Source organism: Eubalaena glacialis, chromosome 15 (genome assembly GCF_028564815.1).
Source record: "Eubalaena glacialis isolate mEubGla1 chromosome 15, mEubGla1.1.hap2.+ XY, whole genome shotgun sequence".
NCBI classification, from domain to species: Eukaryota; Metazoa; Chordata; class Mammalia; order Artiodactyla; family Balaenidae; genus Eubalaena; species Eubalaena glacialis.
Window position 1 is genome coordinate 17,014,314 of NC_083730.1, and position 124,884 is coordinate 17,139,197.

The window sequence follows — 124,884 nt, forward strand, 5'->3', positions numbered from 1 at the left end:
GCATGTTCTCAGCTGAGGTCAAACAAGGCAATGCTTTGCCTTCTTGTTTCAGCTCTCCTGCAGAGATGACCAGAGGATGGAGAAGGCATGGGGAAAGGCAGTATAGTGCAAGAAGCTCTGGCTCTGGGGCCAGTTGGATGGGTCTGAATCCCAAGTCTGGCCCATTAGTTGGGTGGCCTCAGGCAAGTCACTTAATACTTCTGAACCTCATTTTGTCTCTTATAAAATAAATAGACTCTACCAGGATAAATTGTTTTTAGGATTTAAGGTTACAGTCTATTTGAGATATGTATATGTGTAAAACACACACATTTCCCCTAGGAGCAATGGCTCTGTATTCGCTAATTCAGTATTCATAGTGACATTATAGAATATAACTATTGTGAATAATGAGATAATTTACACATTATGTTTAATTTTGGATGTTAAACCAACCTTGCATTCCTGGGATAAATTTCACTTGGTCATGGTGTATGACCCTTTTTATATTTTGCTAGTATTTTGTTGATGATTTTTTGTGTCTATAGTCATAATCGATGTTGCTCTGTAGTTTTCTTGCAATGTCTTTGGTTTTGTATTAGGGTAATACTGGCCTCAAAAGATTGAGTTGGGAAGTGTTCTCCTATTTTTGGAAAAAGTTTGCAAAGGATTGGTGCTACTTCTTTAAAAAATGTCTGGTAGAATACAGCAGTGAAGACATCTGGGCCTGGGATTTTCTTTGTGGGATGTTTTAAAATTACTAATTCAACCTTTTTATTGCCAGCTGCTTTTTAACCTTGCTTTTAGGTAGAACCAAAGGTGACTGTCTCCTAAGGCCAGTAAAATGAGAAAATACACCTTATTAAGGAAGACATGTCCAATATTTGTAAGATTCAGGTAAACAGCTACCAAGGTCATCCAGTAGCAAAATTATCCTGCTGTCTAGGGCTTTAACATAGACAAACATCTTGTCACTTCTCACGTACTTTCATGACCTTAAGAAATTTCAGCCTGTTGTACATAAGAGTTATATACAAACCTCTTAACTGGCATTTGCAGCAAAGTCCTATAATCACAAACTAAAGTTCATACATTTCTAGATTATATACAGATATCCATATTTATATATCCTTAAATCTATCTACAAAAATACTACTTGTCTCAGAACCTGTCAGGAAGGCGGCAGTGTGTAGTGGAATAAACACTGGAATAGAAGCCTGGAGGTCTCAGCTCTAACTTAAACAAGATGCCTCAATCTGTTTCTCCCACTGATAAAATTAAGTTAAGCCTGATGATCACCAAGGTACATTTTCTGGCTCTAAAAATACAATGACTTATTCTACAGTAATGCCATTCCCACTGTTCTTACTTCAGAGTGGTCAAAATGAAAACATTTTTGTTATATACACATAAACATATACACATCCGTACTTCATACTTACAGAACAAATCAACCAATTCACAGAATCTTAAAAGAGGAAGTCCGTAGTTAAATAATATAATTCCAACATCTCAAAGTCCTGAGTTTGCCGTGAAACAGCTGTTACTAATTTTTTCTTTCCACATGTATATATATTTCCTTTTCCCCAATACCTCACTTTATGTTAAGTACTGTTGGATGAGACATCTATTAATTATGATAACTTTCAAAAACAAAAAGGTCACTTTTCAGAAATTCTGAGCCCATCAGAAAAACTGAATGGTATTTCATCAGTTGTCTCTACTGGCACATTGCTTCTGCCAAACTGACATGAATAATGGTGGGTATGATGACTTGAAATAAATGCATCTGCAGTCCGGCTGCAACGACAACTATCCGACGGCATCACATTACTTGAGTTACTAAGATGTGAATGGTAAACACCACAGAATGAGTCTTGAGATGAACGATAATGGCCAGCTCCCACGGACACGGCTGTTGAGCTTTGGTAAGGGCTGTTACACATAACACAAGTTTGGAAGCAAGTCTTCCGTCCGGAGCCTCGGTGAATGTCTAGTTTAGCAATGAGAGGTTTTCCGACATTCACTTCCTGCTTTTCCTCTACGGTATCTTCCAATCCTGAGTACTGATATGATAAACACACTGTGAAGACTAGATGTTCCTGAAAAGGAAAAGAAAAGGTCTGTCATCTTCATCAACCCTGAAAGTATATCAATCTTAGACTATCATTCACACACACACATACAGACAAAACCAAACAACAACAACAAAAACCCAGTCTCACTCCTGTTTCCCAGGTTCCAGACCCTCAAGGTATCCTTCACACCTTCCCTATACTAAGAAAGGCCGGCTAGAATTAGCTTCCTTTTCCCTCATTCAATATTTTGAATTAGTATAGTCAAAATCATAGAGATCTGGTATTGTATTCCTGATGAACAGGGAAAAGGTATTTTCCAAGCAGTGGGGCTTGGGAAACTATCTTTCCCTATTACTGGAGATGGGGAATGATCTTTTAATGAAACAATAACTGGCTTTACATCTAGGTCAAAATTTTGTTTAGCTGTTTTAAAAATACTATGGAATAATCACAATCATAGGTGGAGAAGTATAATTGAATCAGATAACGGACAGAAGTTCAAAGATACAAGGAGGGTGTAAGTAGATTAGCCATGAACGGGGCGACAGCAGGTTTATGACTGTCCTCGCATGACTGTCAATAGGGCTCACTTCATTCCCCAAGTTTTGGCTATAAATAAAAACTCAGTTTGGCAAGAATTTGGTTCTATTAGAAAGCTCAATCCTATAGACCAGGTACCATGTAGTTTCTGATTTAAGGTCAACGAGAAATGAAAAAAGATCAAAATAAATTCCAATTCTAATTTGTTACATTTTGTAGAAAGTCAGAAATAGGAAATGCTTAGCATTTTCAGTTAAGATATTTACAAGTAGACTATGCTTTTTGTCTCTAACTTTTTAACACCATGGAGGGTAATTACTTGCATTCTCACACACAAATCCTCAGGCCATTATCAGGGACAGAATACAACATGCAAAAGGTCACTGAGACTTGCTGCACAGCCGGCCGTTCGCTCTACTTCAACTTAATACGCAAAGCAGCAGCACATCTATGGACCAATTCAAGGTTCACAGGCAAAAATGCATTTTCACTTTCATAAAGTTTTCCCTTAGTAGTTATAGACAGGAAAAGTAATAACCTTTAATTTTTGCAGTGAGCTGAGTCTAGTATAGAGGCAATGCTTGGGAAGATCCTTTGATACTAAATAGCTGCCAGTTTCTTCGGGCGTCCCTTTATTTGCATCTTTTGGATCAATATCTAGGTCCTGTGAAAATCAGCAAACGTTATTAATGAAATCAATGGAAGTCACAACATCATTTGACCATAAAACATCTTAACAGGTACTGCTCTCTGATGAACTGTGGTCAGAGTAGGTAATCCCTTACCCAGGGCTAGAGATACAATGAAAATAACATTCTAGAGTAAATTCTAAATTCCTCACCCATACACTTAAGGAGTTAGCTCTGAAAGGACAGTTACTTTCAAACTATTCCTACAAACACTTCTAAGTGTCCTCAAGTTTCCTTTTAAGTTTGAGCCCCATTAGTGTTTGATTCCTGGATTCTCTCCTTCCTTATTCATCACTTTTGGGAAGGTGCAGGGGGATTTATGTGATTTGTATGTTTAACAGGAATAAGTAGACATGCCAAAGGCAGCTTTTCCCTTTTTTCTTTTAGAGGCAACGGCTGTCGAGAGCAGGAGATCTACTCTGTGACTCTATAGAGAGCAGCCCTCAGGCTCCGCCTGCCCAGTGCCCGGGGGCCAATCCTGGTCCAGAGCTCCCGGGACTGGTGCACAGACCTGTCTAATTCTGGGGGTCACACTGAGCAAATGTCCTCCATGAAGGCTTTATCAGAAGCAAAGGAGATGTTTTGGATTGTTTGCCTTACTGCGTGCTTACGTCTCAATTTACTACAACTATGTAGGAAAGAGGGATATTGTTCAGTGGCTTCCTTAGGCCAATACGAAATAAATGTTTTGGAAAGAACTAGGTTTCTATTCTTCCAATATACTACTATAGCTTGACAAATACGACTTACACTGTTGTAGTAACTTTTTTGGAAACGTTTTTAAAAGGAAGTTATTCTGGACATACGTATAGCACATTTTATTCCTTCATATTTGATATCCTATTTAGGGTAAGGGAAATTAAAGCCTTCTTTCCTGGGTGAACTTCAGACATTTCCAAACTTAACATATTTAAGGTATTTTGGCAATCAGTTTTTAAATATTATGACAATCATTACTGAAATGCAGATATTTTTATAAGTGTAATAAATATGTATACATTTCCTTTACATTTATCAACTTTTAAGTTTTCAAAAACTTAGTTGTTAGTAAGTGAGGATATATCATTATATTTTAAATAGAAGAAAAAGACTTACAAGTGGAAAATCGGTAACATAGGCATCGCACATTAATATATCAGGTGGTTTGTGGACTATACTGGTATAGATTATCATGACGTTGGAAAACTCAGCTGCAAATCCTAATTGAATCTGAACACCACATTGAAATTTAAGACACATACTTTCTGGAAGTTCTGAAAAAACAATTTATAAATATTTAAAGAATGCTTCGTAAGTTTTCTGATGTTAAGTGGCAAACAAATATTCTTTGAGGCAAAATACAATTAGAGCTATTTCTGCTGCTTAAAAATGTTATATAACTAACATTGTTTAAAGACACGCGCACACACACACTTAAAAAAAAAAAGAGTGCAATATTCTACTGGTCAAGCAAGTATCTTTTGTTTTCTATTTTCTTACAGCTCTTGTCCCTCTGCATACATAATTTTTATAGTGGTAATCAAAAGTATACATACAACTGTAGATATATTTTCACTGTTTCCTTATTCTTCCTGAAAATAGTTTAAAATAAACTACTCAGTGACATTATGCTTCACCTTTAACAATTCTGCTTTTCTTTTTTATGAATTTACTTATTTATTTTTGGCTGCGATGGGTCTTCGTTGCTGCGCACGGGCTTTCTCTAGTTGCGGCGAGTGGGGCTACTCTTCATTGCGGTGCGCGGGCTTCTAATTGCGGTGGCTTCTCTTGTTGCGGAGGAGCACAGGCTCTAGGCGTGTGGGCCTCAGTAGTTGTGGCGCACGGGCTTAGCTGCTCCGTAGCATGTGGGATCTTCCCGGACCAGGGCTCGAATCTGTGTCCCCTGCATTGGCAGGCGGATTCTTAACCACTGCGCCACCAAGGAAGTCCCTATCTGACCTTTTAATTTCATTTTATGGAAGGTTTTGTTTACGGTTGCTCTTAACTGTGATTTTTGTTGTTGTTTTAGAGCTTTTTTAAAGAAAAAGAATTTTAACTACTTATCCAATTATCTGGAATGCCAAGACAATATATTTATGGCATTTTGCATTTTAATGTGCTTCAATGTGTTAATTTACCAAAAATATATCTTAGAGAACAAACTGTTACGAAAAGAAAGACATTATATAGGAGTTCAACAAATACAATTAATTTTCAGTTATCACTTAATAATGTATCCACAGCATAGATATTTGGGATTCATAGAAGATTCAACCAACCATTATTTCAGCCAATAATTTAAACTTATTTTTTCACTAAATCACATAGAATTACCAGAGGTGATTAAGTTGCAGATGATTTCTGCCTCACCTTCTTTCTCTTGCTCACCAACCCATGGATTCAAATGTCAAGGAGACAATGTTCAGTTATGCTCAGTAATATTTATAAGCATTCAGTATTTGCTGACCATCATGTTTGTGTCTTTACATGTGATTTCATTCAATATCAACCACCCTATCAAGTAAGCACTACTTCTTGTCCCCATTTTACAGATAACATGTTTATCAAGTAGGGGCCTGTCTGATTTTTGAAATGGCACACTTTAACATCTCACAATATAGGAGAATCTAAGGGATTGTATATTAGACAAATTGAAAATAGTTTTAAAGACAGAATTTAAGAATGATCATTTTAATTTTACCAAAGGTGAAAATAATGGGTTAATTTAATATTTCCAACATCAAATAAATCAATGTAATATCTATAACTGAAACCTTTGCTTAGTCTTGGGTTTACTCACTAGGCTAAAATATTTTCCCTGCAAAATTCGGAGGAAAGCTGTATATTCAGAAGGTAAAACACTTTATGATTTTATAGAAACATATTATAGAAATAGCTCATAGAAAATAGACTTTACTGTACCATGTGCCTTGGCCCATTGGAGATTCCGCACCAGAGATTCTGCAGAATGTGCTGTTCCCTGTATTGGGTCAGTAAGTGCTCTCTTTTCAGATAAGCTACTTCGAATCTCTAGAGCCTGTTTGCCTTTGGTAAGGTGACATTTACCCATATCTAAAAGATAAGAAGTGAATATTAGTTTTAAGACCACATTCTTTCATTTAGACCAAGAACTCTCCTACAAATCACGCTATATCCTCAATATGACTTATTCACTCAACAGATATTTACCAAGCACCTACTATGTGCCAGGCATGGTTCCAGGTGCTAGGGATATAGCAGTGAGCAAACAGGTAAAAATACTGGACCAGGGGGCTTCCCTGGTGGCACAGTGGTTAGGAATCCGCCTGCCAATGCAGGGGACACGGGTTCGAGCCCTGGTCCGGGAAGATCCCACATGCTGCGGAGCAACTAAGCCCGTGCGCCACAACTACTGAGTCTGCGTGCTGCAACTACTGAAGCCCGCATGCCTAGAGCTCGTGCTCCACAACAAGAGAAGCCACCGCGATGAGAAGCCCGCGCACCGCAACAAAGAGTAGCCCCTGCTCGCCGCAACTAGAGAAAGCCTGCGTGCAGCAACGAAGACCCAACACAGCCAAAAATAAAAATAAATAAAATAAATAAATTAAAAAAAAAATACTGGACCAGCTCACTTCTAAAGGCCTTTTTCTAGCTTTTATCTTCTATAATTCTATTAATGAGTCCCCAATATTTTAAGCCTTGACATTTACAAAGAGCTGAAAGTATATTTCTTTACTGTATGGGCAGTCATAATTTTATGTCTATACTCTGTTGAGAAATACATTCTCAACATGATAAACAAATACATTCTCATAATAAACAAATGATGACACAGCTATGAGCAAGTTAAAATATCATGCTGTCTTTTCCTAAGATTTATTTTTAAAAAAGGAAATAATGTGTTAAAACTACCAATATGTTAAAGCACCATCACGGTCCTCCCCCAACTCAAAGTAACCAAAGTACTCTGTATATATTCTTATGCATATTTTAATTTTCACTCATGTAGATATTGGTAAATAGTATGTGCCCACGTTTTAGATTTTGTACTTAACAAAAATGTTATACACATATTTTTATAATACTATTTTCATTCAACATGATTTAGAGACTTATGAATATTAACAAATCTCAATTTAAATTTATAAAACCAGATATTCTTTTGTAAGAATACATTACAATAAATTTATCCCATTTCTGTATATATTAATAAAAATAAATTAATATCTGTCTTGGGAAAGTAGTTACTTACCTGGGAAAAACAGACATAAAACTCTAAGACTTTATCCCTTTTGCTCACAAAGAGATTCCAAATGTTTGTCTTTCACCAATAGTAAGGTCAGAGGGAGAAAGACAGAGTGTGATTTTATATATATGATTATTATATAAACACACACACACACACAGAGAATGGGAGGGAGGAATATATCAAACAACTGAGAACTAAGTTATATCAACATATTGTGGGTTGGTGGGGAGCCTAAGGGTCGTGAGCATATATAAAATTATATTGTAGGAGAGAAGATATAGAAATCAATTTTTTAAAAGATGAAAAAGGAAGAATGAGCCAAATAAAAAATTAAATGGTTAAAACAGATACGAAAAGCCTACGGTAAATGTAGTTGAACTAAATTTTCTAGTTGAAGGAAAAAGATTATCACGTTGGATTTAAATTCATTGATTCTAAATGTGAAAATATTAGAAGCATTCCCTTTAAAATCAGAAATGAGGCAAGAATGTCTACCACTACTACTTTTATTCAAGAATGTCTCAGAGGTCCTAGCTAGTGAGACATCAAGAACATATCAGAATTCCTCTAAATCAGTAAGAAAAGCAAAAACACCACAATAGAAAAATGGACCAAGGACACGAGCAGATTTTCACATAAGAGGACATACATATTGCCATTAAAAACATGTTCAATATCACTAACAATCAGGGAAACCCAAATCAAAGCCACAATGAGATAGTATTTAACACATCTGATTGGCAAAAATAAAAGTCTGACATATGAAGTGATGAAGAGAGTGCGGATTTACGCTACCTCTTGTACATTATGGGGAAGAGGGTAAGTGTAGATTGGTGCAACCACTTTGCAAAACAGTTTGGCATTATTTCTTAAAATTGAATACTGACATACCCCACGATCCAGTAATTCCAAATACTAGATTTATACCCCAAAGAAACTCTTGCATACATACTCCAGGAGACATATAAGAGATTGTTACAACGGTACTGTTCACGATAGCAAAAACTGGGATGTAACTCAAATGCTCAACAGGAGAGCAGCTGAAAAAACTAGTATGTTTGCACAGTAGACTATTATAATAGTCAAAATGAATGAACCACAATCATGCAACAATATGGATTACTCTTAGCAATATAACATTAATTGAAAAACTTCAAGTCCCAAATACACAGCATAATATCTTTTGATAAAGTTAAAAACAACTAAAATTAAAATATACATACTTCTTGCAGACATAATATAAACTCAATTAAAACTATGTAAGAAGCAAATCAAGGGAATGATAAACAAGATTTAGAATGATGGTTACCATGTAAGGGGGGGCAAGGAAAGAGAGAGAGGGAACATATAGTTGGATGTAGATTACTGTCAAGGTCTGAGATCCATGTTGAACAACTAATTTCACAATAAAAACTGTCAGAAGTATGTTCTAAGGGACTTACATCATTAAAACTTAAATACTAATTAAATAATTTTTTCTAGCAGGTCTTGGAGTTTTATATAGTAAGATGGTTTTTGGGTCCCTTAAATGCCATACTGCCAAAACTAGATAGGAAAGAATTTATTTTGCAATTTCAAGCAACTTAACAATAATGCTGTCTGGAGTACAAAAATCAAAATCTGGGGTCACAGATTGACAACTAGAGCCTTGTAACAGCAATCAGCTTATTTCATATTTTATTTCACTGGTACACAATTGAAACTGGAAAGGTAGTTTTTCTGCCTTAGCTATTTGGTCTATGATCTTTGAATACTTACTTTTTTTCTGAATATTTTTAAGTTATCCAGAAGATCCAAAGTTCAAATATATAATAAAATAAAAATATAATCCAGAAGTTCAAATATAAACTCATAGCACATACTGGGATGCCATTCATTGCCATAACAACAAAGTATACATCATATGTGGGTGAACTGGTGCTTTTTACTAAGTTTTAAGATAGTTAATATATCTTAAAGACTAAAATTAGAATAAAACATTTTAGAGTCTCTGAAGCACCTTCACAGATCTCACTTTGAAAATAACTGACATACTCCAAAGGCTTTAATTTTTTTTTTTTTAAGCGCCAGAACTTTGTCTTCAAATGAGAACTTAAATAGAAGCCCACATAATATGTAAAACAGATAAAAGCAGAACTTCTTTGGTTGAAGAAGGAGGGCCAAAGCTCTGACTGTCTACATTAAAGGGGAAAGTAGTTAAGTGATCCAGCTAAGGGATCTACACCGACAAAAACATGAAAATAAACAAATGTGACTAACAGCAGGTCGTGAAACACTCAGATACCATACACTCAAGCTGCCATCTTTGGAACATCCATGAAACTCCATTTGGTAGTGAGCCAGTTTGCAAAAGAACTGCCTTCTTTTTGATATGACTTGTAAAATGGCATTTCAGAAAACACATGTCAATCTACGGCTGTCACATGTGCTTATTCAGCACCTGACACGAGCACAGCATTATGCCAGGCAGGGAAGGAAGCAACAGAAGGGAATGGAAGACATGGTGTTAGACCTCTAGGATCCTGTCCTTAAAGCAGAATTTTAAAACTACTAAGTTCATCAAGGAAAAAAAAAAAAAGAACCCAGCTTTTCCCCATAGGGTCTCAGCATTTCTGTAAAGTTTATCTGTCTGATCCTGAAAGAGGATGCTCATTAGACAATTTTTTTTTTTTTTTTTTTTTTTTTGCAAATAAGCAGACTGGGCAGCATCAGGCACTAAGCATAGAAACAAGGTAAAGAGCTCTGAGGATTAAACTTCATTTATTTCACAACCATGTCTGGGGTCAGACTTGTAGTTCAAATAATACTGCACAGATGCATGTAGCTGTGAACATTATATAAAAAACATTATATTGTGAACATTATATAAAAAAAATTGTCTTATAAGATAAATACTAATTCCAAATCTGCACAGTAACAATAGGAATAAAATAATGACCCAACAGAGAACCCTGAGTAGCTTTCTCTTTAGTTTTTATTTTACCTTCTGCAACTTCATCCAGTAACACAGTTATTTTCTTTTCTTCTAATAATCTATCTTTTAAAAATTTCATGAAGATTCCATTTGCCAACCCAGAATGCTGTATTTCAAAGGCTTCTGCTCCTTGACACCTGAAAAAAGACATTTTTAAAAAAGCAAACACTTGCCGCATGAGGCTTCTGCAAAAACTGATGAGCCTCATGCACTCCCCTGCCTCTCACATGGCATCCCAATTAAAGAGTTAATCTTTAAGCAAGAACTAAATGCTTTGGTGCTTAGTAAAAAGAAGATGCCAAGCTATGAAGTGCTGAAGTCAATTATTTAAAAATTTCTATCAAGAATATTGAGGCAAATTTATGCCTAGATGGCTATGGATATTTCTAGGCTTCTAGTCTACAATCAAAAAGAAGTCATCAAAGAATGAAGGAATCCTCAACATAAACATAAAAGTTTCTTACGTGGCATATCCAAACACAATATTGGCAGTGACTTTTAGTGCATCCAAGATTGGGATGGTATCATCGTAGTCATTTCTATTTAAAAGGTAGGAGAGGAAAAAAAAAAAAAAAAGGTAGGAGAGGAGGACAGATATAAATATGAAAAGTTAAAACAGCATTCTTAAAAGAACATAAATAATAAACATGATACTATCCTATTACACATAACTTAAAATTATAAGTTCAAATTCCTTTATCTTATTAGCTACATATTTACCGAAAGTAATCCAGGGCTCCTAAACTATTGAGACGGCAAAGCCTCACACCTTTTTTCTTGTTAGCTTTAAAATTGGAGTTACATTTGAATTCGGGCATTAGATTTTGATTGGTAGAAGCTGAGCAAGCAAAACCCGAAATCTGAGTAGAATCATCATTGGCTCCACTCCTTAGTAACACAATGGCAGACAAATGGGATCCAAATCTTCAAACATCTGCTTCAGTTAAACTTTCTCTGTCTGCAATACCACGACTAACTAGAGGTCCTCACTCCATGCATGGTGTCTCTGCTAATTCCTGGAGGAACAGCTGCAGGGATTGTTAGAAACGTTCTAAAGGCAGGCTGAAGAGCTGTATGTTTTCTTTCTTTTTTTTTTAATTTTAATTTTAATTTATATTATTTATTTTTGGCTGCGTTGGGTCTTCGTTGCTGCACTCGGGCTTTCTCTAGTTGGTGGCGAGCGGGAGCTACTCTTCATTGTGGTGCGCGGGCTTCTCATTGCGGTGGCTTCTCTTGTTGCGGAGCATGGGCTCTAGGCGCGCGAGCTTCAGTAGTTATGGCACACAGGCTCAGTAGTTGTGGCTCGCAGGCTCTAGAGCGCAGGCTCAGTAGTTATGGTGCACGGGCTTAGTTGCTCCGTGGCATGTGGGATCTTCCCGGACCAGGGGTCGAACCCGTGTCCCCTGCATTGGCAGGCGGATTCTTAACCTCTGTGCCACCAGGGAAGTCCCTGTATATTTTCTATTAGGAGAAAATACCCATGCCCTTTTGTTCTTCACTTTTGTTCTAGAGCAGACAGGAAAAAGTAAGACACACACAGAAAATATATTTTCCTCTAGTTTTCTTCTTCATCAGTTTCAGTCTATAACCTAAAATTCACAAACTTAAGTGATTCCTACCATGCACAGGTTTGCCTTTAGATTTAACTTGTCAAGGTTGATATTTAACTGACCAACAAGCTTCAGTATATAAAGAATGGACAGTTTACCTTTTCCTGCACATGTCCAACAGGAACACATTGAGTCCGGTTTCTTTTTCTTGCATCAATTTTAGTATATTTTGTACACACAGGCAATTTTCCGACCTATATGGATTTGGTGCATCAACAGGGACCATAAAGCTGTTCCCGAAGTTTTCATAACCGTGTCCTGCATAATATAATAGTCCTGAAAAGCAAGAAAAAAGAGAAATTGCACTCTGAACATGTAGCGCTCTTTAAGAAAAAAAAAGACGTTAATGCATGCTTATTTAAGAGATGTGCAACTATAAACACAACTCAGTGTTAACTGAATTTGTATTAAATTATTTTGACAACAGTCTTCATTTAAGTACTGAATTTTCAACCAACATCAAGATGCTATCCAGAAGTGTATTTTAATTCATAAAGGTAATACATTTGTAATCAATGGTATCATATGGAATGCAGTTTTATCTCATGATGTTAAAATACAAAAAAAGGCTAAGGACTTCTTTGCTGACTCATCTGTCTCCTCTGTGAAACCAGAAACTTCTTCAGGGCAGGGCAGTCTTACATTTATCTGTGCATTCCTGGCACACAGCAGGAGTATAGTATTTAATGGATGAAGGAATAAACACAACTCAGATGAACAGCCACTACAGTGTCAAGTATATGAAATTCCATAGCATTTCCTTACAATATTAGTAAGAGTTATAAAAATACAAATGTAGCTTTTTCTAAGCAGAGAAAGCTCATTTTATGGATTGTTATTTATTTTCATTATGAGATATAAATATCATTAATGTTCCACCTATGGTCTGTTGAATTAATGATCTAAAATTTGGGTTAGTTTTAGTGTTCAATAGATGAGTCATGGGACTTCCCTGGTGGTCCAGTGGTTAAGACTGCGCTTCCACTGCAGGGGGCGTGGCTTCAGATCGGGGAAATAAGATCCCGCAAGCTGCGCAGTGAGGCACCCCCCAACCACCCCCCCAAAAAAAAAAAGATGAGTCATTTTCTTTTTACTGAGAAATGATACGATAAAAACTGTACCAAACAACTCTAAACATCTTCTTGAAGAGAAGTTTGTTTTGGTTGTAAAAACAAAACCAAACCAAAACAGCAACAACAAAAATATCAGTATGTGCTTCCTTAGTGAACAGTAAAAGGCATTTAGATAGCTTTTTTTTTTTGTTCCCTAACTCTTTGTAGTTGCAGCCCTAACCCCTAGCAAGAATGTGGCTTTAAACGGCCACGAAAACTTGCCTCCTTTGGCCCTAGAGGGCAGGATCCAGGTTGCCTACTTTTGTTGAACTCCTATTTAAATGAGAAAAACGGGTCTTTCATATGTATCACTTTGGGTAAAAAAGGACAAAATGGGCACACCCATATATTCAGTGTGGGTTTATTCTACCTCAAGTGAGCCCTGATTATTATCATGTAGGCAGTGAGGACAATGAAAAAGAAATGAAGACAGTTCCTGGCCCTGAGGGTCTTGCAATTCATTCAGGCATGCTCATGTTATTAGTTAAAGAAAAGTCGGCATCTCATTAAATACCATATATCATGTGAGGAGGGCAACCCTGTATGAAATGAATAAAGTGCAGAGAGGAATATCAGTGTAAGGTGAAGCAATAACGGACGGTCTTGAGAGAAAGGGTACGATCTGGAAAGGCAGAGAGAAAGCCACGTGCGTTACAGGCAGAACGCACAGAAACAAAGCTTGGGCCTGGAATGACAGCTAATGGAAAGGAGACTAGCCTGGCAAGGAATTAAATGATCGCTGGTAATGAAAGTAAGAGTGCACAGATAGCATTTTGAAAATCACGACAAAGGGAGTGGGTTTAATTCACTAAGCCGTGAAGATAAAGTAAGTGAAAAGACAACCCACAGAATGGGAGAAAATACTTATCTGTCTATAAGGACATATATATTTGTAAGGACGAATCCTATATCTATAAGGACACTTTGTATCCAGAATATATAAAGACCTCTTCAATTCAACAATAAAAAGACAATCCAATTTTAAAACGGGCAAAGGATTTGAATAAACATTTCTCCAAAGACAATATACAAATGGCAAATAAGCACATGAAAAGATGCCCAACGTCATTAACCATGCAAAACAAAACAATGAGATACCATTTCACACTTATTAGCATGGCTATAATCAAAAAGGCAGTAACAAATGCTGACAAGGATGTAGAGAAATTGGAAACCTCGTTTATTTCCGGCAGGAATATACAATAGTGCAGGCACTTTGGAGTTAGGCAGTTCGTCAAAAAAACAAAACTCAGAATTATATGACCCAGCAATTAATTCCACACCAAGGGAAATATCCAGGAGAACTGAAATCAAGTGTCCACACAAGAATATGCACACGAATGTTCATAGCGGCGCTATTCATAATATCCAAAAACTGGAAAACACCTAAATGCCAATCTGCTGATGAATGGATAAATAAAATGTTCTATATCCACACAATGGATGACTCATTAGCCATAAAAGTAACGCTACCACAGAAGAACCTTAACTACTCTGTGCTAAGTGAAAGAAGCCAGACACAAAAGGACGCACATGGAGCGATTCCATTTATATGAAATGTCCTCAATAAACAAATCCAGAGACAGAAAGTTGATTTGTTGTTGCCAGGAGTTTGGGGTATGGAGGATTGAGGTGTGACCGCTAATGGATACGGGGTTTTTTTGGGGGGTGATGAAAATGTTCTGGAATTAGGTGACTGCACAACTTTGTGCATATACTAAAAATCACTGAATTGTATACTTTAAAAGAGTAAAATTTATACTCTGTCAGGTATTCAAAATCTGACTCTGCTCTCTCTTTCCTGCTTCCAGAGCAAGACATGCTTATTTGTAACCTCCATGACCCTGCTCAGGTCACGATCTCCTTTCCATCTACCCAAATCTTCACCAAGGCTCCAGGCTCATCTCAGGTTCAGAACCCTCGGCAACGTATCACCTGGTCTCTAGTTTTCTCACACACTTCAGCCTCACCCTGCTGGGAAATCCTACAGCAGCACTCTTGACACTTAAAGTCATATACAGTATTTGCTTTATTGACATTTTATGGTTCTACGTAGATATAGTTTCTCTGATAAAAGTGATCGTAATAAAAACAGGAATTTTATATTTGCGTAGCATTTTCATGGTTTTCAAAGCACCTTCATATACATGATCTGATTTAAACCCATATAACAATCTTTAAATGACCTATTTAATAGGTGAGGAAATCAAATTTTAAGATTAAACAATTTGTTTAAAATCATGTAGCTGATAGGTGTTTGGATTCCATTTACAGTCTTCTCCCCCTCCCATTATATTAAGGGACTTATAATTTTCTTTCCTTTTTTTGGTCGGGCCACGCGGCATGTGGGATCTCAGTTCTCCCACCAGGGATCAAACCCACGCCCCCCCCGCAGTGGAAGCTCGGAGTCTTAACCACTGGACCACCAGGGAAGTCCCGTAATTTTCTTGGAGTATAGATCATGTTCTTTATTTTCTGTATCTCCCTCAACACCCAGCATACTCCTTATCTGGGCTAGGGACATAACAGGAACTCAGTAATTACTTCTTGACTGCATTAAATTAACAATGCAAACTGCTCAGGGCAGAGGTAGATCTGGAGACCTTTCTAGAAAGAGCCTGACTTTCAGTAGAAATGGTACCATTTCTACAACTGATATCATTAAGAGACAGCCAACCAGAAAGCATGGGTATTGCTCCCATTGTATCACTTAACACATTCTGACTCAAGCAAGACTTGACTTGGAGAAGAAGCAACTTCAAGGGATGGTTTAGCCTCCATCATCCAGGAAAAGCTAAGTGTGTGGTCCAATGTTTCAGAGCTGTATGCCCAGCTCTGCAATCGTGGATATTAAGGCACTGACAACAAAATACCTTTTCTCCACTGCAGAATAATTCATGAAAAGTGTAATAAGAATTTTGTATCAAAGTCTACATAGAAGTTATACCGGAGATTAAGCATTTTTATGTTAAATAACTAGACCAAATCACTGTATTTTAAAAATTCCATCTCTAGTACTACTTGTACGTTTAATTAACCACCCTCGTTACTCAAGGATAGAAGGACAAAACAGATCTCTTTTAAAATGTCAAAGAATTCAATGTGGTTAAAAATACAATCTTATAAATTAGATCTTTTGGGAATTTTATTTCTTGGGAATATGATTTCTAAGAATATAGCCTGTCACAGATATTTATTTTTGTCTAGAGAGAAAATAATTGTTTAAATGGAAGATTTTCCCACTTGAGTTGAGCCTGCAGTGCACCTGGCACAGGGCTCTGATTAGAACGTGCACCACCATGACCACCACCGCTGCCGCCATCGACCTACATAGCTCTTACTACACGCCAGGCACCGTTGGAAGAAAGCCCTTTACTTTTATTATCTCATAATCCTCACAACACATATCCCATAATAAGGTAGCCAATGTTATAATCCCCCTCTTACAGATGTAAAAGCTGAGACACCGGGAGGTTTAATAGCTCACCCACATTCACATTGACTAATAAGTGATAGACTCGGAAGTGGGATGCCAGCCAGTGTAACTGCTGCGCTATGTTATACTGTCTCTTTATAATCTACTGCTGGCTTTCTAGTTAACTTTACTCTCAGAAAATATAAAATGTTGGTGTGCTGGTTTTCATCACTTCACCACACTATCACTTTAAAAACCCCTTCTTTTTTTTCAAATGAAACCTTAGACTGAACTGTAATACATAATAACAGATGAAAGCTGGGTTTCTCTATTGAGGCCTGAGGTGGAATGTTGTCCAAATCCCCCATCTATCGGTGAAGGAAAATCTGAATTCAGGAAATTATGACAACAATAGCTACAGTATTTTGAGCGCTTTTAGTGTGCCAGACACAGGGATGATTATTTTCTCTTACTTATTCTGTAACAACTTCATTAATTTAGTCTATCCATTTTATAAGTCCTTTTTGGCTTAGAAAAGTGAAATAACTTGGTCATAGTCACACAGCTAGGAAGCAGAAAAGCCAGAGCGCTGAGCCTGGGGTTGGTTACTCTCAGGTCCGTTGCTTAACCACTGAGCTACACTGACGTGAATGATTCCTCTAGAGTGAATGAGGCTTTGGCCTTATTCTGACCAGACTCCTTTAATCTTTTTTTTTTCAGGTTTGACATTAGCATTGTATTTTATTTATTTATTTTTTAAAACATCTTTATTGGAGTATAATTGCTTTACAATGGTGTGTTAGTTTCTGCTGTATAACAAAGTGAATCAGCTATACATATACATATATCCCCATATCCCCTCCCTCTTGCATCTCCCTCCCTCCCACCTTCCCTATCCCGCCCCTCTAGGTGGTCACAAAGCACTGAGCTGATTTCCCTGTGCTATGCGGCTGCTTCCCACTAGCTATCTATTTTACATTTGGTAGTGTATATATGTCCATGCCACTCTCTCACTTCGTCCCAGCTTACCCTTCCCCCTCCCCGTATCCTCAAGTCCATTCTCTACGTCTGCGTCTTTATTCCTGTCCTGCCCCTAGGTTTGTCAGAACCATTTTCTTTTTGTTTTTTTTTTTAGATTCCCGATATATGTGTTAGCATACGGTATTTGTTTTTCTCTTTCTGACTTACTTCACTCTGTATGACAGACTCTAGGGGACTCCTTTAATCTTGTTTTCTGTCAAAGCACACCTCAGCTTCAGCAAGTGATGAATGTAAAAAGGTGTTAGGTAGGGTGGATATCAAGCCAAATATGTAGTTACTCTCCATCCTAGTTTATCTATACAACTGAAATATTTATCCTTATTTATCTTCAAGGACATGAAGGACATGTAGTATTTAAGTCAGTTATTCCTGTTCTTAGATTGTGTTTTTAATGTTTATATATGTTTAAAAATCGAGTTACTTATTTTCTGTTAATTTTTATTTCTCTCACAAACCCAAGGGCACTATAATACAAAAGGGCATAAACTTGAATGCCTGTGTTTCCCACATCTAATGTGAAATTCCTATGACTCTGCCTCGGCCTCCCCTACCCCCGAAGTACTCCTGGGCCCCCGGGGCTGTCAGCTGGACACAGGGCACAGTCCAGGGGAATGCCTACGCCCTCAGGCCTCTACCACACTTACATTGAAAGTAGATGTGTCTGATGTTTGGGATATTCACAATACTTCAAAATATAATGCAGCCACCCTGTTAAGACATGAATCAGTAGTATTTAAACATCTTTTCTGGCTTTCTTAAGCTGCCATTTTGCTTTAATATACCTATTTATTCCATATTCCAAGTTGAGGTTTTCATACTGGGGCAAAGCTTCAGCATAAGCTGAACTCTTCTTGCCAAAACTTTAAATATTTCTGGTTCTCAAGCTTGCAGGGGCAATTACAAGTTTTGATTTAAAAAGCCAAACAAAGGACTTAAAGCCAAGGTGATAATGTCAATAAGAAATGAGAATAAATAATCAAGTACATAATTCTTCATATAATTCCCTCACTCTTAAAATACTTCACCAATCCCAAAACCTAAATCGGTAAATATTTTTTCCTTCTACCTCCTTACTTTTGGGGAAGTTTTAGAAGCCTTTTCCTGTTTAAGCCATCTATGCACTTAAATTATGTAATATAAAAATAATCAACCAACCACCTTATTAGAGACTAAAAATATAAACCAACTACCACAAAGGCACATTAGTATTGTATATTCTACCATATTTTCATAAGAAAAATGAAGGGATTCACCCAGATTCATCACTTTATATGCTCATAAACAAGATTACGTTATTAAAACGTCAGCATAATAGTTGAAATCCCAAATCTGAGAGATTTAATTTGTTGATTCACTTGCCTAACAACTGTAATCCTTATTACTTAAGAAGAAACTCATTTAAAACTTATTTAGTATGATTTTAAGACTTTCCCTCATCCCATATACAGTAATGTGTTAAATCTTGAAAAAATATTTTTCTTCCATTAAAAATTCTACTTTGAGAACCTTTAGCAATTGTACCAAGCTTGCCTCATCATATGAATCTAATTAGAAGTAAAAAGGCTAAATTTAGAAATTATTGAAGTAAAATAATTGGAAAGATATAGAAGCCAAATCGACGCTTTGTTTATTGGTGGCATCCTGACAACAGGCCTGGAAATGTCACTTTCCTGGCAGTTGAATGTTATTACACAACATCGTGGTGAGAACAACTCTGAGAAACATGGCTCACAGCACAACATTTGGCCGTTCCACGCTTGTGGTTATGCCCACTAAAAGAAAGAAATTACCAAAGAAATTGCTTACTACTGACAGCATATTCTCTCTTTAAAGAATCACTGACATATATGTAGTGTTCTTAACATATTTAAAAGAATGAGAAAAACCATTAAAAATTTACTGTTAGAATTTTTGTGGAGGTCCATCTTTTTTTTTTTTTTTTTTTTTTAATAAATATTTATTTATTTATTTATTTTATTTATGGCTGTGTTGGGTCTTCGTTTCTGTGCGAGGGCTTTCTCTAGTTGTGGCAAGCGGGGGCCACTCTTCATCGCGGTGCGCGGGCCTCTCACTATCGCGGCCTCTCTTGTTGCGGAGCACAGGCTCCAGACGCGCAGGCTCAGTAATTGTGGCTCACGGGCCCAGCTGCTCCGTGGCATGTGGGATCTTCCCAGACCAGGGCTCGAACCCGTGTCCCCTGCATTGGCAGGCAGATTCTCAACCACTGCGCCACCAGGGAAGCCCCAAGGTCCATCTTTAACTGTATCTGCATAAAACTTTAGTTTACTGATTGTTTTCATATGTCTCACTCACCAACATTTTCTTGTTAAATTCTATTTTAGTTCCCACTAAAAGACCTGAAAATACTATGCAATAGTTAGAAAAAGGAAACAAACGTGAAATGTTCATTCCGTTACAGCATTGTGTACTCTAAACACACACACACACACACACACAGAGTAATATTTTACATATATGAATATACAATTTGCTATTTGGTCATTGAACTTTACTATACTGTAGCTCTCGTAGTCAATAAAACAAAATCACGTAAGATAGGTAAGAATTCTAATAAGAACAACATTGTTTTGACACATGAAAGTAAAGATATCAAGCTAATTAGTCATATGGAACTATGGAATGAAGATCAAAATCCATCTTTTATTACAAGAATAAAACTTTTCAACAATCCGTTTACCATGCCTTTCTCTGTTTTTTAACTCTTAACCTAACTTATACAAGAAAAATAGTGGATAATTATAAAAGCAAAGATGATAAATATCTTACCATAGACTCCTTTGTCTAAAAGCAGTAAAAATTCGTCCACGGCATTACGCATCTCATATTCAGTAAGATCCAGCAGTGAAACGACTTTGAAATCTAGCTGTCTTAACAAGTTGGTCAATTCATACACATCCACCAAAGGAGCTTTAAGCTTGGGGTGCTCCCAGTAATTCATATTTCCTATCAAAAGAGCAACCTTGTCCTTTGCTATTTAAAAAAAAAAGGGGGGGGGGAGGGGGAGAAATTTAAAGGAGGATATAAAAATTAAAATAAAACCTAATAAAATCCTTTACAAATAAGATTTCATTATTTAATTTCATTTTAGAGTGATCACTTTACATAGCAGACCAATAAACTCTACTGAGGAATACAGAGGATGATGAATCAAACAACTGAAATTAATTGATGCTTTTGAGAACCAGGCAAAGGATATTAGCTGTATATGAAGCATAATAGTAACTAATATTAAAGTAATACTTTTACTGATTGACAACAGAAGGAAAGAATATTCAATATAGACTTTTAGAGCAAATTTAAACAAAGAATGTTTGGAATTGGGTTCCCATCAAATTAGGTTCTCTTTTGCTGACAATGGAACAGGCTAGAAACGAAAGAAATACCAAAAAGAGGGACAGGAAGATTTCCCATCAGAGCAGGTAAGGGGAAATACCAAAGAGGAGGGAAAAGCAGGAGTTTAACAAATACTGTATTTTAAAATGTTCAGTTGATGTACTGTCTCCCATTAGCTTCTTTAAAAAAAATTTCCTGTTTGGGTGAGATGCGGCTACCTCAGGGCTGCATGAAGACTTTTTGTATGAATATCTTAGCAGTTTAATCTGTGACCTTAGTGAACTGAGGCTTTGCTCAAAGACGTGGTCTCATACAAAAAGTTGTTCTGTTTGTAGGGGCAAAAAGATCCACACCTGTGCCTTTAAAAGTACCAGCTGGCTTTATCTGGTATATAGCTTGTCCAAAAGAGTTGTGGAAGGCTGAGCATAGCTTAGTGCATAAGAGGTCTTCAGAATTGTACTTTTGCTAGTCGCGGGTGGGGTTAAAGGTTAAAGACTTGAGACTGTGCCATGACAACAGGAACCTGTCATGATGTTTTTCTCGAGGGCTGGCAGTGGGGTGTGTGCAGCACGTTACGGTCTAAATCCATGATGGAGACACCAGAGAGCAGCAGAGAAGGTGTAACAGGAGCACGTGGCAGTCCCAGCCTGATGCTGGCCAGGACTTGGTGACCAGCCTTTGTCACAAAGTGCTCCTAAGTAGCTTATTTATAAATTAATATGGATACCACTCCTATGCAATTGAAACAGGCACAAATAATCACATTGCTGACTTGATGGCTACAATATGTAATCTAATTTCAGATGCTTCAAATCGTTAAGATGATTAAATGTCACCAAAAATCTCTTTGGTGGAATTTCTTCTCTTTCCACAGAGCACGTAAGTCTAGGGTTAAACAAGGTCTGGAGAAAAACTAGCACCAACTAAAAGAATGTGACTCTCTCAAAGTGGCAGAATACCCCACTTTGTGAAAATCCTCAATACTTCTGTCATGGTATCTTTTTTTTTTTTTCTTTGGCCTCGCTGCATGGCTTGTGCAACCAGGGATTGAACCCGGGACCTCGGCAGTGAAAGCATCGAGTCCTAACCGCTGGACGGCCAGGGAATTCCCCTTGTCATGGTATCTTTGCTCTACATTCACATTTTCAGAGATTTCTTGCTAATTGCCTATTCTTATGAGTATACACATTTTTGAAAAAAATGAAATGATACTTAAGCCACATTTCTAACTCAATAAAAGTCACTTCAAGTCCTGTACAAATGATAATCTCTTCTTCTATTCCAAAGAAAAGGCCAATTTTCAAGACTACTTAATAAATACGTAAATTGAGACATAAAGCCTCTACTAAACTGCCTTTAGTTTTAAAACTCAATAAAAAAAAGTTGAGAATACTCAGGATGGATTTCAATTAGGAGGCAGTATAAAACATGATCACTTGTATTTCCTTTTTTTTTTTTTTAAGTTTCGTCTTAAATAAACTAGAAATGTACTCTTACACCAATTTACCCACTATATAGGAACACTTTAGCTGGCTAATCCACAGAAAAATTTCAGAGCATTTTTTTCTGAGCCCATCAACCCTATCAGAGTTCAGAGCCAATCTCAATACACTGACGGACTCAGTTCAATCTGCTCCTAAGTGAGAGGAGGTGGAGAATGTGTGGTCGTTGGCTGACATCATTACAGTCCAAATCATGGGGTTCCCAATGTGATTCAAGTAGTAAAGTGTATGCAAAGCATCGTGGGTTTCGTGGGGAGATAATATGATAGTTTAGGATATATATTAGATTTAAATTTTCTGTTGGCAGAAAACAATTATAAGGTATGTAATAGAAAAACATCACCGGGGTTTTTGGTGGGGGGAACAGCTGTCAAACTAACCATACAGGCTGTTTCTGCTAAGATCGATTCTTTATTCACTAGTTTTATTATCTGTTTGGAAGGAACACTTGGTATCATTTATAGAATGCAAGGGTTCAGGGCTTCTCTGGTGGCGCAGTGGTTAAGAATCTGCCTGCCAATACAAGGGACACGGGTTCGAGCCCTGGCCCGGGAAGATCCCACATGCCGCGGAGCAACTAAGCCCGTGTGCCACAACTACTGAGCCTGAGCTCAAGAGCCCACAAGCCACACAACTGCTGAGCCCACGTGCCACAACTACTGAAGCCTGCACGCCTAGAGCCTGTGCTCTGCAACAAGAGAAGCCATGACAATAAGAAGCCCGCACACCGCAACGAAGAGTAGCCCCTGCTCGCCGCAACTAGAGAAAAGCCTGTGTATAGCAACGAAGACCCAACACAGCCAAAAATAAATAAATAAGCTAATTAATTAAAAGGAAAAAAAAAAGAATGCAAGGGTTCAGCAATTTGAGAAGTATGGGGCTTAAAATGTGTGTATCAATAATTGACCATAACTCTTCAAAAACTTTTCCCCAAGGATAATTTTTAACAGCTAGTTCCTAAACTGTCTGGGGGCATTTTGAGTTTGATGGTAATAAAGATGATGGGTAGGGAACTTACCTTGCCCACTCTACTTGCAAAACAGTTCCTGAACGATAGGTGAACTGGGGTGGATTTAGAATAGAGAAGCAGACTGCAGTGGTCGAAATGAGAGATGACAAGTCTCATTCCAGGAATTGGTTGTAGAAAGGGAAAGGAAAAGTCAGACTTTAGAGCTATGACAGAGAAAGAAACAGTAAAATTTGAAGTTGAGATAAGAGTGAGGAATCAAAGAAAACTTCAAAATAGCAACTATATAAGCGACTTATGATGGTTTTCAAGTGACAAAATAAATGGAAGAAATTTTCTGTAGAAAAACATTTACTGTAAGAGCCACCCACAACTTCTTGAACACAAACCATTCACTGGAAAAAGGAAACACAAACACCAGTTGATTAGCAACAGAATAAACAACTTCAGAAAGAGATTTTAACTACATGATCCGAGACGTCTTCCAAAGTTTAATGAAATGTATTCTTTAAAAACTGGTACAAGTTACATCATTAATTTCATGTCTAATTATTCTAATAGTATTACTCATCTCATCCAAAATGAGTTACTATTCATAAGCAACTGGAAAGGGACCTGGTACATATTAAGTGCTACATAAGTGTTTAAATAAAAAAACCTTTGGCCATCTATCAGCGATTGAGTATTAACATCAACTTTGACTGGGTGATATACAGTCCTTGTTGGTTTCATGCATCAGGTCTTTTAATTTCTATGTCCTACAAAATAAAGTCCAAGTTCCTTAGACAAAACCAGTCATATTCTAATCCAGGCTGCCTTTCCAGCTGTGGTAAGAGACAGCCCCTGTGGAACCATGGCTTCCTTGTCTTTAAGCAGTGTGGTCACCCTCACCCTGGCCCCTGCCCCCCGCTCCAAATCTGGGCTGCCCTGTGGTTCTCTCTGAGCATAATGTAGTGTGACCCTCTGCCAGTTCTGGGTCTCAACCTTAAGTCCGGAGAGTTTCCGGTTTGGGGATTCAGCCACCATGTAAAGAAATTTAACTACCTGGTGAGACCATGTGGGGAAGGAGGGGAGGAGAGAGAGGGAGAGAGTGAAGTAGACTGAGAATATTACATGACAGGAAAACAGGGGCACATGCCCTTTTACAGGGACAGCCACTATTTAACCGCAACTGACAGCTCTCACTCAAAATCTACCATTTTCAGGAGAATCTAGAAACCTGAATTTATATACGCTGTCTGATCAGTGACAACTGATTCTAATTGTTAAACACTGTGTGGGCCACCCCCCTTCCCCAGTCAGTGCCCTTTTCTCCACGGGCTGAGCAATCCCATGTTATGCTACCCTTCACGGTGTCAGCCTCCACCTCTATGCTGATGACGCTCATGACTGTATCTCCGAGCCTGGCCTCTCCTTAGAGTTCCAGATCCACGTGCACAATTGCCTGCTGTGTATCTCCGCCTAGACGTGACACAAATACCTCAAACCGGTTAGGTCCCAAAATGAGGGTCATCTATCCTTTGAATCTTGCTTTTGATTCTGTATTCTCTAACTCAGTGGGCTGTATTACCACCTGCCTAGTGGTCCAGCAAGAATTTGAGCAGACATGGTGACTCCTCTGTACTTTTTATACCTTACAGTGAGGTGATGAAAACAGCTTACTGATTCCATCACCTCAAGGTCTTCTGAATTTGTTCTGTCTTCTTCTGCATTGTCTTGGTACTACCCTGGTTTAGATTCTCATTATTTCTTATCTAGACCATTGCAACAGTCTCAATTGTTCTCCTAACCTAAACAATGTCTCCCTCCAGTTTATTTTCTACACCGATACTAGACTGGCCTTTCAGAGGGACAAATCTCACCCCTCTATCAAGTTTCCTTCCAATGGCTTGTCTGAGAAATGGGGCTCCTCCAGACCTGGTCTCATCCTGCTTCTCTAGGCTCCTTCTCTTCATGTTCTAGAGAATCATTTGTTACCTGCAACTCCCCAAATACAACAGGCACCCTGTATTCTTTCTCTACGAAGTTTACTTAGGATTTCACATTCCCTCTATCTGGAAGGCCCTTCTCCTATTCATCCTTCAACATGTAGAGCTGCTATTGCAGCCTCTCTGGTGCTTTCCTAACCTCTAACTCCACCAAGATATAGTATTACTCACTTTTATGTGACCTATACATGTTTCTTATTGTTTATATGTGTATTTGTTTGCACATTGCCAAACACAGAAATCACTCCACAGAAGCTGATCTGGTCCCTGAAACTGAATTCACAATCTTTTAAAGTCTCCTATTCTATAATTTCTTTTATAAATATCCAAAATAACACATTTGGTTTTGATGTTATTCAAATATTTATAAAAGTTGTCCATTTAAAAAGTCTCAAATCCCTTCATGATCCCCATAAAAGAGTTACATGCTACAATTATATTTTGATTAAGCATTTTAAAGCTCTACTCACCCAAAGGTTGGTCAACTGTTTGCTCTTTATTATCTATAGAAAGATAAAAATGCAAAAAGATAAGGAGCTGTTATCCATGATACATCTTTGGGGTTAGAGAGATACGGAAACAATGAACAATCACATCAGCAGCACTGAAGGGCAGAATGTGGTTTCTAACAGCTAATTTATGATTTTTAAGGTTTTCAGATTCTTGATTAAAAACATGTACCTAGATGGACAAGAGTTGGAATCGGGCGGGAGAATCTCTCTGGTAACTGGTTACCACGGCTGGGGGTGATACTCTGTAACATGTTAGGTAGAAACTACAATCTGAAAATGGTTGGTGGTGGCAATGAGCAGCGGCAGGAAGTTAACATCTACTGAACGATGGCGTGGGACTGCTGTACGTGCTGGAAACGTAACTGATTTAAATAACCTCACCTTATGAGGTATGTACTATTATTACCTCCATTATACAAATAAGGAATCTGAGGCAGAGAAAGACTGAGCCACTTGCCCAATGTTTTCAAGCTAGGAAATCTCATTCCATGGTCACGCTCTTTGCCATCAACTCTACATAAAATGAAATACCTCCCACTCTCAAGGACCATGCAGGAAGAGATGCAGGGAAAGATGGAGTTCAGTCAGTCATGTGTCTCTTACTATAGACAGGGTGTTTGCATTTTTAATAATATATATGCTACGAGAGTCCACTAAAAATATATTAAATTCTTTTTAACTAAATTTTTTGGTGTTTCTAATTCTTGAGGAGTAACGATATAATGAAAAAGGAGGTCAGGAAAATTTTAGAAGCTTAGTGGTGCTGGTTTGCAAAAGGTTTCCTGAAATAGCTTTTCATAATGTTCATTGAAGGGCATGAAATAACAGACCAATTTAGGAAAAGGGGTTTCTAACCAGATCAAGAGAAGCAACTAGCTACATGACGAGGGTGGTTCTCCAACACCACTTAGTTTTGGGTGCTTGAAGCAAGTCTCACAGGGGCTTCCCGGAGCTCGAGGCTGGCACAGCAGGAATGACATGCGGGTAATAGTGGCATTCTGGTTCGTCTCACTGGCTTATGTGTAATCAGCACAGCCCAATCATCACTCACAAGAACAGATGTTTATTAACAAAATATGGGCACAAAACTAAGCAAACTAGTCATGGTGCTAAAACTATGAGAAATAACATGTCAAGAAATAAGAGGGATCTCTACATATATTAACTGATACATATAACTACCTTCTTATTGTACTCCTGTGAGGTTTTATTTTCAGATATAGTCACAGGTTCCATCAGTGCCTTTCAGAATGCCCACAGCCTGGACTGATGTCCTCGGTCTTTATGGAGTCCTCACTATTACTACGCCTTTCATCTCAGGTAAGGCTTCCCTTTAGCTTAACTTGTTCAGAAATCTGTTCTGATTAAAACTGGCCAAAGAATGATAAATACTCCTGCCAACTGTCAGTCTCTTAATGGTCAATAACTAACTACTCATCTGTATAGCACTAACAATCATTTTACTTCAGTTACAGACACCCACCCAACTAGTTCAGATGTGTTCAATGACTGAGCAGCTTTGAACAAGGACCCAGGGGTCTGGTGAGTTCAGCGATGTTATGCCTGTCACTCTTTCAAAGGCTGCTTCTTGTCTTTCAAATTAAAGAGCGTGCATTTCCCCATTTGACTGCCTTTTTGTGATACAGAGTTATTCACAATGATAGAGAATATCTACAGTATCTTTAAGTTACTGTATTCAATAACTAAATATCTAAAGCTAATGTTTTAATGTTTGTATTACTCACCGGGATGCCCGAGATTATTTAATTCATCTAAAATAAAATAAGAGAAAATAGATTAAATAATCTTTAAATAATTTAAATAGATTTAAATAACCTTTTAATAATCTGCCAATTTAGCACAGATAGTAAGACTGACAAAAGAAGTTGATTTTTGCACTGTTGAATCGTGTTATAATGTCTTATCAGGTTAGAACTTTTAAAATGCTATAAAGGAGAAGTCATGCAAATTGTGAAGAGGAGAGAATGTTGTTGTGGACATCAGTTAGGACTCCTGAGCTATTACTACTTTCATTAAATGACAAAAAGCTAAATAGACTCATTCTTAATTTGATCAAAGTTTTAGATATTCTGCCCAATTACTGGATGAAAACAATCAAGAGACAGGTTTGTCTATGGCCTCGACTATACACTTCATGAAACTAATTAAAAACCTCCGATGATATTTTTGAGAATAAACTTTTAATTTTAGAACAGTTCAAGATTTACAGAACTATCGTGAAGATACTACAGAGTTTCTACATACACCCATACCTAGTTTCCCTATTTTTAACATCTGTTGTTAGTAAGGTGTATTTGTCACAATTAATGAACCATTAATGTTCTTTTTTGTTCCAGGACCCCATTCGGGACACCACATCACATTTACTTGTGTCTCCTTGGGTTCCTTTTTGTTGTGACAGTTTCTCAGACTTTCCTTGTTTTTGATAACCCTGACAGTTTTGAGGATTACCGGTGAGGTATTTTGTAGAATGTCTGTAAATCGGGATACGTCTGATGTTTTTCTCCTGGTTACACTGGTGGAATGTGTTTTTGCAGGTATAGTGGTTTCAAAATTGTTAGCCTGTAGAGCCTGGCTAACAGAAGGAAAATCATCTAAGCAAATACCTATGACATTATAGCCATCTATTTTTCCTTTACAAATTGTGTGAAGATAAAAATTAACATTCACAATAAATTATAAATGCTATACTATTCATAAAATATTATGCAGTAACTTCTATGATATAAAATCAACTACAGAGTGGTATCAGCTAGAGTACAGGGTTATGTACAATTTCTTCTGCCTTCTGTGTTCACTCATTCCCAGGTACTTAGGTTAGCACCTGTTCTTCCATCCCATAATCAGCGAGGTTGCTTCATACACTTGCAATAGGTTTAGATTCTTCTGTCATATTCTGTGTTCCATCCTGGGATCCCCCTCCTCTGACCTCCTAAACGATTTAAAACCTGCATATATGTATTTACCACTACAGCTGCCATATAGAATATTTTCACTGCCCTAAAAAATTCCCCTGAGCTCCACCTATTCAACCCCCTACCCCTTCTCCCGATCAAGTATCTTTAACAAAGCACATAAAATAGATCACATCATGTTCTACAGGTAAAAAAAGATATGGTATGTTGGGACATTGTTAACATGTGCCACTCCACCAACTATAAAACGCCTCAACTTTGCAGACTTTTTTAGAAAGAAGAGTTGGATCTAATTTTTCCATCTGAAATTTTTGGAGCAGTTTCATAGTTGGGTTTTCATCTGTGTTTGGAACAGATTTATCTGAAAGTTATTATTTAATAGTGTGTTTGCCACTGCAAAAATTATAGGAAGAATCTTGCAGGTAAAGAAGCAGCAAGGTGGTAATATAAATGCATTACCCAGAAGCTGAACAGCAATGTTAGTTTATGTTTATTCTTAGAGATCTCCAATGTTAGGAGGTTTTAAAAATCATGCAATTAGGTGAAAAAGGAGAAGGAAGAAGAGTTTGGTTAGGATTTCTTTACATAGATTCCCTCATGTAGGGCCCATAGACCACAGGATTAGAACTGCTTTATGCTAGAGAATTCCTGTCCGCAACTATGGTTGGGATGAAAACAGTAATTGTAGTATTTCAAAGTGACACCATAGCAGTATGAAGGACAGGAAAACCAGGAAACATAAGATTTAACATTATTTTTTTACTTTGCTCAAGTAGAGCCTAAGGGTTTATAATAAAGAGGCAGAAATTGAAAAAATACTTTGCTATCCACAAACCTAATTTTGCAAAACAATGTGACATCACACTAGGGGAAGGTAACTTAAGTTTTAAAATTTACTCATTACAACTTATGTGCAAGGCTTTGGTTAATTAAAACAAGATAAAAGTTTATGTTAAAATAACTTTCAGTTCTCTTTAATCTACCATGTCACTTTTACCATAATATATAATCTTCAGCCTTGTAGCTTCAAAAAATGGATCTTATAAATTTTATATTAAAACAGGATATTTAATATTTGCTAAAGCATGCGTTAAACAATAAATCTCCTGTCCTGAAACTGTTATAGAAATTACATTTGCATTTGAGAAGTATCTTACCATGGCTAAAGGATAGATAAAATAATCTAAACAACTATCCATGACAGTATAGCCATGTATTTTTACAAATTTTATGAAGATAATTAACATTAAGAATTAATTGCAACTGTTCACTATTCATAAGGTGTTGTACAGGAGCTTTATTTTTTGGCCGCACCATGCGGCATATGGCATCTTAGTTCCCCCACCAGGGATCGAACCTACACTCCCTGCAGTGGAAGCGCAGAGTCTTAACCACTGGACCGTCAGGGAGGTCCCAGGAACTTTATTTTTATATGCAATAGAAAATCAATTAAAAATTAGTTGTTTTAATTAATGTCAGTTTAATAGTGTCTCTGGCAATTTATTAACCCTCAAAGACTAAGATACAGTATCCTTCTATCAAATATTTTTCTTATAGCTAGTATTTTTTCCATCACTGCACTCAGTAAACCAGGGCACTCCACCAATCCCAAGAGGAACCAGCATGCAGGATATTTGGTTTCAAACCAAAGGATTACACTACCTTCAGTGCACTCCACTGCCTCATCTGTTCTTCCTTGTTTCAGAGAAAACAAATGTGAATATATTGTAATTCATGATCTTAGGAAGGGCAGCCATCAAGCAAACAGAGATAAATAGCATAGAAATATGCTGACAAACCAACATATGCATCAATATCTTCTCCTACTGACAACATAACTAAATGCACTAAGCTTAACTAGAACACACCCCCAAATTATGCACTTCATAGAGGGATTGTTGATTAATAATCATTCTTTTCTTTATATGCCTGTGATTTTTTTTGAAAAAATGGTTTATTAAAAATCTTTTTCCCCTAAATCAAGGTTTGTTTTTTTTTTTAGCTAAAGCTTTAAGGAATACATTTTTGCCATAAATGTTTAACATAAACTATAAAACTAAAAAAATTATGAAAAAGATCTCAATAAAATAGGCTTTTTTACAGTTCTTTCTGCTCTTTGTATGTGAATCCTGATTAGTTTAGTATGTATGCTCTCAAATTTCTACTTAAGCATCAGCAGTTATTTTGTTTAACATACCATTAAATTCAATGGGTGAACAGAATTTCCGCTGTTCAAACACTTCATTTTATATGGCTCCATTTGTCAGAATACTAAGCGATACTGCTTACCTACGATGACTTCTACTTTCTTGCTGTTTTGACTGTCTCGATCATTATATACACGACACCAATAGGTTCCTTGATGCTCCAAATCCACATAAGGCACCTGTATCAATATCAGAACATGCACACATTTCCTCAATTTTAATTTAAGTGGCTTGGAGAAAGTTATTTTGCGTTTTGTTTTTTTTTTTAAAACCTACAAATCCTAACATTTCAGACATTCCTAGATTATTTCCATTCATTAGGTCAATATATTAGCAAGCAAATAATACAATGAATCTAACAGTGGTGAGTCTGATGCAATACTGTTTGACATTTTTCATACAAGCACTTACATGTGGGCTGGTGTTCTAGCCCTTTTGCAAATATAAGAATCAATTAATATTAGATAATAAAGAACTTGAAAAAATACTGAAAACATTAAAACACCCCAAAGAATATGAATTTTAATATTCACTGTAATTTTCAATTATACTATTTATTTTACATATTAACCCCCCCAAATATCCCCAAGGCCAACTTCCTACCATGTATAGCTTTTTTGTCTCATGTGTTAATGGTGATTCATTTTTGAACCACTGGTAGTGAGGAATGGGGCTTCCAACAGCAACACACTGTAGGATCAACGTGCTGCCAGGCATCAGCTTTTGGGACTTTGGTTCAATACAGATTTGCAACTTAGAGTCAGAGACGCCATCCAAACTTCCTTAAATTAAAAGAAAAATATCACTGAACATAAATAAAATCTCTAGGTTAAAAAAAATTTTTTTAATTAAAAAAATGTTTTCAAGTTCATCCATCTTTTTTTTTTTTACAGTCTTCAATAGCATCTCCCAAATGATGTTTCATAAAACTGTAGCACATCTAGAAATATTAAGAGATGTTCTGTGGATAAAAGGATGCTATAGACAAATAAGTTTAGAACATTCTGGGTTAAACAAAGTTAAACAGATGTCTTTATTGCAGGACTTCTCAGTTTTCAAAGTGTTAGTATGCACTGTGTATTTAAGAGGGGAAAATAGTTTAAGTGGTTTCTAAATGTGTTTGGCCACAGAGTCTTTTCGGTGGGAGCAAAGGACATAAACATCTTGAGTGATGTTTCTGTTCAAAACAGAAAGCTCTACGTTCTGCTGTTTCGTTTAACTTGCCTTCTTAAAATTAGGAGTTTTGTTATTAGCACTGAATAAATATGGATGGGTTAAGCATTATCTATTGAACGCTCATCTGTTACTCTCTAAGGGCCTTGAGAACAGAAGGCTTGTCAATGTGATCCAGTAACAATGAAACTCAGTGTCTAGCACATTGCAGGTGATCAATAATATTTGTTGAATGAATAAGATTCCATTTATAAACATATTAAAGTTAATTACATGCACAGAAATATCCTAGGAAAACATAAATCACTCAATTAATCATGACTATTTCTAGAGACTTTATTCGGGTGTAGGAAAAGCTAACTTTTGAGAAGAATGGAAGACAGACAAATTGGCAACAAAAAGTCTGTTTCCCTCATTCTTTTTGTCTGGCAAAAATGACAAATCTGGTTCTTGACTGTGTGTGTGAAAAAATAATACCTGATGGCTACTCTTTAGAGTACACTGGGTTTTTTCCTTGATCAACACTAGTTATTGGACTAAAAATATGGATGGCAAAAGAGTAGAAAACCAGTTGGATAAAATGCTTCACTGCAGCAAATGATGCACTATATGCCCTGTCATGCCTACATCAACTCTATAGATAGTCTTTATTCCACGACACAATTTTTTAGAAGTAATACAATAGTTTGGGAGAAAAAGTATAGAAAGGAACTGAAAAGTGAGCAAGACGGCATTAGATTTCTCTTCTCCTCCAAAACCAGAGACCACAACATTCAGACCCATGAAAGGTGGCAAGTTTGAAGAGGTCAGCAGCAGGGCCAGACTGAGAAAGGTCATGTCAGCCCAAGACATCTGCATGTCCGTCTTGTCTGTCTATCTATCCATCCACCCAGAAAAAGAATCAAAGCACATGGGATAAAATATTATCGACTGGTGACATTATATTGGGTGAAGTACATATGTGAGTACTATCTTTGATACTTTGAAATTATTTATTTAAAAGTAAACATTTAAAATAAAATTAAAAAAAGGCAATTCCCATCCCAGCATTCAAGTTACTTTATCACTTACTCTGGAAGCTTTCTGTTACTTCTGTGACATCACAAACATCCAGCTGTGACCATTGGCTAAATTCGAAGGTGAAATTATTATTAACTCGACAGACATAAAAGCCTGCATCTTTTATATGCACTGTGTTAAAAATAAGTTCTGATGCATTTCCGTTTGGAATCTGTGAAAGAATCAATGAGAGGATAAAAATGAATGACTCATCAAAACACACCTTATAAAAATGTGCTGTGCAAAATGTATGATGTTCTTGGAACTTTGAAAAGTATATCTTTTTTCCCCCAAGTTCTAAAATATCTGTTACTTAAAAAACAACAACATTTTGAGTAACTTGGGACTGAAGTCTTAGAAAATCAGTCTTCTACAAATCTGTTAACAAGAGAGTTAAGCTCTCTCCCTTATATCTTCCCCAAACTCACTAATAGAAAAGTATCTAATCTGTCATTTAAAATTGTTTGATCATTAGTATCTAAAGAATCTAGAATTGTAACATTTGTGAGCTAAATAGTCATACAACATGACCAACCCATGATGGAGTGAAGGGATCACAGAAAGTTAGGCCTGGCTGTTAATTTCTGTTCTGATCAAATTAACTGTCAGTGTATGAGCAAGTTATTTTACTCCAAGACCCCATTTTCTCATCTGCAAAATTCTATCAGAGGATAGATGCCGTGACCAATACGCTTCTTTCAAGGTCTGGGTGGAGAAGTGCTATGGGAAGCCTATCAGTGATGGGGAGGAAGGTCCATGCAAGGGTTTCCCAAGCTTTTACTCCTGGGCTCTGGTCACCACGTTAAGTTTTCTTTCACCTTAGCTGCTCCCATCAATTTATCAGCACCACCCAACTCCGGCATATTGTCAAAGGGCTTTGTCAAGTGCCTCGTTATATATTGGCTCCCTTGCAAAGTACTTTAACAAGCTCTCCCTCTCCAAACTCCAGCCAAGTGAATTCGGCTCTCTCTCCTCTCAGAACCTGCACCAGAGCGACAGCATTTTGCTGAAGATCTGACAACTGGGATGGAGGCTGCCTTAGCACTGCCTGACCATCCTACCACGTGAACCTACTAAGTTTGCTTTCCTACTAGGCTATTCGTGTGTACTTTCTCTCTCCTCAAACCTCCTGCAATCCCACTTCTCTCAGCCATTGACTTTAGTCTGTGCTTATTTGTAACTCTCTTCCCTCCTGTTAAAATGGAAAGCATGTCTTCCTAACAAAGGTTACTTGGGCTTGGGTTGCATGGCGATCCTAACCACTCAGAACCCCAAAGCTGGTATGCAAATTAGTTCAAGCTGAAGATGTTTAGGATTCAACAGATGCAGAAAGAAGCCTTATCAGAGCTTTCCTCATCTGACTAAAAGCAGAAACTTCTGGGAAATGAGGCTGCCATAAATTCCCTCTTCAGGGTGGCTTTTATTCCTAGGAAGGAGACCAAGAGGAAACCTACCATAAATCCCCTCTCCAGGGAAGTTTTATATAGCCATGAAGAAGATGGAAAGACCACTTGCACTTGCATGAATAAATATTATCACAAACTTTCTCATCTCCTGTTTATTCTCCTAGAAACCCCTTTGTATATATTTCCTAAAGAAACCCATTTGTTCTTCTCAGAGAGGCTTTTTCTCCTTCCTCCCTTTTCCTCTAATTGTAACCAATCACAGGGCTACTTCTTTTGTAATTTCCCACATGAATAAACTTCTCTTGTTAATCTGTATTTTGCCAGTTAATTCACAGGCCCCCAGGGACTGAGCATGAGAGGGTGGGAGAAAGGTTTTTTCCTCTCCAACAATCCCCTCATCCTCTCTGACTTTGCTCCTGCAATTTTCTCTCTGCTTTAGCATCTATTTCTCTCTTTTATTGTATCACTCCCGAAAACATACTCTAGTACCTTTATATCTTAAACAAAAAAATCCCAAGTATACCCCCCCTTGACCCACATACCTCTCAGCAGCACTGAAAATGCTGACCACCCCCTTTCTTCTTGAAATACTTTCCCAAGGGCTTCATACCATTCTCTCCTGGTTTTCCTCTTATCTCTCTTGCAAATTCTTCTTAGTCTCTCTACTGGTTCCTCCTCCACTACACAAACTTTCTTCTTTTTTTTTTTTTAAACACATTTATCTATGTATTTATTTATTTTGGCCATGCTGCACGGCATGAGGGATCTTAGTTCCCTGACCAGGGATCAAACCTGTGCCCCCTGCAGTGGAAGCGTGGAGTCCTAACCACTAGACCGCCAGGGAAGTCCCAACAAACTTTCAATGTTGTCTCCTGAGGTATCCAAGCTGACTTAGATGCATTTAGACATCCAATAGGCACTTCAAACTTAACATGTCTAAAACCAAACTCTTGATTTTTTTGCCCTTAATCTCTTCCTCTCCCAGTCTCTTAACACCTCAGTAAATAACAGGTCCCCAGATGCTTAAGTAGAAAATCTAGGGTCATCCTTGAGCTCTCTTCCTTTTCCCTCAGGCTCCACATTTAATCTGTCGGGTTTGATGAACTCTATCTCTAAAATAAAGTGGCTTACCCACTTTGATCCGTCTCCACTGCCATGTCCTAATCCACACTACCGTTATCTCTAGTCCAGTGCAGGCATTAGATAACTGGTCTTCTTGCTTTGCTCTTGCTTCCCTTCAAGCAGCAAGTTGGTGTTTTAAAAACAAAAATTCTATCACGTTGCTTCTCCTACCTAAGACCTTTAGTGGCTTCTCCCTTTGTATCACCCTGTTTATTTTCTCACAGCTCTTAACTCACAGAGTTATCTTATTTGCTCAGTCTTTCCCCAGTGGAGCTGGCAGGGCCCCTGTGTGTCAGTGCTTCACCATCCTGGACTTAGAACCCGGCCTGGCACAAAACAGGTGTCCAACAAGTAGCCGTTAAATGAATATCTCCTGAAATAGACTATGAACCTAAGTGTGGTTTGACAAACACAGATTGTCACAGAATGTCGACTGGTAAGGGCTCTAAAATCCATCGCAACTCTTCAAATCCACGATGCACCGCTCACCCTCTACATTCCTCCCCTTCTCAAGTCAGGACATAGTTCACAAATGATGTACTTAACAGAGTAAGTTTTGTCCATGATTTCTTCCTCAAAAGGTGTTTATTAAAATGAAAGCCACTTTGCAATTAAGAAAATATGGTAAAAATAACTTTAGTTACCATCTCTCGAGAGCCTTGGCACATAAACTATCCCATCAATTAAGTTCTCTCAACCCCTGACGATAGGAATTCGAGTTGCTACTAACAGTCAAGGATCCAACACAGGCCTGTCTGGTGCCAATGCAGTCCTGTTACTGCAGTTCACATCTGCCTTACCTCACCTGTGTGTGAGGGACAGAAATTAAAAATTGTACAAATCCACACATTTCTTCTAAGGCACAGGGTGATCCCATCAAAGGGAAGATTGTCATCTCGGAACAGCTCTTGAACTTAGTTTCAGATTTGCAAATGGAGTCTTAATGTTGAGTTGGGAAGAAAGTTTAGTTATGTGACTAACAGCTAAAAAGAATAATGGAGTTTCAAGGTACCATCTAGGAGGGAAGGGAGCGAGGGGAGATGAATGAGGGAGAAGAGAGAAGCCCACCAGAGTGGGACACGACGTGGCCAGACCACTGAGAAATCCCCAGCAGCAGAGGGCTCAAAGAATGTTTAAGACAAGAGGATTCCAATATGCAATTTTAAATTATTTCTTGGGTGGCACGGGGATACCATCCTTCCACAAAAGGAATAAATGCCCCTTTCTACCGACCTGAATTTTACTTCAGAATCTACCATAAAAACCTAAATCTTTTGATATAATACAGTTATGAGGAATGCTTAAAATAATATTGCCTTCCATGTTGCTTTGAAAATCTTTTAAAGATTTAGACTGGAACATAATCTGTTGTAAAGAATTTTGTATAGATATTTTAGAATGTACTGGTGATGTTTCATGTTTGTTAACATTGTTGCCCCAAGTACTCCTGATTTTCCACAATTTTCAGAATAGAGAACTGATTTTATTACTGCTTACCAAAGTAATGATTACTGAATAAACACTTCAGTAATAACACAGATCCTTTAACAAGGACCTATCATATCCTTTAACAAAATTCCTAAAAACACACTGAAGACAACAGGCTAATTAATTTTCTATCTTTCTCTCTTCTCATGACAGAGGAATTAAAAGACATTAAAAAATTACCTCTTTATTCATTTTGAACCATTGATATTGTACAAAAGGATGCCCAGTTGCCCGGCAACACAGCTTCACAAACTGTCCAGCCAAGACTGCCTTGGATTCTGGGTTTACAGTGATCTTTATTCCTTAAAAAAAAAAAAAGTTATATAAAGTCAGAGAAGAGGGGTTTTCCTTGTTTATGTTTCCGAAACCAGAAGAAGAAATATTTTGGAAATAACCTGCATATTCATCCTGGTTATAAATCACCCATTCACATCTCCTTCTCCATCAGATGATGAGTTTGTGAGTTCCAGGCTCTGTAAAACCAGGAGGAAAGGAACTCACCTGCAGAAGACTTTGATCTACTGTACTTCCCCATGATTGGGGGAAAAAATTGTTTGCCATATTTCTTCAATTCTGAGAAACATTTTTTCCACATTCTAACACCTCTGAAATCAGGATGAGCCTTATCATAGCTGTCTGCATACAGCAGTCACGATGCTTTCTCTGTGCCAGCTCTAGGAATACTTAGTCATAAAGGCTTATCCGGCCAGCACTTCAACTGAGTTAGGTGTGCTGTTAGTAAGACAAGTGTGAGTTTAAATACCACTTAAATGTCTTCAAAAGACATATGAGGGACTTCTCACCCAGTGGGTGAGACTCTGTGCTCCCAATGCAGGGGGCCTGGGTTCGATCCCTGGTCAGGGAACTAGATCCTGCCTGCCACAACTAAGAGCCTGCGTGTGGTAATTAAGACCTGGTGCATGGGGCTTCCCTGGTGGCGCAGTGGTTAAGAATCTGCCTGCCAATGCAGGGGACACGGGTTCGAGCCCTGGTTGGGGAAGATCCCACATGCCGCGGAGCAACTAAGCCCGTGCACCACAACTACTGAGCCTGCGCTCTAGAGCCCAAGAGCCACAACTACTGAGCCCACGTGCCACAACTACTGAAGCCTGTGCGCCTAGAGCCCATGCTCCACAACAAGAAAAGCCATGACAATGAGAAGCCTGCGCACCGCAACAAAGAGTAGCCCCCGCTCGCTGCAACTAGAGAAAGCCCGTGCGCAGCAGTGAAGACCCAACACAGCCAAAAATAAAAACAAAACAAATAAACAAATTAAAAAAAAAAAAAAAGACCCGGCGCAGCCTAAATAAATAAATAAATAAATATTAAAAAAGAAAGGGCATATGAATGTCAATGCTGTGATTTAGCATTAAAATAAAACTATTCTGTAAGCAGAAAGGTACAGAAACAGAACAGCAGGATATAAATTTGATACATGTGATGCAAACAGTTCTCATCTGAGAAATGACTACCAGCATCAAAACTTGGAAAACTTTTGACAGGAGCTTCCTGTCAAAGATCCTGGAGTCAATAATAGAATCCCTGCCCCCTCCCTCCTCCCTCTCTCTCAATCACTCCCTCTGGGGAAGCCTGCTGCCATGTCATGGGGACGCTTGGGCAGCTCTGCAGAGAGGCCCAAGCAGTAAGGAAAGCAACCTGGGCCTCCTGCCAACAGCCGCGTGCATGAACCATCTGAGAAGAGGATTTCCCAGCCCCACTCAGACCTTCAGATGGCCGCAGCCCTGGCCGACAGCTGGACTGTCACCTCATGAGAGACCCTGAGATAAAACCACCCAGCTCCACCCCTCCTGGATGCCTAGCCTCGGAAACTCTGAGATAATGAACAGATGCTGTTTTTAAAATTTTTGGTTTTGGGATAATTTGTTATGCAGCAACAGAAAACTGACACAAAAGGAAACAAAGCTAGGAAATTTTACATTTGCCAAGGTTTTAATACATAAACCTGGGTTAGTTGGCTTTCAGAAAGGAGAAAGAATCATTAAAACTTATAAAACTTAATTTCCCATGCCTATTTTTATTTTGTTCCTCATGTATCCTGAACACGACCTCAGATCTTTTTCTTCTACAACCCATCAATCCAAAGGAACACAAGATTACCATTGAAGAGGAGATAGTCTAAATAACAACCACCTTAATACCTGAAAGGTACTAAACTTTCTAGGGAAAAAATAGTACGTAAGGTAAAATAGGCATGTGAAATCCATGCAGGAAAGATACCAAATAAAACCAAAATCCAAAATGAGTAAATATTCATTGCATACTTATTACATTTGAAGGTCTAGAGAAACCCTGGAAAATCTTTAGTAAATATAGTAGAGCCTCTCAAAAAAGAATTTAAAATTCTTGCCAAGGAAAAGCCTTCATATCCATTCATCCTTTATGTGGATGCCAAGTGAGCAAAGGATGGCTGAAGTAACAGTTTTTCTGAATTCTGTAATCCACGTTGGTCAGAAAGTACATGTTGAAGTCAGAAAATGGGATGACACTCTTATTGAAGCCAGAAAATTCACAGCACTGTATTTTAATGCCCTCATATACCATTCATCTGCCAGGAGAGACTTACATCACAACTTAAAGATACAAAGATTCTGATTTTCAAAGTTTAATTGTGATAAGAGAGGAAAAAAAGTTGCAACAACAACAGAAGGGAACAAGTATAAATCTGAAAAATACAGGCGTTGTGGTATATTGGCTTTAAAATGTGGATGTCTTAAAGCCATCTCAAATGTAACATCCCCAATCCCTCCTGACACAAAATCTCCTCCTCCACGAGACCCCCCAGTCTTCTCCATCTCAGGGAAGATAAACCAGGTCCCGGACTAGCCCCAAGCATCCAGTTACTCAGGACGGAAATTTAGCAGCCACCCCAAACCCCTCCTGCTCACGTCCTCCTTCCCCACGTGTAATTTAGCTGCGAGGCCTGTCGCTTAAGCTTTTCCACATCTCACCATCTTCAATGCCATGAGCTTAATCCAAGCCGCCATCCCCTCCTGAACTGAACTATTGTCACAGCCTGCGAACTTTCTTTCCTTACTTCCAACCAGCAGCCCAATGTCTTTTTAAAACATAAATTAATCCATATCACTCCTCTGATAAAACCCTTTACTGACCTCCCATTGGATTTAGAATAAAACCCAAGCTCCTTACATGGCCAACGAGGCCCTCGTGCCCACCGTATCCTTGCCCACCAGGCTCCAGCCGCGGAGGGCCTCTTTCCTTCGGAACACAAACTCTTTCCTGCCTTTCCACCTCCTGGTCCTCTGCTGGATTCCCCCCTAACCCCCACTGTTTCATGACAGACTCTCTCATCATCCAGGTCTCCAGCTGGTCCAGGAAACATGAGCTACCTCCCCCTCTCCCCCACAGCATTATACTCGTCCCACTTTGTGGGCTTCACTGCACTAATCACCCAAAGTCCCGTTTCTTATTATCTGTCTCACCCTACTAAAACAGAAGCTCTTGTCTTAGCCACCAGTTTACCAGACGCCTAGAATAGTGCCTGGCATATGTGAAACGGTGGGTGTTCAACACATATTTGTTGAACGAATGTGTATAATAATAACAAAAATTACTATAACGGCAATTTACTGGCTGCTTTACATATGCCCGGCACTTTGGTCTCTAACTTTCAAAATAATCATGTGAGTTAGATATTAACTAGATCTATGTTACAATGAGGAAAATGAACTTACGTCATTTGCAGAAAGTCATCCAAATTACCCTGTGTAAATTATTAACTTCTCTGCGATTCCTTTTTTTCTCATTGTAAAATGGCAGAACCAGGATGCAAAGCTAAGTCTTCTTGGGCTTTAAAACCCTTTTGGGGGCTTCCCTGGTGGCGCAGTGGTTGAGAATCTGCCTGCCAATGCAGGGGACACGGGTTCGAGCCCTGCTCTGGGAAGATCCCACATGCTGCGGAGCAACTAGGCCCGTGAGCCACAACTACTGAGCCTGCGCGTCTGGAGCCTGTGCTCCGCAACAAGAGAGGCCGCGACAGTGAGAGGCCCGCGCACCGCGATGAAGAGTGGCCCCCACTTGCCGCAACTGGAGAAAGTCCTTGCACAGAAACGAAGACCCAACACAGCCAAAAATAAATAAATAAATTAATAAAAAAAAAATAAAACCCTTTTAAGCCTTGGGTTATCCCAGTGATTTTTTTTTCCTTCCACCTTTATTGAGGTGTAAGTGACAAATAAAAACTGCATATATTTACGGGTGCACAACATGGTGATTCAATATAGGTATACGTTTGTGAAATGGTTGTCACAATCAAGTTAATTAACACATCCGTCACGTCACATAGTTATCATTTTCTGATGGTTCTTAATGCATCTCCCATGCTAATCCCATCTTCTGCCACAGTGAGCCTCTCTTACTGGAAGGAGGGTGTCAGGCAGAGTGCAGTGTCTTGTGCCATGGCAGTCCTTAAAAATTTACTGTGGCAAAGATTCTCTGCTATTACACAAAGAGACAAGAGATGAGAATGAAGGAAAGTGAAAGGCTTTCTCTCTAGAGGGTCTTACAAAGAAATGAATGACTTCAGAGGAAGGCGCCCATGTGACCAGGATGTTCTAAAAGCTTCCTTTGTGGGAGACAAGACTGAATGATTTTTAACAGACATTCAAACTCACAGTTGATATATCTGTCCTGTACCAACAATTTTAGTAGTTTAAGTCTTCAAGAAGCAAGCAAAGACATGTCTTTTTATTATTTACTGCTTCAAAGACTGAGAATTGAAAAGCACAGTGTGATTTGGAACCCGCCCTGGTGAGGAGCACAGAGAGAAGTCACAACACCTCCCATGTTTTAACCACACATATTTCTTTCCACCCTGTCTCGTGTGCGACAGGGAACCACGGTCACCTCTAACCACCCTCGCGCAGCGCCCACTAGTCAGAACATGCTGAACAAAGTAAGGAGGGAAGATGGCACAGAGCTCTGGACGGTGTACCAAGGCAGACGAAAGTTCTATTTTAAAGGGTGAATGCACAGCTTCCTGGCAAACAAGCCTATTTTCAGATAACATCTGCAAAGAAGTCAAAGAGGTTACTTGATTTCCTGTAAGCCGGAGAGAATCTTGACTGGGCCTGATGGAACATCAGGATTGTGCTTTCAACACGTGCACACCTGTGTGAGCAACCAGCTCAAGATATTACACAATAAAACTAAAACCCCTGCTGGAATCACTAAACAGATAAATGAGGGTGATTCTTGACCTGACAAAAGGATTCATCGTAGGTTCCCTTTGAGTTGTTCTCTCTTACAATGCAGTTACTATCGAAGTAATTCACAGCTTTTCCAGGAACAGATCTATTGTGTACGTTACAGCGCATCTATTTTCAGAGGCCATGAACCAAAAAACTTTTTCTATCATCTTCCATCTAAAACTCTCCCTCAACGTTCTTTTGAACATTTCAAAACTATTACTGAAAAGCACCCCAGAGAGTCCCAGAATAAATACCATTCCTCTTCCTCTAAAAACTTCCCCCCATTACACAACCAGTGTACTGGTTGTGTACTTTCCTCTTACAGGTCAATTTATATTTGCATCTACTGTGGCTAAACCTGGTCTCCTACATCACACCCCTCATCCTTCTACATCATCGACAACTCCCTTTAACACCTTGGGGTGGAAACCCATCCTTCCAGCCCTCACCACCACTCCCTTTCTAGCTCTCTTCTTCTTCTTTAATGTTATTCCCATTTATACCATCTTTGCCTCTTTTCACTTCTTAATATTTTGCTTTCAGGAATTTCTGTTGTTCATGGAACAAGATGAGTCCCTTATAAGTAAGATCTAGTAGTTTAGTACTTTTTACTTTGGCAAGAAGAAAAAAATTGAAGTCTGTGGGTCAAAGAGAGAATTGAGGTAATAATCCATAACTAAACCTCCCAAACAATCCAGAAACTTCCTAGTATTATGGAAATGGCATTGAGTTCAGGTCAGGGTCAGTGGACCCAGGTTCTAATCCCGCTTTTGTAAATAACCAACTGTGATTCTGGCCAAATGATAACTTCTGGTAATCTCTTTTTCCACATAAATGTGTGCTCATATTTAAAATTTAAATGTACAGGACATGGAAGCAACCTAAGTGTCCATTGACAGATGAATGGATAAAGAAGATGTGTCACATATATATAATGGAATATTACTCAGCCATAAAAAGAAACGAAATTGAGTTATTTGTAGTGAGGTAGATGGACCTAGAGTCTGTCATATACAGTGAAGTAAGTCAGAAAGAGAAAAACAAACACTGTATGTTAACACATATATATGGAAGCTAAAAAAAAAAAAAAACCCCAAAAAATGCTTCTGAAGAACCTAGGGGCAGGACAGGAATAAAGACACAGATGTAGAGAATGGACTTGAGGACACAGGGAGGGGGAAGGGTAAGCTGGGACAAAGTGAGAGAGTGGCATGGACATATATACACTACCAAATGTAAAATAGCTAGTGGGAAGCAGCCACATAGCACAGGGAGATCAGCTCGGTGTTTTGTGACCACCTAGAGGGGTGGGATATGGAGGGTGGGAGGGAGACGCAAGAGGGAGGAGATACAGGGATACATGTGTATGTATAGCTGATTCACTTTGTTATAAAGCAGAAACTAACACACCATTGTAAAGCAATTATACTCCAATAAAGATGTTAAAAAGATAAAAATAAAATAAAATAAAATTTAAATGTTCATAATAGTACTGTTCTGGGCTTTCACAGAATTGCGAAGATAAAATGTGAAGTAAAGGTATCCTGGAAACGAAAGAATAATATTCAACTATCTTTGCTCTTGTCTTAGAGACAATGAAAGTAATAAAAGATTGGTATCAGAAACATAACAATGAGTATAGTACAAGGAATTAAAGAAGAAAAATGAATTGATATGAGAAAGGGGTGGGGAAAAATGGAAAAGATGTCAGTGAAATCACATGACTCTGCCAGCACTTCTGAAATGTATGCACAGCAAAGCTCCTTTTATACAAGAATGAAATAAAATGGCAGCATCACAAAACTGGAGCAGAAAGAACCTTGGGATCCATCTAATGAAACCCATGTGTAACGTGTTAATTCTCTCTAAACATCCCCCACTGTCTAGCCTCTGCTTAGCCGATTCCAGGTCAGAGCACGGCTTCCTTGGCAACCAATCTCGTGATGTGCAGGACTCTAGCTGATAGAGCCTACTAGTCAGCACTCAAATGGTTTCTCTTAAACAAAACTCTAATTGATGGCGCTTATACATCTGCACTCAAATGGTTTCACTCAAAACAAAAACATCTCAAATGGCACATCTAAGTTTATCTGTATTTGCCAAGGTTACAGATGCCAATTTTGGTTGCTTCGAGATCAGAGTCTTTGACCCTTAAATAAAAAAATAAATAAAGGTCTAAAAAGATCATTACAGACTTCTGGTTCAAAACAATTTCAGCAAATTCATTTAACACCCCGCCCCTCTTCAATTCCCACTGAAATGACCAAAGGAATAAAAATAGGGAAACAATGAGTCAGAGCTGGAAAATGCAGATGGACACCATCCATACATAAAAATTATAAGCCACTTCTCTAACAAAGTGCAGGCAAGACCAGTCTGAGAGGCAAGCTGGCCAACCCATGTGCTATGGAAAAGCCCAATCGGAGGGAAAGCAGAAGAGAGTAAACCACAACCTTTTGAAAAATATATTAGGTGTCAGAGCCCATGGAGCACAAGAATTTGGGGGTGAGTTACCCTTGGCTTAGACCTCATGCTAAGTGAGGGACCATTGAAGTTGGCTCCTAATCAAGGCAGGTGTTCCAGTTAGAGATGGGGGAACCCTCCCCAGCTACTTCTGAGCCACCAAAGCAAAGACATCCAAGAAACTCGGTACCACAGCCATCTTCTATGGCCATCTCTGGCTGTCATCGCACAAACAGCTGGGATGGAATATGACAAAATCAGACTAAAATAAATCTGAAGTTTCCCCTTCTCCTTGTATTTAGGCCTGAAAGACTTGTTCAGAGGTTCACAGCATCTTAGTCACCCAAAACCAGAGCTCTCTATAACGACAATCAGATAAAAGTCATCAGGCTCTTTGTGGAATAAGAACTGATGTCTCCTTATGAAACTGCACTACCAAAAAAAAAAAGAGAGAAAACGTTAGATTATTCCTACTTTGTATTTTCACCAAGATTCAGGAATACACTGAAAAGGAAAACCTGGAGATTTAATATATACTTGTTTTTATGATTGTACTGGATGTGATGAGTTACATGTTTGTCTCCCCTACTAGACGATGAATTTTGAACATGCAGGAACTATTGTTTTAATTCATAGTACCAAGCACAATGCCTGGAATAGCAGAAGTATTAGAATACAGTAATGTTGATTGAATGAGCAAAATCCCAGATTAAGCTGATTCTATCAGAGCTTGCATTCTTAATATAATTACAATAGTTTTTATTCTCAATGTCTTTATTGAAATATAAAAATTATTCTCAAATTCTTACATTTCTATATTCTAATGTATGTAAATACAGTAAGTTTTAGATTATCCAAGTAAGATTCAGGTAGAAAGCTAACTGTAAATTACTGAGTTTTATTAGATCCCCAAATATTTCCTCTTAAATCAATAATTAACATTCAAGTAACAACTGATTTCTAATGAATACTATATAGCTAATGAATACTATATGGCTAATATGACATAAAACTTCACAGAAATAGTGCATAAGTGGTCATGTAGAAACTGCTGTCTTTTTCCTATTCTCCCCTCAAATATGAAAGAGTCCCAGGGGATAACTGAAAAAGCCTGTTTGCCCAGTATCAGAACGATCTGCACAGGGGAACACTGATGGTAAAGCACTGATCCTACTATTTGGAGAGAAACACCAAGAGCAGAAACAGATTTTTCCAAAGAAGATGACTGATGTTTATTAGGATGGCACTGTATTCGCTGCTGGCCTATCACATCAAAATAGAAAATACTGCTAAAAATTTCAGGCACATCATTACACACAAATAAACATGTGACTCAATTTCAGTCAAGCCCAGTTCCATACATGGGAAACTTTGAAAACTTGGAAACCTTTCACCTCAGGCCAGTGATCACACCACAGATCATGAGATGTGTGTGCAGCCTCTGTGGTCACCTAGATGCAACTCAAGACAGCATCATCCCAGCAGCTCCTCCAGGTCTGACAGGTAGAGAACGCTGACTCTCATTTAATAGACTTGGCAACAACGGTGGAGTAATTAGTGCAATTATTGAAAAACATAATGAGATATTAAAGTTATAGTTAATTCCCAAAGAGGTTTCTTAAGTTTTCAGAGGTCCCGGTGAGTCTATAAAGTCTGAGAACTTAGTGGCTGAGTGCCCTAGACTGGCAGATTTCAATTGCCACAACTCCTGGGTACTTTTGAGACACTGGGGATACAAAAATTAATAAATGTCACCTGAAGAAATAATTTACTGTTTGGTGACAGAAAGCAATTGTATCTAGATGGGATCTGCATTACCCCAGGGCTCTTGTAATGAAGAGGCACTGAGAAACATTTGTCAAGCATCAGATACAGTGGGTAACACAAGAGAGGCGTTTATAGAAGACCTATTTCATCATCTGCACTAGGCCTGGTAAAGCCAGGGATAACCTGAGAGTCCAAGTTTCCTGGCTCACAATCCAGGGTCCCTTCCATTTGTAGTAGACTTTTCAGTTGCTCCCCCTCACACCCCCAGCATCCAGTTTTGTTTGGCGATCCATGAGGTTTCTGGAAAGCTAACTGAACCCACTCCACTCCTGGCTCTAAGCCAGGGGAACTGGCACATTCCAACTCCCTGGCTGGTGACAGGTACAGGGACAGGCACGTGACCAAAATTAGTTAGCCTATTAGGGAATCCTACGATTTTTGCTGGGACAAAGGTTAATGCAAGGAACAGCCAGTAGACATCCTATGACTAGGTAGAAGGTCAGCCTTGGGAGGAAGCCAATGACAAGAAAGGAAGAGCAAAGACAAAATCCAACTCCTTGGAAACAGGGCTGCCCCCTGCCTTTCTCGAAGCCCAACCTGCTTCAAGACTTTTCTGTTGGAGCCAGCATGCTCCCCTTATTACACCAACTTGAGTTGGGGTTTCTGCTACATGTACTTGTCAGTACACCACTACAACACGTGTCTCTAATTCCCCAAGACCCCGAGAAAGAAGGTCTGCAGCGCCGCTGCCATCACGTGACTTGGATGACATGGTCCCTCCTGCTGACGTCACGGTAACTGACCAACTCCATCCACAGTTGTGGAAAGGAGGGACTGTTTCCTATTCCTCAAATCTGACCTTGGAAGTGAGCAACCTCACTCAATATCGGTATATTCAGGAGAAAAAAAAAATCATGTGGTTGAGTTACTCAACATTTCAAAAGCACCATGTTGGCAAAAAACTTCAACAATAAACATTTGTTACACTTTCTCTCATTCATATACATACATATAAATAAATGTGTGTATTTACTTTCTTGGCTGCACTATTTCAACATAAGTTATAGAAACCTTTCCCCTCAACACTTTCACATGCACCTCCTTGGAATAAAGACATTCTTCTATAGAAGTACAGCACCATCGTCACATGATAATTCCCTAATGTCTAATCTGCAGGTTATACTCAAGTTATTCCAATTGTCCCCAAAATGTCTTCTATAGCTGTTTTTTTGGAAAAACAATCCAACAAATGTTTATGCACTGTATTTGCTTTTTATGTGTTCTTTAGTCTCAACCTGGGGGGGAAAATGAGGCTCCATATATTTACATGTTTCAAAAATACTTAACACAATTCATTTGGTCAAATGAGATATTTTCCTCTGAGTCTGTCTCCATGAACTCCTGGAGAACGTGCCCACGGGAAACACGTACCTGGGGGGCTGAGGAGCTGAAGGACCTCAGTGTGCTCCATGGTCTGCAGGAAGTCGCTCAGCTCCACGACTGTACAGCCTTTCTCACCCAGCAGCTTCAGTAAACACAGGCTTGGGCTGCCTTCAGGCTCCAGGACCTTAAGAGAACACTGCTCCAAGTCTAGACAACTGCAAACAACAAATTTAATTCAGGTCAACAGATTTTCTTCAATATGATCTGCCTGCTATATGTTTGGCCCCGTCATGGGTGTTGCAGAGAATAAACAGCAAGTTGTTGAGTGGTGGGGAAAACGGTTTACATTACGAATGCTACTGTCCCTTTAGACACAGTCTCCTAATGGTGCTCATCTTGAATAGCAGAAGTTGGCAAGCTTTTCCTGTAAAGTGCCAGAGAGTAAATGTTTTAGGCTTTATACGGGCCACAGAGTCTCTGCTGCATATTCTTTTCTTGATTTTTGTTTTGTTTTACAATTTTTAAAATATAAAAAACAGGGCTTCCCTGGTGGTGCAGTGGTTGATAATCTGCCTGCCAATGCAGGGGACACGGGTTCGAGCCCTGGTCTGGGAAGATCCCACATGCCGCGGAACAACTGGGCCCGTGAGCCACAATTACTGAGCCTGCGCGTCTGGAGCCTGTGCTCCGCAGCAAGAGAGGCCGCGATAGTGAGAGGCCCGCGCACCGTGATGAAGAGTGGCCCCCGCTCGCCGCAACTAGAGAAGGCCCTCGCGCAGAAACGAAGACCCAACACAGCCATAAATAAATAAATAAAAATTAAAAAAAATAAACAATAAAAAACATTCTTAGCTATACAAAAACAGGCAGTGGCCTCAATATGGGCCATAGGCTGTTGTTTGCAGACTCCTGTTCTATATGTTTCAACACAATTTTGTCTTAAAATCATGAGCTTTTCTTTCACAAGCGTATCTTCTTTACCCAACTAGATACCAATACTCGTTGCAAGCAGACACCCTATCATATATATATATATCTTTTTAAAATCCCTCAATACCTAAAATTTCGTCTTGCCCATATGAATTATTCATACTGAAATGCCTGGAAGCCTGGAGGGAAGGGGTCAAACATAATGGTACCACCGCTGTGGCAGAGCCAAGGTTAGTTAGCAAGCTTTCATATGACTTAAGATATTCTTAGTTCACATTCATTTTGATCAGTTTTAGTAAAAGGCTGCCACAGCATTTGTATAATGGTCACGCAAGATTTATAATTCTGTGATAAAGTTGGTTATTTCATGAAGAAGAAAATGGATCCAACCAAAATAACTTCAATACTAATATTCTATCTCACAGGATTGTTAGAATTGAATTAGACAATCCATGTAAAACGTACTTAGCACAGTGTGTGGCAAATAATAAGCACTCAGTAAAAGCTAGCTCTTATTATGCAATAAAAATATGGGAATATTAAAAGAAGACTAAGGGGACTTCCCTGGTGGCGCAGTGGTTAAGAATCCGCCTGCCAATGCAGGGGACACGGGTTCGAGCCCTGGTCCAGGAAGATCCCACATGCCACGGAGCAACTAAGCCCGCGCGCCACAACTACTGAGCCTGTGCTCTACAGCCCACGTGCCACAACTACTGAACCCGCGTACCACAACTACTGAAGCCCACGCTCCTAGAGCCCGTGCTCCGCAACAAGAGAAGCCACCGCAATGAGAAGCCCGTGCACCGCAACGAAGAGTAGCCCCCGCTCACCGCAACTAGAGAAAGCACGTGTGCAGCAACGAAGACCCAATGCAGTCAAAAATAAATAAATAAAATAAATTTAAAAAAAATAATTTTTTGTGAGTAATTACTGTTTTGGTAACCAGATAGTGTCCTCCAAAGCCTCCAGTCACTAGGTATTCTTTTCTAGGTATTCTAGCTAAATTTGTATATTCAATACTTTATCCTTGTTAAATGTCAATAATCATATTACAGATCAACCATTCCCAATTCTGGGCTGTACACTCTGGCAGCACAATCTGAAGTCCATGGCAAATTGATAAAGGTAAGACCAATAAGACTGTCTTTTACTCTAAGATTATCTTTCCTATTTTTAAAAGTGTTAAAGTGTACTTTCTTTTATGAAATAATGGTGATTGCAATGGTAGCAAAAACAAAAGCTGAAGGTGCTGCTACAATATTTCGTAAAATTTTCTTTCACTAGTCCCTGGAATGCCCAAGGAACCAGTATTAGACACAATATAAGGATTACCCATTTTTCAAATAATTATAATATGAAATTTATAAAAACAAGGATGCTGTATGCTAATTTTTTTATGATTCAGAAAGGTTATCAAGATCTGATACATGAAATTAAGATGCCATCTTGTCAAATGCAACCAAATGGTGCTTTAATCTTTATATTACTATGGAGAAAACTAAAAACAATTTTACTCCCCCCACCAAATGAAGAAAGATCAAATTGCAATAGACAACGACTTCTCTTCCAATACAAGAGGCACTGGAGAAAAACAAGGTGCTCTCTCTTCTTTCTTTTTACTGATTTTCCACATGGGCACCGGTTTTCAGCTAAGATGACGTTTATACATACCCAACTTTTCTTTCTTTCCTTTTTTAGTTACATTCCTGTAAGGCTGTGCTTTGAAGTGGTTTCTACCAGCTCTAATTTGAAATTTCTGATTTAATTAAAAAGACTGCTTTCTTACTGAAACAAATAGACTTTGCTTAAAAAAACCTGTATTTATCTTTACTTTTAAAAATGTATAATCAAATAGAACATATTGATATTATACACCTTTTAGGGTACAAACCATGGCACTGCTTTTAGATTCTTTTGTTTCTCTTGGTACATTTACACTTCAGAATCATTATTCATTAATTCAACAACTACTTATTAATCACCTAAAATAGGACAACCATTTTTTCTAGGTATTTTTCTAGCTGCAAACAAAATCCCCCATCCTCCTAGATTTTTCTACAGGAGAGGGACAGATATGTGTACACACACAGAGATCTGTGCATCCATCGATCCAACTGTCCTAAGTGCTTTGGAGAAAAACAAAGCAAAGCAGGGGGATAGGTAAAGCTGGAGCAGATGTAGGGGGTGATTTTAAATAGTGTGATCAGAGAAGACCTCACTGAGAAGGTGACCTTTTTAAAAAAAATGTAATCAATGTTGTTTATTTTTAAAATTTTTATTGAAATATAGTTGATTTACAATGCTGTGCTAGTTTCAAATGTACAGCAAAGTGATTCAATTATACATAAATATACAAATATATTCCTTTTTTTTTTTATAATTCTCCTCCATTATAGGTTATTACAAGATATTGAGTATAGTTCTCTCTGCTATATAGTAGGTCCTTGTTGGTTACCTATTTTATATACAGTAGTGTGTATATTTTAATCCCAAACTCCTAATTTATCGCTCCCTCCTTTCCCCTTTGGTAACCATAAATCTGTTTTCTACATCTGTGAGTCTATTTCTGTTTTGTAAATAACTTCATTTGTATCATTCGTTTAGATTCTACATATAAGCAATATCATATGATATTTGTCATTCTCTGTGAGAAGGTGACTTTTAAGCAAACACCTGAAGAGGTAAAGGAGCCAGTCTTGTGGTTCATCCGTGGAAAACATCTCAGGCTGAGCAAACAGCAAGTCCAAAGGCCCTACTGTCTTCAAGGAAGGGCAAGAAAGCATGTGTGACTAGAGCTGAGAGAGGGAGGGAGACACTAACAGGAGATCAGGTCCAAGAGCTCACTGGTAGCTAACTGGTGTTTTTACTCTGAGATGGAGAAGCAATGGGAGGGTTTTGAACAGAGCGAGGATAAGACCTGATTTAATGTTTTAAAAGAACGATTCTTACTGCTATAGTGAGAACAGACTGGGATGGGGAGCAAAGCAGGAGGCGGAGAAGTTAGGCGGCCATTGGAACAATGCAGGTGAGAGATAATAGTGGCCTGGACCAGGGTGGTCGCAGTGGACGTAGGATTCTAGACACATACTGGAGGTATGGCAGAAGGGATTTGCTGATGCAGTGGATGTGGTATATAAAAGCGGAGTCAGGAATGACTCTGAAGTTTCTGGCCTCAGCACCTGGACAGATGTAGTTGCCCTTCACTGAGATGCAGAAGACTACAAGAGAAAGAGGTTACGGCAGAAGACGTGTTAAGTTTTGGATGTGTTGCATTTAACATGTCTATCAGTCATTCAAGAGGAGATCTACACGAATGAATCCAGGAGCTCAAAGCAAAGACATGGGCTGAAGATATGAACTGAGAGTAATCAACCTAAATATGTGTAAAGCCACGAAGACTTAAGGATAACACCAAGGCGGGGATTAGAAGAAGAAGTCTAGACAAAGAGACGCAACGCCTAAGCCCTAAGGCATTCCAAAATCCAAAGATGAAGAGGTAGAGACTGAAGAGAGAGGGACAGGAGGAAACCTTCCTATCAGGATTCCTAGCTTCCTAGCAGGATTCCGTAGCTAAAAGAGCCCCTTCTACACAGCAAGTATGCAGTGGCTGACTGTTTTCCCTGGTCCATGTCCCAAAGCCCCATCTCTAAGCTCCCTCCTTCATGGAATTTACACACTATTAGAGCCTCCTGAAAGCTCTGCCATCTTTGGGGCTCGAATGTTCCATGCCTCCGCAGAATTCACATTGCTTGGGCAAGACACTCAGAACCCGTGCTTATCTACACTGACAGCAAAGGGCGTTCAATATTAAGGCAGTTTGGAATGGAACTAGGGCTGAGTTTGTTTAGGGCACTCCCACATGTTCATGTTTTGGGAAACTAAACTATATGCAAGGATTTATCCTGAATCACCAATAACCATCTGGAAACACTCCTTATCCCTGATGGGACAGTTCAGAAGGAACTCCTGTGGCTTATTTATTAAATTCTTACCCAGTCTGAGGAAAGTTGTATAGAGTGAGGAAAAAAAGTGAAAAGAAACAGAATAGGCAACCTTCTGGGATTTTAAGGCTGTGGATCCAGTGACTCTGCAGAAAGCACTGCACATCCTCGTGGGAACTGTCATCCATTTGGACTAGATTCACTATAATTCCTGCGTTTGACACTAGAGAAAAATGCTTTCCGGACCTTTTACTATTGTAGATGATGCTCTTTTGCCATCGGTATGAAATCGTTTTAAAATCACTGTTTTAGTCTTAAATAGAAAAAGTACCGCCAGCTTACCCTGCCCCCTCAGTTGTCACTCCCCAGCCTCCAAGTTCCCAGGGCTAACCTTCTGTTAGGTCAGTTTAATTCTTCTGATTTCAACAGGTATGTGAGCTTAATGGTCTCCAGTTCTCCAACCTTCATGGTGGCCTCCACTTTCCCCAGCACAACTAACCTACTCTGATCTAACCTTCACCATCCTGGAAGGCTGGCCAAACTCATCTGTCTCCAGTAAACTTCCCACCCCGAAATCCCCAGCTTCCACAACTTCGTGCCCTTTGTTGCTTGTCTCCTCTTGCTGGGCAACTGCCCTCTCTCCATACTACCTTCACCAGAGAAGTGGTCTCAAACTTTTCCATTAGTTCCTCAAACAAAGCTAATACCATTCTATAGCCTTTAACAAAACTTAACTGAAGGCTTAGGGAGGAAAACTGAACACCTGATGTCAGGTATCCCCTACTTTTAGATTCCATCAGCCATGCCTCTTCAGTGGCAGGGCCTTACTGATGTTCTTCTCCCTCCTTCATGGCCAAATAGGAGTGCTCACTTCAGGAGAACCTTCTTCAGGAAAGGCCAGAGCCTTCCCTAACTAGAGTAGTAGTTAATTTCACAAATCAACCAATCACAGATCTGGTAATCTGACCCCACCCCCTGCCCACAAAGAAGACAACTGTTTATGTTATTGTAAGTCTAGAAATTCAGAAATCTATGGACCTAGAATAATAGTATGTATCTTGGATTTTCTTTGCACAGCCAAAAGCACAATGTATTCTTCCTAGAACAGAAGAAAAAAAAAAAGGGGGGGGGGGACTTCCCTGGCAGTCCAGTGGTTAAGACTCTGTGCTTCCAATGCAGGGGCACGGGTTCGATCCCTGGTTGGGGAACTAAGATCCCACGTGCTGTGCAGAGTGGCAAAAAATTAAAAAAAAAAAAAAGAAAGAAAGAAAAAAGTATGCCATCTGCTCAACTTTGCAAATTTACCACTTCTTGATTCCATCCTTACATCATTACTCCACCGAACAGCCAAATAATCCCAAATCATCATTATTCTGGTTTAACCTCAAACTCTTTGAAATTCAAGGTTGTGGTGAGAGTTAAACACTTAGTACATTGTCTGGTATATATATTGTTTAATAAATGATAAAAACCCACTGTTATTATTATTCACACCCAACATAGCATCTAACATATTATTTGTGATTGTCTCAGAATAACAGTCTATTACTGCATAAGCCCTTATAAGCAGGAGCTAAATATTTGACATCTTTTTATCTTCTGAAACATTTGCAAAAATCGGGCACTCAAAAAATGTAATTTTGAATGAATGATTCCCCTCTCAATTCAAAATTATTTATAGAGTGTCTAAGATAGGTTCTATGCATAACATATAGGATCTTAAATCTTCCTGTTCTCGAGGAGTTTATAAAGACATGTACAAACAATTATAGTACAAGACAAAGGCTGGTTATATGAGAAGTTAAAGAAACTGCCAAGGGGTTCAAAGGCAGACCCAAATCATAACAATGATCTAGAACAGTGGTTCTAAGTGTGGTCTGGGAAGCCCTACTGCAGTTCCTGAGGCCCTTTTCACAGGATCCCCAAGGTCAAAATGACTTTTCATAATAATGCTAAGATGTTATTTATTTTTTTCATTCATTCTCTCAAGAATGGACATTGGAATATCCAGTGTTACCTGACCTGTGACAGTGCAACAGACTGAGTGCAGAAGGAGATAAAAGATGCTGGTTCTCTGGGATTCAGCCAAGACATTAAAGAGATTTTCAAAATGCAAAACAATGCCACTTTTCTAACTAAATTCTTTGTTTTGGAAGTTTGTTTTTCTACAAAAACACGTCATTTCTGTTAACATGTAATGAATTATTCTCTTTAAATATTAAAAAATTCTTAATTTTAATTTCTAATATGGTAAATATCAGTATATGTTGTATGTATGTAACATATAGAACCCACATTAAAAACTCTCGGGCGGCGGGGGTGGTTCCCTGGTGGTGCAGTGGTTAAGAATCCGCATGCCTATGCAGGGGACACGGGTTCGAGCCCTGGTCCAGGAAGATGCTGCGGAACAACTAAGCCCGTGCGCCACAACTACTGAGCCTGCGCTCTAGAGCCCGTGAGCCACAACTACTGAAGCCCTCACGCCACAACTACTGAAGCCTGCGTGCCTAGAGCCCGTGCTCCACAATGAGAAGCCACTGCAATGAGAAGCCCACGCACCACAACGAAGAGTAGCCCCCGCTCGCCGCAACTTGAGAAAGCCCGTGCACAGCAACGAAGACCCAACACAGCCATAAATAAATAAATAAATAAATAAATAAAACCCCAAAACCCTCTGGGGTCCTCAATAATTCTTAAGAGTGTAAAGGAGTCCTGAGAGTCTTAAGCCCAGTTCCAAGCCTGGTAATAGGAAAATGGTTTAAAGTTCATGGTGATTCAGGAAGAAAACCTGGCAAGTTGGTTTGATGGAGGAAGACGGTGAGTTTAGTTTCTTCCTTTCCCACTATACTTCTCTCTCTACATCTACATTAAAACCTTCATGAATTCCTGCACCTCAAACCCTTCACCTTCATTATCTCTCTACCTGCACGTCCCCTTCCTAACCTCCCTTAAGTCTTCTAGGTCTGTGTATTTTAATCCTTTGGAATTACCGCCCTAACGCAATGGTCTCCAGATAGGTTTCTTTATATTCTCCTTGGTCAACCTCTATTTCTCTCTTTCAGCTAAAGGGGAGGAGGGTAGGAAAAGGGTGTGGACTGCCGGAGTCCAACCTCGAATCTCTGCATTCCCAGGACTTTCCTGGGTTCAGGCTCTCTGGAAGGTTACTGAAGCTCTCCCACCTCCTTCCCTCCGCGCTCCTTACCCCCAGCGGGCCCTGCACCATCTCAAGTGGCCCCGATGTTTTCCAACCTCACCCATCACCGCGTCCGCCCTCCCTCTCCCGTGCCCACTTCACTCTCCCCGCGCGCCCCCCGCCCAAGTTCGCCCCCACGTGACCCCGCCCCGCCCTTACACCCCACCCCACCCCGGGCCCCGGTGCCGCACCTGAGCCGGAGGCGCCCCCGACTCCCCGCCACCTCGGCCAGCCGCCTCCATCCCCGGCCCTCGGGCGCTCGGTCCAAGCTCCGGCTGAGCCTCCGCAGCAGCGGCTCCGGAAGGCGGTTGAGGGTCGCGCCGGCTGCTGCGGGGAGCGGCGGCCCCGAGGGCGCGGCCGCCGGCGGCTGCGAGGCCAGGGGCGGCGGGGCCTGCAGCAGCTCCCCGCACAGCGACATGTCCCGCGCCGGCGACCCCGCGACAGCCGCTGCTCCCGCCGGCCGCATCGCGCACTTTCCGCTCGCCCCCTCGCTCGCCGCGGCGCCGCGGAGGCAGGGGCGGAAGGACTAATTGGACGGCGCTGCACCGCGCTCGGAGGAGGAAGCGCCGCTTCCCGCCCCGCAGACCCAGGTTTGCTTGGGTGAGCCGGGCCGGCTGGCCGCGCTAGCGGCTCCGGGGGCGGGGCCTCGGGCGGGGGCGGGGCCGCCCACTGCGCGCGTGCGCGCACTTCCCCCCGCCCTCCGCGCCGCCACTTCTGGGCCGCGGCGAGGCGCGCGCTTCAAACCCGGTTGGGAGGTGGAGTCGTTGCTGAGCAGGAAGGGTCGAGTGGTGGCAGCTGGAGGAGGAAGCGGTGGAGGAACTACGCTCGGGTGGCACCACTATGGCGAGGAAGCCTGTGGCGTCGGGGCTTCCCGAGGCTGTGGGAGGAGGATTGCCTCACGCCAAGGAGGGGGGCACGTGGCTTTCCATCGCCGGCGGGTCCGCTCCACCAGAGGCGCGCTCTGCTGACTCAGTGACTTGCGTGTGCCCGGCGACGCCACCAGCACCCGCGTTGGGCAGCCTCAGCGGAGGCTTCCTCGTTTTAGGATTAGATGTGTATGGCATTGCTAAGGGAAGTGGTGCTAGAGATCCAGATACTCAATGGAAATTGCTTGAAATCTGTGCCTAGACTTAAACAACAACAACAAAACTGGGCTGTGGTGTATTTAAACCTAATTAGATCTTGGAAATGGTTGTTTTTAGCAGGAATCACCTGGTTTCCTCCGAGTCAGACTGCCATCCAGAATCTTCATAAATCACAGCAGACAGCTTTATAGAGGATGCCCTTCCCTGGAAGGATGCAGAATAGATGAAATAACAAATGCAGACGCACCTGAGCTCACTCTCCCACTCTTAGCGATATTCGAGGCCATTGCCCCATTGAAAACTAGAGGGTGGTTTGGGACAAAAGCGAGCAAGTAACTTATAAAGTGTGACTAGCCAGGTAGCCCCCAGACAGAAGGTTTCCTGGTCCAGTTTCTGGTGGCATTAACTTTTTCATCACACGGGACAGCAGGATCTTCTGTAGCAATAATTTGGACACCCAAATTCTCACTACCTTTTTTCAGGGTGGTAGCTCCACACAGCTTCCACCACATTCTAGCACAGTTAGTCACTATCCAGTGATTTCTTTAATCCAGTGTAAGTTCAGAGTTCAGAATGCGGTATAATGGCTAAGTGCACAAACTTTGGATCCAGGAAGATCTGCTGGGTTCTAGTTTTATGACTTTGAATAAGTTACTTAATTCTCTGCCTCATCTATTAAAATGGGACTGAAAATATAGTATATATAGAGTTGTTACCAGAATTAAAGGAGTTGATGTATGTAAATCATTTAGCTCTGCTTAGCAAGTAGTAGATAATAAATGCTAACTTATCAGCATTACCCTTACAAGTGCAAATGCTTGTTTCATACTCGGTTTGACCTTGGTAAACCTTTTCCAATTACTTCTAGTGCCTTCCGCTTTTGTCCTCAGTCAGTGAACAAATATTAGTCTATTACCTCCAGGTACCAAGTATGGAAATCAAGTCTTCTGGTCTTTATTGGTCTGGTCCTCATTAGTGTAGTCTTCTAGTCTTTTAAAATTGAGATTCAAGGGACTTTTTTCTAAGTATACTATACGCAAGTTTTTGCTTGGGCACCTGCTCATTACCCTGTGAGTATCCGTCCCAGTTTGACCAGGTGCATCTTATCCAGTACAGCTCAGCTGGGTACTGATGATGTCAGAACCCTCCCACCCCCTCGCCTGCTTCTCCTCTCTGCCTCAAGACAAGTGCCTCCCTCATTTCACTCGAGTCAGGGCCCTGTTTTTCACCTAGCAATTTTATATCCTATGCATTCACCTCACCCGTCACCCTCCAGCCTCTACCTTGGACTAACATTACGTTTTATGACTGGTCTTTTTCTCCTCCCAATCAAATGTTAATATTTTTTAATGTAATTTCACTCCTGTGGTTCTCTTATGGGGCCTAATGGTACAGTAGAAAGAATGTGACCTTTAGAGTTAGCCCTGAATTTGAATTTTGATGCTGCCAGTCATTAATGGTGTGACTTTAGGCAAGTTAACCTCTCACCTTCAGTTTCCACATCTGTAAAGAGTAGAAGATGATAGTACCTGTTCCAAATGATTGTTATGAGAATTAAATGAGAGATGATTTCTATATGTACACATAGAAAGTGTCTGGGAGAAGTAGATGCAGAGTTTATTAGTACTCTCAAAGTTGCCAGGTTAATTTTGGAAAAACACAATAAACAGTCATTCAACTGTGCTCCAGTAAAATTAAAATATTAAAAAAAAAACAGTAAGTCAGGTAACTTTTCTATATCAACCATTACATTTCTATAAAGATAGGAGAAAAACAGGGTGGAGCTCTGACTTTTAAATGCCCCTTGAAAGTTCATGCATGTCTACGGATAATATACTTGGGAGTTCTTCCTCCTTAGTTGAAAGTGACATAGGGCTTTGTGAATCCAGATAATTTGCAGGAAGCCTGTGGTTTCATTCTATAGAAATCCATTGATGTCATCTTTAAAACACTCACACATCTGGAAACTGACCCATAGCTTTTTTTCCTTTATGCGTTTTGACTAGAGTTGGTACTCTAACCAAAAATGCCAGAATGCCATTATTTTATATCTGGACAGATTTTCAAAGGCCCAGTGCAGGAGAGAACACCCAGAGGTCCTGGGATCTGTATACAACAGAGGGAAAGGAAACAGGAGTCTTGTGACTTAAATGACATTCCTGTCTCCCACCTTATTCCATGCCCAGCACCCTTTGTGACCTCTGACTCAGCCTCTGTGTTGAGTCCACGCAAGCCACTTTCTGACACAAGGTTCTCCACTTCCCTTGCTGCCCCTTCTTGCCACCATCTCCCAAAGGATTGGGGGGATTTTCCCATTTCAATTTCAACTTTGGAATAGCAGCTAAGCATTGCGTTAATATTCCATACCCTTCCTTCATGATGAATCATCCATGGCAGAGATTACATTTACTTGTCTACATTTACTCATTCATTCACAAATATTAATTGGATTCCTACCTTGTGCCAGGCTCTGTGCCAAATACTGTTAAGGGATGATTTTCATTTAGTTTTGTTTTTATTAAGCCTGTATTTTTTTTAGAGCGGTTTTAGGTTCACAGCAAAATTGAGGGGAAGGTACAGAGATATCTCATGTACCCTCTGCTCTCACCTACTTACAGCCTCCCCCATTATCAATATCCACCACCAGAGTGGTACATTTGTTACAACTGATGAACCTACACGGATACATAATAATCACCTTAAGTCCATAATTTACATTAGGGTTCATCTTGGTGTTGTACATTCTGTGGGTTTAGACAAATGTATAATGATATGTATCCACCATTAAGGTATCATACAGAGTATCTTCACTGTCCTAAAAATCCTCTGTACTCTGCCTATTCATCTCTTCTCCCTCCCAACCCTTTTCAATCACTGGTCTTTTTACCGTCTCCATATTTTGGCCCTTTTCAGAATGTGATATAAGTGGAATCATACAGCCTTTTCAGATTGGCTTCTTTCACTTAATAATATGCATCTGAGATTCCTCCATGTCTTTTCATAGCTTGATAGCTCATTTCTTTTTAGTGCTAAATAATATTCTATTGTCTGGATGTAACACAGTTTGTTTATCCATTCACCTACTGAAGGACATCTTGGTTGTGTCTAAGTTTTGGCAACTGTGAATAAAGCTGCTGTAAAGATCTGTGTGTAGGTTTTGTGTGGACATACGTTTTCAGCTCCTCTGAGTAAATACCAAGGAGGGTGATTGCTAGATCATAGGGTAAGAGTATGTTTAGTTTTGTAAGAACCCCAAACTGTTTCCCACAGTGTCTGTGTCCTTCTGCATTCCCACCAGCAATGAATGAGAGTTCCTGTTGCCCACAGCCTGGCCAACACTTGGTGCTTTTGGTGTTTCAGATTTTGGATAAGTTGGTTTTTCAAAAAGAAAGTTAAAATCATGACTCTCAACGAATGTACAGTGAATACAAGTCAAAGATTTTATTTAACACGTTAGTGAACGAGGGAACCAGAAAGGTGTTGTGACCACTTCAAAGAAGAATCCAAAGGCGAGATAAATATGTAAGCCCAGCAGGGAGCTGAGATGAATTAGCTTAATAGATACAAACCAACTTCTTCCACAGTGGAGGAAGGAAATCCATTGAACTTCCCCCGACAGAATTTATCTATTTATAATCAAGAATTATTTGCATTACTATCAGTTTTCTGCAACTTCTATCTCTTGGAGTTGCAAGATGCCTTAGTCAAAGGCAAAGAAAGGCATAGATAACCCAGATAGATGAGCTAGTTAGGACACCCATTACGTTCCACATCTTTGTTAATTCTTTCTTACAGTGCTTAGAATACAGGGTTGACTAAATCCAATCTCTGCTTGTGGCAAAGAAAGGGAGTGGTGAATACTCTGTTGGCAGCAAGAAGGAAGGCTGAAAACACGGAGGAGAAAGTACCATGTGGAGCAGCAAGAGAAAAAACAAAAAAAACAAAAAAAACCTCCTCTCATACAAGGGAATTCCCATGAGGCTGTCAGTGGCTAGTTTAGCAGCGCTTTATGAGATGGAAGACATTCCCGTGTACAGCACACTCCTGTATACATTGCCACTTTCTCCTTCCTATTCAAGGAAACATATCTGAGGAATAATACCAGGTATCATGATAGATACAACTTTACGATAGGAAAAGTGTTGAATCAGGTCTAATTTACTATCTACAATGCCAATCATTTATTATCTACAAAGCAAATCAGAAACTCTGATACTTAAATGATCAGCGCTAGCAAATCACTGGGGACACATTTCAACTGAAGGCAGGAACTGCAGTTGACGTGATATTTCTCATAGCCGTGAGCCACTTTGTTGGGGTTTTCAAAAGGGTGCTAACTACGTTAATCCACCCAACAGTCTTTTGACTTTGTGACACTAACAACTGCATTGGGCTACGATGCAATTTATGAAGAAATTAATCCAATAATATTTACCAACTACCAATCTGTACTCTCTTAGGATGTAAGAGGGATGCTGTCCTCGCCAGTGTTCCTCATCCTTGGTTGCACGTGAGAATCACGTGAGGGTAGCCCAGTTCCTCAAAAAGTTAAACATAGAATTATCATATGATCCAGCAATCCCACTTCTGGAATATACCCAAAAGAATTGCAAGCAGCAACTCAAACAGATGCCTGCACATCAATATTTGTAGCGGCATTATTCACGGTAACCAAAAGGTGGAAACAGCCCAAATGTCCAGTAACAGATGAATGGAAAAGCAAAATGTGCTACATACATACAGTGGAATATTATGCAGCCTTAAAAAGGAAGGAAATTCTGACGCATGCTACAACCTGGAAAGCATATGCTTAGTGAAATACGCCAGAAACAGAAGGACAAATATTGTATGATTCTGTTTATATAAGGTACCTAGAATGGGCAAATTCATAGAGACAGAAAGTAGACTAGAGTAGGGCTGGGGGGCTGGGGGAAATAAGGAGTTATTGTTTAATGGATACAAAGTTTCTGTTCGGGATGATGAAAAAGTTCTGGAAATGGATAGTGGTGATGGTTGCACAACATTGTGAATGTACTTAATGCCACTGAATTATATACTTAAAAATGGTTAAAACGGTAAACTTAATGTATATGGTTTACCACATACACACAAAGGAACCTTAAAACCCAAGAAACCTTAAAAACATACTGATACCTGGCTCACAATCCCCAGAGATCTGATCCTTTTTTTTTTTTTCTTAATTAATTAATTTATTTTTTAAATTTATTTTTGGCTGTGTTGGGTCTTCGTTTCTGTGCGAGGGCTTTCTCTAGTTGCGGCGAGCGGGGGCCACTCTTCATCGCGGTGTGCGGGCCTCTCACTATCGCGGCCTCTCTTGCTGCGGAGCACAGGCTCCAGACGCGCAGGCTCAGTAGTTGTGGCTCACGGGCCCAGTTGCCCCGAGGCATGTGGGATCTTCCCAGACCAGGGCTCGAACCCGTGTCCCCTGCATTGGCAGGCAGACTCTCAACCACTGCGCCACCAGGGAAGCCCCAGAGATCTGATCTTAATTGGTCTGGGGTGTCTTTAGTTTTTCTTTTTTCTTTTTTTTTTAATAGTAGTTTTAAAAGTCCCTGAAGTGATTCTAACGTACAGCCAGGTTTCAGAAGGGATGCTTAATCTCCAGGGGGGTGGTACTCAGCCTTGACTATATATTAGACTCATTTGGGGAGTTTTAAAATACATTGGTGTCTGAGTCTCACACCCAAGATTCTTATTTAATTGGCTTGGGGATGCTGCCTGGTTACTGAGAATTTTTTCTTAGTTTCCCATCTGATTCTAATATGTAACCAAGGTGAGAACCACTGCTCTAGGGAGAGCCCAGGATCTCTGCCTTTCATTCCACCTTTGGAGAGCAAGCACTTCCATGTCTGTCAAGGATGAAACCAAGGGCATAGTGGGAAAGGAACTTCTGATGAGAGTCAGAGGCTCAACTTCTCCAAGGCCACTTGATTCTTTCTCTTTCCCTTCACAGTCAGAATGTTAATAGTGGGAGAAGCAAAGCAGACCAGTAGAGGGTCCAGGAGAAAGGAGTGAAGATCTACCTATTAGGCTCATTCCTAAGGGAGAAAGGCTCTTTATTCTTCTGGCATCCAGCTCCTCCAAGCTTCTAACATGGGCACTGCTCCCTCACCATCCCTAGTCCCCACTTATTCCTCTCCTTCCCCAAGAGGGGCTCGGAGCTGACCTGTCCAGCCAGGATTCCAAAGAGCCAGGGCTGTTAAGAGTATCTCAAGGGACCATAGCTCTGGGACTTCCCTGGCGAGCCAGTGGTTAAGACTCTGTGTTTCCAATGCAAGGGGCGCAGGTTTGATCCCTGGTTGGGGGAACTAAGATCCCACATGTTGCATGGTGCAGCCAAAAAAAAGGGGGGGGGAACCATAGCGCTGGTGCATGAAAAATTAGCTAGTTTACCTTTAAAGAATCACCTAGATGGTGGACATACATCATGCCTTGATTGATCCTGACTTACCTTCAGCCAGTCTTTCGTCACTTTTATCTTCCTTGGTATTTGCATTTCTGTTCTTCTGTATAAATAGTGGCTCAGTCTGCTTATTAGGTCCTGTTGCATCCTGCCATCTTGTTTGTGATCGCCCTACTTCAGCTCTCAGTCCTTGGAAGCAAGGCCAACTGGACCGGGTGGGGTGGATTTAGACACGCAGCTGAAAAGCAACGTGAGATCAGGGTGGCCCCCGGAAGACAGGAAGTATGGAGAGAGCAGATGAGGCCAGCTCTACTCTAAGCCTTGAGGTAAAGTAGTGGTTCCCCATTAGTCTGTGCCATTCCATCAGGGTGGAGTGCCACCATAAGGGTTTTGGCTGATGACTTACTTACCCAATTATAATGAGAACACATTGCAGGCAATGTCCCCTGTATAACACGTCCTTCTTCCATATATATGTCCCTTGGGAAACGAGCAGACATTGGCAAGGATACTTGGGGTTCCAGATCCTGGCTGTCCGTTCAGACACAGCAGACAAGGGACACAAAATATAAAATAGAACCCATGTTTTCTAGAAGGCTATGATCTAGCTGAGGAGAGAAATTTTATAAACATGAAAAAGTGGCAAAGCAAGATTTTGGACCTTAGGATTTCTATACTGGTGTATGCAGTTTAGAAGTTTTCCAGAGACTTTTATCAAAAGCCCTAGAGGTGGGCCAGGAACGAAGAGAAGTAAACTTCTACGATTAGGGATGGTAGACTCAGAGAGTGAAAGGAGTCTGACCGGTGAAGGCATGATTATTTCCTGGATAATACTGATATAATTTTACTTTTTAAAAAATGTGACACCTATGACTATTCCCAGTTGAATGACAATATTAGCCTTTGTAGGTGAGCACACTCAGGTGGAAAGGTGAAAATACACTAGTGCTGGCTCTGCTCCATGCTTCCAAGGGTGACATGTTCTCAGTTTCTTGGGGGTCACTGATGGAGGGATCTGACTGTGAACATGGCGTTATGTGCCAAGAATTGATTCAAAACTCCTGACAGCTCGGGCTCTCCATCAGAGCCTGGGACTTCCTAGGTGTGGTACCCTGAGGACATATTTGGTGGCTCCGATTGAGGGTATGGACTAGATGCTTTGTAAGCCCCCTTCAACATTACGGTTCTGAGTGGAAGGGCATGAGGTCTCAGAGGAGAGCACGTGATCAAACACTAACCCTGGATGGTGATCACAGCTCTTCCAGTATCGTGGACTACTTCCAGTTAAGCAAATTAACATATAAATAAGATTATTTGTGGGGGGCAGAGGGGCAGTATTTAAATGACTGAAGGTTGAAATTGTAACATATTAGTTATATGCTCAAATTAGATGTCGAGAACAAACAATGCTGTTTCAGGAGAATGGACAGCGTATTAAATTAAAATGCAAGTAATATTTATTAGTTGAGGGAAAGGGGAGAAGAAGGTGCATGTTTAGTCAACCAACAGTTTAAATCATACTTAAGGCCTTTAGGCATTAGTTATTTGCTAATCCTTACATGCTAATCATTCATTTGTTCTGTAAAGCTACATCAATGAAAACTTTTCTTTGAAACATTTTTTGTAGGAGGCTAGTTGAAATTATGAGTAAAAGGGCATTTATTTAAAATATTCTCTAAGCTTTTCACTGAGTGACTCTAATGAATTTAATTTACTGAGGTTTTGCTGTATATAGATCAGAGCACTGAAGCTACTGGAAATTTTTACGGTATCATAATAAAGATAATCAATAATTATTTCATAATAATGAGAATAGCTTGAACAAGTATGTATGTGGTCACCTGTTTAACACGATATTTATGGAAAGTCAGCCCTAAAGAGCACCTCAGTTGACTTAGGCCAACACCTTCAATTTCAGATGAGAGCTCTGTGGCGTAGGGAGGTTTTCTGTCTCTTCTTAAGCCTCTACCATAGTAGTTCTCAAAGTGAGGGCCCTGGCCCAACTGCATCAGCTTTTCGGAAATGCAGATTCTCAGGCCCCCCCACCAAACCTACTGAAAAAAACTCGGGGCGTGAGCCCAAGAAGATGTGGCTGAACCAGCCCTCCAGGTGATTACGATCCACAGCAGTCTGAGAACTGCTCCCCCCAACTCTAGCTTTAAAATATCTTGAGACGATAACTTCTCCAGCGACACGGAGAATTACTTCCTGTTTTATGTCTAAATTTATCTCCCTAAAGCTTTGCAGGGCGTGGCACACAGTCTGTACAAGTGCAGAGACACCTTTACGGGTAACAGCGCAGAGTGGGGCTCAGCAGAAGGGGGAGATGAAGACAGGGCTGGCGGTGGGCAGGGGCTGGGGAAACAAGGGCTGGTCTTTGCCCCTTCCTATTACCATTAATCGATAATTTCCTAATCTGAGATCCATTCCAAAGAGGGGCACGGCACAGTTTCATTTGGGGTCTGGGTTTTTAAGACAAACAACAGGGAGTCTAGGGAGTGCAGAGTTGGGGTAAAACTTAGGAGCGATGTGGTAGAGACATGGGTGTCTCTGACACTGGCCAACATTGTTCCACAAGTTGTCTGAATAAAGCAACGTAGAATGGAGAAGGGTCTAGCCCTCTGGGAGCTGAGCACAGACAAGCTAAGAAAGGCTCCAGATGACTGGCTGGGATCCAGGGCAGGGTTCTGCTCCTCCCCACCCACTCCTGCCAAACCAGTGTTAGGGAAGAAATCCAGGGATTCAGGGTACCCAAGAGACGGGGGTTCAGGATGCTGAGGGAGCCATGTAGGTGGCCTGACTGTGTTTCTGAGGTCTTCACGATGCTGTTTGGAAGGACTGTTCTGTCTGCCTAGAGTGGCACTCTTTTCTCAGAAATATTGCTTTTCAATGCGTGGTTCATTGGGAGCCCCCAGTTTCTTACCAGTCTGCTTCCTCAACCCAGTGATTGGCTGGAGGTAGGCGCGTTGCCCAAGCTTGGCCAGTCCTGGGGATTTCTGACCTTCACCTTGATGAAGAGGGTCTCAGGCTATCTCAGGGGGCAAACCTGTGAGGTATGAGCCTGAGCTGGCTGGTGGTCATGTCCCCACCGGCTGTGTGGACTTTTCCCATAGGGGGAGAAAGTGACCGGTACCCTGAAAGAAGCAGAAATGAGAGGTGGAGAAAGTAGTGTTCCGTCCCTGGCTGTGGTTGCCCCCGAGGCCCAGCTCACTTGTCACCTTTCCTTCACTGCAGTTGGCTGAGCCAACAAATTTGCTTTTTTGCTGTAGGGGAGGGAAAAAAAAACCTTTTCCTCTACTCTCTTATGTTCAGTACCCGGGTCCTGCGAATTACACTGGTAAGCAACAGATGAGCCGGAGAAAATGTTTATTTCATTTGCACACGGGAACCATAAAAGGAAGTAGATGCCTCCTTAACTGGTTGGCGTTAAAGAATTATATACCTAATTTAGTAGAAGAGGGGGAGGGGAGAGAAAAGGCTTCTTATGGGAAGAACAAATAGGTTTCTTTAAGAAAGGCAAATGGGTTTTAGGAAAATAGATGGGAGAGGAGAAAGTTCGTGATAACGTTTGTCTATACAGGTATGGGTAGTCTTTCCATCTTCTTCAGGGTCATAACAATCCCCTGGAGAAGGGAATTGGGTTAGGTTTTATTTGTGTTCTTTCTTCTGGGGGTAGATCCACCCTGCAGAGGAATTTATGGCAGCCTTATTTCCCAGAAGTTACTGCTTTTAGTCAAATAAGGGAAGCTCCCAGAGGGCTTTGTGTGTGTGTGTGTGTGTTTATCTGTTGAATCTCAAATGTCTTCAGCCTAAAATGATCACTATACCAAATATTTTGGTATATTTTGGAGAGGTATATTCTGAACCCCTTCATTGCCTAAGCCAATCTTGTACCCTTTAGGTACTGTGCCTAGCTTCACAACATCTTTCTGTAGATGCTTTAACTAGCAAGACACCCAGTAGGTTTTTTTAAAAAAATATTTTATTTTCTAAGTGGATAAGCAATCAATTCATAGTAATTATTTTAGACTTAATTTTTTTTTTACAGTAGTGTTAGGTTTACAACAAAATTGAGAGGAAGATACATAGATTTCCCATATACCCCTGGTACCCACACATATATAGCCTTTCCCGTTATCAACATCACTCACCAAAATGATACATTTCTTACAATTGACAAACCTACACTGTCACATCATAATTACCCAAAAGTCCACAGTTTACCTGAAAATTCACTCTTGGTGTTACACATTCATTCTATGGATTTAGACAAATGTACAACGACATATAGCCATCATTATAATACACAGTGTTTTCACTGCCCTAAAAAATCTTCTGTGCTCCCCCTATTAACACCCTCCACCCTCATCCCTGACAACCACTGATATTTTTATTGTGTTCATAGTTTTTTCTTTTCCAGAATGTCATATAGTTGGAATCATACAGCCTTTCCAGACTGGCTTCTTTCACTTAGTAGTCTGCATTTAAGGTTCTTCCACGTCTTTTCATGGCTTGCTGGCTTATTTCTTTTTAGTGCTAAATAGTATTCCATTGTCTGGACGTACCAGTTTATTTACCCATTCACCTACTGAAGGACATCTGGGTTGCTTCCAAGTTTTGACAATTGTGAATAAAGCTGCTATAAACATCCGTGTGCAGATTTTTGTGTGGACATAAGTTTTCAACTCCTTTGTGTAAATACCAAGGAGTGTGATTGCTGGATTGTATAGTATGTTTAGTTTTGTAAGAACCCCAAACTGTTTCCCACAGTGTCTGTGTCCTTCTGCATTCCCACCAGCAATGAATGAGAGTTCCTGTTGCCCACAGCCTGGCCAACACTTGGTGTTGTCGAAGTTCCAAATTTTGGTCCTTCTAATCTGTGTGTAGTGGTTATTTTTAAAATTATGCCATCTGCTTTATAAATCCTGCATTGAGTATTCTTGTACCTCTTTAGAATGTGGTGTCTATTTCAGGGGCCTCAGCTGAAAATTTCATTTTACCATCCTGTTACACTTATCTTCCTTAACTTGGTATCTTCCCAAGCTCACTGATATCCATAAACTTGTAGGTTTCAAAGTTCACATATCTTCATGATACATAGCAACGACTTGAAAGGGCTATTACCTTCCTCCCTTGAGAAGCATTTCCCTTTATTCCTACCCTTCATTTACTGTCATTGAGCCAACACTTGAACCTTTGCACACTCTTTAATATCGTAATGACCATGTGGTTAGAAAAATTTGCTTGTGTAGAATTTTGCCAAAGAATTTTATCACTATAAATAATTTACATCCACTTATTTGTACAATTTTAATCAATTATCCTTTCTTTTTTCTGGAAAACATGTTACTATTCACTCAATGGATTGATCATTCTTGCATTTAGATGCTCCTACATTTTATGATAGATTCCTCTTACGGTGTCCTCTGGAACAAATATATATTTTTTTGCATGGAAGTAGCATTGGCAGCTTGATAGTCTCTAGCTCAGCGGTTATTTGTAACATCAGTTTTATCAATAGTAACACAGTTTCATCCATGGCTGTCTTCAGAGCTCTTCAAAGGATACTGCCTAATTCTGTTAACTTAATATTCAGGTGATTTGCCAAGTGAGTTTTAAATAGCTTCTGTTTAATCGAATGCCTTGGACCTATTTGCTTCAAAAGACATTTGGGAACAAGATTATCCCTAAATGATGGCATAAAGAAAAGACCAAGGCAGAGAAAGCTTCACTGCTGCAATCGTATCATTCCCGAGTGCACGTTTGCACTGCATTGGTCTAGTACACAACGAAATAACATGGACTCTAAGTTTTGACTGTAAACTTTTGGTTTCACCTTGTTATGTTTCCTCCCTTTGTGGTTAGCCACTTGGGAGGGGATTTCCGGAGATGCAGGCTATATAGTTTGTTTCCCAAAATATTTTGTATTGTTTTGGGTAAGAGAGTATGTTGCCTACTCTGCAAAACCTAGGTCTCAGAGAGCTAATACGACTTATAGCTGTAATAACATGATCATAATTTGTCTCGGTGGTGAGGGGAGGTGCCTCTATTATGACACGTTCTTTTGTAAGAAAAGAAAACTTTAAAAAATATATTCTTTTTTTAATTTGGTAAAACACACATAAAATTTACCATTCTTTCTTCCAGTTTATATAATTGACCTACGGCACTGTATGAGTTTCAGGCGTACAGCATAATTATTTGACTTATATACACCACGAAATGATGATCACAATAAGTTCAGTGAACATCTGTCATATCATAGAGATGCGAAATTAAAGAAATAGAAAAAAATTGTTTTCCTTGCGATGAGAACTCTTAGGATTTCCTCTCCTAACAACTTTCATATAAAACACGCAGCAGTGCTCATTATATTTACCATGTTGTACATTACATCCCTAGTACTTCTTTATCTTATAACTGGAAGTTCGTGCCTTTTGACTGCTTTCCTCCAATTCCCCCTCCCCCTATTCCCCATCTCTGGCATCCACAAATCTGAGGTCTTTTTCTATGAGTTTGTTTGTTTTCGAAGTATAACTGACCTGTAATAATATGTTAATTTCTGTTAGACAACATAGTGATTTTTTTCTATACATTCCAAATTTGGTAAAATACACATAAAATTTACCCTTTTAACCAATTTTATTTATTTATTTATTTGTTTTTTTATTTTTGGCTGTGTTGGGTCTTCGTTGCTGCGCGCAGGCTTTCTCTAGTTGCGGCGAGCGGGGGCTACTCTTCGTTGTGGTGCGTGGGCTTCTCATTGCGGTGGCTTCTCTTGTTGTGGAGCACGGGCTGTAGGCACACGGGGTTCAGTAGTTGTGGCACGCAGGCTCAGTAGTTGTGGCTCGCGGGCTCCAGAGCGCAGGTTCAGTAGTTGTGGCACACGGGCTCAGTAGTTGTGACACATGGGCTTAGTTGTTCTGCAGCATGTGGGATCTTCCCGGACCAGGGCTCGAACCTGTGTCCCCTGCATTGGCAGGCAGATTCTTAACCACTGAGCCACCAGGGAAGCCCTAACCAATTTTAATTATACAATTAAGTGGCATTAAGTTCTCAACGTTGTGCAACCATCACCACCACATATTCCCAGAACCTTTTCATCATCCCAAACAGACGCTATTTAACAATAACTTCCCATTTCCCCCTTCCTCCAGTCCCTGGTAACCTCTATTCTACTGTTTCTATGAATCTGCCTTTTCTAGGTACCTTAACATAAATGGAATCATACAATATTTGTCCTTTTGTTTCTGGCTTATTTCACCATACTGCTTTCTAGGTCCCTCCATGTTGTAGCATGTGTCAGAATTTCCTTCCTTTAGAAGGCTGCATCCATTGTATGGCTATAGAACATTTTGTTTATCTGCTCATCTGATGATGGACATTTGGGCTGTTTCCACCTTTTGGCTATCGTGAATAATGCTGCTATGAACATTGGTATATAAGGATCTCTTTGTGTTCCCATTTGTAATTCTTTTGGGTGTAATCTACCTAGGAGTGGAATCTTATGGTAATTTCACTTTCTGAGGAACTGAAGAAAGGAAAACTTTTGAAGTATTGTACTTTTTCTTCACTAACCACAAGTTGGCTCTGCAGTCCCCAAATATGATGTAACAGAATGTCTCAGAATACACTGTTGCCATTTAGAGCCATGAGGTTTGAGGTCATGGGTACACTCCCACAGCCTGTGAAATGCTCTAGAAACTGGTTTGGTATTCCTGATACCTGATACGGGTTGGGGGAAGCAATTCACTTTGGGGTATCTTGTCTGAACCAATGATATCTCTTTACAGAAGAGCTCCAGGTCTTTTTCCAAGAGCACCCTGCTTTTCAGGGCAACTCCCAAACTAACAGTGCATCCTTGGATTGATCCAGATTGGGGTCTTTATAGAACTGGACTAAATCCCAGGGTTGCTCCGGGCAAGACTTGAAAACCACCTACCTCTTCCTAAACTGCCAAATCACACTCATCACCAAGTCCTGCCAGTTTTAATTTTTCTGTATCACTTGATCCTATTTTCTCTCCATCTCTACTGTCACCCTTCTAGTCCAGGTTACCCTCACGTCTCTTGTGAACTCGTGCGATAGCATTTCTCACTGGTCTTCCCTCATGTACCCTTGTTCTCCACACTGTAGCCAGAATGATTTTTGAAATTCAGATCTGATAATGTCAGCAACAGGAGTTTGGTGGAGGGAGACCAGACAAGAAGATTATAAAGTTCATATGGAAAAATAAACAGGTGATAACCAGGAAGTTTTTGAAAAACAAGAATAATGAAAAAAAAGACCAGCTCTAGCAAATATCAAAATAGATTTAAAAAGCCATAAGTACTAAAATGGTTTTACATCATTGCATGGCTAAACAGATCAGTTGAACAGAATGTAGAACCATAAAAAGAGACCCCAAATAGATGACAATGTAAATTATAATGAAGATGGCATTTCCAATCACTGGGGGGGGGGGGAGATTTGATTTTGAATAATTGGGTGTTGAGACAAATGGTAAAATTGTTTCCTTAATTCATGTATCACACCAAAACAAGTTCCAAATGTATCAGAGATTTAGATAATATTTTTAAAAATGGAAACCACAAACATGGTACAATAAGAGAATTCAGGAGAATGTCTTCCAGCCCAGTATTCACTGAAAAACTCCCACCATCCCCACGAATTTTAAGAATTCTGGGAATTCAAAGTGTCAAAACAAATGAGTGACATACCCGAGTTCAGAGGAGGGAGGTTGAGGAAGGCTGGGATGGGAGCTGCCGGGAGGAGGTAGAAGGACAGATGTCAGCAAAGCTACATGCGAGAGATGTTAATACAGTGTGTTTGAGGAAAAGTGAAGAGATGGGCCAATAGGGGAGGAGCAGAGTTCAGGGAAGCATTTCTACCTATGGGTCAAGATATTCTGGTCCTGGGAAGGAGCTCTCAGATGGTCCAGGTTCACACCAGTATAAAATATATTCTCCTTGAGAAGTCTCTGAAGTGCTGATGGCATGTGCCACCGACAGTCTGTGTCATTGATTAAGCTCTGATCCACACGTGTTACCAGTTGACGGAGGTGAAGGTACGGCTGAAACTGACAAGAAAGGTGAGGAGCCTGCGCAGGACGAGTGTTTGAAGACAAGGCTGGCATGCAACCTACACAAGAGCAGGAATAATTCGGAAACAAGACCTACATTTCCCTCAGAATTTGCTTCTGGGTCGGCTTTCATCACAGGACAAGAGAGGACTCAGGAACGTCAGGCTGAGAGGTTTTCGCTTTATTCTGTTAATGATGGGGAATCATAGGAGATTTGTAAGCAAGGGAGACATCTGGAAAACACCAGTGTTTCTAGAAGAGTGGTCTAGTGGCTCTCTGCTGGCAGGCTCAGGTGGCGCTGTGGTGCTGGGAAGTGGTGGTGATGGTGGTCGACCCGGTAAGGGGTGGTGAGTAGGCAGTTGCTGTGGTCCCATCGCTAGGGGGTGCGGGGAGCTGGGGAGAAACGAATGGACTCCAGTGAACACTCATAAAGTAAATGAACGTGGGGAAGTGCTTGTGTAACACACGCAGATGCTAACTGGTTGTTCTACTGTCACTATCACGTGCAGCCATATCTGCAGGTTGGGATGCTATTTTCCTCCCTGGAATAAGGTTCTCTTTTTGTCCTCAGGAAGACAGGTTTGGACAACTTATGAGAAAGAGGACTGTGAAATAAATGTAAAGAGAAAGAAGGGCCATGTTCTCAAGGGTGTAGTCACAAGCCCTCTCATGGGGGCAGCAAAGACGGGAGTTTGCTGGGCTGGCAAAACTGAGCCCAGAACTCAGCCACGGGAATCTTTTACACCAAGAGAGGGATCTAACTGCATGAAGCTTGGACACGACTCTGAAGTTCAAGAAAGGGAGAAAGGCAACTGGGGGTCAGCTGTGCTTCAGAAAGCTGTGAGTTGGGGGGAACCTCCTTTGTGAAGTTTTGCTCCAGGTAAGGAACATACACTTTTCCTGCTGATTTATCTGTTAAGTAGAATTAACTGGTCTCTTAATTGACCGTGTAAATATAAAAGTAAATGGTAGGAACAGGAAACAATATTTTGCCCAAAACCCTGATTTAAGATCAGCTTTACTATGCTTTAAAAATGCATGTTATTAATGAAGAATTTTGGGCATCAATGTCTGCAAGGCTACCTGACCAGTGGGTAACACATGGTACAAGAGTTCAGGAACTCTGTCCCCTGACTTTCGCAGAGCTCCTTAGGGCACACACAGTTTACATTTGCCTTCCACCTTTACATGTGCTGGAGGACAGGCTCTTGGGCTGTTTTGTTGCATAAGAGAGCAGCATAATGACACTGTCAAATGAGCAGGTATCACATGAGGTGGCTGGTGATAATTCTTGTCTTAGACTTCTGGCTCTCTGGATATCTGTCACGAGGAATATCATGTTCAGGAGCTTTTACCTACTGGGTAAAAGCAAAAGACTTTGCTTCTTGGGCTCATGCGAATTGAAATCCAAAGTAATCATTCAAAGTCACAGGTTTACCAAATAGGTCCTATGGTTTTTGATGTCACTATGAAGGTCAGCTAAAAGGCATCCAAATTGGAAAGGAGAATATAAAATTATCTCTGTCTGCAGATGACATGATGTAGGAAACCCTAAAGACTCCACAAAACAACTGGTAGAATAAATGAATTCAGTGAAGTTGCAGCATACAAAATCAACATACAAAGATCAGTTGAGTTTCTATACACCAAACAATGAACTATCTGAAAAGGAAATTAAGAAACAATCCCATTTACAATAGCACCAAAGAGAATAAAATACTTAGGAATAAATTTAACCAAGGGGATGAAAGATTTGTACTATGAGAACTATAAAACACTGATGAAAGAAATTAAAGGAGGCACAAATAAATGGAAAGATATCCTGTATTCATGGATTAGAAGAATTAATATTGTTGAGATGTCCATACTTACCTAAAGCAATCTACAATTTCAATGCAATCTCTATAAAAATCCCAAAGACTTCTTTACACAAACAGAAAAATATAATCCTAAAATTCATATGGAGCCACAGAAGACCTGAATGGCCACAGTGATCTTGAGAAAGAATCAAAAAGCTGGAGGTATTATACTTCCTGATTTCAAACTATATTATAAAGCAATAGTAATCAAAATGGTATCATACTGGCATAAAAAGAGACCAATGGAACAGAATACAGAGCCCAGAAATAAACCCATGCATATAGTGTCAACTAATTTTTGACAAGTAGGTGCCAAGAACACACAATGAAGAAAGGATATTCTTTTCAATAAATAGTGTCTGGAAACTGGATAACCACATGCAAAAGAATGAAACTGGACACTTATCTTTCACCATACACAAAAAGTAACTCAAAATGGACTAAAGATTTGAATGTAACATCTAAAACCATAAAACTCCTAGAAGAAAACATGGGGGAAAAACTTCTTGACATTGATCTTGGCAATGATTTCTTGAATATGACACCAAAATCACAGGCAACAAAAGCAAAAATACACAAGTGAGACTATGTCAAACTAAATAGCTTTTGCATAGCAAAGGAAAACAGTCAACAGGGTGAAAAGGCAACCTGCAGGATGGGAGAAAATATTTGCAAACCATATACAAATTATACCTCAAAAAACCTGGGAAGAACATAAAGTACAAATTAAAAAAATTTTAAAGGATAGGCGAGGGATCCGTTAACTGTTTTTATTATACATTTTAAAAAGCTTTACTGAAATATAATTTACATAAAATAAAATGCTCCAAATGTTAGTGTATGATTCAACAATGTTGAATATATTTATAGTTGTGCAACCATTACCACAATCCAGTTTTAGAGCATTTCATTATCCCCAAAAGTTCCATCATGTCCGTTTGCAGCTAATTCTCCCTTCCACCCCCAGCCCTAGGTAACACTGATATCTTTTCTGTCTCTATAAATTTGCCTCTTTTGGACATTTCATATAAATGGCACAATTAAATATGTAGTCTTTTGCATCTAGTTCTTTTACTTAGCATAATGTTTTTGAGTTTCTTCCAAGTTGTAGCATGTATCCATGTCCTTTCTTTTTTATAGTTGAATAGTATTCGATTGCATGGACGGATGTAGCATAATTTGTTTTATCCATTCACTGGTTGATGGCCACTTGGATTGTTTCCAGTTTTGGGCATACAGGTTTTTGTTTAGACATGTGTTTTCATTTCTTATGGTAGATTCCTAGGAGTGGAATTGCTGGGTCATATGGTAGGATATGTTACATGTTTTAAGAAATTGCCAAACCGTTTTCCAAAGTGGCTGGGCCATTTTATATTCCCGCCAGCAATGTATGAGGGTTCCAGTTTCTTCACATCCTCATGGACATTTGGTATTGTCTGCCTTTTTTATTGTAGCCATCCTACTGGGTATGTAATGGTATCTCATTGTGGTCTTAATTTGTATTTCCTTAATGACTAATGATGTTGAGCATCCTTTCCTGTGCTTATTAGCCATTTGTATATTTTCTTTTTTTGTTTTAATTTTACTTATTTATTATTTTTGACTGCGTTGGGTCTTCGTTGCTGCGTGCGGGCTTTCTCTAGTTGCGGTGAGCGGGGGCTACTCTTTATTTATTTGGCTGCGCTGGGTCTTAGTTGCGGCATGCAGAATCTTTGTTGTGGCATGCGGGATCTTTTAGTTGCAGCATGTGGGATCTAGTTCCCTGACCAGGGAGCGAACCCACGCCCCCTGCGTTGGGAGCGCAGAGTCTTAGCCACTGGACCACCAGGGAAGTCCTTGGGGGCTACTCTTTGTTGAAGTGCGCAGGCTTCTCATTGCAATGGCTTCTCTTGTTGCGGAGCACGGGCTCTAGGCGTGCGGGCTTCAGTAGTTGTGGCTTGCAGGCTCTAGAGCTCAGGCTCAGTAGTTGTGGTGCGTGGGCTTAGTTGCTCCGCGGCATGTGGGATCTTCCCGGACCAGGGCTCGAACCTGTGTTCCCTGCATTGGCAGGTGGATTCTTTTTTTTTTTTTTTTTTTAAGCGTTGGCTTTTTAAATTAATTAATTAATTAATTTTTTTTTGGCTGTGTTGGGTCTTCGTTTCTGTGCGAGGGCTTTCTCTAGTTGCGGCAAGTGGGGGCCACTCCTCATCGCGGCGCGCGGGCCTCTCACTATCGCGGCCTCTCTTGTTGCGGAACACAGGCTCCAGACGCGCAGGCTCAGTAGTTGTGGCTCACGGGCCCAGGTGCTCCGCGGCATGTGGGATCTTCCCAGACCAGGGCTCGAACCCGTGTCCCCTGCATTGGCAGGCAGATTCTCAACCACTGCGCCACCAGGGAAGCCCCGGCAGGCGGATTCTTAACCACTGCGCCACCAGGGAAGTCCCTGTATATTTTCTTTAGTTCAATGTCTATTCAAGTCTTTTGTCCATTTTTTAGTTGGGTTGTCTTTCTATTGTTGAGTTTTGAGAGATTTTAAGAATATATATGTATATTGATTTATTTCAAGAATATATATGAAAAATGATTTGCAAGTATTTTCTCCCAGTCTGTGGTGTGTAATGATGTCTTTTGACGCAAAAGAATTTTTAATTTTGATAAAACTCAATTTCCTAATTTTTATTTTTATGGATCATGATTTTAGTGTCATATAGAAGAACTCTTTGCATAACTCAAAGTCACAATTTTCTCCTATGTGTTTCTCTAGAAGTTTATCATTGTAGCACTTACATTTAGTTCTATGATCCATTTTGAGTTAATTTTTGTGTATGGTATGAGGTAAGTTTCAAAGTTCGGATTTTTTGCATATGGATATCCAATTGTCCCAGCATCATTTATTGAAAATACAATCCTGGACTTCCCTGGTGGCTCAGTGGTTAAGAATCTGCCGGCCAATGCAGGGGACATGGGTTCTATCCCTGGCCGGGGAAGATCCTACATGCTGCGGAGCAACTAAGCCCACGTGCCACGACTACTGAGACTGCGCTCTAGAGCCCGAGAGCCACAACTACTGAGCCCGTGCACCTAGAGCCAGGGCTCCGCAACAAGAGAAGCCACGACAATGAGAAGCCAGTGCAACGCAATGAAGAGTATCCCCCGCTCGCCACAACTAGAGAAAGCCGGCACACAGCAACAAAGACCCAATGCGGCCAAAAATAAAAATAAGTAAATAAATAATTAATAATAATAAAAAAAGACAATCCTTTCTTTTGTTGAATTACCTTGGTACCTTTGTCAAAAATCAGTTGACATAAATGTGATTTTTATTATTTCTGGGCTTATTTCTGGACTCTCGATTCTGATACATCTATAGCGACTGTCCATCTATATAATTGTGTGTCACTATTGCACTGACTTGATTACGGTGGCTTTTTAACATGTTTTACAATCAGGTAGTATAAGTCCTCCAACTTTGCTGTTCTTTTTCAAAGCTGTTTTAGCTATTCTAATTCCATTGCATTTCCATATAAATTTTAGGATCAGCTTATCAATTTCTACAAAAGTACCACTGGAATTTTGATAGGCATTGTGTTGAATATATAGATCAATTTGGGGAGAATTGCAATCTTGACAATACTGAGTCTTCCCAGCCATAAATATAGAATGTCTATTTATTTAATCTTCTTTCATTTCTCTTTTCAATGTTTTATAATTTTCATTACATGCCTTTTAAGTTTATTTCTAAGTATTTTATTCTTATTGACACTATTGTGAATATAATTATTAATTCCATTTTTGAATTGTGTCGTTTGGGTTTCTCTGTACTATCTGACTGAAAAACTCAAACGAACTTTTTGGCCAACCTGATATATTGCGGTAGCTCTGAGTTCCAGTTATCTCCCCCGATCCCCCAGGTGGTGGTTGTTATTGCTGTTTGGTTTATTTTTTAGTTTAGTAACTTACCTGAGATAAAACTGTGAAATCTGTCATGCCCAAAGTATGTGGGCACAAATATTTCTGCTCAGTTTACTTAAAAAATTTTTTTAAAGCTTTGTTTCCTGGGAGTCACTCCTGTGTTTGCATGGCCTAGTGGGCAGCCAGTGAATGACTGGACAGAGGTTGTGTTTCAAATACCCTGAGCCAGTAAAACTTCCATCCTGTGCCGGTGTATCTGTGGGTAGGGGAATGCATTCAAGTTTCAGCCATGTTTGAGTCTGCCCTGATGTTGAGTTTCTGCTGGACCCTTTCATGTCTCCTCTGTGCATGCTGGGAATGTGTGGATGGAGAGCTGGGTCCCTCCTGGTCTCCACTGCACATGAACGCGGCCCCAGCCAGACAGATGCCTACCCCAACCTCAACCCCATCCTCATGCTGCTAGAGCTGTTGGCCTTCTCCACTCATCTGCTGTCAAGAGTTACTTCCATTGATAACACTGCTGGGCACAGGTGTTGTCCACTGCTCCAGATACAGTGAGCCCCCTTCAACTGTGGCAATAAACATGGCAGTGCTCACAGCCTGCCCTGGCAGGACCTCTGTGACACTGGAGCTGGGTGGGGGAGTGAGAGCAGCTCTAGCCAAGAATGTCATAGAGACTCACTGTTAGTACCCAAAGTTGAGATGTTTCTCAACCATAAATGCTTCTCATATTGTTGTATGCCTTTGGTTGATTTCCAGAGCATTAAAATGGCTGTCTATATTGTCTATCTTTATATTTGCTTTTTGGGGAGAAGATTTTTCTAGCCTCCTCATTCAGTCATGGCTTAAAGTCCTAACTCCCATTTCATTCTATTTTTAATGGGGGGGAAAAAATCTAGTTTTCAAACCAAAATCCTAACTATTATACCTATATGTATATCACTCTCTTAGTTATAAAGGGTGGAAGCCCCTAAAGCAGCAAGGAAACGGAGAATCCTAGATGTCTGGGAATCTAAGGGAAAAGGCACAAATTGATCCGGTACATTAGCACAGACCAAATAACATGACACAGAGGGAGAAGGGCTCGATTTGAACTCTAATCTCTACTCTGCCTTGGGGCAGTATGGGATAGTGGATAAGTACATGTAGGGATGGGGCTTAATAAGCAAAGGAAGAAACCACAAGAAAGAGATAGCTTTTTAAAATTTGTGGTCAAAAAAACCCCATAAAATTTGTCATGTTAATCATTTTTAAGTGTGCAATGTAGTAATGGTAAGTGTATTCACACTGTTGTCAAACAGATCTCCAGAATGTTTTCATCTTGCAAAACTGAAACTCTGTACCCTTTAAAAAACAAATCCCTTTTCCTTCTTCCTGTATAGTTTTTATTAAATAAAAATTCATAGCTTCTATATATCAAAACTTCACAAATTCATAACTTCTATGTATCAAAACCACAAATTGGAAGGTAGAGCCTATTTGCAGCAAATTATATATGGAGGGCTTTTATATGTGCAAAAGGAAAACACTCAAATAGCAAAGTTGACCCCCGGAATTGAAAAGACAATTCATGAAAGAAGACGGTCCAAAGAACTTATAAAACACTATTTAACTTCATTAGCAATCAAAGAAATTGTGCTTCTAAGATGGCAAAAACATTGTCAGTGATAGTGTTCAGTGCCAAGAGTAATTACTCTCTCAGTAAGATGAGCGGCCTTACACCTGCTGGCGGAAACATAGCACAATACAACTGATAGAGTTTTGTTTGGCAATATATTTCAAAACCTTAAAATATTTGTAACTTTTGACTCACCAATACCACTTTTAACATCCTATCCTTAGACAAGAGTGATGTGCCCAAAGATTTATTTACAAGAATGTGTATCACATCATTGTTTATAAAAGCAAAAATATATAAGCAATCTAAATATCCAGCAGTAGAACACTGGCTACATAAAGTATAGCACATTCATCTAACAGATTAGTATGTAGGCTTTCCCAAAGAATTCTTATTGAGAGGCCTATGTTAAGTAAAAAACAAACAGACAAACAAACAAACAAAAACCAGAGAAGAAAACTGTATGTGTAAGCATGCACAAACGGAAAATAGAAGAGTAGAAGGAATACACGAAAATGGTGGTTATCTTTAGGTAGTGGGAGATTTGAAATTTTTGAAATCAAAATATTAAAAATTTTTAGTGATGGGTATGTAATTTTCAGTAATTAGTATGTATTGCTCTTATAATCAGAAGGAAAGCCTTAAAAATGAAACTTTCATAAAATACTTAATATACATACCATACACAAATATTTTTAAAAATTTAAATTTCCATACACCATTCAAGTAATTCATTTGACTTAGTATTTGTGAAATTGGACCTCGGGCTCAACCTACAAATTTGTAAAAATTGGAATTTTCTCCTGTTCTGACAGTTGTAGTGCTTTCTTGGTGGCTGTTTTAAAATGAAACTGAAGCACGGGAATAACTGTGCCGGAATTCTATCATGGAAGTTCGGATTTTTTTTTCAGGTACTTAGACTGTCATATGCAGTTAAATTGAATTTTAACCTGGTTTCGATACTTGGGGTTTTAGGTAGCTGAAATAGGTACTTTAGGAACGCGATGGATTAAATACAGTACTTCTGTAAGGTGTTCTGTGAACCTCACTACCATTTATGATTTTGATACGCTGGGGAAAAATGAATTCCAAATTCCAAACAACATTCGTATGTTTGGAAAAGTTCCTCTTGAATAAATGAATTCTGAAAAATTGCATTTTTAAAATTTATTTATTTTTATTATTTATTTTTGGCTGTGTTGGGTCTTCGTTTCTGTGCAAGGGCTTTCTCCAGTTGCGGCGAGCGGGGGCCACTCCTCATCGCGGCGCGCGGGCCTCTCACTGTCGCGGCCTCTCCCGTTGTGGAGCACAGGCTCCAGACGCGCAGGCTCAGCAGTTGTGGCTCATAGGCCTAGCCGCTCCGCGGCATGCGGGACCTTCCCGGACCGGGGCACGAACCCGTGTCCCCTGCATTGGCAGGCGGATTCCTAACCACTGTGCCACCAGGGAAGCCCAAAAATTGCATTTTTAATTTTTATTTTGCAAGTAGTTTAAAACTTCATATTCTCATGAAGAATTTTATAGAAATCTGTTCCCTGGGATGAAAAACGCTAAGAAAACAGAATCTTATTTACAGTACTAATTCTTTTGCCATTGTACCTGAGGGAAAGGAGTACCTGTGGAGTCGACCTACCTGAGTGACTAGCAGCCGTTTAATATACAGGGAACTGAATGAAGGTTGCAAAGGCCTGATTTGGGTCATGGCCACTGAGCAAGGAACCACACATACTGCAGAAGCTCTGAGAAACCCTGGACCCTGGATGGGGATGAACTGTTGCTCTCCATGGTGGGGGACCCTCCCCAGACACTGACCGCTCCCCGCAGCTGGACTGACCTGCCCAGTTCCCGCTTGGCCAAGGACCCTGGCAGAAAATCTGATCTGACCTGACATGTGGTTGGTACCAAACCTCAGCTAAGAACGCGCTGTGCTGGGAAGGGTCATTCAACACTCGTACCATTAGACGCGAGCATTCGAAGACCTATGCCAGGAGGAATGAAGTGAGCGATAAACCCCTCACGTACCAATCTCAGTTCAAGATATGGGAGCGGAGAGCAGTTTAAGAACCTAATGGATTTGCTAGAAATATTCAGATGCGTTGGAAACTGACTAGATCCCAGTCCCCAGCAAGCCCAGAGTGGCTGGTGAATTGCACAGCACCCATTCTCATTCCAGATGCCAAGGAACTAACAGCCCCAGAGGCCTTTCAGGGAAGCAATTAAATAAAAAATACATTTCCAGCTCTGATTAAAAAAATACATTTCCAGCTCTGCTCCTTAGATGGAAAATCTCCTCTCAAATGAAACTTGTTTCCTTCTCCTGTAGCTTCAGAAAAAGAGATTACCTAAACATATTTTCTCTGTTCCACATTACTTCACTTGGAATGATGCCAAACATTTTTAGGTCTTTATTTTTAATCACAAACTCACATATTTTTTGATGCTATTAGAGGGACACAAATAAATATATGCCCTCCTTTTTCTCTTCAACATCCCTCCTTCTATTCCTTCGAATAATCATAAAAAATTCAGAACCTGGCCTGAGTTTAATCCCAAGGTCTCTGTTTCTGATTTTCTTCCATTCCTGCTCCCCCAAATGTAAGAGTTAAAACAAAAATTATATGGGTGCAGGCTATGAGATGACTAATCCATTATATATATAAATATATATATATATAAACATATATATATATATATATTTATATAGGACTTGAGGGAGTTCATCTTTCAAATTGTTTGTGAAGAACAAAATTAAGTTTCATAATGAGTGTCAACTTTTCCATTTAAGAACTCCCAGGCAACTCTTCTTTCACGATCACATCACATTTACCTACTGTGTTGGGACACTGGTTCCCTTTTGGCTTTATCCTGTTCTGCTGCGTGTGGTAACATTTGTTTATTTTTTATCGTCACAACCTCCTTCTGTCTTCAATCTCACCTTAAAGTTATCTCCTCTTATCTGGAAAGGACCTTCTTCTGTGAAGAGGATTGGGCTTTAAATAAATCCAATGGATATCCACAATCACAAAGGTTTGGTGATTTCTGCATTCTGCTGCAGTTCATAGAAACGTGTTCCAAAAGAGACTGTCATTATTTTAAAGTCTCTCAGCTTCCAGTATCTTTCTTCTCAAATGAAGGTAAAACTGAAATAAACAGAACACATCCATAGTACACTTGATACCTAATAATTCTAGATGATGATTTTCCGTCTTGTGAGAAGTTTCATTCCATCAAGGTATAGTGATGCATGCCCTGTTCTGTGTTAAAACAATTTGCTTTTGAGGATTATAGTGCCCAGTAGGGAGTGAATATTTACAGTTATGCCCCTTTCAAAGTCACCCACTTGAAGCTGCTAATTTTAGCCGTGAGTCTCATAAGAGGTTTCCTTCTCAGCTGTCAGTTTCCAGGTATGGTACATTAAAATACTTTTGCAAAGAGGCAAAGTGGTTACAGAATGATTCTGGATTTTCTACGTTCTTTCTTGGAATTGGACAAAATTCAAGAAAAGAAATGTCCACGTTACAAAACCTACTCTGCCAACATGAACGATTTGAAAAAAAAGGGCTCATGGTATTTCTCCTCTGGATTTCTTCGGGTATTCCTCCCTTTTCTTCTTACTACTGCAGTCAAAATAGGAAGAGAGAGCATGTGTGTGAGTGTGTGTGTGTGTGTGTGTGTGTCTGAGAGAGAGAGAAAGGGGTGTGAGGCGGGGAGAGGGGGGACCACTGCGGGAGGAGGGTGGATCCTGCCTTGCTGTGGCTTCTGCTTTTCTCAGAGAACTTCAGAGAACGACTGTAATACCAGTTCTAAATGAACAACATATGACTCTTATTTTCACCACCCCTCCCCCTCACCCCCACTTCAGGTTTCCTATGTGTATTTCAAGTGCCTGATAGCCTTGGTAGGAGAACTCTGGTGTTACTCTGACCTTAATCACTTTATCAGGCAGTGAGATTTTGCTTTTCTAAGAGGCAAGCACCTGAACCTGAGGTCTCGCATGGGCCCTGCCAAACGCTGCTGTCTCCAAGTCACCAGTGACAGCCCATCTGGGTTTCATCCGCTCTCCCGGGGCTGCATTTCATCAGGCCGCTTTGCCAGGGCCTCCCCGGCAGCGTCAACAAGTGTCGCACCTACTGCAGAAACAGCCCTCGAGTTTCATCACCGTGATGCTAAAAAATATTCTCCAGCTTCAGCAATGACCTAGTTCATTCAAGGGCAGGGAAAAAAAAAGCTCTTCTTCCAGAACTTCCCTGGGCACGGAATTTTCCCTCTTAGGAAGATAGGAGCTTTTCTGGAAACAGATCCAACTGCGCTTTGAAAAACTTTGGAAAAGACCCTGAACCCTGTAACTCCTCTGAATCCCCAGTCCCAGGAACAGGGACACCCAATCAATGCCTCACACACAGCCTGGGGAGCCCACAGCTGAGCCGGCCCTCTTATCACGTCTCTTGGACAAAAAGTATTGAAAAGTAAGTATCTAGATTTTGGGTTTTACCTGAGGAATGGCTGTGCTTTAAATATGTAGTTGTTTACATTTTCTACAATAGGGAACAAAGCAGATTGTTTCTTTATGAACTAGAACGAGATGAAACAAGTGGGGTCTATCGAGCATATTGGGTACATTACAGGGTTTTAAAGTGGCCAAATTCTCCTTTTTTAGTTTTGGTCCATTCTGACCCTTTTGAGAAACCATTATTATTTTTTAATGTCTGTTTATTTATTTTGGCTTGACAATAATTTTAAAAGATTCTTTCACCTCATGGCTATCTCAATAATTAGAAAAAATAAACATCTAGGAGGACTCAAAGGAGTGACCTGTGAAGGCTTTGCAAAGTAAAGTGTCATGAAAATCTGAGGTCATGACCCAGGTAACTCAGGCCCTAGGTACTTCTGCCTGAAATATTTTAGTGTTTTAGTCAAAAGTTATTCCTTTTATTTGGATTATCTGGATGATTGAAAATCTCCACTTTTTGAGGGGACACAGCAGCATCTTGTCTGACAATGGGAATGAAAGCTGCTGGAAAGCTATCAGGCATTTCAAAATGGCTGATGCAAACATCCACTGAGTCATTAAAATATTTTCTTTCCTTTTCTAAAAATTGGGTTAAGAACACTTAACCTGAGATCTAGTGTCTTAATACATTTTTAAGTGTACAATACAGTATTGTTAACTATAGGCAAGGCATTATACTTGAGTTGTTAAATAGATTTTTAAAAAAATTTAAGGCAAAAAGTCAACCCCAGAAAGATCGATAAAATAGCAGCACTGTCATGTTACATTTTGACGACCACATCCAAACTTTGAAACCACTGATTAAGGGTGTCAGTTGCAGACATCTGGCAATCATTTAAAAATAGATAAAAGCAAGAGCAGCATTTAGAGCTGCTTCTGCTCTAATTATTTCCCTTCCACAACCTTTTCCTTAGGTAGCCTTCATTTTTGAAGATTAGTTAACCAGGAACGGTCAGAAATGTTTTATAACAGCATACCAGGTAAGGGTAGATCGAACGAGCTTCTTTGCTGTAATCCTTCTTAACTGAAACCCCGGATGTTGCGAGCTGCCTTCTGAACGCACAAATTGACAAATCCCGTAGTAAAAGGCAACTGATGGTCAAGAAACATGATCAGATTTTGGAAATCCAGATTTAAAACAAATTTAAATGTATTTTAGCTCCCAAACTACACTGTCCTTTGAAGTTTTTGCAAAACATGTAATCACAATTTGGGGAAGATTTTTAGGTAGGGTGGAATTCCTATTTTCATCACTTGCAAAGACACCCCCCCCCCCCAATTTAATTCATTTTTCATCACCCCCCCCACACACACTTACCTATGGATATCAGCCTATGGAAAGAGGACGTAGTCGAGTATCCTAATCCAGATGGAGGTTGGGGAAGCAGGCTACAGCTGAGGAATAAAGCCCAGGCTCTGGAGGCAGATTTGGAACCAGATCCTGACTTTAGCACAGTTTCCAGCCTGTCTGAACTCCAGTGTTCTCACCTGTAAAATGAAGATAACATCCACTTTGACAGGATTGATGGGGGAATTACATAAGTAAATATACCTAAAGTGTCTTGTCACATCGTAGTTTCTCCACAAAGACTAGTTCCTCCCCTTAGTTAATTAAAAAGCTTCTCTCTCTCTTTTTTTTTTTGCTACAATTTCAGAATGCTTTCATAACATAAATCATTAAAGTAATAAAAACTACATATTTTGACACCAGTGCAATGATTAAACAAAAATAACATAGAAAATTAGATAATTTGAAGAAAATTCTATACTTGAAAACATTTGAGAGCAGAAGAAAAACCATTATATTTTAGAACGCATCTGCAATAAATAAGAAAAATTATTTTTGCCTGAAAATGGTTGATGGTGTACTTGTTATCTAAAAAGCAAAGTAGAGATTTATCAGCATCATCTGATGATACTTTTTAATACATATCAGTATGATATTTAAATAGGAGTTTTCACAAATCCATAGGGATGGAAGGTAAAGGTAAATCCATGCATACAAGATGATGTCTGTGATTATTGTGAAAACTTAGGCACAAACCTGTCTTTCCTCAAAGATTATAGTTGAGCCTTGCATTGATTCCCTTTTTTGCTCAGACATGAGCATTGTAGAGTGGGGGGACTGGGAGTAGGGAGGGGGTGAGGATGCTCGGGAAATGGACTCGCCATTGGGGGAGCTGAGTGGAGATGGCAGCTGGTGGGCCATCTCAGGAGCCATGGCTGGAATTTCAAGGTCAGTGATGAAGGTTCATAATGAACAGGGTGCCCCCTTGTTCTGGGGTGAGGGCGAGACAGGCACGGGGGGATGGAGCAGACAAGAAGCACAAGCAGGGCTCGTGGGACAGCTCTGAAGAGCTGTACCAACGTCTTTATTATTGCCCTTGTGGTCTTGACTGAGGTAGCACACAGCTTTTGTCCAGGCACCTCAGGGTATCTGGATGAATTCTTCGCTTGAGTTACTGACAGGTTTGCAAGGGACCCTGCTCATCTGTGCTTAATTCTGCCAAAAAGGAAATCTGGAAATTCAGAAATGTAAACAAACTTGGAAGAAAGTAATCATGTCGTCTTAGGAGGCAAAAATGAAAGAATAAACGCCCAACCTATATGAGAGAAAAGAGCATTTAAAAATGTTGGAGCCTTCACTGAGGTTTCTGCCAACGCACACCCACCTGGCCCATCCTACTGTCCACCAGGAGACTTTGGACATCAGGTTGAAGAGATGTCAGTTCTGGAGAGTTCACTTCTGAATACACAGCACCCTACCCCTCCCAGGGCCATTTCCTCCATGGCTGCTACCAGCACATCTGGGGCCACCCAGCTCACCTTGATCGTCACTTGGCCTTCAGTCCTGCTCTTAGAAAACCAGGTTCATTCGCTCCTCAGTCACTCGTTTAAGACCTTCCTCTAGTCCAGTGGTTTTCAAACTTCAAAGTGCAACAGAATCTAGAGAGCTTGTTAAAACACATTTTCCTGGGTCCCACACCCAGAGCTTCTTATTCTGAAGGTGCCAAGAATTTGCATTTCTGACTAGTTCCCAGGTCATGCTGATGGTGTGGTCCAGGGACCAGCACTCTGAGAACCACTTTAGCCATTGCTTTGGCCTGTAATTCCTGAAGAAAACCTATTTGCGCTTGTTCTTTTCAACACTAAAGTTGCCTACTTCTCAGAGATGCAGAAGGCCCAGCCACAACATGCAACAGCTGTGGAGAGCACAAAAGATAAACCCATCAGGTGTCTTGCAGGCAAACAGCCTGCAGCAGAGCATGTCTGCTAGGAATACTGAGTGCGGAGAGGACACACTGAGGTGAGCGGTCCATTATTTGGGAGGGCGCTGTTTTTTCCAGCTGAGGCTATGGGAGAAGTTTCAAGGACAAGTCAGCACTTGAGCTGGGGTTTGAAACTGGTGGGATTTGAACATACAGAGATGGAAGGTGGTCTTTTTCCGTAAAGGAAACAATAACAAAAACCAAAACAAAATATGGAGGGCAGAAAGAGACAGGATGCCAGTGGAAATCAGAAACTTGTTAGGTTGGTTTGGTTAGTTGTTCCTAGAACTTTCTTGCAGAAGCATTCTTTGATTAAGCCGTCTAATCTTAAATCCTTTACTTCTGTCTGTAACTTGGTGAAGGCATGTCCGACATAGCAATCTGGAACGGAGGGCTAATGGTAGGAATTTCAGGTACCATGGGGAAGTACGGATGCATCGGTATGCTTTTTAGAAGTAACAATCAAAAAATCAACTCTCCTTTGCTCCCGCAACTAAAAAGTCCAAGAAGTTTGGTCAGGATCCCAGGTCCAGTCTCTGCATTTCTGGAGACTCTGCTCTTTTGTGTGCTTTGGTTTCAACCTCAGGCTGGCTTTTTCAGTCTCAACTGGTACCAGCCTCCCTTGGAGTCAGCACGCTTTCTTCTTCCTGGTTAGAGGACAGAATGAAAGACTTAAGCTTTGCACTGATTGGATAACCGCGGAATTTACTGTCTGCAGAAAGCCATGTGCTGATTGGCATAGACCTTAGTTAGTGAACCCACCCCCGAGCAAGAGTGCTTGATCAGTTTAGACCAATCAGAACCCACAGAGCAGGAAGGATGAAGTCCAGCCCACCCGTCACCAGGTTTGAGTGATGCGAGAGGCGTGGAATGGAGTTAGGAAGACGAGCGAAATGGCCGCTTCGGGAGGTTTTGGATATTTTGGAGAAAGGCCTCTAAAGTCACACGAACTCCCCCCTTAATCATAAGTTTAGCAATGGGCAGCATTCTTACTTCAAAGATTTAGGATGGGCCTGCCTTATACTTCAGCCCAGACAAGTTAAAGTATTCTCCCACAGAGTAGTCCTGCCTTTGAATGGAATGAAGCTCATTTCTTACCTTACTTAAAAAAAAAAAAAAGAAAAAAAAAATAGGTAAAGAACGATTTAAAAAAATTCTTCTGAAAACAAAACAAGTGGAGGCAAATATAAAAGGTTTTCTCCTAAGACCCTCTGACTGGCTGGGTTGAAGGATGGTGGTAGGAGGAGGCTGAGGTAATATTGACACTCTCCACAGCGCCGTGTCCCCGGTCCCCCCGGCTTCCTTTGTGCTGGCTCACTGAGAGGTGGTTTGTTCAACATAATTAATCCAGGCTCAGTTCATTACACCAGGGGCAGTGTTATTCCTGCCCATTACAGGGCAAGGAGTGGGACAGAAGAGAAACTAGCATTTCCCAGGTCCTCCCCTACACTGGCTGATGCCTGAAATTCCACAGGATGTCACCTCTAGGTCCATTAATAATAAACAGTCTCCAAAGAGGGATGACTCGGAGTTGCTCTGGGTTTTTCGTTGTAGGGAAGGCGAGCATGAGGACACAGGGAATCTGGGAGAACGTGGAGGACCAGCCAGAGAGGGGGTTTCTTTACCACATGTGTTCTTAGTGATGACCTTGATGACACTTGCCTAGATTGGACACAACGGTCAGTTCACCTCATTCAACTTCAAAGTGATTTTAACCAATTAATTCACCGAAGTTGGTCTCATTAAAACATGGTCATGCTGTGTGTTTATATCATCATGATCTTTCCTCTCTTCCCTTTACCCTGAGGGAGGAAGACAAGGATAAGAAAGGCAGAGACATGTATCCCTTCAATAAGCTGAAAATCAGAATCAAGAAACCTGGACTCTGCCATTAACAAGCTGTGTGACCTTGGAAAAGTCACTTGACCTGCCTGTGATTCAGGGGTGTTTTTCAATTGTAAAATCAGGGGAGTTACTAAACTCTCTCACAGGTTTCATTTAACCTTGAGCTTTTTTTTACCCTCCCTTAAAGAATTTCAAACTGCCACAGATTTTAAGGAGAGGGGAGTGGGAAGACTCTCTAGCCCACCAGAAAAAAAGTTCAAAACAAATCCAGAGAGAGCCAAGTAGCAGCTATAGCTCAGTGTGTCCACGTATCTACGTGCCAGGCACAGTCTTGGGCACATGGAGTCACTCACTGTTAATATTTAAAAATTAAATTATATTTGTTTATTAGGTAACATCTATAAATTTAAAATATTCAAAAGGATATGCAAAGACAAGCAATGTTCCCAACTAGCATCCCCTCCTTTCCCCAGGTACTCAGGCCTCTTCCCAGGGGCAACCAGGTTACCAGTTTCTTGTCTATTTCTAGAATCATTATGTGTATAAATAAGCATATTATAATACTTATTCTTCCTTTTTTTGCTTATGCAAGTGATAGCATACGCTACGCTCTCTTCTATACTTTATTTCACTCAACAATATATCTTGGAGATCATTCCATATCAGTGCATACAGAACTGCCTTATTCTTTTTTAATGCTCATTGCTGTTAAAAATTTAAAATTCCATTGTATAGATATACTGTAACCAGGTACCTGTTGATGGACATTTAGATTGCTTTCAGTCTTCTGCTGTCACAAGCAATGCTGCAATGAATATTAGGTGCTTACTTGTTTGTCTCCTTCTTGTCTGTATTTTAAAAATTAACTATATTGAGGCATGTTTTGCATATTGTACAATTCACCCTTTCTAAGTGTTCGATTCAATGATGTTGTTAGTTAAACTTATCTAGTTGAACAACCATCATTATAGATCAGTTTTAAAACATTTTTCTCACCCGCCAAAGATTCCTCATGCAGAACATTTGGAGGTTCCTTAAAAAATTAAAAATAGAGCTATTATATGATCCTGCAATCCCACGCACGCCTGGGCATATATCCGGAGAAAAACATGGTCTGAAAGGATACATACCCCCCAATGTTCATTGCAGCATTGTTACAATAGCCAAGACATGGAAGCAACCTAAACGTCCACCGACAGAGGAATGGATAAAGAAGATGTGGTACATACCTACAATGGAATATTACTCAGCCATTAAAAAGAATGAAATAATGCCATTTGCAGCAACATGGATGGACCTAGAGATTGTCATACTGAGTGTAGTCAGACAAAGAGACATATCATATGATATCGCTTATATGCAGAATCTGAAAAGAAATGATACAAATGAACTTATTTACAAAACAGAAACAGATGAACAGACTTAGAGAATGAATTTATGGTTACCAGCGGGGAAGGGTCGGGGGAAGGGACAGTTGGGGGTTTGGGATTGACATGTACACACTGCTATATTTAAAATAGATAACCAACAAGGACCTACTGTATAGCACAGGGAACTCTGCTCAATATTCTGTAATAACCTAAATGGGAAAAGAATTTGAAAAAGAATAGATACATGTATATGTATAACTGAATCACACTTAACACCTGAAACTATCACAACATTGTTAATCAACTATACTCCAATATAAAATAAAAAGTTAAAAGAAAAGATTCCACATGCACGTTTATTGTTAGTGTTCTCCCCACTGCCTGCACCTTCAGCAACCACTAATCTACTTTTGGCCTCAATAGCTTTTTTTGGACATTTCATAGAAATGAAATCATATACTATGTGGTGTCTTGTTCCTGGCTTCTTTCACGGAGCATAATGAGAATTCTTTTTAGGTTCAACTGTGTTGTACCATGTATCCTACTTCGTTCCTTTTCATTATCCATAGTATTCTGTTGTATGGCTAGACCACATTTTGTCTGTCAATTCACTAGTTGGACATTTAGGTTGTTTCCAATGGACATTTAGGTTATTTCCAATTTTTGATTATTATGAGTAATCGTGCTAAGAATATTTATGTACAAGTCTTTGTGTGGATGTATGTTTTCATTACTCTTGGGTGGATACCTAGGAATGGAATTTCTGGGTCTTTTGGTAAATTTATGTTTAACTTTTTAAGAAACTGCCAAGTTGTTTTCCAAAGCATCTGTACCATTTTACATTCCCACTAGCCATGTTTGAGGGTTTTTTTCCATAGCCTCGCCCACATTTGACTCTCTGTTTTGTAATAGCCATCCTAGTGGGTGTGAAGTGCTATCTCATTGTGGTTTTAATTTGTATTTCCCTAATGACTAATGATGTTGAGCGTTTTTTCATGGGCTTATTTATTTATTTATTTTGCCTCTATGTCTCACATACAACTCTAAAATCATACCCAAGAAAGAGCACGACGCTTGCGCTCCAACAAATCTGGACTCATATCCCAGCCCTGCCACTTGCAGGCAGTGAGGAATTAGGTTTGTTACATCAACTCTTTAAAGTCACCTTAAGCTTCCAAGTCATTATCTGTGAAACAAGATAGAACACCTTCCTGGTAGTTTCACTGTGAGGATTAAATGAGATCATGTTTATGAAGTGCCCAGTCTGGGGGCTGACACGTAGAAGGCATCCAAAACATGTTAATTGTCTCTCCACACCTGGTCTGCCTCCCTCCTCCCCAGATTTCCAGAACCCACCTTTGTGAAGGGTGCTTTTCGCTAACATGGGCCTGGGTACTCAGTGACAGTGGGTGTGGCATCCAAATCTGGAGTAACTGACAATGGCAAATTCAGGAACCCCATTGCCCTTGGATTAGGCTGAGTCATCAGGACTAATCCCTCCTGTTCCCAGTGAGAAAGCACGGACAGCTAGCTTTCCTGCAAGCTCCAGAAGAGCTGCTTACCCATTATCTGCATATGGGCTGAGAGCTCGTCCCTGACCCCTTCGGCTGACAACAGCTTTCCTGCTGACAGCAGCCATGCCACTGGCTATATGTGTGAGGGCAGATTAGCCAAAACAAAACTTGGCATCAGTCGAGGGCTTGAAATGTTCAAAGAATTCTCCTATTACCTCTTACCTGTTCTCCACCAATGTGAGAGGGAGATGTTTTTGTAATTTTATTTATTTATTTATTTATTTATTTATTTATTTATTTTTGGCTGTGTTGGGTCTTCTTTTCTGTGCGAGGGCTTTCTCTAGTTGCGGCGAGTGGGGGCCACTCTTCATCGCGATGCGCGGGCCTCTCACTGTCGCGGCCTCTCTTGCTGCGGAGCACAGGCTCCAGACGCGCAGGCTCAGTAGTTGTGGCGCACGGGCCTAGTTGCTCCGCGGCATGTGGGATCCTCCCAGACCAGGGCTCGAACCCGTATCCCCTGCATTGGTAGGCAGATTCTCAACCACTGCGCCACCAGGGAAGCCCCTGTTTTTGTAATTTTGCTGATATTAAACCCAAAGCTCTTGTTAGCAGCTTACACTTACATAGTACTTGCCATGCTATTCAGAAGAGCTTGTACGTACTCAATTTTCCTAACAACCAAATGAAGTAGATACCGCTATTCTCTTCATTTTACAGTTGAAGAAACTGAGGAAGAGAGAAGTTAAGCTAGTATGTGGCAGAGCTCAGATTTGAACCCAGGAATCCGGGCCCTTCATCATCACATCCTTCTCCTATTCTCTTAAGGAGTAGATACTCCATCGTGGAGTATCTATCGAAATGTATTATGTGAATATTCTTATCCAGCAATTCCATTTCTTGGTATTTAGTCTAGAGAACCACTTATGTGCCCAAGGAGGCATGTACCAGGGAGTTTTTTGAAACACATTTGTAAGTCTGAAAAACTCCAACCAAGCAACACATCATCAACACAAGAACAGACAGATTAAGCATGGTATTGCCATTTTATGCAATACTGATATCATCAAGCATTTTAAAAAAATAATGCAGCCCTTTTATGGCAAACCCTTCCTCTTGAGAAAGTACTGAGATGGAGGGATAGTGCTTGTTGGAGACCATCTTTTTGTGTATTTTAAAAAATACAAATGTATGTATTTAGGCTCTGTCTAATTAAAAGTAAACAAAATTTTTTAAGAAGAAAGCAACTTGCTCTGGACTACACAGCTAAAAAAACAAAAACAAAAACATGCAAATCTTGTGTTCATTCCAGTTGATATGTTATCACTCCAGGGTTGTCCATGAACCCCACCTTGGCCCCCTCTGCTAATTTCAGTATTTTGTTAGTTATCCATCTCTAGCAGAGAATGATAAATCTGTCTTCAAGGGTTCTTGCCTTTGGAGAAGCAAGAAACATGAACCACAGCCTGACTTAACTGTCCTTTCCTTTATAGTCAGTGCCCTGTGGCCAGGATATGTGGTGACTGAACCAACTATGTGAGTCGAATAGTGTGTTTGTCAGTGTTGTAACCTGTGGGACTTTGCCATCAGGGAGCTGTCAGCTGGGGGGAGGAGTCACGGATGGCACACAAGGTCTTTGACGTCACCCCAACTCCTGACGGTTTCATTTGTCCTTTCTTCTCTATCCATCCACAGCAGTGGCCCCTGGGAATGGGAATAGTTATGTCTTGTAAATTACTATTACAGGTGAATATTATACCAGGAGAAATTTTTAGACATTAATTGGTATATCACTTAAAAAAAAAATCATTGTGGTAACCCACAGCAGAAAAGGAAATTGATGAAATGAGTGAAATCTTTCCTTAAAGCCTACCGATTACCATCTTGAAAACCAATTATGTAACAGATTCTTCCTAGACTATTTACATACATTAGAGGATTAAGTGCTTTACAGGCAATAGCTCATTTAATCTTTACAACCACCTCTGAAGAATATACAACTATTATGCCTTCATTTTACAGATGAGGAAATTGAGGCACAAAATAGTTGTGACACGCTTATTGAGTTAGGAAGGGGTGGAGCCAGAATCTGAACCGAGAGTATCTGGCTCTAGAACTCTTAGCCACCTGTGTTATGTTGCTTCTCAAAAATGTTAAATGGAGGGACTTCCCTGGTGGTCCAGTGGTTAGGACCCCACTGCAGGGGGCCCAGGTTCAATCTCTGGTCGGGGAACTAAGATCCCACAAGCTGCACGGCATCAAAAGTGACAAATGGAAATGTTAGAACTAAAACTTCTGACTCGTAGTCTGCTGCTTTTCTTGGATGACCCTAACTATATGCCACGTCCAAACCGATATACTAGTTGGAGATACAAAACATGTAAGTCGCACAGTTCTCATCTTTGGGAAATTTACCACACCAGAAGTAAACACACAAAATATATTTACGTGGAAGATGATTCTAAATCTAAGACTCTGTCTCTAAATTTCCACTGTTTGGATAGAGTGAAATGTTATTTCCAAGCCTGGGGCTCCACAAAGGATAGGCATGATGCTAGCACTATACCCAGAGGACAGAGTGGAGAGGGTCCTCTGGGTTCAGACAGACTGGTGTTCTTAGGACTGCTGTGAGGTGTGCGCTGCACAGCTCCAGGGCCGCCTCACACACTGAAGATGTCAGCCCTTGTGGCTATGAGGGGGCCCCAGGGGACTGACCACTGGAGCTAGGTGATCTTGAACACACTGCCGAACCTTTCTGAGTCTCAGGTTTCTCATCGGTAAGATGTAGGTGGTATTAATAACCGTTTAGGTCACTTAAAGGAGATTAAGTGAAATAACATACCTGGTGACTAACCAAGCGTTTAATGCCGACTTGTACTGATGAATCCGTGCTTACTCAAAAATGCCAGCCCACTCGCTGCCCTCCCCGGGGCACCGGCCAGCTTCTCGGAAGGAGCAGTAGTTTCCCAGTTTCACCTGGAGAAATACCTCCCACCTGGCGATTCCTTTGTATTGAATCAACTCCTCTTTTGGGAGGCAAATATGCACACGCTTTTTGAGTCCAATAGGAAAAAAACGTTGAAAGAGGTGGCACTGGCTGTAGGCTCATGCAGTTTTCCCTCTCCGTCTGGGCTGTGGCCGCCCTGCCATCCACTAGGACTTGAGGTTAAAACCAGGGCTGCCCTCCCTGGGGCATTGGCAACATCTGCAGACAATTTTGATTGTGATGACTTGGGGAAGGGGTGCTATCCCTTCTAGTGGGTCGAAGCCAGGGATGCTGCTGAACATCCTACGATGCCCAGGACCGCCCCCCATAACAACGTTTCTGGCCCGAATGTCAGCAGTGGTGGGTGAGAAAGCCTGCCCGAGGACTCCCAACCCCCCCGCCAGACTGAGTGCAACACCCAGCCAAGGGACCACGCTCCTTCTCTCCCTAAGGACCACTCATAGGGTGGTGGGGTTTCTCGAATTCCTGAGAAAAGTCAGAGACGTCCCAGAACAAATGATGATGTCGGGGATTTTTATTTTTCAGGTTCATGTGGCATGAAAAGACGACAGACTCAGGAGGGCCCCAGAGGCGCACACTTTGATTTTTATCTACGTTGCTTTCCCAGAAAGTTCCTGAGAAGTCAGACGCTTTGCTTCGTTGCATAATATCGGGTAGGCATCTCCTGCTCATCACCCTCTGAAATCTACCTGCAGACCAGGTTTTTTGGTTCACAAGGGCATTGTTAAAACATCACCTGGGAAAATAACCTGGGAAGTTAGTTCTGAGTAACTGATTGAGCAACTCAATCCTCTATGATTTTTTTTCTAGAAGATTTCTTTGAATACCTTTCTGGACACGTTTTAGTGATCTCCTTTACTACCCATTGTGATTCTTGGTTAGGCAACTCCCACACTGGTTCTTTTTTCAGATAATCCACTCTTTTTTGTTTTGTGTTTTTGTTTTTGTTTTTTGCACACACATATATTTATTAATCACACCTTTTGTGCAAAGTATTTAATCCTTAATAAGAATATAAATATATGTAAAAGGTATGTTTTGTTCCCTAACTTCTTTTTTTTTTTAAAAACATCTTTATTGGAGTATAATTGCTTTACAATGTTGTGTTAGTTTCTGCTGTATAACAAAGTGATCAGCTATACGTATACATATATCCCCATATCCCCTCCTTTTTGAGCCTCCCTCCCACCCTCCCTATCCCACCCCTCTAGGTGGTCACAAAGCACCGAGCTGATCTCCCTGTGCGATGCAGCTGCTTCCGACTAGCTATCTGTTTTACATTTGGTAGTGTATATATGTCAATGACACTCTCTTCGTCCCAGCTTCCCCTTCCCCCTCCCTGTGTCCTCAAGTCCGTTCTCTACGTCTGTGTCTTTATTCCTGTCCTGCCCCTAGGTTCATCAGAACTATTTTTTTTTTTTAGAATCCACTGTTAATTTCCTGTGGTGCATGGGAATGGCATGAATAACTTCACTTTAGACAATTTACTGAACTCTTCTTTATCACTTTTTACTGATATCCCCAGCCTGCCTAAATTCATCTCCCCACTGCTTGCCTTCTTTAGCTATGCTGGTCAGCAGTGAAAACGTTAAAACCAAGACAGACATGCCTAGTGGAGGGAAAGCAGAGGGCTGGAATTCCCCCTGACTGGAGAATAAATAACCCAGAACTCCAGAACTGGTGCCCACCGTGGGAAAAGGGATTTATTATTAAAAGAAAATAGAAGTAAAATAATTGGGTAGGGAAGTGGTATCTTGTACCTTGTGAGTTGTTTTCTTTTCTTTCTTGGATTATGTCTACCCTTGAAAACATGGAGGGCACTGATGGACTTTCCTGAGGGATGACAGAAAACTTTTTGCCCCCGATCCCTTTTTCTAAGTCCAGAGAGGAGAAGAGCCAGCGTCTGAAATGGCTGCGCTTCCTTAGCAGAAGTCACAGTAAAATCTCACCTTTCAATGTGGATGTTTGGGTGTAGGATTGTGTACCCAGATTCCCCAGGCCGAGAGCACAGCCCCCCCTCTTTCTCGGTGTTTGTCCATAGGCATCCAGATAGAGGAATGGGCTCAAGTCCACTACTGAGCCTTCAGAGTAGCCCCCTGTCTCCCTAGGAAGCCGCAGTGTTTGGGTGGACCCTAACCTTGGCTACCGGCTCCCTCACACATTAGCCAGATACTTGTGAAACGTTCTGAAGGTGGCTCTCAATATGCAACCTGCACGTAGGCTTAAAAAACAAGGGTAGAGACTTCCCTGGTGGCGCAGTGGTTAAGAATCTGCCTGCCAATGCAGGGGACACGGGTTCGAGCCCTGGTCTAGGAAGATCCCACATGCCGCGGAGCAACTAAGCCCGTGCGCCACAGCTACTGAGCCTGTACTCTAGAGCCCGCGAACCACAACTACTGAGCCCACGTGCCACAACTACTGAAGCCTGTGCACACCTAGAGCCCGTGCTGCGCAACAAGAGAAGCCACTGCAATGAGAAGCCCGCGCACCACAATGAAGAGTAGCCCCCGCTCACCGCAACTAGAGAAAGCCCGCGCGCAGCAAGGAAGACCCAACACAGCCAAAATAAATAAATAAATAAAATTGACTCTTTAAGAAAAAAAAAAAAAAAACAAGGGTAGGATTTTTGGGTGAGATTTCCAGCAAGTAGAGGGAGAAAGGAGAACCACCCACAAGGTACAAGATACCACTTCCCTGTGCAAGTCTCATTTGGGGCTGATTATTCAGCTCTATACCACACGAAGGGAAAAAACCAGTCAGCCAGTAAGAAACCAGGGGACTCAATCAGCCCTGCTCTGGCTGAAATGAAACATTGAAGCCCAAGAGATCAGAATAAGTTCCCCAGGCTCAGCTCATGCATACTTGATATAATGGCTTCAATAAAAGTCAGGAACACACACAAAAGGAGCAATTAAATGCTTCCTAAGAAGGAATCTGATAAAACTGATGGAAATGGGAACACAGGTCTGATAAGAACAGGCAGAAATGAAATATGATCAGCAACTTCCTTGATAGTTTTTCAGGGCAGCTCATTTTTGGTGGTTGAGTCATTTGTTTGAAAGAGACTCAGGTAAGCAGCTGCTGGAGATGTGTCCCTGCACGCAGGTCTGTCTGCTTCTGGCGCCAGGGATCAACTATGCAGGTTCTTACCTGGAGGAGAAGGAAAGAGGTAGCGCAGCTGGGAGACCCCAAATTACAAGAGACATAGAGAGGAAGGGAGAGGGTCCCTGAGCCCCCCTCAGGTCCTGTCCACGGTACAGGTCTCACTGACTTTCTTGTTATTCCCGTCCCTGACATTTTTAGCTCTCCCCCTTCTAAGCCTTAGGAGAACATGGAGTTTTTCTCTTAATGATCTCTGGGGTTGCTCGCCAAAAATCGTGTGATAAGACAGAAACACACGAATGTTCCTGGGATGGATTCAGAATGGTGTATTGCTCCCAAGTACTGGGCTTTCCTCCGGTATAGACGGTACATTTTATACATTTTCAATGACGTGGAAGCTAGTGAGAAAGCTCGTTGGCACACACTGGAAACCTTCCTGCCCTGTCTGTCACAAGGGGAAAAAAGATCCCAAGGGGTGAATGGTATTCCTGGGGGGTTTACCAGATTAGCCCCTTAGCATTACATCCGGTTAATGATCACCAGGGGAGGATGAACCCCTTCTGAGGGAGAAAGCGTAGGTGAATGTTGTGATGATGTCACTCACATGTGCACAGTACCAGCCTGGGAAACCTACATTCCAAACTCCTTTATCCTTAGGAAGACATGGTTTTAGCTAATCTACTTTGTTCTTCCCTCTTTTGTACCATAACATACCCTCAACTCTGAGCACTGTTAAAGTATAATTTTCAAAAAGGTAAAGTCACTCCCATGCAAATACAGAGTGAACTTCAAAGATTTTATTCAATTCTTTGAATAAAGAGGGAACCAGAAAATATTAAGGCCTGGTCAAAGAACATTTGAGGAATTGGGTATTTATAGACAACCTAATAAAGGAATGTTAGGATAAGATTGCTGCATTAGGTAAAACACTGGTTAATGTCCTATAGGGCAATAAACCATAATTTGTGGGGTTATCTTGTCTGCTAGACAGAGATTATTTGCATCTCCATTGAATGCAAATCTACAAGTTTATATGTAACTTCACTAAATCTGGGAATTTTAATCAATAGTAACCATTGATGAAACAAAGTACATTCCCCTACATGACTCTTAGATGGACCTTTGCCCCCATGTGACACTGAAACAAGATACCATCCACATTTTTGGCTTCTTTTTAAGTTTTAGATAGTTTTTCTTAATAGCGTCTTAAGATTAGGAGCAGCATTTTTCATTTTGTATGCCCCACTCTCACCCCAGCACCGCATCATCTTAGGCATGTAACATGCCCAATAGTGTTTATTGAAGGATGCATTTTAAAAAAATTAATTTATTTGTTTTTGACTGTTTTGGGTCTTCGTTGCTGCATGCGGGCTTTCTCTAGTTGTGGCTCACAGGCTCTAGAGCTCAGGCTCAGTAGTTGTGGCGCACGGGCTTAGTTGCTCCTCGTCATGTGGGATCTTCCCGGACCAGGGCTCGAACCCGTGTACCCTGCATGGGAGGCAGATTCTTAACCACTGCGCCACCAGGGAAGTCCAAAGGGTGCATTTTTATCAATGAGAGGAAGCTTTTCTAGTTCCCCAAGTGACATATACAGCTTGTTTATCCCTATTGTTTATCACCCATTCTTATTCATAGCTTTATGATTTTTTTTCTAAAGATGCTTCACATAAGAAGAATATTCTTATTTCTTTATCGTCAGGTCAGCCCAAGCCAGAGGTAACTTCGTATAAGAATGGTCAAACCGTAGATGAGTGTGGCATTGTCTCCAGTTGTGAATTCTTTGAGAATCAATATATTCATCTGTTACATCTCTATTGGTAAGTGGATGTGCCTCTGTGGACTGTTCACTACGACCCCCATGTTCTGTCACGTGCTGGTTACTAGGAGGTAAGGCCAAAAGATTGGCTCCTGTTCGGTTTTTGAGTTCCGTTGGATGCGATTAGCAGTCATCAACCAAGGCATCCAGCAATGACTCTGCTGAGCTCTGCCTGGTAACTCATCACACTCCTCTAATTTGCTGTCATTGATGGAATTACAACTTTATCTAGAATTTTACTCAAGGTGGCCCAGCCATTTTCATTCATTAAATGGGCTCTTCATTTAATCTTATTCTCTCTGGAAAGTTAAGAAGCTTGATGGGATTTCAGCATCCGTCACCCAACATTTCTTTTTTTTTTTTTTTTTTTTAAACATCTTTATTGAAGTATAATTGCTTTACAATGGTGTGTTAGCTTCTGCTTTATAACAAAGTGAATCAGTTATACATATACATATGTTCCCATATCTCTTCCCTCTTGCATCTCCCTCCCTCCCACCCTCCCTATCCCACCCCTCTAGGTGGTCACAAAGCACCGAGCTGATCTCCCTGTGCTATGCGGCTGCTTCCCACTAGCTATCTATTTTACATTTGGTAGTGTATATATGTCCGTGACACTCTCTCACCCTGTCACATTTCACCCCTCCCCCTCCCCATATCCTCAAGTCCATTCTCTAGTAGGTCTCTGTCTTTATTCCCATCTTGCCACTAGGTTCTTCATGACCTTTTTTTTTTTTTTCCTTAGATTCCATATATATGTGTTAGCATACTGTATTTCTTTTTCTCTTTCTGACTTACTTCACTCTGTATGACAGACTCTAACTCCATCCACCTCATTACAAACACCTCCATTTCATTTCTTTTTATGGCTGAGTAATATTCCATTGTATATATGTGCCACATCTTCTTTATCCATTCATCCGATGATGGACACCTAGGTTGCTTCCATGTCCTGGCTATTGTAAACAGAGCTGCAATGAATATTTTGGTACATGACTCTTTCTGAATTATGGTTTTCTCAGGGTATATGCCCAGTAGTGGGATTGCTGGGTCATATGGTAGTTCTATTTTTAGTTTTTTAAGGAACCTCCATACTGTTCTCCATAGTGGCTGTATCAATTTACATTCCCACCAACAGTGCAAGAGTGTTCCCTTTTCTCCACACCCTCTCCAGCATTTATTGTTTCTAGATTTTTTGATGATGGCCATTCTGACCGGTGTGAGATGATACCTCATTGTAGTTTTGATTTGCATTTCTCTAATGATTAATGATGTTGAGCATTCTTTCATGTGTCTGTTGGCAATCTGTATATCTTCTTTGGAGAAATGTCTATTTAGGTCTTCTGCCCATTTTTGGATTGGGTTGTTTGTTTTTTTGTTATTGAGCTGCATGAGCTGCTTGTAAATCTTGGAGATTAATCCTTTGTCAGTTGCTTCATTTGCAAATATTTTCTCCCATTCTGAGGGTTGTCTTTTGGTCTTGTTTATGGTTTCCTTTGCTGTGCAAAAGCTTTTAAGTTTCATTAGGTCCCATTTGTTTATTTGTGTTTTTATTTCCATTTCTCTAGGACCTGGGTCATCCAACATTTCTTGTGTAAGAATGGAAGGAAGGAGAAGTGATGGACCCTGACCCCATAGCAAGTTGGTGGTGGAGTTAAGGCTAGAAACTGTACCTCCTGGCTTGGTTTGAGGAAGTAGCGTGGTGTTTCTCATTCTTTTTCGTTCCCCCAAGAACTATGTGTTTGGATGAAATCAGGAAGCTCCACGTGTGAAGTAGAGAAAATGAAAACTCCTCTGGTTGAAGCTGGGTGGGGAGTCTGTGCTCTTGGTCCCCAGTGCTACTGAATTGATCTTCATGTCAGTTATGGTGGCTCTGAGGAGACTGAGGTCTGCAGAGCATGGTATGAAAATGACTGGTAGGCATGGGTGTGTGTACATAGCTTTGGAGCTGAAAATAACAAAGTGAAGACTTGGGTTTGCATTTTAGTTCTGCCATTTTCTGGCTGTGTGACCTTGGCCAGTTACTTAACCTCTCCGAAACTCAATCTCTTCATCCCTAAAATGGTGGCTGAGAGAATTAAATGATTTAGTGCTTGTAAAAGGCTTGTTATAGAGTAGTTGCTCAATAAAAGCTTTCTTATCTCCCCATCTATGCTTTTGTTTCAAAGTAAGGTCAGAGGTCATTTTATCATGGTTGAAATGCCTGACTCAACTGGCTTATGGCATATCAACCTGGTAATTCCAGACATCCATTTATTCATTCATTATTTACTTTTTAAATTATATTCATCAAGCAGCTACTATACGGCAGGCATGTTGCTTAATGCTGGGGTCAAAGTGAACAATGTGAACATTGTCTGCACCCTCATAAAACCTCAAGTCCATCAAGGAAGACAAGTGGTAAACAAATCAGGCCCTCATGCTCCAATAGACTGGGAAGCAGCCCAACTGCCACGGCTGCCCCTCAGCCATGGATTGGACTTCCTGCCTCTTCATTCCAATGTTGCCAAGGCCTTCCCCGCTCTCCTCTTTACCCCATTCAGCTTAGAATCTACCTGTACAGCTCACAGGCTGTTCTAGTTACCCATGGATCTGTCCAGCCTCAAACATCCTCTTCTCCTTTGCACAGTCCCCACTTTGGGTGCTTATTTACTTCTCAGGATTGATGATTGTTCAGTAGACTGTGGGCCTCCTAAAGGCAGGAACCCTCTCTGTTTCACATTAATACGTTATCTATCTATCGATCTCTATCTATCCATCCATCCCTCTCAAATATATATTTGTTGTTGTAGTTGTGGTTGTTAGTTTGCTTAGATCAGCATTGGCAAGTTTTTCTATAAAGGGCCAGATGGTAAATATTTTAGGCTTTGAAGGCTAGATGGTCTCTGTCACAACTCCTCAGCTTTGCCAGCATGGTGCAAAAGCAGCCATACACAGACACACACACACACACACACACACACACATATAAAAGCGTGGTTGTGTTCCAATAAAACTTTATTTATAGAAGCAGATGGGGGCCAGATTTGCCTTGTGGACCATAGTTTGCAACCCCTGGTCTGGATGGCAAGATCCTTGAGGTTCTACACAGAGTACTTTGTATATTTTCTACTCTTGCCTTTGTCCCTCTGAGCATGCAATACATATTTCTTGAATGATTAATTTGGGTCTTACACTAAGCTAAAATAGTATACTCACTTTTTAGCCAGAAGAGAAGCTTAATGTGTATTCTTTTACTGATGGGATACCATTTAGGAATTGAGACTTGCTATTGTTATTTGTTTTTTATACAGGACCAGGAATATAGGCAAACCCAACATTCGTAGGGTGTTAAGGAAGTTAAGGAGTAGCCATGGTGAAGCCCCAGGGTCAGGTGGGCAGGTTAAATGGGAGAGACCAACACAGGGAAGAGAAACTTAGCAAGGGAGCTAGTGCTGTGAAAGGGGCAGGGGGTCCTCATTCTCTGCTCTGAAGTCCAGCAGGGCAGTGGTTTATTGTAAAAATGAGAGGTTAAATGTGACAGAATGCACTCTTTCCAAGTTCCTGGCCTACCCTTTTGAAAAGTAGACCCCTACTGGGAAAAAGTATTCAGTCCTAAGGCAAGGACAATGGTAGGGCAATATAACAATAGATGTGGCTGCATTTTTTTCTGCTTAGTAGTAAATACGTTGGATACTAATAATCTTTAAAAGTTCTGGCTTTCTACACTAGTAGTTCTGAGCTGTAGCTGCCCATGAGCAGGGCAATAAAACCCACTAATGCTTGTCCTTCACCCTTGACAAAGTCAATCCCCAGCCCAGGTGATTCCAATGTGTTGTCCAAGATGCAAAATACTTTACATCCGCAAACATTCATCTGCAAGGTAGTTTGACTTCTACCCGTTTATTAAGTGCTGGTTAAGAAAATGGATGGGATATTGTGCAAATGCCTTTCAAAGATTGAAAGTGAGTTGTTAGTTACAATATTAGTCTTGAATTTTCTTGCCATTATCAATGCACCATAAATCACCTGATTAGCTCATAGTTTCCCAAAGAAAAGTACTTTACTTTACCTACCTGGGTTTAGTCTTTCAGTCATTAAATCTGAGTTCTTAGATATTTGAAAGCTCCTGTTTCTGTGTTTCCCAGCTTTTTCTGGTTTAATAAACCTGATCTGCAGTTCTGCTTTGAGGCCAAGAGCCCTGCTTCCATATTTATCCACATTCTCATCTTCCCACTTTTCTCAGCCAGGTAGCACCTCTTCCCCCGTCCTTCCTGTGTTCTCCTCCTCATACCACCCCAATCTCGTACTTTGGGCAAATGAGACTTTTTGGAGAGATTGATCAATGCTGTTATGACCTTTCCATTACCACAGGTCAAGTGTGCTTGGCAGACAAAAGACATGGAAAGCCAAGAAAGCATTCCAAGAGAGAGAAACATCAATGATAACAGTATGGTTTGCACTGTAGCGTGAATTTTTTTTTTTTTTCCCTAAAGACATAGGGGTTGGGAGGAGGGGAAGAAAATGCAAATATTGATAGATGTTTTCTACCTCATAGTGAAAGCAAGTCACGAGGACGTGTATACAAATGGGGAACTGTGGTCTCTTATGAACACAATTTAAAGACAGGCAGCAAAGCAACAGATAAAAATCTGTCCAGGAACCCACACCTAGAGAGAGAGACACTCCTCTCCGCAGCAAGGAGGCCTCTTTGGATGGTCACGGTCACGTCCAGCAGTGCTGAGAGTGAGCCCAGATTACAAGTGAGGCAAGAAGGAGGGAGGCGAGGGGGGTGGCCAGGGCAGGAGCACCGATGGGGTTAGAGGGATGGGGAAGCAGCCCCTTTGGCGCTCTCGTCAGCTCAGCCCTGGCGTTGGCTGGGCTGGAGGCGGACCCTGCAGAAAGCCTGGTGGGGACAGTGGCCGGGAGAACTGCACAGTCATCACAAGCCAGTCTGCTCATGTGAGTATGGGTTGCACAGGGCGCCCCAAATTCGTGTTCACCTGGAACCTCGGAATGTGACCTTGTTTGGAAATAGGGTCTTTGGCAGATGTAATTATTTAAATGAAGACGAGATCATACTTTGATTAATATGAGCCCTGACTGGTATCCTTATAAAGAGAGAAAACTGAAAACTGGTATCCTTATAAAGACGCAGATGGAGTGGGAAAACAGCCATGTGAAGACAGGCAGAGATTGGAGCGATGCAGCTGTGAGGTGAGAAAAGCCCAGGATTGCCAGCGGCCATCCGAGGCTGGAAAGGGGCAAAAGGAGAGATTCTTCCCGAGAGCCTTCAGGGGGAGCGTGGTCCTGCTGAGACCTTGATTTTGGACTTCTGACCTCCAGAACTGTGAAGGAATAACTTTTTGTTTTATGCTATTCTCTTTGTGGTAGCTTGTCATGCCGGCTCTAGGAAACTAATACGTGGTGTGTCTGAGCATTCTAAAAAAATGCTGCTATTTACCCACCTTGGCATAGGGCTGACCAGCTTTACCTGATGACATAGAGCTGGTTCCCAAGAAGATACCAGCTGAGTTCATCCAGGCCACCTGGGAGGCATCTGTGGGTCAAAGGGCAAAGAACGTTTTTCCAACTCTACCATAACTGGGTATTGATTACTCAAGATTTTGAAGGAAAAAAATCAATCTGAAGATTTCCTGGGTCACTTATGTTTTTGCCCCCAGGGAACATCTGGCCATGTCTGGAGACATTTTTGATTGTCACAGCTGGGAAGGGGTGCTACTGGCATCCAGGGGGTAGAGGCCAAGGATGCTGCTGAATGTTTGACATTGCCCGGGGCAACACCCCACAACAAAGAACCATCCATTCTGTAATGCCAGTAGTGCTGAGGTCGAGAAACGGTATAATAAACCACCACAAAACAAAACAGAGTGACCTGAAACAGCAGCAGCTGATTATTTCTCACGAATCTGTGGGCTGGCAGTGGTTCTTCTCCTGGAGTTGCCTGGCCCACTCGTGCTCACTCATGGACTTGAGTGAGTCTGCGGGTTGGCTGGGCTGGGAGGTCCAAGATGGCTTCACCAGCAGGTCTGGCAGTTGATGCTGGCTGTTGGTTGGGCCACCTCAGTTCTCCTCCACGTAGACTCTTACCCTCCAGTTGGCTGGAACTGGCTTCCTATGTGTCGGTCTCAGGGGAGCAATCCAGGAGAAAGCTGCAAGCCCTCTTGAGCTCCTTCACAACACCATCCCCACCACATCCTCTGGGCCAAAGCAAGTCACAGGGCCAGACCAGATTCAAGAGGCAGGAAGAGAGATGCCACCTCTTAAAGAGTGGAGTAGGAATGTCACATTGCAACAGGGTGTACATAACTGGATGAGGAATTAGTGGCCATATTTTGTAATCTACTGTACCCTTAAGAGTTTAAAATAAGCTTTGCTGCTTGTGAGCTGTGTGGCATTGAGCAAGTCAGTTAACTTCTCTGAGCTTCAGTTTCTTCATCCGTAAAATGAGTGTTTGTGATGATTTATTGAGATGATTCACGCAAAATGATCAGCGAAGTGTGCAGGTCAGTGCGACGAATAATAGTTGTTACTAATTATCACTTCCTGAATTTCTTGTGTTCCCAGAATTACAATGAAAGAATTACTCTGTCCTAGCATATAATACCAGGTGTGTTTAGAGCCAGAATAATTTTATATGAATAGTTTTGAAAATGTTAGAATCAATGGAGAATTTTGAAAGACAAGAAGGAAATGGATATTTAACAGGAGAGCTGTAACCCAGACACAGGGTTGAAGATGTTTCTGTCATACATGTTTATACTCCAAACCCTGTTTGGATGGTTTTTAGAAGGTGGAATCTGTGACTTTAGTGACGTCTCGGCCTTCTCAGTTATTCCTCACATCTGGACGGACAGACAGACGCCAGGAGTCTTGGGACCCTGTTATATTCCTGAAGCCACTCTGGTTTGTAGCTGGCAGAAGCTTGTTCATAAGTGCTTGTTGTCTGAGCCAAAGACTTTGGCCCCTGGAGGGACCCTCAGCCTCCTTCTCTACCCAGGGAAACACAGATTCTTTCCCAAACATCTAAAAAACATGAGTTGCTGGTTATAAATGAGGCTGGGCAAATAAGCAGTGGTGAACCCGTTAAGAATATCTCCATTCCTGGAAGAAACACCTCAAGGCACACATCCTGCTAAAGGTAGAAGTGTTACCATCAACTTCACTTACAAAGGACAGGCAATTATATCCACCATTGAAAGCAAGGATTTGAAGCCAGGTTGTCTGGATTTAAATCCCAGATCTACCTCTTACAAGCTGTATCATCTTGGGCAAGTTACTTAACCTCTCTGGGCCTCCACTTCCTCACTTGTAAGGTGGAGATAAAGATAGTACCTCCTCTATAGGGTTGGCACAGGGATGAAATCAACACATGCAAAGAATTTAGAATACTCTATAAATAATAGTTACTTCGGGCAATTTGAACATTTCAGTTCCCCACACTGAACTATAATTTTGGAACTGATTAAAAACAAGACAATTTAGAGGTAAGAAAGGTAGCTTAATAAAAAGGAAAGAAATAGTGCCATTTGCAGAGACGTGGTAAGTCAGAAAGAGAAAAACAAATATTGTATAATATCGCTTATATGTGGAATCTAGAAAAATGGTACAGATGAACTTATTCACAATGCAGAAATAGAGACACAGAAGTAGAGAACAAACGTATGGATACCAAGGGGGAAAGAGGGTGGGATGAATTGGGAGATTGGGATTGACATATATACACTATTGATACTATGTATAAAATAGATAACTAATGAGAACCTACTGTATAGCACAGGGAACCCTACTCAGTGCTCTGTGGCGACCTAAATGGGAAGGAAATCTAAAAAAGAGGGGATATATGTATACGTATAGCTGATTCACTTTGCTGTACAGCAGAAACTAACACAACATTGTAAAGCAACTATACTCTAAAAAAATTAACTTAAAATAAAAAAGAAAGGTAGCTTAGTTTGGCAGTGTTTTTCCTCTCTGCTATTTGCCTCTTGGAGGATAAAATATAATTAACACGTTTGATCAAGGACTCACTGGGTAGAAATAAAGATGACTGAATCTTGCTATGTCTTGGCTAAGAGGGAAAAGGCGTTTCATCCAAGGTCTGAAAGCATTTTGTGAACTTCGTGTTCCCGTGAGCTTAAGTAGGTGTCACAAGTCTTAAGGAGGAGTGGTAGAGCTTTCTGGCACCAGGAGGGCCTCTGTGTTCCCAGCACGGAGCTGGGACGGGCTCCTGCGGCATTCTTCCTGAATGAATTCAGCCGATATGCTTTGTGGCCATTCCCCAGGCCACTGCCTGGAACAGTTCTTGAGTGAGTCCCAAGGGTCTGATGAGAAACACCCATTTGGTCCCCAGGATGATAGGTCCGTGCTGATAATCTGCTGCCCGTCGGCACATTCCTGTTTTAACTTTGGTAGGTAAGTGTCTCAGTGGAGTGGATGGTGATGGGGACCACAACGTGGGACACTCAGCGTTTCCTGTGTGCTCGCTCATCCTTTCCTGGGGACCAGACTTGGGCAGTTGCTCCCACCATGGTGCTGACTCTCAGGGCAGATCTATGCTAGTCTGGGGGCAGGTGACAGGTCAGTCCCAGAGCCCCTCCCCAGATGGTGGGACAGCCAGAGAAAGATGCACTGGTCACTGGAAATTGGACACACGCTGAATGGCTCTGGAAAGGCCATTCCATCGACACCTTCTGAGAACTTAGAGAGGACCAATAACATGAGGGAAGTTCTTGGGCCAACTCGGGTTCAGTCTCACTTTGTAATCACAGAATCATGGGCTGACATTTCTGAGGACTGAAAAGATAGTGAGAGAGAGAAAGCGGGGGTCGGTGGGGGAGAGAGGACAAGCTCTCTGGTGTCTCTTCTCATAAAGGCATTAATCCTGTCATGAGGGCCCCACCTAATCACCTCCCAAAGGCCCCGTTTCCAAATACCATCATATTGGGAGTTAGGGCTTCAACATATAAATTTTAGGGGGACACAGTTCAGTCTACAGGATTGCCCCAGATATGGAAGGTGTCCCAACCATGTGCAGGGACAGGCTTGGACCAGGCCAGTGCGGGTATATGGGGGACCACTGGTTAAGAATCAGAGATTTGGGCTTCCCTGGTGGCGCAGTGGTTAAGAATCCGTTTGCCAATGCAGGGGACAAGGGTTCGAGCCCTGGTCCGGGAAGATCCCACATGCCGCGGAGCAACTAAGCCCGTGCGCTGCAACTACTGAGCCTGCGCTCTGGAGCCCATGAGCCACAACTACTGAGCCCACGTGCCACAACTACTGAAGCTCGTGTGCCTAGAGCACATGCTCTGCAACAAGAGAAGCCACTGCAATAAGAAGCCCGCGCTCCGCAACGAAGAGTAGCCCCTGCACGCTGCAACTAGAGAAAGACCGCGCAGCTACGAAGACCCAGCACAGCCAAAAATAAATAAATAAAATAAATAAATTTATTAAAAAAAAAAAAAAAAAGAATCAGAGATTTGCAGCACTCTGCGAGGCCATGTGTGGATACTTACAAGGGCTGGCTCCAGAGTCATACCGCCCAGGTTCAAGTGTCAGCCTCTTAATTGGGCATGTAGCTTATCTTCTATCTGCCTCAGTTTCTATATCTGTAAAGTGGGAATAATAACGGTATCTACCTTGCAAGGCTGGGGGAAGATGACCTGAGATAATACACATAAGGTTTTTAGAACAGTGCCTGTCACTTAGCAAATGCCAGGTAAATGTTCACTCTTTTTACCTTGAGGTCTTTTGTGATTTGTTTGACACAGTTAGTCACTCTCAGTCATAAGAGTTTGAAAGTGGAATCAGGCTGCCTGCCCATTTCAGAGAAGATGAGGTCAAGCAGATCTTGGAATTCTTGAATGAGAATCTTAATGCAGATTCCAGAGCTGGTATAGTGTGACCGCTGCTTATATAGGTGTTAAGAAGCCAGGCTCCGTCCAAACACGTGGACTTTACCCAGGTAGGCAGGACAGATGCAAGACTGTATGTGAAGCTTGGGGCAATGATTCGGTCTAGATCTTGAAGTATTAACTCAATTCTGAGCCGTTACTGAGCTCCAGTGTTACTCAGGCCCACAGGGCCTTTGCCCTTGCTCTTCCTTCTACCTGGAATGTTCTCTCCCCAGATAACCCCATGGCCAGTTCTCTTACTGCCTTCAGGTTTCTGCTCAAAATCACCTGATCACTGAGACCTTCTCTGACCAGCCGTCTGGTCAGAAAAAATAGCACTCACGGGCTTCCCTGGTGGCGCAGTGGTTAAGAATCTGCCTGCCAATGCAGGGGACACGGGTTTGAGCCCTGGTCCGGGAAGATCCCACATGCTGCGGAGCAACTAAGCCCGAGCGCCACAACTATTAAGCCTGCGCTCTAGAGCCCATGAGCCACAACTACTGAGCCCGTGCACCACAGTACTGAAGCCCGCGCACCTAGAGCCCATGCTCTGCAACAAGAGAAGCCACCGCAATGAGAAGCCTGTGCACTGCAATGAAGAGTAGCCCCACTCGCCGCAACTAGAGAAAACCCGCGTGCAGCGACGAAGACCCAACGCAGCCAAAAATAAATAACTTAAATAAATAAATTAAAAAAAACCCAAAATAGCACTCACTGCCTGCCCCCAGCATATCCTGCCTTCCTTATCTTGCTTTACTTTTCATGTAGCATGTGACGTAATGTATGTATGTATGTGTATACACACACACGTTTAACAGCTTTGCGTAGGTATGATGGATATACAGTGAACTCTATGCATTTAAAGTGTTCAATTTGGTGAGCTTTGACACATGCACTCACACATGGAACCATCACCACCATCAAGAGAGTGGACATATCTATCCCCTCAAAAGCTCTCTCGATGCCCCTTTGCAACCCCACTTTCCTGCTCTCTCTGTCCACCCATCCTCACACAACAACTGATCTGCTTTTTGGTCACTGGAGACTAGTTTGTCTTTTCTAGAGTTTTTATATATATGAGATCGTGGAGCATGTACTCTTTTGTAGCTGGCTTCTTTCACTCCACATAATTATTTCGAGAATAATCTGTGTCATTTGGTGTGTCAGTGGTTCATTTCTTTTATGGCTGAGCAGTGTTTCTGAGTTTCATGGTTTGGATCTAGCAGAATTGTTATTCCGTTGAGGGACACTTGGGTTATTTCCTGGCATGGTATGTATTTATTTGTATTTTTCTTTGTTGTGAGTTTCCCCCAACTGGAAGGTAAGTTCCGTGGGAGCAGAAACTTGTCTGATCTGTTCCCTGCTGGACCTCCAGTGGCCAGCGCCCTCTCAACAGGAATTCGATAAAGAGTTGTGGGTTGAATTATGCAATGCATGTAGTGCTTTTGTTATATTCTTTACTGAGTCCTGATCTGAGGGGAGAGGAAAGAGCTGATGGGGTCAGGACACGCTACCCCCAAATATGGTACCTTGGCACATGGAAGATCTTAAGTTGAGGGAATTTTTTTAAATGGAAGAAGCAGGAAGATCACTCTGACCCTACCCCCTCGCCTTTCTTCCCTGAAGCAGGTCCTAAAACTCCCCTGTGAAAGGCGTGTCCCCTGTACCAGGAGGAGGGAAGGCCTTGAGATGGGGAAACTGGGGCCAAGAACTCTGTACAAACAAACCTTGTTAAACTCCCCCTTCTCTCCTGTTACCTCTTCACCATTTACTACCCACAGCCCAAACCCTTCGTCTTGTCAATTCTTCACAAATTTATTGTTTCTGTGTCTAAAAGGTATAAAAGCTTCCTACTCTGGTCACTTCTTTGGGTCTTCATTCTCCTGCGAAGGCTCCGCGTACATGTACAAATTCAATGGACTTTGTATGCGTTGCTCCTGTTCATCTGTGTTTGTCAGTTTAATTTCTCCTCCCCCATAGAGCCATTCTCCGGACAGCCATCTGAACCCCGGGGGAAGGATCTGAATTATGGTGGCTTCTTGGTGGTCAGCCTGCTGGCACTGTAGCGGCTGTGCTGCTGAAGGGGTTGTGAAGGTAGGGAATAATGTTAAAAGGCTTCCTGCAGGAGCTGTAGGACAAGGCCACCATGTCAGTGGCTCCTTGTCACCCGTTAAGCTGCAGGGAGCCTGAGTTTCTGGTCACTCTGTGGCTGCCCCCTTTCTGGTCATGTCATTCCCCACTCCCTGGGCCGCTGCCCCAGCGGGCTGGGAATGCTTCCTCCTTGCCAGCCCTGCCTAGCCTTCCCCCAGCATGGGCCTGCTCCCCCCGGCCCCGTGCCAGCGCCCTGCTCTCCTGTCTGCTGCCAGCACCGGGCCTGCTCACCCAGCAGGCCCCAGGAGATGGGAGCGAGGCGGAGGCGCAATGAGGTGGCCCGGTGAAGATGACTGAGAGGGACACAGCTGGCACCAAGGCTCCTACGACAGAGCAGCAGGCAAAGAGAAGCAATTAAATTGTGATGGGTTTCTTCCCTGACCACAGTCTCCAAGGCTGCTTTTGAGAGAGAAGTTCTTGGGTCTGGTTTTGCACGTTCCCCCCTGCCTGGGTCGAGCAATTAGTTTTTTAAAAAAGCAAAACCAACTTGAACAGCCACTGAATTCCATGGGGGGGCAGCTGCTGGGCATTTACTGGGAACTCATAACCACCAGTCAAGTGGCAGATGATATTTTTCTGAGAATTTAATAAAGGGACATTCACTCTTCATAGATAACGGCAGAGTCATGGAGCTGGAAGCGACTCCAAGACCTTGTCGCTCAGAGTTGATTTCCCTTGTAAGCTCCTTAGAATGCCACAGTTCCAGCCCTCACCCCAACTGGCAAATCAGATTCGGCATTTTAACGAGATCCCAGGCGATCTGTGTGCACATTAACGCATGAGAGACCCTGCTCTGTGGATTACCCCGCTCCTGGCTATACATTACTCCTGGGGAACTCTTAAAAAATACTGATACTCAGGTGCTACTCCCAAGAAATGCTGATTTAATTGGTTAAATGCCATTGATCTAGTCCAATTCCTTTACTTTATATATCACCCAAGACCCGAGTGATCAGGGGACCCATCCAAGTTCCTAACAACTGGTTAGGAGCAAAGCTAGGATTACCCAAGAATCATGTCCCCGCAGGGCCCCGGGGTCTCGTCCTGTCACTCACGCATCTCATTCTACCGGGGCCGTCCTCCAAAACAAAATCTGCTAACACACGTGCTGGAGTTTAACTCAAAAAGGAGTGATCGTGAGGACTTCCTTGAAAAACAAGAATTCATGGAGGGCCTACAATATACCGGGGACTGTTCAAGACCCTGGGGGCTTTTTGTTTGTTTGTTTTCGTTTTAATTTTCCAAAAGCATTGTTTTTATTTATACAAAGTCCTAACCACTTCGGAGGCAGGAGGAGTGAGAGGGGTTCTTTTTCAATCCAAGGGCCTCCAGAATGTTGTTCTGTCCTGACCAAACACACAGGCAAGCGGCATCATTTGGTAAACTGACTGCAATGTTTAGTCTCTCTCTGCTAGTGTAACAAGGTGATATCAATCTCTGCTTCTGCAAGAATCCTGAATTTAGGATTTTTGGCTGTCACTACTCCAACTTCTATTTCTGAAGGTTTGAAATCAACTGAAGGAACAGTAGACAGGCATATAATCACAGTTTCCCCTGTCTGTTCACATCTCCGATCAAATTTCATCTCTACATTTTTTTTTCAAGGAAGCTGGTTGAGGGAATTCCCTGGCGGTCCAGTGGTTAGGACTCCACGCTTCCACTTCAGGGGGCACGGGTTCGATCCCTGGTCGGGGAACTAAGATCCCACATGCCACAGAGCGAGGCCAAAAAAAAAAAAGAAAGAAAGGAAGCTGGTTGACTCTTGCTGCAGTGGCTTTAAACCCACAGTAGTAGCAGCACAGTGAAGTCCCCAATCTCATGGAGTAGGGATGAGAGGGGGAGTCACACATTAGACAGACCAGTAAAACCAGTAAAGTGTCTGGTGACAAAGAGTAAAGGAAAGCCAGGGAGGGAAGGCGTGTCAGGGGAGGAAAGTGCTCTCCAGTGAGCTGCTGGGAGCAGAGATGTGATGGTCAGGAGCGGAAGAGGGGCATGATTATTACCTGGGGAAGAGTGTTCTCATCAGAGGGAATAGCAAGGGCAGAAGGAAGCCCGGAGGTGGGAGCATGCAAGGTCCCTGTGGCTGGAGAGGGTTGAGGGAGGGGACAATCGTGGGAGAAGAATCCCAGAGACAAGACGGTTGGGTCTTGGAGGCCATGATCTATGCACGTTGGATCTTACTTTGAATGAGATGCAGACACACAGGAGGGTTTCTAAACAGAGAAATGATCTTTTCTGGCTTCGTTTTAAAAGGATGCTGCCGGGCTGCTGTGGTGTGAATGTTCTGTCTATAGAGTAGACAGGGCACAGTGGAGGGAGACCTGCAGGCAGCGAATCGGTAATTCAGACAAGAGGTGAAGGGGCTTGGTCCACGGTGGTCCTGGAGAAGGTGGCAGGAAGCCATCAGGTTCTGGATGCATCTGACAGCACCAGATACGCTGCTGTTGGACCGGATGCTGCAGGGGAGTAGAGGACCGACTCCAAGGTGTGCGGCCCGAGCAATCGGCAGAATGGAATTGCAGATTATTTTGAGACGAGAAGCGGGTTTGGATGGGAAAATCAAGGTTTGTTCTGGAGCATGCTGGGTGTTTAAATAAATTAACAGTATCAGTCCTTTGGAATTCTAAGCTAACTTGCTTTTATGAAAGAGCTCTGGGTCCTCCGAGCCTATGTCCAGGGGTACGTTGTTCTCTGTCCTGCTCTCAAGAGGCCATGTCTTTCACAGATGGGTTTGCAGTTTAATCTAGGAGTCTTTCTATTGTCACAATGTCCCTTGAGATTTCTGGAGACATTCTGGGACTCTAGGCTGTCTTGGTGGCCTATCGGTGAGGTGCGTGGGGATTGTTTGCGGCTACCCTTGAGTTTTCTTTTGATAAGAGAGGTCGGTCGTCTGTTAACTAAACCTGTTGGCAGTAAGGCCATGAAATGTTTTCCTTTCTGAAGTCAGTTGGCTCATTTCTTGTTCAGAGTGTCTGGTTGGTCTGCATTTGGTCCCAGAGGCTCAAAAAGCTGTCAGAAGTTCAGCACTTTTGTGCCAAATGGAAGCCAGGAAACCACTCCCCGGACAAGCCCAGGCGGAGATCCCTCCTCTGCCATCCACTTCCTGGCTCCCCTACGTCCTTCGCTAGGTACCCAGAGCTAACGTTCGTTTAGCTCGGTGCTTTCTGAGCCCTGACTTCTCATTACAGTCACCTGGGAGGCTTAAAAAACACCAACGGCAAAGCCCTTCACCCTGAGATGCTGCTTAATGGATTTTTTTGGGGGGGGGGCCCTGGCACTGGTATATTTTTGCCTCTTTTCAATAGACTATTTTTTCGAGCAGTGTTAGGTTCACAGCAAAATGGAGCCGAAAGCACAGTTTCCACATCTACCCGCTGTCTCCGACGCAGACTCTCCCACCGTCTGCGTCCCCCATGAGACTGGGACGTTTGTTACAACTGATGAGCCTCCACCGACACGTCGTTACCAGCCGAAGTCCAGGGTTTACATCAGGGCTTACTCTCGGCATTGTACAACCTAGGGGTTTGGGAAAATGTGTAGTGACATCTATCCACCAATATAGTATCATACAGAATTGTTTCACTGCCCTAAAAATCGTCTGGCACTGGTATTTTTTTTAAAAGCACTCCAAGGGATTTAGATTTAGAACTTCGTGTGTGCCAGGCCCTGCTTTAAGCACTTTACAGGAATTAACTCCCGTAATCCTCATGTCACCCCCTGGTGTAGGCCCCGTCATTGTCCTGAGCCACTCAGTAGCTTGTCCAGTATTGCATGGTAGACGGGCAGCGTGTGAACCCAGGCAGGCTTGCCACTAAGTCTGTCCCTTACCCATCATACACTGTACTGACTTTGTGACCTGCTTCCCCGACCTGCTCAGAACTGCACCTGAGTGAAGAGGAGAAGTAGAATTTCCCTGGCGGTTCTCTCCTGAGCAGAATTCTGTGCTTCCAACCCACAGCGCCTGTCCTTCAGGGCCCTCTCCCCACACAGCTCATTTCTTCTCTGTCCCTTACACACGACCTGCTTGTTCCAGCTCCGATACATCTGCCAGGAATGCCCTCCCCTCCTCCCCATCCAGCCAAAGTCTAATCCTCCCCGCTGGGCTCGGGTTACCTGCTCCTGGCTCCGTTCCCTGAGATCCAGGCCACCCTGACCTCTCCCCTCCTATCCACCAGAAGCGCTCACTGCCTCAACTGTGCCTTTTGGAATATGATGACACTGGAGTTTGCAAATCACCTGCTGCTCCCTGTTTAATACCTGAAAGTCTTATCTCTCAGCAAAATTGGTAGAGCCCCCAGGGAAGGAAACAAGTCTTATTCCACCCATTTTTTCTCTCCCTTTTCAAGTCCCATGCAGTGTGCCGGGCATATGTGGTCGTAGGTCCAACAGGACATGTGGGAGGCTGGGGTGTCCCTGCTTAGCCAGAGGCCTCAGGAGAGTGGGAACACTCCTTCCTCCCCCTGGTACCCTGTGCAATGTGGTGAGCATCTCACAGAATGATTTCCGCTCTTCCCTAAATGACTGCTCTGATCTGCTTCCCAGTGAATTGGAGCCTGAGGCCCAAACCCTTGTCTGGGATGGAAAATCGTTCACCCTCTGGGCCCTGCCCACCTCCTGGTGGGCGACTCTTCCTCCTCACTGGCCTGGGTCCACCCCACTTTCTGCCTGTGGTTTGGTGTAACTATTAATTGCATCCCTCCTCACTCTCTAAAGAGTCCTGCTTCAACAGTAAATCATGCAGTTGCCCTAACTTTCAGCTCAGCACTCCACCGGCTTCCAAATGAAGCATGGTTTGTTGTTTTCCGTGAGGGCCCAGAGCTTTCCCACCTCCTCTCCCCTTTGGCCGTTCCTTCTGCCTGGAGTGATCAGCCCCCTTCCCAACCTCAGGCATGTACCATCTTTCCTGCCAGAGTCCTACTGTGTATTTCCTAGACCTGCTTCAGCTTTCAAGTTTCCAGGACACCATTATCATGTGCCACCCCCCTACCCCCAAATTTCTATAATTGGTCTGATTTTTAATGGTTAGCACGTACTGTCCTGTACTGGAGCTGCTTATATAAACACCTCGTTTCCCTTATTGGATGGGGAGCTCCTGAGGTGGGCCTAGGAATTTAACAACTTTATCTTCCATACAGAGGCTAACTCAATGCCTTACACGTGGGAGATATTTCTTCCTTTTTTTAGTTGTGTAACTTAAGAGAGTCACGTCTTCTTTGGACCTCAGTTCCAAAATCTGTAAAATAAATCATCTCTGTATCAGTCAGGGTCTAACCAGAAAGACAAAAACCAAGCATTAAATGCAGTGTTACACAGGTGATTGAGCCAAACAGGCAGATATATTCCCATATCCTTCACACTATTTCTGGTTGCTAGTCTGTTCTAGCTATTTGTCTGTTCTTATGGTCATAATCTGTGTGTGTGTGTGTGCTAGTAGTGACGTAGTATAGTGGAGACAGAGATCTTATAATACTGTTCATTTTTATTAGGGGAATTTGCAGCTAAAATCCCTAGCTGCAGATTTGTTTTGCATTTGTTTTCCTTTTGATCAATTTCTTGAACCTAATATGGTTTTTGACAGTTTTGTCCAGTTTCATAGTTGTTATTGGAAAAGGGGATTTACTAACTTCTTCCTCTGCCATATCTGGAAGTCCCCATATTCATTGATTTTTGAGTGTTGATCCAGCCTTGTATTTCTCAGATAACCTCACTTGTTTAGAATGTATACATTTTCTAAATATTGTGGATTCGGCTGGCTAATATTTTTAAGGACTTTTGCTGATATTGGGCAGGGAGGTCCCCCAGAGATTAGCATCAGCAGGAAGCCGCCATCTCCTATCTGCAGAGACAAAGGGAGGGGGCAGGCTACCAGTTCCGGATGGGCCTGTCCTGTAGGACCTGGAGCTACAGGAGGGTAGAAATGCCTGCTAGAAATGCCACCTGAAGCTGGCTTCTCATGTCTTCCCACTCTCCCATCTCCTGCCTTCTTTTGGTCAAATGCAGCAGAAAGCTGGTGGTCCTGGGAGCTGGGGAGATTGAGCCTCCAGGAGCCAGCTCTGTGATACAGAGCGAAAGAGGGGATGGTGGGCAGAGTGGGTGGAAAGTAGGCAGTCCCTGGAGCAGCACGGCCCAGAGGACCCCTTCAGCTCTCCAGATGTGCGGCTCAGTACATCTGTCGGATAATAACTAAATAAATTGGTACATGTACAAGGAATCTCCTCATCAGGTTTGAAATATGTCCAGCTCCTTATGGAAAATTTCAAGAAATTCTGTGTGTTTCTAGTATTAGAATTCTTCCATTTCTATAATAAACATAGCTTTGGGGCATATAAGAGGCTTGCTTATTCCTTTAGTTATTCTGAATAAGTCAATTTATAAAATGGATAGCAGCAGTTAGGCAAGTCATAAACTACAGACAATTAGTGTCAGAAAATATTATGACCCTCACCTGGTGCTGTGACTGCGGAGGGGATGAGGATGTCATCATGTAAGTATTTATTGAGCCCAGCCTCTCCCCTTCATGCTGCACGGCCAGGCATGGCTCAGGGAGGGGGCGGGGAGACACTGCAGACTGCTTGTTCCCAGATCTTGTTTTCTTCCACTGGAATGTGGAGTACGTAATAAAATAGAATAATATCTGAAATTCAGAGAGGATTCCAAGTCTCACCTCTAGCCAGTAGTTTCAGCTTCCACTCCTATGAACTCTGTCTTCAGGGCGCTTGGCCAGATTGCACAGTTTGAGTGTCAGCAATTTTAACATTGCTGGGAGAGTTTTTTTGGGAGCAGGCAGATGACCTCCAGGAGACAAGAGGGGAAAGGAACAGCGAGAGGAGCTGGGCTAATCTGCTTTTCAGTCCACATGGGGAGTAGTAACTTATTTGTGCCAGTGGAATCATGAATAAATAAACGTATGAAATAATGCATTTGAAAACACAACACCCTTAGGGGATGATGCTGGTGATGGTGATGATGATGGTGACTGAAGTGTAGGGATTTAAAAGTGTATCCAGCAAGACGGGAATAAAGACACAGACCTACTAGAGAATGGACTTGAGGACATGGGGCGGGGGAAGGGTAAGCTGGGACAAAGTGAGAGAGTGGCATGGAGATATATATACTACCAAACGTAAATAGATAGCTAGTGGGAAGCACCCGCATAGCACAGGGAGATCAGCTCAGTGCTTTGTGACCACCTAGAGGGGTGGGATAGAGAGGGTGGGAGGGAGACGCAAGAGGGAAGAGATATGGGGACATATGTATATGTATAACTGAGTCACTTTGTTATAAAGCAGAAACAAACACACCATTGTAAAGCAATTATACTCCAATAAAGATGTTAAAAATAAAATAAAATAAAATAAAAGTGTATCCGTTTGGATAGGTCTTTTGCACTGGTAGCTAAAGAAAAAAATGATTCCATGTCTTTAATTGCACTTGTTACATTCTGTTCCCCAACCCCTTGTCTTCATATTCTTATTTTATAGCGTTATTAGTCCTGTGGATACTTGCCCTGGGCTCGTAGTTCTCACTCACATTTATAACACTTGCTCACAAAGCACAAAACCATCCTAAGTTGGTGCGATCCCAAGGAACTTCTAGAATTAGCGCCCCTCCCCGCCTCCTGCCACCCCACCTCCACCCCAGCATGGATGGAAACCAGCCTCCTCCTTCCCAGGTCAACGTTTCGGTTAGCCCATTGTTTGCCACGATTGTTATCCACTGCTGCAGGCAGCCATGATGTTAAATTATCGCCTCTGAATTTTTTGGACAAGTGCCCTCAGGGAAAATATTGTTCACGCTGGGTGAGCTCTGAATCAGGTCACAGAAAGACAGTCTCATGAGTGAGGTCTTCCAGGAAAGCACCAGACAGGTCAAATAATGATGATTCCCTGGGAATGGGGCTTTGGAGTTGCTCCAACCCTGTTCTGCTTCCTTCAGTGGCTGCCAGGCTGCTGATTTTCACTGTGATTGTGGGCTCTTGGTTCTCGAGACTACCATGGAACTAGGGATGGGGGGAGAGGACTAGGGCAAGTTAGACTGCAAAAAACTCACTGTTCTTACTGAGATTCAGCCAATTTTTGTTGAATAAATGCTACCTACATGGCCTTTGGCTGATGTTCAGAGTTCTGAAAAAGTTGATTCAGACAAATTTTGCCAGTGTTCTTGTTGCTTTTATAAAGGAGGAGACTTCCAGGCGTCCTTATTTCACAGTTTTTGCTGATGCCCTCCATCTTCCACCTCTACCATGCCATTTAGCACAGAATTGACTTACATCATTATGATAAGTGAATATTTATATTATTTTCTTAATTTAGAAATTTGGAAAACTTGTGTCCTTCGTTATAAGCTTGATAGTTTCCCAATAGTTCAAAATTGTTCCTATACAATCAGTAGTAATATTAAGGAATGGGATTCTTAAAAGTATTGTATATTGAACCATATTAATATTTGGAGATCTTATGAACCAAGTTTTTCCAAATGACTAATACATGATGTTACAGAATCATACATGGGTTAGAGATGTATGTAAAATACAATGCAGACCAATGGATTCTATGTAACAAGTATGAAAAATTCACTGGTATGGTTTCAGATTCCACATTGCAACTAATCTTTGTGTAGTATCAAAGAGGTTTTCTGCAACCATATGAAAAGACCATTAAAATACTGCTTCCTTTTCCAACTACATATCTGTGTGGGGACAGATTTTCTTCATATACTTCAACCCAAACAATGTGGTGTATCACATTGAAAACAGAAGCAGATACAAAAATCCAGCTGTTTTCTATTAAGCCACATGAAAAAATGTAAAGCAATACCACTCTTCCAATTTTACTTTGTTTTGGAAAAATATAGGTATTTTTCATAAAAATATGTTATTTATGCAAACATGTAATGAGTTAATTTTTGTTATTTTTGAAGGGATAAACAAATGTTTTTGATTTTTCTCAGTTTTAATTTTAATATGGTCAACATTGATGGATATAACCCCCATAAACAAACGTTCTTTGAGTGTTCAATTATTTTTGAGGGTTTGAAAGGGTCCTGCTGCCAAAATGTTTGAGAACCTCTGGTTTAGGCTAATTCCAGGTGGTTCAAGCTCAGAAGAAGTTCCATCTACTTAAGGTCACATGCATCCCTTTTTCTCTAATATGGAAACGTTTAACTCAGAAAGAACCTAGAGTATTCAGGCAAGATTTTCACAGCAAAGTGGAAGAAGGCTGCTGTCTCCTTCAAGCAAAAGGAAAGGCATGCAAGGAGAGAACGCAATTAATTGTTCAGGGAAATTCTTCCAGGATGGTTTTGCATTCCTGTCAAATCACTGTGGTACACACTCTGCTAGCATCTTGCAAAGATTCTAAACCCCAATGCTATGTTCATACCATTTCAGCAGCTACCACTGAAGTCCCTTTTTTGAACTCCCTTTGTCCTTCTGGACCGCACCATACAGCTTGGCACAGAACTGACCTACAACATTCTCTGAGAAATTTACAGTATCTCCTCCCGGTAGATTTTTAGTCATTTTAGGGCTGGACGTGATGTCTCCCCCATCTCCCTGACTCTTCTTCAGCTCTTACCATCATATTGGTTCATACTGTTGTTGTCAGTTGACCCATCAAAATGAAAACTTAGAATAGAAAGATTTTATTTGCAAATATGATCTCTCTCTACACCCTATCATTTCCCTTCTCTGAATGTCCATTTTCTAACAGGATTCACAGAGCCAAGCAACAGAGTCAGAGGCTCTGGTTTCCTATCCGAGCTCCACCACTTACCTACTTTGTCACTTTGGAGAAATGGCTCCTTTGAGCCTCAGTTTTGCAGACAGGGAGCAGCTAGCACACTGTATAATAGAGGAGGTATTCAGCAAAGGCTGGGTTCCTTGCCCGATTTTCTCCACCTCCTTGTTAGGATGCTTAGAGATAATCATTAGGGCATGCCAACCGCAAACCATAACTCTCTCAAAGGCACTCATTAGCCAGTGAGAAGTTAGTTACATTTAATCCAGTTCCTTTTCCTCTTTAATGTACTCAGGATGACTTGTAAATCTTATATCAGCTAAAACACATGTTCCATAAAGTCCCACATTACTGAATCATAACATTTCCCGATCTGTTAATATAGTCATTCAGAAGTTAAATATATTTAATTCATTTATTTTCTCCATATTTTTCTCAAATTTGTTTTGTTTTCCCTCCTTGATTCTGGAGAATCATCTCTATTCCCTCCTTTATTGCTTTCTTACCTGGTCCTTTGTGCCTCTTGGTCTTATTTTCCTCGCTTCCTTTTCCTTCTTCCCACGCAAGTTATAGTACCTTCAGGATAACTGGTTTGTCCAGCAGAGGGATCATGGCCTGGATAAATCAGGAAATCACAATTACTTGGGATTTTCTAGCAGCCCATGGTGCTGCTTTATACCCCTTGTAAGCTCTCCACTGAGGCCAAACCTCCAAGAACTAATCAAGAAGAGGCATGAAGGGAATGACGTGGGCAATGTGAAACTCATGCAAAAGTCATTTTCTCTTCATGCCTCCCTCAGCTTTAATTGAAGAGACCTAAGCCTAATTAATGGTGATGAGGATGAGGGTGTCTCCAAGGGTGGACCAAGGACAATTTGTAGCAGAACTTATCTGGGAACTTGAGAAGTAAATTCTTAGGCCCTTGACTCAGATTCTGATTCAAGAATTTTGAATGGAGTTCCCTGATAATTCTTCTGCGTGCTTCTTGAGAACCAGCGATAACCTGGTCTTAGCACTGCCTCATCCTTTCTTTTTTTTTTAATTAAGTTATATTTGACCTACAACACTGTGTAAGTTGAAGGTGTACAATATATTGATTTGATACGTTTATATTGCAATATGACTGCCATAGTAGCGTTAGCTAATACCTCTTTCACATCACGTAATTATCATTTTAGCACTTTTACATTCTTATAGAGTACGTGTGGCATAAAGTTTCTGCTTTACAAAGTCCCTTCACATTGATTTTTTTTTTTTTTCATTTGAACCTCAGAATAACTTTGTGAAATAGACAGGAGCAGGTACTGTTTCCCCTGGAAAGTTGCCCTAAATTTTAGTCTCCCCAGGCTGTTGGTCAGGGCAAATCCAGAGATTAGCTTTGGGTCAGGCTTGGCCAACCTCGGCCACCCCTGAATGTCTTCTACTTGGGAACCCAAAGAAACAAGGTATTAATAAAATTGGAATCAGTCTATGATTTCTGAAAATGAGGCCTGTGTGAGGAGGCACCCAACGACTGAGGGCTTATGAGCGCATGAGCTCAGGAGACAAAGAGGTCCCTCCAGGAAGGAAGAGAGAGGATAAGGAAGACCGTGTCCCATAGCTGTAAGCGTCTAACACTGACCCTCCTGGCTTAGATATTTGTGCATCTTTTACATGCACCAGTCAGTAAAGATCTGAGCATCATCTCTAAGTCTGAGCCAGACCCTCAGCTCCTGCCTTCTGAAAATGGTTGGCTTCTGAGCTGGATAATACATAGAGTGAGATCAGCAGTGTTACAATTACAATGAGGTCAAATGAGATAAATAAGAGTGCAAATATAAAGCAAGTATAACAAGTTTTTATTGGGACTGCAGAGCCTGGATAAGGGTCTTAATGGTAAAGGTCAACAGAGCAGGTCAGGCTCCAGGCTCCGTGTGGCTCCAGTCAAGAAAGGGAGGAGCCACAGAGCACCGTCCCTCGTGGAGCAGGGAGGGAGAGCAGGCTTGGTGTGATCCAGGATTCCGTTTCTTCCCTGCTGGGCCAAAGCCAAACACCTGGCGGGTCTTGGTCAGGATGGCATGTGGACATTGGTTTCCAGCCAGAGGGGTTCATGGCTGTGATTTAGGCTTTATAATCATGTTAATTAAAGAGGAAATGGCACTATGCTTCATACACATAGTCCTAGTATGGTATCATCTTTACAGCCTCCTGGCAAGAACCATGCCTTCTTAGCATGGTCTTAAAAAGAGTTACTGCTTATACTATTCCACTACAGGAGTTAGAGTACTTTAGTTATTTGTGTATAATACCTTACTCCAGAAAGTAATGCTTTTTCAAACTCCCATCACATAGAATGACTTAAAATAAAAGGAGAGAAGAAGAAACTAGAATATAAAACGTTTCTGCATTTGTCTGAGTAATTCATAGCATTTTCGATTTGGGGTAAGTTCGTGAAGAGTCTTAAGGGAAAA

The 124,884-nt window shown here is 41.3% G+C and overlaps 1 protein-coding gene and 1 long non-coding RNA gene across 4 annotated transcripts; one reads left to right on the forward strand and one right to left on the reverse strand.

Annotated features, from left to right (window-relative positions):
• Window positions 1-1,532: 1,532 nt before the first annotated feature.
• Window positions 1,533-56,883, reverse strand: MALT1 (MALT1 paracaspase). 2 transcript variants are annotated; one of them, XM_061168983.1, is made up of 17 exons: window positions 56,456-56,883; window positions 48,249-48,415; window positions 37,540-37,661; window positions 33,356-33,515; window positions 31,715-31,893; window positions 31,194-31,290; window positions 30,567-30,599; window positions 27,714-27,740; window positions 25,927-25,959; window positions 20,433-20,636; window positions 12,176-12,353; window positions 10,932-11,006; window positions 10,477-10,604; window positions 6,188-6,337; window positions 4,382-4,539; window positions 3,136-3,261; window positions 1,533-2,081 (listed from the first exon to the last, which is right to left on the reverse strand). In XM_061168983.1, the coding sequence occupies exons 1-17, from the start codon at window positions 56,728-56,730 to the stop codon at window positions 1,641-1,643; spliced, it is 2,553 nt and encodes an 850-aa protein (XP_061024966.1). In that variant the 5' UTR covers window positions 56,731-56,883; the 3' UTR covers window positions 1,533-1,640. The 2 variants fall into 2 exon arrangements, with proteins under 2 accessions (XP_061024966.1, XP_061024967.1); XM_061168984.1 differs by lacking the exon at window positions 20,433-20,636.
• A 27,553-nt stretch (window positions 56,884-84,436) lies between these two features.
• On the forward strand, window positions 84,437-102,793 carry LOC133074983 (uncharacterized). Of its 2 annotated transcripts, none has more exons than XR_009697313.1 (4): window positions 84,437-84,689; window positions 96,261-96,388; window positions 100,537-100,654; window positions 102,222-102,793. It is a non-coding gene; the product is annotated as an uncharacterized LOC133074983 (long non-coding RNA). The 2 variants fall into 2 exon arrangements; XR_009697314.1 differs by lacking the exon at window positions 84,437-84,689 and adding an exon at window positions 95,945-96,078.
• Window positions 102,794-124,884: the final 22,091 nt, after the last annotated feature.

What these genes read in the sequence shown, in the direction of transcription:
- MALT1 (XM_061168983.1), bottom strand. Translation starts at nt 56,730, where the DNA reads ATGCGGCCGGCGGGAGCAGCGGCTGTCGCGGGGTCGCCGGCGCGGGAC. An exon ending in AAATAATCTCGGGCATCCCG is followed by an intron (nt 25,960 to 27,713) that starts GTGAGTAATACA and finishes ATCTTTCTATAG; the next exon opens with ATAATAAAGAGCAAACAGTT. An exon ending in ATTGTGTTTGGATATGCCAC is followed by an intron (nt 10,605 to 10,931) that starts GTAAGAAACTTT and finishes GTCTTTTTTCAG; the next exon opens with GTGTCAAGGAGCAGAAGCCT.